Source organism: Tasmannia lanceolata, unplaced genomic scaffold (assembly GCF_043159265.1).
Source record: "Tasmannia lanceolata isolate RefF3 unplaced genomic scaffold, GAP_Taslan_0.1 ptg000005l, whole genome shotgun sequence".
Lineage (NCBI taxonomy): Eukaryota > Viridiplantae > Streptophyta > Magnoliopsida > Canellales > Winteraceae > Tasmannia > Tasmannia lanceolata.
Window position 1 is genome coordinate 1,823,853 of NW_027518682.1, and position 113,588 is coordinate 1,937,440.

General features: G+C 38.2%; 8 protein-coding genes and 1 non-coding gene across 12 annotated transcripts in view; 4 read left to right on the plus strand and 5 right to left on the minus strand.

The window, feature by feature from the left end:
* Nucleotides 1–1,104: 1,104 nt before the first annotated feature.
* Nucleotides 1,105–40,492, minus strand: LOC143877037 (uncharacterized). Of its 3 annotated transcripts, none has more exons than XM_077378756.1 (18): nucleotides 39,948–40,492; nucleotides 36,935–36,993; nucleotides 36,721–36,852; nucleotides 36,459–36,599; nucleotides 33,201–33,257; nucleotides 32,130–32,224; nucleotides 28,800–28,932; nucleotides 11,161–11,352; nucleotides 10,083–10,276; nucleotides 9,856–9,922; nucleotides 7,907–8,040; nucleotides 7,479–7,545; nucleotides 7,264–7,326; nucleotides 6,590–6,831; nucleotides 6,374–6,500; nucleotides 4,891–4,983; nucleotides 2,341–2,532; nucleotides 1,105–1,898 (listed from the first exon to the last, which is right to left on the minus strand). In XM_077378756.1, the coding sequence occupies exons 1-18, from the start codon at nucleotides 40,351–40,353 to the stop codon at nucleotides 1,605–1,607; spliced, it is 2,688 nt and encodes an 895-aa protein (XP_077234871.1). In that variant the 5' UTR covers nucleotides 40,354–40,492; the 3' UTR covers nucleotides 1,105–1,604. The 3 variants fall into 3 exon arrangements, with proteins under 3 accessions (XP_077234871.1, XP_077234872.1, XP_077234873.1); XM_077378757.1 differs by having other exon boundaries at nucleotides 11,173–11,352; nucleotides 39,948–40,484; XM_077378758.1 differs by having other exon boundaries at nucleotides 36,721–36,856; nucleotides 39,948–40,037.
* A 3,311-nt stretch (nucleotides 40,493–43,803) lies between these two features.
* LOC143877040 (uncharacterized) lies at nucleotides 43,804–44,526 on the minus strand. The gene has a single exon (XM_077378760.1). The coding sequence runs from the start codon at nucleotides 44,449–44,451 to the stop codon at nucleotides 44,032–44,034; it is 420 nt and encodes a 139-aa protein (XP_077234875.1). The 5' UTR covers nucleotides 44,452–44,526; the 3' UTR covers nucleotides 43,804–44,031.
* A 471-nt stretch (nucleotides 44,527–44,997) lies between these two features.
* LOC143877039 (uncharacterized) lies at nucleotides 44,998–53,533 on the minus strand. The gene is made up of 6 exons (XM_077378759.1): nucleotides 53,259–53,533; nucleotides 51,132–51,222; nucleotides 49,313–49,428; nucleotides 46,094–46,153; nucleotides 45,921–45,986; nucleotides 44,998–45,626 (listed from the first exon to the last, which is right to left on the minus strand). Exons 1-6 carry the CDS (start codon nucleotides 53,313–53,315, stop codon nucleotides 45,435–45,437), a joined length of 582 nt encoding a protein of 193 aa, XP_077234874.1. The 5' UTR covers nucleotides 53,316–53,533; the 3' UTR covers nucleotides 44,998–45,434.
* A 782-nt stretch (nucleotides 53,534–54,315) lies between these two features.
* Nucleotides 54,316–61,325, minus strand: LOC143877041 (protein NRT1/ PTR FAMILY 8.3-like). Its single transcript, XM_077378761.1, has 5 exons — nucleotides 61,216–61,325; nucleotides 59,615–59,720; nucleotides 57,326–57,543; nucleotides 56,596–57,152; nucleotides 54,316–55,238 (listed from the first exon to the last, which is right to left on the minus strand). Exons 1-5 carry the CDS (start codon nucleotides 61,276–61,278, stop codon nucleotides 54,431–54,433), a joined length of 1,752 nt encoding a protein of 583 aa, XP_077234876.1. The 5' UTR covers nucleotides 61,279–61,325; the 3' UTR covers nucleotides 54,316–54,430.
* A 4,502-nt stretch (nucleotides 61,326–65,827) lies between these two features.
* LOC143876460 (uncharacterized) lies at nucleotides 65,828–68,113 on the plus strand. The gene is made up of 2 exons (XM_077378160.1): nucleotides 65,828–66,821; nucleotides 67,554–68,113. The coding sequence occupies exons 1-2, from the start codon at nucleotides 65,850–65,852 to the stop codon at nucleotides 67,947–67,949; spliced, it is 1,368 nt and encodes a 455-aa protein (XP_077234275.1). The 5' UTR covers nucleotides 65,828–65,849; the 3' UTR covers nucleotides 67,950–68,113.
* TRNAG-GCC (transfer RNA glycine (anticodon GCC)) lies at nucleotides 67,270–67,340 on the minus strand. The gene has a single exon. It is a non-coding gene; the product is annotated as a tRNA-Gly (tRNA).
* A 2,720-nt stretch (nucleotides 68,114–70,833) lies between the features above and the next one.
* On the plus strand, nucleotides 70,834–79,380 carry LOC143876461 (Ribosomal protein L35). The gene is made up of 4 exons (XM_077378161.1): nucleotides 70,834–71,116; nucleotides 71,240–71,343; nucleotides 71,446–71,530; nucleotides 79,077–79,380. Exons 1-4 carry the CDS (start codon nucleotides 70,898–70,900, stop codon nucleotides 79,164–79,166), a joined length of 498 nt encoding a protein of 165 aa, XP_077234276.1. The 5' UTR covers nucleotides 70,834–70,897; the 3' UTR covers nucleotides 79,167–79,380.
* Nucleotides 79,381–80,782: 1,402 nt separating this feature from the next.
* Nucleotides 80,783–93,407, plus strand: LOC143877043 (ER lumen protein-retaining receptor-like). Of its 2 annotated transcripts, XM_077378765.1 has the most exons (6): nucleotides 80,789–81,005; nucleotides 82,689–82,954; nucleotides 88,272–88,387; nucleotides 92,684–92,757; nucleotides 92,859–92,922; nucleotides 93,117–93,407. In XM_077378765.1, the coding sequence occupies exons 1-6, from the start codon at nucleotides 80,915–80,917 to the stop codon at nucleotides 93,151–93,153; spliced, it is 648 nt and encodes a 215-aa protein (XP_077234880.1). In that variant the 5' UTR covers nucleotides 80,789–80,914; the 3' UTR covers nucleotides 93,154–93,407. The 2 variants fall into 2 exon arrangements, with proteins under 2 accessions (XP_077234879.1, XP_077234880.1); XM_077378764.1 differs by lacking the exon at nucleotides 92,684–92,757 and having other exon boundaries at nucleotides 80,783–81,005.
* Nucleotides 93,408–98,957: 5,550 nt separating this feature from the next.
* LOC143877042 (D-xylose-proton symporter-like 2) overlaps nucleotides 98,958–113,588 on the plus strand; it is a 15,343-nt gene continuing 712 nt past the window's right edge. Inside the window, exons 1-14 of the mRNA XM_077378763.1 lie at nucleotides 98,958–99,196; nucleotides 99,286–99,448; nucleotides 99,601–99,701; nucleotides 100,058–100,136; nucleotides 101,234–101,293; nucleotides 101,432–101,498; nucleotides 101,624–101,748; nucleotides 103,088–103,189; nucleotides 103,279–103,650; nucleotides 103,928–103,975; nucleotides 104,089–104,151; nucleotides 109,582–109,662; nucleotides 109,940–110,038; nucleotides 112,280–112,417. Coding sequence (XP_077234878.1) covers nucleotides 99,389–99,448; nucleotides 99,601–99,701; nucleotides 100,058–100,136; nucleotides 101,234–101,293; nucleotides 101,432–101,498; nucleotides 101,624–101,748; nucleotides 103,088–103,189; nucleotides 103,279–103,650; nucleotides 103,928–103,975; nucleotides 104,089–104,151; nucleotides 109,582–109,662; nucleotides 109,940–110,038; nucleotides 112,280–112,417 — 1,395 coding nt within the window. The 5' untranslated portion in view covers nucleotides 98,958–99,196; nucleotides 99,286–99,388. The remainder of the gene's footprint in view (nucleotides 99,197–99,285; nucleotides 99,449–99,600; nucleotides 99,702–100,057; nucleotides 100,137–101,233; nucleotides 101,294–101,431; nucleotides 101,499–101,623; nucleotides 101,749–103,087; nucleotides 103,190–103,278; nucleotides 103,651–103,927; nucleotides 103,976–104,088; nucleotides 104,152–109,581; nucleotides 109,663–109,939; nucleotides 110,039–112,279; nucleotides 112,418–113,588) is intronic.

The window sequence follows — 113,588 nt, forward strand, 5'->3', positions numbered from 1 at the left end:
TCAATTGCCACCCTCTCTACTTGCCCTCTGATTTCTCTCCCTCTACCACCCTTCTTCCTCTTCTCCCCCCAATGGGATAAAAATAAATAAAAATCATGGCTGAAAAAACATGCCTTAAAATAAATAAGTTTTTTTTTATGCTTGCAGTTTTTCTAAATTTTAGTCTGTTCCCACTAAAAGTAGGGTGTAAAATTTTCAGAGTGTTTGACCAAAAATTGTAGATCTATAGTAGAAAACCCATGTGAGCAAGTGACGAATCGATCTACAAAAACAAGTGATAAATATGTCGCACCTGGTTGAGTCCAAAGACACTACCAAACTTAAAACCATATGCAAAGACACTATGGATCTAAAATATGTTCTGTTTTCTTTTCTTTTGATCTTTCTTGCACGCATATTGAGTCCAACAAATACTGCCAGAAAGTTTAGAAATCATACGTCAATGTAGCCACATTGGCTACTTTTAATTAGGGCTGCAACTCGAGCCGGGTTTTACCCGACCCGAAAATAGCCTGGGTTGGGTTCAGGTTTCATGGGTTTCGGGTGGAGCCGGGTTTGAAGGGGCCCGACCCGAGTTACATAAGTTATAGTATGTACATTTTTTTCTATTGTTAGTTAAAAGTTAAAAGTTAAAAGTGAAAACCCACGCACCCACTGTTATTGTATGTGAGTGTAATTTCTGCTTCTATGAGTTGAGTTGATTCAAGTGTTTGATTCAGCATTGTTTGATTGTAATTACAACATTGTTTGATTACAGCATTGTTTGATTCAAGTGTAATGTGAGTGTAATTACATCATTGTTTGATTCAAGTGTAATGTGAGTGTAATTTCTGCTTCTATGAGTTGAGTTGCCTTGCCAAACAAGAATTTTCCTTAAAAAATTGCGTCAACGTGAAAAAACCCGACCCGACCCAAGATTTATCATGGGTAGGGCTGAGTTTGGGAATCGTGGGTTTTCCGGAAAAAAACCCGACCCGAGATATTTCTTGGGTAGGGTTGGGTTCTCCAAAACCCGACCCGAGTTGCAGCCCTACTTTTAATCTTAAAAGACAGTAGTAAGACAATCGTATATGACAATATAATAAACAAGTGATACGAGGCACATTGAAAATCTTATATGACCATATAATAAACAGGTGATACGAGGCCCATCATATCGCCTTTCGGAAAGAAAGTTTCTCCTGCCAAGAAGATCTAAACAGTAAACTTTTGTAGACCTTGATTGTACGGATGAGATGTTCGTTCGACATGAGATTAGCAATCCTAATTGCACTTACATTTCCCCACACGAGGCCCGAATGTTAATAATTACATGTGTCCTCCAATAACTATACATTCCCCCAAGAATATCAACACATTACCCTTATTTAGGTCTTGAAGTTCATTCCCAAATCAGATTTGAAGCAACAGAGCTTCAAGGAGAACATACATTACTTCTTTACAGTTTGGAAAATGGTATATACACCCAATAACATTGGAATTTTCATCTTTCAGTACACTGTACATTCGGCAACTCCGCCGCCAGCCCATATTCCGACCATCGGAAGCTGAATTTTCTTATCTGCACAAAGAACACTGACGAAGAAATTTGGGAGCTCTAAGACTTACCTTCTAACTTCTACTATATCACCGTCCCTGAGCTCTGTATGGGGTAAAGCCAGTTGACCATTCACTACCACGAGCTTTCCCTCGGATCCTACCCTTCTAGCAGCATCGGCCGCAGTACTTCCAGATCTCATCCTCATTATCTCGCCGTGGGGCCAACAAATAATTACCACCTCACCGAGAACCACAGAATCAGGGCTACGATATGAAAGTATGCTGCGCTTTGTTTCTCCAAATCCCACCTCATGGCGCACCTGCTCCTCCCATTGAAGCATTGTCCTCAGTAGATACACCTAGCATTATTGGAAACAGTTCAATTTGGCAGGTTTTGAGAAATGTGATCTATTTATAAATCCTTCATGATTTATAAAACTCAGCATCCAAAATCAAAGCCTTATATTTTGTACAAGACGTGTAATGTAAGCGGAGCCAATGATTTGGAATAGAGAATGCATACAAGGGACTCGGGACGAAGAAGTTATTGGACAGTCACAAATATCTGAAATTTTCGGAAAATATTGCAATATTTCGATAAAACGATATAATCCCAAAAAAATCCCTGAGATTTTGAAAAATCATTGAGATAACGCAATAAATTTATGATATTATTTGTTGTCCTAACTTTGTTTGTAAAATTTATTTTTAAATATTTTATTTTTTTCCACTTTTTTCATATATAAACTTAAAATTAACAGAAAAAAGTGCCAAACTATCATAAGGTGCATGTATACCAACCTTGTTATTGATGCTAGCTTCACTGGAAGAGTTGAAGCTTGGCTTCTCAGAGAAATTTGAATCGGATGGAACAGATGCAATTTGTTTACCCTCGAAAACAGCAGACATCACCATCCAGTACTGAGCCTCCTCCTGCTCTGTCAGATCTATTACCTGGATGAAGGTGGGTAACAAGCGCTGAAATTGGTCTTCCTGCATTCAAAAAAATAAAATAAAAATAAAAATAACGTCATTTCATTCATTAGGATAATGATCGAGTTCTACACAGTTATTTCCACCAAAATACAAGCTCAAACTGCTCGAATATTATCACAAGCAAATTCATACACATCTATGTTAACTTCAACAAGTATATAGCACGGACAAGTACACTTCCTGTCTTGTTGACTGTGCTAAAGACACAATAGAGCAATGACTGGCTGCAAGGATTTATACGTGGTTGGAGTTACAACAGGTAGTTTTTATTTTTTATTTTTCCCTGAGTAGTAAAACAAAAAAAAAGGAAGAAACATTACTAAGTAGGACAGCTGAACTGCAGGCTCTTGGTGATGGAAAAAGGAGCGACCTCGAGCCCTTCATAAGTTTTTATGTTCTACAGAACAGAAATCAAGAAGTTCACAAGTTGTGCATACAGGAGAAAATATGAGTTGTCGACACTTGATTGTATTTTCTCAATATTCTCTCAAGAAGCATAAGAATGCGGACACCCTTGATCTACTCTTATATATATTTCTTGAGGAAGAACAAGTTCTGACATCTTTGATTTTACTCCTCGAATCACCAGATGAACCAAGTAAACGAGGAAAACAGAAGAAATAGGAGAAGAAAAATACGCTTACTTTATTCCTAGTTCGTCTCTACTCCATAAACAAGTTGCAAAACCCAAAATCGAAGTATAACAAAAACAGCAAGTACAAGGCCTGTTAGGATATGAGTCCCATTGAAACTCTCATTCATGTATTTTTCCAAGAAAGTAAGAAACTTCAAGATGCTGTCATCATTGTAGGGCCCACACGCATGGTTGTGCAACTACCATTATGCACGCTGCCCTGTCACCTCCGACAGTGCTAGCGTCGACGATGAATCTAATACCCCCTCACAGCCATGGGTAAGAAAGAGGGGAGAAAAGAAAGGGGTGGCTCTCAACCGGGGGGCTCCAGTCTCATTTTCCCATATCCAAAATATTAGGTTTAGGAGAGGGACTTGTGACTTACATAGGTGAGGTGTGTAGTGGAGTTTTAAGTAGTGGGCCATGGTGAGAGACAATAAGGTTTTAATATGTAAGGGGTTTTAACAGGGTTTTGGAGCCATTTCAAAAAAAAAAAAACAAACAGGGTTTTGGACTTCGGTTAGAGGCCATGTGGGCCATGGGACTTCAAGGGGACTTAGGGATAGGTTTAGGGTAATAGGTGGTGGGCCATAGGTTGAGGGGTAAGGGTAGTGGGCCACGGGTGGTGATGTGCACACCTCCAACATCAGGTCGGGTAATGAACCTAATTTTTTTTTGTTCAGCCTATCTTTCTCATTTCTTTCAGAATATTTTGCAATAGAAGTCAACAATATACAATTTGTTTTTCCACTACATTCAACCATTGCTCTAGCATGCTACTCTACAAAAAGGAATAAATTGAGTTATGGCAATTTCTTTCAATTTTTTGCTAGGATTGGGTAATGAAACCTATTCACTTCAGGTAATGTAAAAACACTCAAAAACAGGTGTTTCCCATGCTGCATCAGTAAGAGCATGGGCGTCAGAATCTGATGCGGCTATTAAGTGTCAAATTTGACAAACCTCAAAAAGAAAGATTCATGGATTCGCCTAAATGTATCAATCAATTCTCAACTTTTAATTTTTTACATAATAATATAGTAATAACAAGTAATGTATTGTGAACTTAAATAGGTTAAATAAATATAATGTTTTATTTCCATATAAAAACCTACATTAGGAAGGATAAAATTCAAAACATGTGGTAATTTTAAAGTTGTGATAGTAGTATTCAGAAAAAAAAAAAAAAAAAAACAGTTGAGAGATATCTAGAAGTATCACAGAGAATCCTAAATTACTGGAATCCGACAGGGATAGTTCGCCCATTCAGAAGAATCCATGTAACATGGTGAGTTTCCTAACAAGGGGTGGTAATAAACACTAGGGTGAGCAGACCTTTATAAGAACCTCTATATGTATAGCCAAATGCACATTACTTGCACTATCATTGTAATAATAATTTTTTTGCAAATGCACTGTTATATGGAAATTTGGAAACTACCCTCACTACATAATACTTGAACAGTTGAACCCAGAACCAAGGCTTAACCATCATCTGATTCTTGTCATATTTTAGACCTTATACAAGTATATAACTGCACATTCCTTAATGTTTAAATGCTCTAGTCATACATAAATTGGTAATGCGTAAAGAAATCTGAGGCACTAAAAGAAGTTTATGAATGGAAATACTCAAGTTGAACTAAATGCGTAAAGAGTTGACGTTTGAAATGTGTTTTCATATAATTCACCACGCGAAAGATTTTGGACGTAGTTCACACCTTGTGGTACATTCCATCTCGACAAAGTGTGTACTTTTCAAGACAAGTACACCAATCTCCATGGCCTGGAGCAAACCACCACTGATCAGAAACCTGGAAAGACAAAATGAAGTCAAATAGGAGAATTATGTGCTTCCAAATTTTTGTTTACTATATGAAGCCAAAGAATGCAATGGAGAAATTTATAACATGGATTCAGCAATCACATTGAAGTTTCCTTCCAATATGTATGAAACAAACCAAAACTAACACTAAGAGCCCTCTTGAATCAGTTAGAAATCTCAACATCAGCCATACTGGGTCAGAGGAAAAGGAAGACATGACAAAGAGGATAGTAATGAGGGACCTAATCGTGCCTAATCACAAGAAATGACAAACAAATATGTAGGGGATTACGTTGGGGTTTAAGCCTTGAATCCTTCGCTTATCAGGGATCTTGGAGGATTTCAGAAAAAAACACTGTTGTCGAAAGCTAAAGATTAATAAAGAAATATATGAAAATGGGCCACTTGATAACTTATTTGATTAGATATTTGATCTGATTCCATGGAAAAATATAGACCTAGCAGTGGATTAGGATGACTGTGAAACAATAAAACAAAGCAAAGAGAAAAACCAATATTCCTACAAGGATAGGCTTACATGAACTTGGTACAATTTAAAAGGCCAGCAGCTACCAAGAACAATGAAAGTTACATTGTCTTGGCATTCTTTGGATGACAAAATAGCTATGAACTTTGCTTGAGCTACTATATATTGATACCATTACATCACATAATGAAAAACAAGTAGACCACACCCAATAGATGTAATATTAAAGCATAAAACCTAATTCAATTTCACACTCAGACAACACCACCATTGGTTGAGTCTGCATATTATCAAGAGGTGACTGCTACAGGTCATCTACTGATGATATTAAGAATCAATTATGGATCTAAATGTATGCTTGCTTTATGGAAAGTAAAGCATCACACCCCATGCTATACTGCGAAGACAAGAATAGAAAGGGATAAAAAAATATATTAAACATAAAAAAACAATTTCTAAGGAAAGAATATAACTTAATGGAGCAAATCCTTCAATAGAAAATAAAAGGCTGCAGCAGAAGAATAGCAGATGTTAGAGAGATTCAATATAACATTGATGAATCTGAAAATCCTATATCTAGAGGTTAATAGGATATGGATTAATAGGGGTTGAGCCTCTAGCTCAATTGATTAAGGCGTTGCTCTCCAACCTTGAGGTCGGAGGTTCAATCCCAGCTTACCTACCAAAAAAAAAGAATAGGGATTAATATGAAAGGATCTAAATCCATTGACACTAACAACTTGATGCGGAAGAAGTTTTCTCTTACAGCTTATTTTATTCTCGTTGATGCAAGTGTATCACAATTTCATAATGCCACATTGATTGAAAAAAGTTAGGCGGATTATCACAACCAAATAATCATATCATAGAGATCAAAATACAGAAAGTCAACCTTTTTATACAGCCTTGCATAAGCTTCCCAACGTTTTATCTGGAGAGATCTTCTCTCAGCTACGGCTTCAGAAGCTCCAAGTTCAAAGCTCACAGCCACAAGAAGCTCTCTTCCACCGTTGTCTACTCTGCAAAAAAAAATTATTCTCATATTTAAGCTAGTGAGAAAGCACTTCCAAACTGAATAAAATTACTCTGAGGCAAAGAATTAGCACACCTGACAATTACAGCTGCAAGTAAGTGACTTCCTTGCACTCTAAGTACCGGATGTCCTACTTTTAAGGAACTATACCTCTGAAACTCATTATCTTGAACAGAAGCTTCATCCTCAAAACCTTTGGATTGGTAGGAAGATGTGCCTATATTGGAGTCATGTACACTGCCTGTTCTCACCTTATTTTCTGCTTCCTTATAAAGCCAATGTGCCGCTAGTCCAAATTCTGCATACTCATGCATCCTCTACACAGAAAATGCCACTATTATTATTAGCTAAACTGGTGAGTTATAATGGTTCTTAGATGATGGATGCGTATATTTTTCCAAGAGAGGCCAAAAGTACAAGTGGAGGCCACTTTTCTACCCTCCAAGGCTCCAACATATGGCCACTAAATGGATGGTGAGAAAATTATAAGGCAATGGCCTGTATTCAAAGAGAATACAAATTGGAGGGTTAGAATCATCCAATGTGGGTGTATTTTGCTCCATGCCCATCCATAACAAGGTTCAGGAAATAAACAGTTTGGATCATTGAGCAAGTAAAACCTGTTTGTGCTTTTGGCTGCTCATATTTTTCCAAAAATAAGGGCATCCATTATATAAGAAGCCAATTATAAGATAGCATCATCTCAAACTCAACATACTTGTTGCATATCTCGTACTAGAGTGTCATACCTGTGTTCTTATTTGCACCTCCAAAGGTGAGCTATCAGGACCTTGAACAGCAGTATGGAGAGACTACAAAAGAGAGAGAAGAAGAGTATTGCATGGTGGCCAACGAAAGGTGAAAATAAGTCATTAGTGACAATGTAATCTAGGAGAGGAATTGGTGATGTCTTCCATACATAAACATGTGATTTGTTCAAAATTCTCATTGAGAGAATATTCACCTGATAGCCACTAGGCTTGGGATTCACAATATAATCATCAAACTCTCCATCAATAGGAGTCCAAAGCCTGCATGACAAATGGTGAGCATATAGTCACAATTCAATTCCATTTGATCTTGCTGCTTATGGAATGGAAGACACATCTAAGCTTGGCTTGCTGTATATTACCACATCCCTAGAAGTTTGAGTAGAGTATATGGAGTTATTTAACACTTTACTAAAATTCATCACAGATTTCTCAAAATTTGATGAAAATAAATTGGGTACTAGTCCTGTAGGTAAACCTATAGCATGGATATTTTACCTTATTTTACCATGTAGATCATGCAAAAAGCAGGAATTTATAATGTGGCATGATTCAGTTCAACATAATTGTTTCAGGAAATCAATTTACAAATGAAAATAAACATATATTATCTTCCATTCACCTATGTATAATGTCAAGAAGACTATAGCAACACTTAACCGCAGCTCCATGAAGTGCGCCATTCTTATCCCCAACAACCACTCTCAGTGCACGGGCATCATAAACTTGCCTAATGCCAACATCTTTCCGTTTCATCTGTTCAAGACACACAATAGTAAATGAAGATAAGACTAGAATTGTTCTGATAGCTTAAACTTGGGTGCTAGATTAATCAGGTTATTTTTTTACCAAGAATTACGACATCTTATACTATCAGTTAGGTAACTAATAAATAATGAATGGGACAATTTGCAGTCAAATAAAATAACAAGATTACAGGACAATACACCAAAATAGAACTGCGCACTTGATAATTCTAAACATATTAAGCTCAAGTGATCTCATTCAGTCAATGAAAGTTGGAAAATGAATTAGTTTTCCTTGATATGCAATCAGAACTGAACTTCAGGACTTGGAGGGTATCTTCAGATGCAAACTTGTAGCAAACAAAAGTGTTTCTCTTCAGATTGCCTCGCTATTTGCTCCAAGTTTAGAACAAAACATTGTTAGTAATTTGGGTAGTCGGAGCACCCAATGAAAGATGGTGCTGAGGTTACACATCCTAGAGTTCGGGAACTGTGACTGCTCAATGGACCAGTGGTCGATTCTCACACAAATGGTCGTGGCGCCACAAGAACAATAAATGCTCAGACATGGACTTGAGCAGACAGCTAGGTATGGGCATGCCATAAACAGGCAGTAGTCGTTTCCAATGGCTACACGAGTCTACATTCAGATCTGGTAATGGCATACTACACATGAATACAAATTTGGGTAGTTGGACCACCCAATGAAAGATGGGGCTGAGGTAACACATCCTAGAGTTCGGGGACTCTGACTGCTCAATGGACCAGTGGTCGATTCTCACACAAATGGTCGTGGCGCCACAAGAACAATAAATGCTCAGACATGGTCTGGAGTGGACAGCTAGGTATGCCATAAACAGGCAGTAGTCGTTTCCAATGGCTGCACGAGTCTACATTCAGATCTGGTAATGGCATACTATGCATGCATACAATTTTCTGGTAAAACCATTTCTCCAAGGAAAAACTTGAAGCATCACCAACTGACGGGCACAGATTTATACTAGTGAAGGGGCATAGTTCTTTGATGAGTCAAATATTGGAACCTCTGAGTATATGATATTGTGATGCAGTTTTATGTAAGGCCCCATCAGATTCAGAGGAAAGCAGATTGCAAAGGGGAGCCATATTTAATTGCTAAACTACAGTGTGAATCCTTCCGTTATGATGCTCAACAATGGAAATTTGCTAAACTATCATTAAAAATTAAGATGCATGTGAAATATTAATCTATCAATTATTTAACTAATTAACTTCAGGTTAAAATTGAGTAAAATAAATTTCCTAACTGAATCCTTACCTATATTTCACATTAATGCTACAGAATAATCAACACTTTAATTGGGAACCAATTTAGATAATTTTAGAAAAACTTTGATAGGGGCAGTTGTCTTTTGGTCAAAAAGTGAGTTTCATAAGTAATCACAATACCATTCAAAAAAAATAAAATAAAATAAAATAAAATAAAATAATAAGTAATCACAATATTGCAGGCTAAAGCAAGATGCACTACTAACGGTACCTTGTGTTCATTTAGTATGACAGCTAGTTATAAAAACCATGAAATATCAGTTTGTCGAACTTTGAAAAGACTTTCCCTGTAGAGTTCTTGTTAATTGGTGTCTCTACTGGGTAAGATCAATATTAGATTAATGAAATCCATTAAAGTCTCACACAAGGGGATTTAAATATCAGCTCACTTTTTACATGCATACACATCATTCATATTCTTTCATAAAAGGGTAAAATATGGTTACTTTGAGAAGTTGGGAAAGAAACGACTGACTTAGATAACGCCTCCCAAAATAAGACACGCTTTGGATTATACCTTGCAATAGATACTATACAAGCTTTTTAGGCGGCTAAATACCGTTACTTCCATCCCAGGAATATAACTGCAAAGAAAATCAAAAAGAAAAATCAAATGAATTGCATGATATTGGAATGATCTGAACATGTTCATCAGATGAGATAAAAAACACACAAATCAGATTAGGAATCAAAGAATTATTTCCACAGGTTATCAAAAAAAGGTAGTCGAGATGCAGAGCATACGAAGTTGATATAAATAACTCCCGCTCAAGAGCTTCCTCACAAAGTGCTAGAGATGCTAAAGCAATGCCGGCATCACTGACGACCTTAGGTTTTGAGTTGGGAATATTTGAGCATTTCCTGAGATGATTAAGAAAGTTAGTCCGTTTCCTTCGGTCGAGCAATAGATCAAATGGCAGTACAGCTTGCAAAAGATCCTGCAGATAAAAGAATAACCGAAAGAATTTTAGTGTCTGATAAGAAAGGCAGAGTGAACATTAATGTACATATAAACGACACTGACATTACCAGAAAGATAATAACACTCTACTACAGATAGCCTCTCTTTCTTGTGCATCTGCAAATATTCTTCAGTCATAAATCTTTGATGAAAGGTTACTTGGCTAATTTATTTAGGCCTGGTACAGAACTTTAGTTGGAGAATTGGGAGCAGGGATGGATTCAGGTGGAAAATCTTGAAATTCTACTTTCTTTTTAGAAACAGCTATTCTTTAATTAGTCTTTAATTAAAAAAATGGCTGCTGGCTTTTGATATTAAACTTTTTTCACAATTAAATTAGGCTAGTGATATTAGCACTATAATATTTTGATAATTGCACTAACACACCTTGCCTTTTCTTTTTAATTGGCTTCTGAGAGCTTTTTGTGAATTGTAATAACAGTTGACAGCTGGTTAAATACTAAAAGACAAAATGAGTTAGTGCAATTATCAAAGCATGGTTGTGCGTTAGCAGACTTAAATTAAATGACATTTTTTTAAAATAAACTTCAATAGTAAGGAAAAATGACAAAAGAGCCATTCAATATCATTTTCAAAATCAGATAGGTTCTAGGCTGATTCCAATTCATTTTTTAGCAAAAGCTCAACCAGACCGGCCCAAATTGCAGCCCTAATGAAAGTTCATCAAAGACTTGTCTTCCTTTTAATATATATCACTAATTGTCCACCCAATCATATTACTCGATTCCACTGCCTAGAATATATATTAAAATCTGAAGGGGATTCCAATCATTAATAAAACTCACCCTCTGAAATAGTGAGATAAAAAAAAGCACCACAAATCATTAAGATTTGGCTTACCAAAACCCTCACCTTCATGGTTGTAACATCCTTGTCAGTTGCCATAGACTCTTCATAGTTGGAAATTATTTTATTCTCATGCAAGGGCACAACCAAACCAGCTTTTGCAGATATTCTTCTCAGATTTCTTCCCCTGCTGCTAGGACTCCACATGGAAGCGAGCTCAGATTGCATTCGGCTGAATGTATGAGGCTGTATAAGGTGAAAAGCCATTATATTTTAGACAGTTGAATCTAGATGAAGCATATCAAGCACTAATGTAAGCATGTACAGAAACAGGAGGAGGAAATAAAGTAAGTGGATAGCAGGCCAGATTTTCAAGCTTTAATGCTGATGTTAAAACCAACAAGGAAAAGAGGAAGAGAAAAAGACATGCTGCCACTGCATGAAGAAGTGTGACACTCTTCCATTTTATAGTTTTATCAACAAATTATCTCATGTAGTGAGCATGTGGATAAAGTAACATACATGAATTGTGAATTGAATCCATGTCCAACATCAAGTGAAATTGTATAACTATGGTTTTAAACTTCCACCACCATGTGTTGATTTCGGCCGACATGTGTTGAATTCTATGGATACAGAAATTGGTGCAAACCTAGGGTTTGTGGGTTGCTTTCCTGGGAACTTAGGAGTGTATAAATGGATTCTAGACCAATTAACAGTGTCAAGCATTCACAAACTTAACCATTCAAAAAACAAAAAGCATTCCGAAAATTAATGGAATACTAACACAGTGAATAACTTTACGGTGAGATTGGAGTTCATTTCTGTTAGGGAATCAAACCGGGTAGAACTCTGTAGACACCCCATTTTGCTCTACCTTAATCGATAAAGAAATTAGGGTTTGTTTTCCGTCGGTTTTCCAATGTCTTTCTTTCCCGCATCCGTTTGTTACATTTCTAAATATTTTTGGTCGTTTCCGTCGTGTTTCGTATTTTCCCGCTAAATGTTGAGAAGGATTATTCAGAAAAATCTAAACCAGAGAGAATTGGGACCCGTTTGTGTGGGACCCGCTGATGTGGGACCCGCTTGTGTAGGGCCCGCTGATGTGGGACCCGCTTGTGCGGAACCCGCTGATGTGGGACTCACCATTAGCATGACTTAACTTTCTCTACCATTTCCACTAACTTCATTTTTCCCTTTAAAATAACACCATTATCTCCATTACCATTATATATTCCATTATCCCCACCACCATTCCCACCATTACCATTATATATTCCATTATCCCCACTACCATTCCCACCATTACCATTATATATTCCATTATTCCCACCACCATTCCCACCATTACCATTATATATTCCATTATCCCCACCACCATTCCCACCATTACCATTATATATTCCATTATTCCCACCACCATTCCCACCATTACCATTATATATTCCATTATTCCCACCACCATTCCCATAATTACCATTGTTTATTTCCATTATTCTCCACCACACCCACCATTCACATTATATATTCCATTATTCCCCACCACAATTCCCACCATTACCATTATATATTCCATTATTCTCCACCACACCCACCATTCTCATTGTTTATTTCCATTATTCTCCACCACACCCACCATTCTCATTGTTTATTTCCACCTCTCCACTAAGTTTTTCACTATATAAAGAGAGGTGATGAGAGGAGGAGAAAACAAAAACAACACATTGTTTTTGGATAGTTTTCTCTTTCTCTCCCTCAATATCTCTCACTCTCTCACTCTCACACTATCATTATCTACTTTCTCTCCTTATTTGTTTCTCCCCATCTCTCTCCCTTGTTCCATATAAAAAAAAATATAAAAGAAAATAAAACAAAGAAAAAGAGAAAGAAAGCGGAAGCGGATCAAGCGGCGGTGCGATTTTCGAATTTTTCGGCTCTCGGATTCGGCGAGGATTTCGATTACAGGTAGGTACTTAATTTTTAGATTTTTCTAGAATTATTTGGTATATTTGCATGATTTTTAGTATTTAATTGGATTTAGTTGAAAATTAAATATGTATGCTCAAAATCATGATCTCCATGAGTGTTTCGAAAATAAAATATATACTAAATGAATTCCAAAATTAATGAAATTTCGTGGGAAACTAATATGATACCAGTACATTCTACCATGAAATTTTGAGAATTTTGAGAATTTGTTTGGTATATTATTTTATGCTTTCTTTGAAATTTACCAGCTTTTGGAGGAATTGTTACTGACATCAGATCACAACTAAAATTCTTAAAATTTTTACAGTAGTCTTCAATCTCACATTTCTAGTTACTGTAAAAGTTTCAAGTGATTTGGATCTGTTTTCATATGGGATGTAGGGTTAATTCATAATCTGGTCTGAAAATTAAAAAATCTGAAACTGATAGTAAATGGTTTCCAAAATTCATGAAAATTTCTCAGTATGTTATTTTTACTTATATCTTATTAATGTAGAAATTTCATTGAATTTAGATTCATATTTCTAGTGGTTTCTGTGTTATTTGTGCAATCTGGTCAATCAATTGTTAAATCGAAATTAAATATGAGCTTAATGTAAAAATCTGTAAAACTCTTTCCGTAAGCTACATTTCATCATATCTTGCTGCTGTAGAAATTTCAACTCATTTCGAATTCGTTTGCTACAATTTCACTTGTAAAATCACTCATATGTTTAAAATTGATAAAATTCATTGAAAATCCGAAATTAATTGAAAATCATCTGAATATTTCTAAAGAACCTTAAATCTCTGTCACACATTAACTCCTTAATCCATTGAAACAGAAATCTTAGGATCATTAGAATTCCCTGGAAAAATGGTCAGTGCATCCATAATCGTATCCCAATTGCAACCGATCTTTGACAATTTGAATACTTAAGCTATAGCATGTTGTTGGCTCCGAGGTTACTGTCCACGGAAATCCTGAGATATGCCAGGCAATAAGATGTTATAACCTAAGTATTAAATTGCGCAAGGAAAGAACGCACGATTCCCTTCCTTGGATGCTATTCTGGGCCGAAATTGATGAACCCTAGAACCATTGGTAATCCTCAAGTGTCCATAAATCGAAAATCCATGAAATCTGAAATTAATTAACTTCAAGAATTTGAATTGATTTGTCTCGAGTCTTCCGGAACCATTGGATTATGGTTTCCAATCTAAGAACCATTAGAGCCCAATTTAGGAACACTAGTGTTGTGTCGTGTCCTAAGTTTTAGGGAGTCCTAGAGTTAGGAGTCCAGCCTCATCACGGACGTTTGTTATGTATAACAACCGTGCCATAGGTCTAGTCACACTAGTCACCCAATCTTTCCTTAAGACGAGCCTAGTAACCTAGGATGTAGGCAAACCTGCATTAGTCTAAGGAACAATTTGCATTTAGATAAGAATCATATAGCATCTCAGATGAAATCCTAAGATAATAAAATCCTCAACTTGAATTAAATAACTTCTCTCAAAACTGTTGAAACAGTCAATTCTGTCTAGGTCGGTGTCCTAGTTGAGTTAGGCATAAGTAGCTTGGCTTAGGTGCACCGAACTACGTCGACTCTGATCCCAGTGAGGCTTGGGTACGTAGGCAGCTTGGATGTCTGACGGCATACCACCCGCGAGTCGGCACCACAACAAATTGTGGTGTTTTGTATATTAATTTTCTTGTAAATACTTAATCAAATCAGTTAGGGTTTTCCATGAAATTAGAATTCTAGGAGAACTTTCACTTAGAATGAATCCAGACAAATTAATAAATCAAGATACACATCTAGGATTCACATTGAAATTAGATTCTAGGATGCATGTCACTTAGTTCGCACATTAACATAGAGTTGAATGAGCCATTTAAAATAAATTTAAAAGAGTTAGCTTTTGGAATCGAAGACCGATTATCGGACAAGAATGGTGCATGTGGTGGATAACTCCCCATACCTTCCATTCTCGTAACCAGGTAGCGAGTCTAGATTTCTGGTTAATTATGGGTCCTAGATCCCACATCTAGGTGGCGACTCTGTCAGTCTCTTTCGTGTGGAATTCGGATTGCCTTAGTGATCCCAAGTCCACAGGAAAGACGAATTACAATCAACAATTAAAAACACACGCCAATCGCGTGGGAACGAGAGACCAAGAGAGAGCGCGCGGCGGCTCGTGCCCCACGCCCCTCTCGCGGGATCATGTCCCACAGTCTGGCGACTCTGCTGGGGATCACCTAACTTCATTAAAATTTCAAAAGATAATTCATTTGAATTTAATTTAACTGGCTCATAAAAACTCTATACTTGTTAGATTAGTTTGTCTCGTTTTATTTTCTCATCATATTTTACTCGAACTTAATTTAACAAAACCTGAAGGCATCATAGATTGCGCGAACTTATTGCACACACTTACATCACTTGCATCTAAACCCTTGCATTTCACATGCACACACGTCCTATTTTAGGAACCCGGAGTGTTATCTAGCATGGTTGACTGGGATTTCATCACCTGGTGCCTCTATGCTAGAGAAGCATTCCACCCTTAGCCTAGTACCTTTATGGTGCGTAAACGGATCTCTTGTTCACGTACTGATACGCCGGACACTGGTACAGTATATCGAACATGGATTCGTGCTAAGGGGACTCTTGGCCTTACCCCTAGATTAACCCACACATGCATGCAGTATACGAACACATGTGCACCACATGTGTGAGCCTAGTTTAGGATATCTTACCCATTTGTGTCTAGATTAGGCCGTAGTCCATCTTCCAATGGCTACGATCGGTCCTAGGTACACAAACAAAGTCATGAGTCGAGATCCTCTCTCCACTCCGCTAGATTAGGATTAGGGTTGATGCCTTCAGGTAACACTGTTAAAATGTGCGAAGACTAAAAACTTTTCCTTTGGGGTTAGGATATAAATCCCATCATTTCCAAAGATCTCATAGGATTAGTTATTCTTGATCTACCCGTTGAAAGTAATCCTATGCAATCTCACATTTTGATCATGTGTCTATCATTCGTCTCTTGTGGGATTCGATTGTGTCTTCATTGGCGGAAATTGTGTCTCAATCATTTGATCGTGCAATCTTGATGATCCAATCTTGCCTGTACCCTTGATCTCTTCCTCCTCTAGGGGCTACCTTTTTCAAGAATATTTCTGCTAAATCCTTCAGAGTTTACTCTCATAATCCTTGAACTAAGGGCATTCCCCTCATCATTTGGATTCATTCTATTGTCCCAATTACTTGCTTAAATGTGTAATATTTTTCAGTCATTGAGAAGAAACACTCCATGAATGTCAAGCTCATATACCTCGTGTTCATTATTTCCATGACAGGGCACTAAACACCATAGCTAACCCTACTATTCCTTGGGTTCGGATCTCTTCTCGATTGCAGAGGAAATCTGTCTCCCCGCCACCTTCTCTGAGGACCCCAGCATCTCCTTCTTTCCCATCCTCATCCTCCCCAATGGCAGAAAACCAGAACAGTAGTCTTCCACCCGCTGCTATTACCGATACTCTCACCTTGATTCTCCGGCAGCTTCAAGAACTCAAAGAAGAGAACCAAGTTATCAAGGCCCAGCTTTCTGAAAAGTTGGGGCCATCGTTGTCCAAAGATAAAGGGTCTATGCACCAAGCAGCTACTTCAACAGCACTTGCCCATCCAGTGTTCATCAATATCCATGATAAAACCGAAGAAGATTTGGAAAAAGAGCAATATAGCGAGAATCGCAGTAGGCCTTCTCAGTTCATGGTTGATAAGTCTGTTATGGAGAAATTAGAGACTCTTACCAGGAAAGTTCAAGACATTCAGTTACAAGACCAGGATGGTTTCAATCCCAGTGATCTTACTCTATTTCCCGAAATCCGCCTTCCTGCCAATTTTCAAATGCCCGATTTCGACAAATATGATGGTGTGGGTTGTCCAATCACACATTTGCAAATGTTCACCATTATGTGTCAGCCTCAAGGCTTATCTCCTGAGCAAATGGCTCAATTGTTCCCGGTTTCCCTAACCAAGGTTGCCAGGAGGTGGTTCATGGTCTTGGACAAGACTCGTTACAGGACATGGAAGGATATCGGCGAGCAGTTCATCAGGCAATTCAAATATGATGACGGGACAGAAATCACCAGAAAGGATTTGGAAAGGACAAAGCAAGACTTGAGGGAATCCTTTCTGACCTTTGTGAAAAGATGGAGGAGAATAGCAGCTCAGATGATGGAGCGCCCTTCTGAGGAAGAGCAGGTCCAAATAATCATGAAAAATATTTCCCCCCAGCTCCAGTATCACATGTCGTTGCAGTATTATCCGGACTTCAAACACTTTATCGTGGCAGGCACCCAAATAGAGGAGGCTATGGCTCAAGGTGTGTTCAACCGAAGTAACCCGAATACCAAAGAATTCAGGAAGCCTCCATCAGCTGAAATTAATAACCTTTCCCGCTCCAAGCCTCAGCCTTCAAAACCTCAGAACCCCATGGTGATGGATTATACCCAACCTGCTGTCGCACCTCGGTCACAGGCCCAGACAGAATTTACCCCTCTCCCTCTTCCACCATCTGTGATACTCAAGGAGTGTCTAGCCTCAGGTCGCATAATCCTGCCCGACATTAGGGCTCTTCCTAATCCTTTACCAGCAAATTGGCGAACAGATCAACACTGCGAATACCATAGAAATTCTGGCCATCTCACTGATAATTGCATTGCCCTAAAATTCAGAATCCAGAGGTTGCTCGACAATAAAAGCCTTATGTTTGAGCCAAGTCCCGTTGCTACCAATAACCCATTATCAAATCATGCAGTACTGCCGCCAGCCGTTCGCAATGCTTAAATAACTGAAGGTTCAAAGGGGCACAGGTCCGGTTGCAATGAAAAGAATCAGAAGTTGAAAGTACCATTTATGAGCCAGCTTTCGCCGAGCCTCCGAAGCTAGACAGTTGCGGCAGTTAAAGTTTTAGTCGTTTATTATTTTATTTTGAGTCAGCCATCATGGTCAGTACAATTGTTGAGTCCGGTTCTACAGTTCAAGGTTAATGCCTAGTCCAGGCAAGTTATCTTTTGCTTTTCTTTTAGAGTTGTGAATCCTGAACATGTTCAGGATAGGTTGTGAGATGTAGTATTTTTTTCTTTAAATAAAATTTCAGTTCCAATAGTTCACTTGTGTCTATTTCTTAAGTGTGCTTCTGATCTTAAAATAAGACTCCCTCCTCAAATGAGGACAAAATTGACGAAACTCCACTTGAGTCACAACGATTACTTGAACAAGAGGAGGAGCGCCAATCTCAGCCTTTCAAAGATGAAATTAAAGTGGTAAACACTGGCACTGAAACCTTGATCCAGTAAATGCCGATTGAAAATACATTACCCTCTGAAGAGTGTGAAGAATTGGTAAACCCATTTTGAGGATAAAAAGATGGTCCGGTAAGCGTTACCATTAATGCCAAGAGAAAGACCCAGATAGAAGGTTCAAGAAAGAATGAAGTGAATATCATATGCTATGCAAAGGGCATGGAGTGGAAACAACTTTCATATTTCCAATCAATGACCTTGGTTCTCAAATTCATAACATGAAGCTAACAAATTCAAGATAAGAAGTTCAAGAGCAAGTATTGAAAAGTGGTCATCAGATATCAAGAGTTACAAATCCATAAATGGACGATGTCAAAGAACAAGTTTCGCTCTATGAAAGTCGAAAGCACGTATTAGAATCTTCAAAGAAGAAGATCCATTATCTCTTACCTGGAAATGCCGTCAAACTCCGAAAAAAAAAATGAAAAAAATAATAATAATCAGTACCAGAGGGACTCTAGTAACCTAGATCGATTCCCAATCTGAACATCGGAAGGCCTCCTTTGGCTGAATAAATCCCAAAATCAGAACCCAACGTCAAAAGAATACTGGTTTGCAAACCCTTCGAGCCTAAATGAAATTTTCTTGAAAACCCATCAAACTAGGGGCATTCGCCCCGAACTACGCGAGACCTGATCCCTACACTGGGGTACGTAGGCAGCTCGGTTAAACCGAGTTCGGTCGATTCAAAAAAAAAGAAAAAAGGAAAAGAAATGTAATCGTTCCAAAAAAAAAAAAAAAAAAAAAAAAGAGGGACCAGTTCCAAAAGAAGAGAGGTCAATCATTCCAGAAAGAAAGAAAAAAAGGAAAAAATCAATTAACCTTCAAACAATTTATCTTCAAACTAGGGGCATTCGCCCTGAACTACACACGACCTGATTCCTATCTTGGGATATGTATGCAACCTATTCATAGGTTCGGTCGAAATCTTTGTCGAGCCTTAAGCCATTCTTTGAAAAACCCTATCCTACCTATAAAGTCCTTCCAGTGTTCAGAATTATTGATCTAGGTACCGAAAACACAAAAAGTGAAAAAAAAAAGGAACGGAGTTTGAAGATCTGCTAGACTGAAAACCTGAAAGGGCGGTCTAGGCAAAATTTAAGATCGTTCCCCTGCTAAGTTGAAAACCCGAAAGGGCGGCTTAGGCAAAAGCTAAGGGGATAGCCTGCTGAATCGAAAACCTAGAAGGGCGGTTCAGGCAAAAGTTAAGGCCACCACGGTCCGCCAAGTTAAAAACCCTGAAGAGGTGACTTGGTCATGGTAAGAGAATCATTGTAAGAAGGCTACAGCCGGTATCAGGACTGAAGATCAACTGAAGTTCAAGCAAATTCAAGTGACATCCTCAAAACTAGGGGCATTGGAGCTAAGCAATCCTAGGAGTTGTAATTAAATCATTGAGGCATTACTGTTTTAAGGAAAAAGTCCAGTGTTTACCAATTGAAAAAAATATTCCTTGAAAGGATAGACTTACCAAATAAAACGTTAACTAAGTCAGAAGCATTACTGTGTCTGTCAGTATAGTTAATCAATCGTTGTTATTCTATGTTCATTCCTTCAGAGCTCCTCAATCCTTTGAGTAGTGTCTTTTATCTAAGTTTTCTCTTTAAAAAGAGTCAATCGTCGTCCTTGTGTCCAAAATGATGCAACTGTCTCGGTGAAGGAGGCCCGGCTTCGTCAGCTCCCTGCGATTGTACCTGAAAGAGCTTGAGAATCCAGTCAAACAGCTTCATTTCAAAGATGATCAACCCAGAAGAATTCAGAAGTAGAAACATCAGAAAGCCCAGTTTCCGTAAAAAGATCATACTCCAAGAAGGCATCTTAAGCTTGGAAGAGCCTCAGATGCAATGATGGTCGAGCCAATTTCTCAGAAAGATGAACCGTTAAAATTCAGAATTTCCTTCCAGTTAGTTAAATACTATCTTGGTCAAGAAATGTTTATCTAAACACCTATCAAGAGGCAAGTCCCACTTTTCCATGATTATATCCAAGAGAGCCGTTGTTCTAGATTACCAATTTCAAGTGTCTTGTTCAAGGTTTCAGTCATCCAAATCCCCAAAGACAAGACCAGCAGTCTCTTTGAGAAAAATCTTGTTGAAGTTTCATAAAAGTGTTTCTAATCCATTCTTGTTAGTAATGGTTCTTTGGTTTGCCGTTTCATCATTCGTCACGGTTTGCCGTTTCATCATTCGTCAAAGTCCTAGTTTCCGATATCTTTGTCAAGCACGATCTGTAACATCCCCGATTTCATTAAGTTCAAAAAATCAAAAATTCATCAAATCCAATCCTATGTCAAATTCAAGTTCATGAAAAATCTCTAAATTCTTCGTTGTTGAATTCATCAATCAAAGCTATCTTGTTTCTTTGAGCCTGTTTGTGAACGGTGCCTCTTTTCTCGAGTCCATTTCTAAATGGTCTCATCTTCTCCTTGAACCCGTTTGTGAACGGTGTCTCATTTTTCTGAGTCCATTTATGGTCTCATGTCCTCCTTGAGCCCGTTTGTGGACGGTGCCTTATTTCTGAAAAATCAAAAATTCATCAAATCCAATCCTATGTCAAATTCAAGTTCATGAAAAAACTCTAAATTCTTCATTGTTGAATTCATCAATCAAAGCTATCTTGTTTCTTTGAGCCTGTTTGTGAACGGTGCCTCTTTTCTCGAGTCCATTTGTAAATGGTCTCGTCTTCTCCTTGAACCCGTTTGTGAACGGTGTCTCATTTTTCTGAGTCCATTTACGGTCTCATGTCCTCCTTGAGCCCGTTTGTGGACGGTGCCTTATTTCTGAAAAATCAAAAATTCATCAAATCCAATCCTACGTCAAATTCAAGTTTATGAAAAATCTCTAAATTCTTCGTTGTTGAAGCTATCTTGTTTCTTTGAACCCGTTTGTGAACGGTGCCTCATTTCTCGAGTCCATTTATGAATGGTCTCATGTTCTCCTTGAGCCCGTTTGTGAACGGTGCCTCGTTTCTCGAGTCCATTTGTGAATGGTCTTGTCTTCTCCTTAAGCCCGTTTGTGAACGGTACCTCATTTTCTGAGTCTATTTGTGAATGGTCTCATGTTCTCCTTGAGCCCGTTTGTGAACGGTGCCTCGTTTCTCGAGTCCATGTGTGAATGGTCTCATCTTCTCCTTGAGCCCGTTTGTGAACGGTACATCATTTTCTGAGTCCATTTGTGAATGGTCTCTTATTCTCCTTGAGCCCGTTTGTGAACGGTGCCTCATTTCTCGAGTCCATTTGTGAATGGTCTCGTCTTCTCCTTAAGCCCGTTTGTGAACGGTGCCTCGTTTCTCGAGTCCATTTGTGAATGGTCTCGTCTTCTCCTTGAGCCCGTTTGTGAACGGTACCTCATTTTCTGAGTCTATTTGTGAATGGTCTCATGTTTTCCTTGAGCCCGTTTGTGAACGGTGCCTCGTTTCTCGAATCCATTTGTGAATGGTCTCGTCTTCTCCTTGAGCCCGTTGGTGAACGGTACCTCATTTTCTGAGCCCATTTGTGAATGGTCTTTTTATTCTCCTTGAGCCCGTTTGTGAATGGTACCTCATTTTCTGAGTCCATTTGTGAATGGTCTCATGTTCTCCTTGAGCCCGTTTGTGAACGGTGCCTCGTTTCTCGAGTCCATTTGTGAATGGTCATGTGTTCTCTTTAAGCCCGTTTGTAAACGGTACCTCATTTTCGAGTCCATTTGTGAATGGTCTCGTCTTCTCCTTGAGCCCGTTTGTGAACGGTACCTCATTTTCTGAATCCATTTGTGAATGGTCTCTTATCCTCCTTGAGCCCGCTTGTGAAAGATGTCTCATTTTCTTTAAAAAAAAAAAAAAAAAAAAAAAAAAAAAAAAAAAAAAAACCCGCTTGAGAACGATCTTTGTTCTTTCTGTTCGGAATCCATTCGAAAGTGGTATCTCATTCTCTCGTTGCCCATTTGTGAACGGCACCGCATCAGGATTTCTTATTATGTTCTAATTCTAGGATTTCATTTAGGGCCTTGCATTAGGTAGTAAATGTTTGCGTCTAAGTTCCGTTTGTGTAGAGTCTTTTGTCGATTAAAGCTACGCAAAATGGCTCTGTCATTTTGACTTTGGTATTCGATGACTACGTCATCTCTACCAAAGAGGGGCATCTGTAGACACCCCATTTTGCTCTACCTTAATCGATAAAGAAATTAGGGTTTGTTTTCCGTCGGTTTTCCAATGTCTTTCTTTCCCGCATCCGTTTGTTACATTTCTAAATATTTTTGGTCGTTTCCGTCGTGTTTCGTATTTTCCCGCTAAATGTTGAGAAGGATTATTCAGAAAAATCTAAACCAGAGAGAATTGGGACCCGTTTGTGTGGGACCCGCTGATGTGGGACCCGCTTGTGTAGGGCCCGCTGATGTGGGACCCGCTTGTGCGGAACCCGCTGATGTGGGACTCACCATTAGCATGACTTAACTTTCTCTACCATTTCCACTAACTTCATTTTTCCCTTTAAAATAACACCATTATCTCCATTACCATTATATATTCCATTATCCCCACCACCATTCCCACCATTACCATTATATATTCCATTATCCCCACTACCATTCCCACCATTACCATTATATATTCCATTATTCCCACCACCATTCCCACCATTACCATTATATATTCCATTATCCCCACCACCATTCCCACCATTACCATTATATATTCCATTATTCCCACCACCATTCCCACCATTACCATTATATATTCCATTATTCCCACCACCATTCCCATAATTACCATTGTTTATTTCCATTATTCTCCACCACACCCACCATTCACATTATATATTCCATTATTCCCCACCACAATTCCCACCATTACCATTATATATTCCATTATTCTCCACCACACCCACCATTCTCATTGTTTATTTCCATTATTCTCCACCACACCCACCATTCTCATTGTTTATTTCCACCTCTCCACTAAGTTTTTCACTATATAAAGAGAGGTGATGAGAGGAGGAGAAAACAAAAACAACACATTGTTTTTGGATAGTTTTCTCTTTCTCTCCCTCAATATCTCTCACTCTCTCACTCTCACACTATCATTATCTACTTTCTCTCCTTATTTGTTTCTCCCCATCTCTCTCCCTTGTTCCATATAAAAAAAAATATAAAAGAAAATAAAACAAAGAAAAAGAGAAAGAAAGCGGAAGCGGATCAAGCGGCGGTGCGATTTTCGAATTTTTCGGCTCTCGGATTCGGCGAGGATTTCGATTACAGGTAGGTACTTAATTTTTAGATTTTTCTAGAATTATTTGGTATATTTGCATGATTTTTAGTATTTAATTGGATTTAGTTGAAAATTAAATATGTATGCTCAAAATCATGATCTCCATGAGTGTTTCGAAAATAAAATATATACTAAATGAATTCCAAAATTAATGAAATTTCGTGGGAAACTAATATGATACCAGTACATTCTACCATGAAATTTTGAGAATTTTGAGAATTTGTTTGGTATATTATTTTATGCTTTCTTTGAAATTTACCAGCTTTTGGAGGAATTGTTACTGACATCAGATCACAACTAAAATTCTTAAAATTTTTACAGTAGTCTTCAATCTCACATTTCTAGTTACTGTAAAAGTTTCAAGTGATTTGGATCTGTTTTCATATGGGATGTAGGGTTAATTCATAATCTGGTCTGAAAATTAAAAAATCTGAAACTGATAGTAAATGGTTTCCAAAATTCATGAAAATTTCTCAGTATGTTATTTTTACTTATATCTTATTAATGTAGAAATTTCATTGAATTTAGATTCATATTTCTAGTGGTTTCTGTGTTATTTGTGCAATCTGGTCAATCAATTGTTAAATCGAAATTAAATATGAGCTTAATGTAAAAATCTGTAAAACTCTTTCCGTAAGCTACATTTCATCATATCTTGCTGCTGTAGAAATTTCAACTCATTTCGAATTCGTTTGCTACAATTTCACTTGTAAAATCACTCATATGTTTAAAATTGATAAAATTCATTGAAAATCCGAAATTAATTGAAAATCATCTGAATATTTCTAAAGAACCTTAAATCTCTGTCACACATTAACTCCTTAATCCATTGAAACAGAAATCTTAGGATCATTAGAATTCCCTGGAAAAATGGTCAGTGCATCCATAATCGTATCCCAATTGCAACCGATCTTTGACAATTTGAATACTTAAGCTATAGCATGTTGTTGGCTCCGAGGTTACTGTCCACGGAAATCCTGAGATATGCCAGGCAATAAGATGTTATAACCTAAGTATTAAATTGCGCAAGGAAAGAACGCACGATTCCCTTCCTTGGATGCTATTCTGGGCCGAAATTGATGAACCCTAGAACCATTGGTAATCCTCAAGTGTCCATAAATCGAAAATCCATGAAATCTGAAATTAATTAACTTCAAGAATTTGAATTGATTTGTCTCGAGTCTTCCGGAACCATTGGATTATGGTTTCCAATCTAAGAACCATTAGAGCCCAATTTAGGAACACTAGTGTTGTGTCGTGTCCTAAGTTTTAGGGAGTCCTAGAGTTAGGAGTCCAGCCTCATCACGGACGTTTGTTATGTATAACAACCGTGCCATAGGTCTAGTCACACTAGTCACCCAATCTTTCCTTAAGACGAGCCTAGTAACCTAGGATGTAGGCAAACCTGCATTAGTCTAAGGAACAATTTGCATTTAGATAAGAATCATATAGCATCTCAGATGAAATCCTAAGATAATAAAATCCTCAACTTGAATTAAATAACTTCTCTCAAAACTGTTGAAACAGTCAATTCTGTCTAGGTCGGTGTCCTAGTTGAGTTAGGCATAAGTAGCTTGGCTTAGGTGCACCGAACTACGTCGACTCTGATCCCAGTGAGGCTTGGGTACGTAGGCAGCTTGGATGTCTGACGGCATACCACCCGCGAGTCGGCACCACAACAAATTGTGGTGTTTTGTATATTAATTTTCTTGTAAATACTTAATCAAATCAGTTAGGGTTTTCCATGAAATTAGAATTCTAGGAGAACTTTCACTTAGAATGAATCCAGACAAATTAATAAATCAAGATACACATCTAGGATTCACATTGAAATTAGATTCTAGGATGCATGTCACTTAGTTCGCACATTAACATAGAGTTGAATGAGCCATTTAAAATAAATTTAAAAGAGTTAGCTTTTGGAATCGAAGACCGATTATCGGACAAGAATGGTGCATGTGGTGGATAACTCCCCATACCTTCCATTCTCGTAACCAGGTAGCGAGTCTAGATTTCTGGTTAATTATGGGTCCTAGATCCCACATCTAGGTGGCGACTCTGTCAGTCTCTTTCGTGTGGAATTCGGATTGCCTTAGTGATCCCAAGTCCACAGGAAAGACGAATTACAATCAACAATTAAAAACACACGCCAATCGCGTGGGAACGAGAGACCAAGAGAGAAGGCGCGGCGGCTCGCGCCCCACGCCCCTCTCGCGGGATCATGTCCCACAAACTCGCCCCTAAAAGCTAGCTGTTAGAGGGACGGTGCCCATTCCCTTACAACCCATCCACATCCATTTCGCATGTCCGATGTGGGATTGTTGCTTTTGCGTGGAACCCCAACAATCTCCCCCTCCACGCGGAAGCAACATGGACCATCTCGCCCCTCCACGCGGCGGCAATGTGGGAACCACGAGATAACTACACCGGGGTTTCCGAGATCTTCCCCGAGGGACATCCCGCCCTCAGAGGCAAACCGGGGTTTCCACGCCCTAGCTCTGATACCATTTGTCAGGGAATCAAACCGGGTAGAACTCGCCCCTAAAAGCTAGCTGTTAGAGGGAGGGTGCCCCTTCCCTTATAACCCATCCACATCCATTTCACATGTCCGATATGGGACTATTGCTTTTGCGTGGAACCCCAACAATTTCATCAGAAGATTGGGCGAGAACAAACACTTTTGGAAGTGGAATACTGATGGGATGTTCTCAGTCAAATATTTCTTTAGTTAGCTAGTTTCGCCTTCGGCTCCTTTTCCTGCTAGGAGGGTGTGGAAGTCTCCCACGCCTCATCATGTGTACTTTTTGTTTGTCTGCCTATCTAAATAAGATCCTTACTGATCACCTGCACAGCCGGAAGCAAATGACTATCAGCAAATTCAGTGTGTGATGTAGTATGTTTTGTGCAGTGGCGGAGACGGTTGTCAAAGAGATTTGGACATTCATCTTGGCCACTATGGTGTGGAATGGATTCTTCCAAGCCATATTACAGATTCGTTCAAGGCTTGGGCTTATGATCTGTGACCCAATAGGGGGAGATTGTTTTGGAGCCTTTCTCCTTTTGCAATGTTGTAGTTGATCTAGAATGAGAGTAACCGTAGGATTTTCAAGGGGTCCACCCACTATTTTTCTAGGGACCTGATCCGTATGAGCGCGGTCTATGATGATCACCCAGATCCAAGATCGTATCCCCTCCCCGAGTTTGTGAGGCTAAAATGTTGATGGTTCTAGCTTAGAGATCCAGGGCCTCATCGGCATTGGGGTCTCCGTAGTCGTACAAAAAGAACTGTCAGATGGACTTCTCAGATCATATTGGAGTGGCTGATTCAAATGAGAAGAGGTTCGTGCGCCTCTTGAACAAGATCCATCTCGTGCCCCTTCTTGACTCCTTCGTGGTGGAGGGTAGCGTAATCCGACGGGTGAAGGACAAAAAAGGTGGAGATTTGTAGATGGTATTGAGAGGTCGTGGACTCAACGAAGGGGCATGCAACATCATTCCAGCATGTCCTCCTCCACTCCGCAAATGGTGAAGTGGACCACTGGCTCGGCCCAGGGTAGAGAGATCAGAGATGCTTTAGAGGTGTTTGACCACCTACCCCTTGAGGGGTTTATAGTATTTTTTTATGCCTATTTTTAATGTTTCCCTTGACCAGCTCGGTTGAGAGGCCTCCTTTTCACTTTCTTTATCAATAAATCTTCACCATTCAAAACAAAACAAAAATGATAGGATAAAATTATAGGAAGTAGAATACCCAATGCATAAAATTTTTGAACATGTTACAAGACAGCTTTGGCAAGCACTCTACAACCTCCTTCGTCGCCCTATGAACATAAATGCTACAAGAAAATAGAGACGGTTCACAAAGATCAAAAACCTGTTTGAGGACATATCCACTGTTCCCCAAGGAGACTCACACTTGCATCTCACCCATCTAAAAGAGAGCCAATGGGAGAGAACCGATATAATCGGATGCTTCCTAATATGGCTCGAGCTCCATCTAAGCCAGTCATCTCTAACCACATCACAATCTTCTCTAAGAATACCTCAACCTCCAAAAGAACCTTGGAATTGAGAAAATACCCATCAAAGTTCAGTCCATGAGCTTCTACTTGAGGCTTTCCCATCTCACGGAACGGGCTAAAATCAGTCCCCACATGTCTTTAAGGCGGTCATCAAACCTAAAGCCATAAACTATTTTCCATCTTTTTAGCTGTATTGAAGCTATTGACTCCAACACAAGTTTGCACCTCTTTTCGCCTAATTTTATGTTTTTGTTTGGGAAGTGATATATCCGCCCCTTTTGATAACCAGGAACACCCCCTGTTAGTGTATGTGGCAAACAGGGGCATTGAATTCTTCTGACATAAGTACAACAGCCCCTCTTTGGTCATTGATACACTGACAGGGGGTGTTCCTGGTGATCAAAAGGGGCAGATATATCATTTCCCTTTTGTTTTTATATATAAATTTTCCTTGTGTGTGTGTAAAAAATGCACCATGCATCATAAAGTCACACAAAATATCTGAGTCCAACACTGAACATGTTATCTGTCTACAAGTCATTTGGCTTGGAACTTGTTCAGAAATTTGATGATGCAGAGCGAAGATAAGATATTTTTCTTTTGAATAAACAAACATGAAATATTAATGGAGGATCTGTAAGTATTTGAATCTTGAAACTCATAATCTTCAAGGAGGGTATTAGATGTACTATTCTGTAATTATGTTCATCACTGTGTCATGTCTTCAGTTTCTAAGGAAATTAAGGTAATTTATAGTTTGAAATAATAGAGTAAAATGTTTTTAATCTTTGACTGGATTATTCACAGAATGAGCATCACTGAATCCAAAGGAAGAAACTGTACCTATAAAAGGAATTTAAAACCTTGAGGAATAGTACTCTTTACAGATTTCAAGCACAAAGTTTACATTTTAAAAAACTCTGTGCGTCTTTTTACGAAAAGGTAGTCAGCTCTGAAAAATACCAGTTAAAGCAGCCCGAGTATATTATAAAATCTTCATGATCTTTCTTTCTTTATATGTGAAAAATAATCAGTTTTGCCAAGAATAACTCAAGTCGTAAAAGAATTAGAAAGAAGACCTGAAGAACAGCAAAGCATAGATCTTCCAGCTCAGCTTTTAATGCCCATACACCCAATCTCGAAGCAAGTGAGCACCATACAGCTAATGTCTCATCTGCAACAGCTTGAGCTTTGGGCAATGGCAGAGCATAACTGTAAGAAAAGACCATCTAGGAATGTGATCCATTGAATAACATCATGCTAAAACTTACGACAACAAAACCAAAATCATCAAAAAAAAATTAGTATTCGACAGTTAATGTCAACCGTAATATCTATCACTTCAAAGCCTTAGAACAAACATTTGAGAAAGGAAGAATTAGTCAAGGAAGACATAAGAAGGAAATCCAATGTCATCAGAAGGAAGGTGATTGACTCTGATTTCTGAAATAAAAACTTGCAGAAAAATCATAATGCTCTTGCATTACTTTCACTGGACAAAGACAAAACTTTATGAAGATGAAAGTAATGTCAGAATACATTTGAAATGTAGAAGATCACAGTCCTCCGTGGTTTTTCAGAGAGGAGTGAATAGAAGTTCCAAATAATTTTTTTTTCTTTTACACAGAAATTGACACATCAATTTTTATTTTTTTTTATTTTGAAGGAACCTGATCTTGGCCCACACAGATGCAACCTCCAATTCCCAGCAAAATAATTCAGAATATAAAAGTAAATTGACTTGAAAAACACCAACACTTTTTGTTCAAAGCAAAAATAAAGGTATTCAAGGTAAGAAACCTAAACCTTAAATTTCACCACCAATAAATAGAATATTTGGAATGAAACTAAAAGGAATTGGAACAGCTTGTTTGTGCAGCCAGAGAATAGCAGGTAAAAAAGACACTTCAACTTTGATATGCCCATTCCCCCTTCATTTCGTTCTTACAAGCTAGTCTAAGAGAGAGAGAGTTCATTCAAACCCAACTACTTAACTTTAAATATCACTCTCCTACTAAAACTCAACCTTCATCCTAAGAAACTAAATGCAAGGATAAATCTAGAGCCCAACCACATAAATCTGAAAAGAAACTCATGCAACGTAGATCTTTTTTAAAACCCTCTGAAAATTCATGAAAAATGACAAAATTCATGGAAAATCATGTTAAATAAAATGGAAGGTTTTCAACCTTCTTTTTAGCAATTGAGCCCTGGTAGGCCCTCTGCTGACATCAGGATGACGACATTAATATGACTATTTCAGCCTTGTTTCTTCTCCTTCCTCCCCCTGTTGCAAAACTTGGAACTAAGTTAGTTGAGGTGCTAGAGGGAACCTGGGTACACTCTTCTCCTAATATGACTCTGCATTTTAAACCCAGACAAGTGACAAGGTACGCTGTCAACATCACCCCCAACAGTAGAAGCCCTGTTCTCTAATGCTCCGTTTGGTTGCCAGTAAAAATTTTGTCCTAGGAAGTTCTTAGTAAAATTTTCGTCCCATCCCATGTTTGGTTGCCTTTTAGCACTAGAATTTTTTTAATCCCACTCTTGTAATGATTGCTTCTGTGGTGACATGGCCTCCTCGTCCTCTCTTTTTCTTTCCTAGGGAATGATGTCCTCTCTCTTTCTCTCTCTTCCCTCTCTCTCCTCCCTTCCCATATTTGGTAATGGCACCCCTAAATTTTGGCGGGAATTTTAGGAATTGTAGGAGAAAAAAAAAACCTAGCAAATCCCGTTGACTTCACTGTTTGGATTAAAAACTCCCTAGGATAAAAATTTTACTGGCAACCAAACGGAGCAAATAAAATCCTCAAAAACAAATTCAACATCCAAAGCAATTACACAATACAGAAATTTCTGAGATTATCTTGGAAATGAGGTACAGTTGAATTTCTAATATTTTATATTCCTGGTGGCCGCTTTTTGCATAAAATATTGGAGAATATTAATTATTAGAAAATATGACCATCACCACCTCCCCTCACACTTCATTTCTTTTTCTTCACCCTAGTAGCATTTAATGCTAAAGCTTAGATAGGAGAGAGATAGAGAGAGATGAGTGGGGGCATTGTGGTGGACAAAGGTGGCATGGCATAGGGTGAGGAGTGAGGACAATGACAATCAAGAACTGTGGGAGGCATTGCAGCATCATTAGACACGGTCAGTCGGATGGATTCATCACTGCGCAAGCTGCATGTGCAGCACCAACCGAGGATTTTGACCCTTTGCCATTAGAGAAGGAGAAAGTGGCTGGCCTGTGGGGTCAAATCAACAAGCTGCGGGTTCATCTGGCAATGAAAATTTGCTGAACAGAGGAACTCGATGAACACCAAAACTTCATGGATGACGAGCTGTTAGCTACATCTGAGGTACCAGAAGAGGCCAATCAGGGTGAAAAAGAAGATGATGCAAGCAACATTGTACTGACTGAGATTCTCATTGCCTTGCATCTTGTGAGCAGGAAGTTGGATGAGGACCCCGTTGAAAACAAAGCAGGGATTTTAAAGCTTTTCATGTTGCAATGTGATGTTTGGGAGGGAGGAGCACGAGTGCAAAGCTGTACAATTGATGCAAAAGGACAACCGTGATTTTTTGGGTTAGAAACATTCGTAGTAATCGTACTGTATATACACACCATCCAATGCTATCAGAACATTAGTCGTATAAAATATGATTGCGAGCTTGAGATCTGTGAATTTTTACGCCTACTTTATTTTCCATTTCCTTTTTCCTCTCCCTTCTTCTATGTTGTACCTACATATAGTATTGTATGTACTTCGAACAACGTTTTCTAAGAAGGTAATCTCTTATATCTTATATTACTAGATTTTTGTATTAGGTAGTAAAAATAAATTAATAGGAGAGTAGAAGAGAGTATTAAAATGTACTACCAAAAAAAGTATTAAAATAAGAGAGTATAAATTACCAACGTAGGAACAATGATGGTTCTTGGTCTGAACAATATGATATAACAGATTATAAATTTGTGGGACATTTGTCACGAGAGCTCCAATTGTATACAATATCGTTTTTTTTTTTTTTTTTTTGGAAATGGAACTGTATATAATATCTTCTGCAATGAAGAAAAATACAAGGAGAACTATTACCAGGGAAAGAACTTCTAAATATGACTGGTCCTATATCGGATGCTTTAAAAAATATTAGTATGATTTCTGTTGAGAAGTACAAACATGAAACAGCAAAAACTCTGATGCATGTTTATTAAAAAATTAGACCAGTGTAACTGGCATATAGGCAAAACATGCATGATCTTAGCTTTAGTTCTATGAAATATTCCACAAGTAATGGTAAAATGAAGCGGTGAATTTAGAACACAATTCAACAGATCATCAATTTTCAATAATTGCAAGACAAGAGAAAAGTACTAAAATAGGTCTAGGAGTCAGTACATGGTTCTCATGTTATGTAGACGATCCGCAAGCTTGATGAGAACCACGCGAGGATCATCAACCATGCCCAGGAGCATCACTCGTAAATTGTTTGCCTTAAAAACAATAGATAAAATTTATGAGAGGTATTGCAGATAATATTGATATGTGTGTACGTCAGCGAAATCAACTGATCAAAGCATATAAATTTTATGAAGCTAGGCAATACGCAAAATTATATGTTCTCATCCCGGTATTTCTTTTCCTAGATAAATTCCCTTACCAAGTCGCATGAAACAGCCTTCAAAAAATTGTCATATTGTCCTCTTACTTCTTACCATCCTCATGCAAACATATTGAGCAAATAACCAAGTCTAGTTGATAAGCCTTGAGATTAAAAAAGTGTCATATTGTCCCCTCACTTCTTACCATCCTCAGGCATAGATGTTGAGCAAATAACCAAGCCTAGTTGATAAGCCTTCAGATTCTTTAGTTTCCATATGATACTTGTGCTAGAAAACTCACAGAAGCAATACAGAGATTGACCAAATTTGATATCATGTATATACACTTGCAAAAATGTAATTGTCATATTGTCCTTTTACATCTTACCATCCTCAGGCATACATGTTAAGCAAATAACCAAGTTTAATTTATAAGACTTCAGATTCTTAGTTTCTATATGATACTTTTGCTAGAAGACTCGCAGAAGCAATACAAGCTAATTCAAAGCTAATTAACAAATGACAGTGAATGGATTGTGGGGGCTATTATTTCCTCAACCATGTAACTACCATTGAAGCATTTCAATATCCAATCAACTGCAGAACTGTCGACAATATACTCAACGAGTATTTCATGTTAAGAAAAAATCAATATAAACTTACGAGGTAACTAGAAATGATTATCAAAATGGACATAAATTATGTCACGAAGTCAATGTATTTGTCCTACAAAGTAATCAATGGTAATCTCCTAATGAAATCATGACAAGCCAAATGCATCCTTAATTTCAGAACAGCAGATGCAAAAACATAAAATAAAACCTGGTATGCCTGCCCATAATTTCAATGCATAATCAAAGAAATATACCTCTTCAGGACCAAGAGTACCTTGGTTTGCGTTTGTCCTGCGGTGTCTCCGTAACAGCTGCATAACATGAAAGCAATCATACATAGTTACATCAATACTTAATATAGAAACATTAAAAAAATCAATACTTAATATAGACTATACATGCTATTAAAGAACTGGTAATCTCTACAATATCTAGCACCCTTCCACCTTTCCAGTTATATAAAGCACCAAAGCCAATAAAAATGGATATGGGCCCATAAATCAATCACTTAGAAAAAATCACCCGAACAACCACTTATGAACAAAGGGGGGAAATCAGTCTGTCAATAATCCTTTTTTTTTTTTTTAAAGGCATCAGCCTGTCAATAATTGATTTCCACAAATCTCTTATCATGTTTGTGTCAAAAGCAAAGAATAATCTCATCTCAAAGATAATTGTTGAAATTAGAATATATTTTAGCGGTTTTTTTATGTTTTAATAATTAATTGCACGAGTAATGTTAAGGCCCGGATTCATTAATGGCATTATTGTAATTCTTTTTTCCAAACCCTATATGTAGTATGGATTTCCTGGGTGAGAGTAACAAAACCCTACAAGATCTTTCCTTTTTTTTCAATCCTCTTCCTCCTCTTCTGTTCCCTCTATTCTACATCTTGGGCAATCTTCTCCAAGACAATGAAATTTCCTAGTGATGAAAGTTAGATAATTCGTGGTAGCTTTCTCTCTTTTATTATTCCTAGGTGAGTTACATCTGAAATGACAAAAGTGCCCTTCAAAGAAAAAATACAATTAAATCACTCTATTTCAACACTTCCTCTCAAGGAGAGCACTCTAACCCTAACCAAAATAGTGAAACTCTTCTCCCATGGACGTAGGCACACTGCCAAACCACATAAATCTTGTGTTCTTGCTTGTGTGATTGTGTTTATTGCCTCTCATCTTCTCGTTCGTTGCACATCGTGTTTGATCCTATTTTGAGAGATTAGAGATCACTCAGCTTTTTACAGTTACAATTCCTAAAAAGCTATCGACGGCCTTTGACAATTGGTTAAAACATATGCGACAAGGTGAGTTCGAGGCTATTATCAAAAGATGGTTATGCCGATATTATTTGCCCATATAGATATAGATATTGAATGGTGAAATTCATTAAGTAACAAAGTGAAAGCCCATGTCCGAAATGGTCCAGGAATACAAACTAAGAAACAAAAAATATTAATAGACCATTTCTCCCCTTGATGGTCTGTGAGTCTATTAACACCCACCCCAAATTGTTCTTAACTACCAATAAAACCCTACTGATGGAAGCCGACCCTTCTTCTGCCATATGAACCATTACAAGTTACACTGCAAAGAGCCATCGCACACAACACTCAACCTTTATTACCAAGGTGAGTGCATCTCCATCCCGCCAAAGGGTCCCCAACCGAACTTGTGAACACCCAAGATATGAAACGACCAAAATATTTATGTTTCCATACTCACCAAAATGCATACTGAAGTCAAAACTGCAGTGTATTAGTAGTATACTATATCAGTATGTTTTATGTGATTATATTTAGATGAACTGCATGTGAAAGGTGATGTATGTATTATGCATACATATTTATATGAATTAACATGTAAAATGTGTACAAAATTTTAGACATGCGCGACAGTGCATGTCACTAGATATTTGACTTTGTTAAATTATTATGGATGGTTGTCTTACTTTTGCGATGGTTTCTAAGTGTATATGAGTGCTTATTCTAGCATTTCCTGAAGTTTTCTCTTAAAATCCTATCATTTGCATATGTTTTCATACATTTCCGTGATTTTACAGGATTTCTACCGAAATTTCCAACCAAAACAGAAATGTTTCTATTTCCATGGCAACCGAAATCGAAACTGAAACCGAATTTTAAAACCTTGCACCCAATTAATGCCATGCCACTTGAGCACTACATTCCAAATCTTTCTAGCTATTCAGCAATGCTAGAAAATGCGATTAGCTGTCTCCTATGCATTCCTGCATTACATCGATGAGCCAACTCACTTCTTTCTTCCTACGATTGACAAGGGTGTTGATCTTGCTGAGAGCGATTGTCCATCAAAAACCTTGAATCGGAGGGGGCAAATGGAGCCTTCCAAATCCATCACCAATTCCTTTCTGGTTTATCTTTTCTTGGAAAGGAAAGAATCCTTAGAATCTGGCCACTGTATCTTATCATGTTCACCTGCAAGTTTGAGTTGAGTAAAATTGCAACCAAAAACCTATTTCTCTCAATTATGTTTACCTATTTTTTGCTATTTTATCTTAAAGGAAACTTTGCCCATTATTACTATTCTCTACCCAAACCAAGGGTAAGAACACAACTGATGGATAGATGCCAGATCACATTGGTTTGGAATTTTTCATTTTGAGGCAAATAATTCATTTTCTCCTCTGTTTCTGTTAGATATTACCTCTTCTTCATCCAAAGCATGCCGATTAATTGATGATGCAGGTCTTTTATTAAGATATGGTACTGGTTGTTTTTGGTAAATATCTTACATTTTTTATTCTTTGCTGATTTTTTTCAGTTCTTTCATCTTTTCATATATGTTGTGAGTTGTTATTCATTGTGTGTCATTTTTATATGTAATTGGGGCTTCTCTATGGATCATCTTTTTCATTTGAATTGATTACTTCTTTTATTTTTTTCCTTCTTTGTCACTTTTCATGATTATTCTTTGCATATCCATCTTCCAGTAGTAGTGTAAGGTAGAGCTACAGACTTTAATAAGATAATACATTGTGTTCTAGAAGTAGACAACAAATAGCAAGTAGTATCAAAATAACAGTATATCAATATCGTCATATCAGGACTAAGAAGGCAGCATGGAAACATGCCAACACAAGACAACAGGTATAACAGCGGCCCATCCAAATTATAATTTACATCGATAACAAAGCATAGAAATCTGTTAAAAATATGCCAAAATGTTAACTAAATGTATAATGGAATCTGTAGTTGATTCCCAACTTTTCACATGTGCCACCAATCTCACCCAAAACAACAGCTACAATTCAAAGTAAAGTTTCAAACTACTACCAATAACAAAATCTGCTTAAATGCCAAAAATCATTAAAACCAAAAACAGCCATCATTAAAAACAAAAGTACAGAGCAATTCCATATCTGTATCGATGACCTCAGATAGCTATTTTCTCTTTCAAATCTGAAATAGCTATTTTCTATTTCATATCCAAAACAAGTTATAACTCCAACTAATACAAATTTCAAAAAACACCTGATTTATGTAGCTTAGCCTTGAAACACCAGCGACTAACTTTGCAACATCGTCACCAAACTCTTCTTCTATGCTGCGTAGATTTTCGCATGTATCATCAATCACATCATGAAGAATTCCAGCTACAACTGTATCTATGGCCTGTAGCAAACTGTATATTGTCAGTGACAAGAAGGAAAGCAGCGACAGTACACTTTTTTAATCTTGAAGCAGAACATGCTAAGATCTTGAATTTTAGTATTTCAAAGAGGGAAAAATATACCCTTTTTCCTCTTGATGGAACCAAAGCTGCTAAGATCCTTCCTGTATGGATACAGTGAGTCAGATAAGGTTCTCCTGTTTGCCTAAACTGGCTGACATGAGCTTTCCTTGCAAATACAATAGCCTTCTGCACCTGCCTTCACATAGAGCAATGTCTTAGTGGGGACAAACTATGAATACTTGGAAGCTAATGAAGAAAGGGGAAAATATTAAACCTTTGCATCATTAAAGACTGGATACCCTGTTACGTCTACTCCATCCAATATAAGAGAATCTGCAGTACGTGGTAAAATTGGAATATCATCACAAGAGATGAAAAGAACTGATATGAATGTAAAGTAATCATCAGAGCTCATTTCCTTTTTTGTACATTAGAAATACAAATCTAGAAGAATATGAAGGCTCTAAAAATATGATCAAAAAGAATTTTGCCTTTCACATAAGTATCCCAGTCCACTTGTGCTATTGTTATGACATTCTTAAAACTACAAAAAACCAGCCATCAATGATTCATCTCAAAAACATTATCACAAAAGTAGTGGGAATCAGAAAAGTAACTCTTCCCAATAGATGAGCTAAAATTTTTAAACCAACCTTTCAAGACATTGTGCCTTTTTTAGCTTGCAAAGAGAATTAAGTACAAAGAGGATAGAAGTGGTCCCACTCATAATATACATCAAACAGCACATACAACTCCATAATGTTCTAAATCCAAACACAACAAGGGAATTACACTCCCTGATGGAAAGGAATCCATGCAAAGCCAACCTGCATTTTCTCCATTGCATGATTCATACCAAATTGGAAATCATGTGGTTCCTCAACCCAGTGATCTGCTCTGTTTGCTCTCAAATCCAAATGGTTTCATTATTGACAACCAGTCTATGAAAGGAAACATTAATTAAGTCCAACACAGCAACAAACTCAAAATTCTCACCGAGTTCTTCATTATTAACAACCAGTCTGTGAAGGGAGAGATTATTAAAGTCCAGTAACTTGCATGAAGAAAGGAATTCGTAGAAAAAAGAACATCTTCGCTCTCGGATCGACCATTGTCAATAAGCATTCAATACAAAGTCATCACACAATTCACTGAAATCCACCACAATAGCCAGATTTATCTTATCAAGAGAAATACTGAGTAAAGAAGGAAAGCATGAAAGGAAAGGAACTTAACCATACCAAAGACCCAGACAGAATGATGAATTTATATAGAAGTTTGCTTCCAGCCCTCCCATCCAAACAAGTGAACCATATCTGATCCATCACTGGTGCCTCAATCTTTGAACCTTTTTCATATTTATATTTGAAGAGGGGATCAAAGCTGGTAAATTGGATCATTGATTCCCCACTCACATTATCTACCAAAAAGAAAAGTCTTCTTACATTAAGGCTGGCATCTGTTTTTGGGCGACACACAATTTAGGAGATGGAAATTCGTTCTGTTTTCAAGCCCATTGTAGGAAAACTTCCTTTTGGCTTCTTTCCAATATTCTTGTTGCGAAGATGCCTTGTATTCTGACAGTGATTTATCACACTGACAGTATTCATGATGCACACATGGGTCGAGTGGTGTGGTCAGCTCACTGGGGGCGCAGGGGACAACGTGCCCCTGCTGGGGTTTCCGGGCAACGCCTCAGAAGGAAATTTGAATTTTTGGTTTGCGCTATAAGGGTCTTTCAGTAATTTTTTGATGTAGTGGTGCATTAATATATAAACCACTTATTAGACTTATGGATAGTTGTTTTTTTTCTTGTGTAGTTCTTGGCCGAGAAGAAAGGAAAGAGAGAGTTTGCAACCCTAATCAAAATAGTGAAACTCTCTTCTCCAGTAGACGTAGGCATACTATCGAATCAAATAAATCTTGTGTTCTTGCTTTGTGAGTTTGTGTTTCGTGCATCTCATCTTGTTGCTAACTGCACATCGTGTTTGATCCCATTTTGGGAGATTAGAGATCCCTTGGTTTTCTAAAATGTCATATGTAGATGTCGAAATCATTAAAAAGACATTAAGGAAATACAGATATCGGCAAAGGTCGCCAAACCAATATAGTTCTAGCTAGGAAAGAAAGATATCTGCCCTTTCATATTTCAATTATAAAGTCAATTCATTCAATCATGAGCATTAAATGCAGTATGTTTGAGACATAATATAAGAACCATTATCAAGCTTCACCCTTTTGTAGCCACCAAGTGGTCTTCCTATGAGCATTCAAGTAGAATTGAAGGCTTTGTGCACAACCACAAAGATGTAGCGGCACCCCCACATCTAGCAGTAGAAGTTTCCAGAGGTTGTTTTCTATGAATAAATCTTTTTTTCAGCTTCATGCATCCTTGGAAGACCATCTTTCCAAATAATATACACCAAATAGATCCACCACACAGCAATTTTATTTAAGTTCATCTTCCTATTTAATATACATCTTCTGCTCCAAGAAATATTTCCCCAAGGTGTATATTCATAGATAGCGAACCCTGCTCAACATAACTGCGCCTTCTTCCTTCTTTCATTTTATGAATGCATAGCACATTCCCTCCTTTCCATTGGTTCAATCCCATTTATAATGAGAAAATAAAAGACAGAAAGGTTCATAAATATCAGGGAGCTACCACGCTGATGATTAGGAATCCAATTGTAGTGTCATGAAGCTCAAAGAGTTGAAGACCTAAAGAGCTTCAAATTCTCTATCTCAAAGAATGCTGCCTGATACTGACCTACCAGAATTGCTCGAACATACATGATTGATATTTTGTGATTTTTAGCTTAGCAGAGCAGTCACACTTTCAAAGAGAAAAAGAAAAAGAACAAATGAAGCGACCTGTTGAATTCAAGCTCAAGCTAATTCAGTTAATATTAGAAACAAAGAACCATTTTACCAAATGTCCAAATAGAATTGTAAGGACTTAAGCAGAAATTCATAATAGAGGTGGATCTAGGTGATTCCTACATAAACTTGGTCAAAATGGATAAAATTCAATTCTCAGATTCAAGAAAAATCGACAAACCGTACCAAGCTGCTCCTCCACCGCAGAACTTCAGAAGAGAGATGGATCTACTGGATGTGATTCTAACATAAATTTGCTCAAATCAGATAAATTTCAATTCTCAGATTCAAGAAAAATTGGTATACCGTACCAGGATGGATCTACCGGATGCGATTCTTACATAAATTAGGTCAAAATGGATAAAATTCAATTCTCAGATTCAACAAAAATCGATAAACCTTACCAGGCTGCTCCTCCACCCTCGGCCACAAGAAATCCACCTTAGTAGAAAGACAAGCACCCGAAGCAATAGCAACCGCGGTGACTGCGACCTGAGCAAGAGCCGAATTCACCGCGGAATGAGCCGATCCGGTACCGGTAGCGACGGCCGCGGCCGCTGCGATCATGTTCCCGGTAGTAATCACCGAATTTAACGATGAAGAGACGACCAATCTCGGAGCAATTTGATCGAGAACGCATCGAAATCGGACCGATTTTTGAAATATTCGAGTCGGATTGGCGAAGAACAAGACGGAAGTATGCACAAATCCGGTTCGATGATGCCCTAGGGTTATGGTAGATAAGATTCTGGCGCTTTTATGCCCAAGCATTTTGGAGCTCCCCTGCCCTAATCCAGAGCAGGAAGGCATGTTCTGTTATTCTCGTTTCTAATCGCATCTGATAATCGTTGATGAAGGAGAAAAAAAAAAAAAAACAAGCGAGTTTATTGTGTGAAGAACTGATAACTGCCGTGGTCGAATATATGCCGTTAGTGTCCCAAACGGCGGGAAATATGTGGTGGGAAAGAAAGAAAGAAAGCGTCGAAGATCGCGTTTCTCTGCCGTTAGTGTCCCAAACCGTTCATTTGATAGGCTAAGAAATTATACGGTGAATGTGCATGTAGATCAGTGTAAGCAGTACCGCCTTCGATATTTGATCCAACACTGTCTACATGCACATTCACCATATAAAATCTCTAATGGGCCAACTCGTAAATAAGCCGTCCCCATAAATAATCTCCATGGGATGATCCTAACCCTCTGATCTGAAAAGGAAAACCTCAAATTTATTGTTATCTGCACGACAGTGTTTATTTTATCCACGGGTAGACATATTAACCTCTATTCACGTCAACCTTTATTTTTGAATAAAATATCAGTGTAGTGCTGACAAAATAAATTTAAGATAATCAATCATAAGAACAACTTATCCAAGAATTTCAATTCTACTAGCGAACAGCCGTAACGATCAAGGCTGTGATCATAGTTACAAAATTTGGTGAAAAAAAGCAGTTCAGTGTTTCGCTGCATTCTTCAACTCTTCTCGTTCTTCTTAATTTCTTTAGAGCTTCTCATTCTTCTTTCTTCGAAACAGGTGAAAACGGATAGAATGGAATCATTCATAGCAGGTGAAACGGGTAGAATGAAATCATTCATAGCGACTCTATGGGGCCGTTTGGATACGCGGATTTTTGAATCCAGGTTTTTAGTTTGAAAATAGCGTAAAAGATGGTTCATGATCAAGTTGATGCATGCTGTCCTCACATCGTTTCTTGGGTTTTAAGTAAGAAAACCGAGTTTTAGAAACCTCTTCCCATCATGAGATTTCTAAAACCTGGTTTTCTTAATTAAAATCCAAGAAACGCTGCCAGGACAACATACAGCAGCCAGATCATGAACCCTCTTTTACATTGTTTTCAAACTAAAAACCTAGATTCTAAAATCCGCATATCCAAACAGCCCATGTTCCATTTCGAAAGAACGGTGCCGCAAATGGCATTTTAAATGGAATCTAGTGAAGTAGGCATAATGGGGAACACCATTCCCTGCATTTATTTATTTTTTCCATATCTGAGAAAGGGGGCGGAATTTATGTAATCCAACTTGAAAATCTTTTGCTTTGGAATGCCAATGTTGATGTAATGTGACTTGAAACATCCATTTTAGGACTAGATGTCTAAAGGAAGCCAGCTAATTTTATCGTGACCATTAAAGTTATGATCTGGAAGCAACATTCCCTGTAGACAATGGATCTAAATGATGTACAGCGCATTGAGGAAAATGGTATTTACAGCCCCTTGTTTTAATAGCACCAACCAGTTTATAGTTTATTGATCACTTTTTTATTGTATCTAGGAGCTGTAATATACGAAAAATTTGGGTTTTATTTCTGAAATGATAGATGAATAGCACTTTATTTGATTTCAATGCCTGTCTAGCGCCGCCGTATGATAAAAAGACCAAAATCCCCTTTTATTTTTCTCCAAGTTCTTCTGGTTTTCATCTCCACCACCGGCCATCACTGCAGCTAGGAAAAGGAAGTAGAGGAGGAAGAAGAAGAAGATAAACAAGAGGAAGAGAATAGAAGAAGAAAACAGAAGGATAAAAAGAATTGACACCGTACAAAATGAAAAGCGCCGAAAAAAATGAGAAAGAAGAAGAAAAGTCGACGCTGGAAAAATATGTAAGACACAAAAAAAAACTGAAAAGAAGAGGATAAGATAAAAAGGAAAAATTGGTCTCAACTGACCAAAAGTTGGGGTGAGTAACAAAAGCTGGGGTCGGTTGGCTAAAAGTTGGGGTTGACCCCAACTTTTTTTTTGAGTTGATTCGATCTTTTGCCGATTTGACCTCATTTTATGTTAATTTGACAATTTGGCCCTTTTTTTTATAAATTCCTTTTTCCCTTCTTCTTTTCTATTTTTTCTTGTACCTTCCATTTTTTCCGACGGTGATTCTTATTTTTCCTTTTTTCTTCATCTTTTGAGTCTTTTTCCTCTTTCTCTTCCTTTTCTTCTTCATCAACTGTGGTGGAGATAAAAAAAATAGGAAATAACAAAGATAAAAAAAAAAGCATTTTCGTCAAACAATAAAAGAATAAGGTATTTTCATCATTTCTATAGTACAACACTGCACTATTGTGAAATCAAATAAAACGCCATCCACCTGCCATTTCAGTATTAAAATACAATTTTTTTCGTAACTCACCTTAGGAGCTTATATACTAGCCTGCATTATTGGGTGATCTAACTAGTAAGCTTATAGGTATTAGATATCTTCCAGGGGCCCCCCATTATTGGGAGGTCTAACCGTCTAAGTAGGTAGGCCCACACTATAGATAGCTTCCGATGAATTGTTTGACAAGTGAGTTCCGATATCATTTTCCACAGTCCCACATTCCAGCACAACCATGTTTTAATGAGGGAAATGATAAATGTGCCCCTTTTCATCACTTGGGACACCCAGCTACAGTGTATCTATGACTGAAAAGCAAGGTTTTATATTTCGACCGAAATCCGAAATTCCAGGTTTCGGTGGAGAATGAAACCGAATTTGGGCAAGCCCAAAACCTTACCAAAATTTTAAGAAAATCCCAAAAAATCAGAAATTTTAATATTAGTTAACATTCTCCCAAAATTTTGGGCAAAATTACTGAAATTTCGAAAATTTTAGTTATTTTAGGCCGAGATAATATATCACTTATTTGGTTTCGTCTGATTTCGACATTTCGTTTGGGTGAGGACCAAAACGCATTCCTAAACCGAAATTTGAGGATCAGATTTGAGGTAATGAAGTGACGTGATTGCCATGTACAATGCAGTTGGGTGTCCCAAGTGATGAAAAGGGGCACATTTATCATTTGGGGAGTGATAAATCGACCCCCAAATATCTTGAATTGATCATCCCCTTTGTCTATCTCTCTCCCCTCTGGGTTAGAGAGAGGAGGCACAAGACACGGAGTCGATTTATCACTGCCCTTATAATTTCCCATTAATAATTGCACAAACCCTTCTTTTCTTTTTTAATTCGTTTGTGAAAGGCTGACTGCTTCTTTGGGACTGTAATAACCTTTTTTTTTTTTTTCTTTTAGTGGCAGGTAAGCTATGTTCTCGGATTTGTCGGGAACTTTCTATTAAAGAATATAATTCTGATTTTTTATCTATATATCTGGTGGGGTCCGCCTAACCCAGCTTACCTACTAAAGAAAAAAAAAGAGAGGCTAGGATCGAACCTGCCACTTGAGATACAAAGCCAGAACCATTGAGCTTCAGGCCCAACCGCAAAGTGCAATTATCAAAACATGGCTGTGCTGATATCATCTCCCAATTAAAAATGGTCCCAAAGTAAATTTTATGCAATCAGTAGGAATGCGGAAGAAACTACAATCCGTGAAACCCCTACAACCAAATCCACACAGTAAAATCCCTACAACCAAACACTAACAATAAAACCCCTACAACCAAATCCACACACAGTAAAATCCCTACAACCAAACCCTAAAAAAGAACCAAAATGATATGCTGCTTTCGCCTTTAAATCATCCGTGAATCAATCGTCACCGTAAGCTCGAAACCGGTAGCGCTCCTCGTAAGGCCCGTTGAAGAAGAGATCGGCCTCGAACCACTTGGGATATCGAACCAGATCGCCGGCAACGAAGCGCATGAATCGCTCGCTTCCCTCCGGCACCACACGCACCTCCCCTTCCACGACGTAGACCTGCTGGTCCACGTGCCAGTCCCAAGGCAACCGGCACTTTCCGGTCTTCCACATCGACCACCTGGAGACTCCAAGCTCCTCCAGTCGCTCCGGCGAGACGCATCTCTCCACGCGCACGTTGTACAGCTCCTCCAATGGCTTCTCTAATCTCGCCGCAATTCGACACCTTTCCGGCATGCCGGAGGTCCGGATTCTCCCGCCGACGGCTGGCCGGATGGGGGTACAGAAGAAGGTCATAGCTCCGGTCGCCATCTGCTCACTTGGAAGTGTTCGAGTAGGGCTTATCTATTTACTAAAGAAGAGAAGAAGAAGAAGAAATGCCCCTAAACTTCTTTTGAATAAAGGGATTGGAAATACCCACCCAGATGAGAGAATTGAAAAGCTTGGTCTGGGCCCACCCAGATGACATTAACGGCATCTGAACCCTTTATTTTGTAAGCGGATCAATGACCTAGTTATCGGACAATCCCAACCATCAAATGGAGGATAAGGGGTATGTTGAAAGAAATGGAGCCTTAAGAAGCATGGACGGCATACTACTAGGTTGATTCTGGACCTTCGATCAAGCATGATGAAACTGACATCTTTTATGATGACTATGAACCGTTGATTTTTAGCACCCCTCAACCTTTGATGAAACCTCCGATTGGCGATCTCAACATTCATTAACTTGTTGAAAGTAGGAAGAAACCAAAATATTGCAAACTAACAAAGGTCTATTTACTCGCTTTTGTTTTCAATTACCTCTTTTTAATATTTCACTAACTAGTAACTATGAACAAAGCTAAGCACCATAGATTGCCTAATTGCAAAAACATATATATATTTGCAGTCCCTTAACTCCTGATACACAACTGGGCGCAATGTTGGAGGATCCCAAATACACTATAATCCCCACATCTAAAAAACTCTATGAATTGTTTTCAACCCATTACAGGAAATCAAGAGTAATGAAAGGAGTAAGCTCCTAAATTTCATTAGCCCAACATACCAACATTAAAAATCAACTGAACTGTCCATCACTCGGACATACTGCTTTAGATTTCAGCTTACTCTCTAGTCATCACAGGACACATCAATTCGAGCCGGGAGTAAAACCTGTCAACAGAGCCAGCAGGTAACGAGAAAAGAGAGGGGCTAAAATTGAATTACGACAAAGAGATACAGTGCTATTGTCTGGTAGAAGAGGAATGATTAATGCATGGTTGAGAAGGTAAGAGAGTTAAGCAGGGAAGTTAGATGGAGGTCCCCACCGAAGTGGAACGTCCGGCAGCTCGTAACTCCTTGAGAGTTCCCGCCAACCAGTCTAAGCCCTCATACAGACCATCACCTTTGAGAGCAGAAGTCCCTTGGATATGCCACCTTCTGTTCTTCAGATCGTAGAGACCAAGCCCTTCGCACACCTCCATTGGTGTCATTGCTCCTTTCTGAATTTAAGCAAATTGGTCGAGCTTCAGTTTATAAATTAAACAGAAGCGCCAAGAGAATAAGTAACAAAACACAGAAATGCAAGATGGAAATCCTTTAGGCAAAACAAACAAACAAACAGTTATAGAGCATCATGTGCAAGGTAGATGTGCTGCATTTGGATGGACTTAGCGTGCAATATGTGTTTATGATAGTGTTGACACGTGGCATCGTGTGGTTGGATGCATGCACCAATGCAAACTTCTGTGCATGTGCTTGTGAAGTACATTGAAAAATTATTAATTTCAACAGACCATGTCCTGTTTATTTGCGAACACCAATATGACACTGTTCAGCATGAAGGGATCTCTGATAATGGCCTGAAAGAAAATAAATTGGTCAGGTCTGAAACTATTACAAAGTCACGAATCAAAATGAATATCCGTATTCATAGGTGCGTGTCAAACTGGAATATGTTACACATAACCTGAAACTCTGCTTTCGCTCTTCCAATCCTCTCTCTGTCCAAGGAATCAACTACATAGATCTGCAAATACAAGAATATTTCAGCCACTCTCCAACTTGTAAATAAAAAAAGACCAGTTTCATGATCTTTGACCGCCTTCAGGCAAACACCATGCACCTCAACAAGACTGGTCAGGTCTTTTGCTTTTGTTATAATCAATAGAAGTAAGGCAGTATAATTTTCATGCTAAACAAGTGAACAAGAATCTTTTAAATGAAAAAGAGTGAAAAAGAAAAAATTAATTCACTAAGGCAGTGGGGGATTGTGAAGGAATAAAAATATACCTATAGGACCTACTTGCATCGAGGGTTGAAGTGGAGGCATGAAATAGGAATGACCATGTCACATATGGCTAACATACGTAGTCCTCTCTTGGTCGAGGTGCCAAGAGCGGAGAGGAATCCAGAGGATCTGTGATAGACATATGCACAGGTAACTCACAAACAAATGCGGTACTATCATGATCACTCGAAAAATAGGTGCATCCTCAAGAAAGGTACCACCCACCCATTGATGTCAAGAAGCCCAACACCGGAGATCATAACACCTACGGCCTTGGAGGAGCTAGAATAGAAAATGAAGACACCATAAAACTGTATCATCAAGTTTGTGTCAACTAGGATGGAGGTCCTAAACAAAACACATGCAGCCAAAAACATGGGGCTCTATCAGAAAGCAAGGATCCTTAGGTCGTAGAATCTGAAAAGGAGTATGACAATCTAAAATGCGGAGAGAGTGATTAATCGGATGCCACACAATAAGTATCGTCATCGACCAATAAGACTTGAGAACATGCTGCATGTACCATGCAACAAAGACAAAGTAGCTACAATAAGAGCACTTAGTAACCCTATTCCATTGTGGGGTGTAAGTACAAGAAAACTGATGAGCTATTTCATGCTCTTCAAAGAAATGAACATTAAGAATAGGAGGTATACTCATAACCCTATTCTATTGTGGGATGTAAGGACAAGAAAATTGATGAGCTATTTCTTGTACTTACCCAATTTTCCTTGTGCATCAATTTTGCACATGCAAATTGATGAGCATCTTTATTGAATTGTCACTTTCAAAAGTTGACAGCCAAACACTACTTACCACTACTCTATGAGGAGACTACTTAACTGCTATAATAGTTGACTACTTAAGTTCTAATTCACCACTACTCTACGAGATAACTACATGCAACTAAGCTGACCCTAGGAATTTACCTCTTCTTCAACTCCTCCCAAATTAGTCTCCACATGTTCTGACACTCCCAGAGTTTGATGTATCGCTTGATTATGCATGAATTGTAAAAATGGCATTAAATTGTGTGAATTGCTCTCATCTCTCGGTCATGCTACACCACTTGTTGAAGCAATTCCCTAACCTTGTCAAGAATCTTGTTTTTTGCATATATTCCCTAGAACAGTGACATGAAGTGCAATGAAAGTGATGTGAATGGAGATGTCAGGAATATATTTTCCCTTCTTTCACTCATGTCATTAGTCGAATTCTGGAGGGTCACGAACAGCCCTCATCTTGGCTCTCCTTGCATAGGTTTTAACAACCTTTGGATGCTCCATCCTTCGCAAATCACACATACCAATCCACTTGATTGTTGCACTACATCAACTTACAGGAAAGCTATTGGGAAGCTATAGTTGGTTTCAATAGGATTTCGATAAAGTATTTTGGGGCAGTGGAAACTGAAACCCAAATAAATTCAATGATCAGTGTACACTTTCTAGCAAGTATGATTGCTCTGAGTTTGCATCCCGCTGTACATAAGTTGTAAAAGAAGATGGGAGGAGAAAGAGAGGAGCAATATGTTCAATTTTCAGTTCTAAAGAAGCAAAAGTGACGGATTATGTCCATTTTTTCTTCAAGAAGAAAGGGATTATGTCTGTTAACTATGTTCATAGTTTGGGAGGAAGAAGCGGAGGACTGCAACAATTAGGATTTTTTATTAAGTGTAGAACTATTTATTTGCAGAGATTTCATCCTAAACTGCAGCACCTGCAACACAGAAGCCCAGACAGCAGACTAGAAGCTGCGGGTTTTAAGAGATAATAGCAAATTTTTAGTAAGGTGTGGAGGTGCCCGACTTCAGCAGGAGGCTAGTGTAGCTTCTAGTCTTGTGTATCTAAGTGTGCCTTTTCAAAAGGTATACAACTGGCTATATTGATGCTCTGTGTCTCCTTCGGCTCCTCACTCTGAGTACAGTAATCACATGAAATTTTCAATCATATATTATTTGGTACAATCTAGAAATTCGCCTTGGCACTTTCTCTGCCTGCACTGGGACCTCAGAGTTTTCAAAAAGAAATTGTGGAGGACAAGACCACAGCAGCAAAGGGCAAGCTCTTTTTTTTTTCTTCTTTTGACTGGTAAGAGATATTTGAACCTCTGACCCCAATATTACTCGCTTGGGGTTGTCACCATTTGTCCCAAGTCCATACGGTACTGTTCTTGCATTTGATGCCTTGAATAAAAAATCAAGATTCAAAGGCGGGCTAAGATTGCAAGAAGAATGAGTGTTAAATATTACATTATGTGTGATTCAGATGAGTCACTGCAGACCTAAAAGTAAATAGTTCTATATTGCAAAGGTTCCTGGGTAAATTTATTTAGACGAGGTAAAATGGATCACTGAATGTGCAACAGTAAAGACTGAAATAATGAATGAAATGATCGCAATCTCAAGGTTCATCGACAATATGAAGTATACAATTGAGGGAAAATGCCCTGACATGGAAAACCAGTCCGGAATGCAAATAACTGGCAGAAAAATGCAGCAACATAATTTTTGCATCACTTTCTAAATGCAAACAATAAACAAGAAATTGGTTGTTGTAAAAATGAAAATGTTAAGCTCCCAGAAAGAAACATTGAGATGAACTTTCCAGAAATAGTCAGCATTAGTATGATCTATGGACTTGTGTATACATCAGGAAGTTCACTTTCACCATACAGCAATTCCTTTTAAGAAAATAAACCCAAAACTTCCCATTGAAGTTGTTAAGTTGAACCAAAAAAACACTCAAGTAGATGGGATAAAGTATATGATTAGAAAGTAACAGTTGCCATGCTGAAAGGAGAAATTTTTGACACTAAAGAACCCAGAACACAATGGAAGAGTAACTGCAACCAATGAAAATTATAATCCAGTCACATATATGAGAAGTTGAGCACTACCAGTCCATCAGTATTGTTAAAGTAATGCCTCCATAGGGGCCTCAGTTTCTCTTGCCCACCTACGTCCCACACAGTGAATACGACATTTTTATATTGAACTTTCTCTACATTGAAACCTACAATAAATAAATAAATCATTACTCTACAATAAAGAACCCAGAGCACTATGAAAGTTGACCAACCAGAACAAGGCTTTGCGTGTACAATATTTTTATTTGATGAAATTGCATTAATGACAGATTAAAAAAATCAAAACCCACAATCGCCAAACTTTGCATGTACAATATAAGGACAAATCCAAAAACTAATACTAAAAAAGCCGAAAGATTTCCAGTTTCTGGACAAAATTTAATTGAAGGCCCCAAATATAAGACATAAGATGGAAACAATTACAACAAAACTCTACAGATTTTAAATTACAGGTCAAACGAGGTTTTTATATATGAGCGCACAATGAAACCTATGATTTGTGGACACGGACGTGAGACATGGCAAACTCCCAAAATTTAGAAACGGGGACACGGCTAATATAGAAACGGACATGAGACACGGCTAACTCCCAAAATTTAGAAACGGGGACACGGCTAAAATAGAAAGTACATATCATCATGATTTGTTGATACAGATTCATGTGCTGAGTTTTGACACGGATACGCGGTATCTGACATAGAAACCACTAAAAATCTAGAAATAGTGGCACGCTCATACACGTATGTTATAGTATAAAAGATAAATAACACCTTTCTCCAATAGCTTAAGCTTTTGGAGAAGCTGGTAAATTAACATGGTATCAAAGCCAAAGGTCTCGAGTTCAAACCCCTCGGATAGCAAAAATCCACATGCGATGGTCGGCCCAAAGTAGGACCACATCTGCCACGTGTTTGCCAAGTGAGCCACACATGAGGGGAGTGTTAAAGTATAAAAGATAAATAACGCCTTTCTCTAATAGCTTAAGCTTTTGGAGAAGTTGGTAAGTTAACAGCGTACATACATATAAAGTTACTAACACTTCTAGAAGTACTGTCTAAAGGAGTATCGACACGTGTGGACACGGGTGTCGTGTAGGACATCCGACATGTGTGTCTGCAATAAATTCAAAGTGTAAGCCAAATCATAGAATGAAACTAGAATTCATGTACAAGAGTGCAAGTACAATATAATAATAAAATTCAATTAATTTTAAAAGAAAATATGAAGATTTCCAGTTTCTGGACAAAATTCAATTGAAGGCCCAAATACAGGACAATAGGACATGAAACGGAAACATGTACTGCTAAACTCTCAAGATCTGAAATTACAGGTCGCAGAGACTTTTGGCATGGTAAAAAAAATGTGCTTGTGGGTCCACATGTACCGAGAACTACACTTCACCATGATCCAATGAATGAATATGTTTGGCAAGCACACTTGGAGCCGCATATAACGCCCCATATAACCTTTACTTTTCAAAAAAAAAAATAACGATATGTTGTCAGAAAGTACGGATTAAATACGTAATGCTGCTTTTTTCTTTCTTGTATAAATGGGCGATCATGAACACGTCTTTTTACTCTTTCCATCAATTCATGCAATTTACATGGGCAATCACTGCAAGCACCAAAATATGATGATCACAAGTTCCATCAAATGTATTTCATTAGAATATTGGTCTAATTACAGGTCGCGGAGACTCAATCAACATTAGTTAATTAAAAAGATGATGCAAGCTCAATAAAGAGAGCCAGCAACGAAACCAGACTAGTATAATTCTTTAATTAGCCAAACTAAATGTAAATCCATACCATAAGGTCAAGTTTTTTTTGTCATTACGATGACCTACCAATTGTTGGGACAGTTGATAAAACTTCTCCAATGTGCAGTTTGTATAATATAGTTGTTTTGCCAGCTGCATCCAATCCAAGCATCACAACCTAAGACAAGTCAATGCAGGAACACAATTAAGCATGCCGAGTTAATCAAATACACCTCAAGTGTGGTGTGCTCCAAGGTCATAGTAATAATACCAAGAGTAGACAATTTAAAATGATTAGTTGAGCAAATAAGTCTCGAGTCAAGATTGAAGAATAATAAAATATGATAAATGTGGTTCACTATGCAATTAGGCACAAGAGTCCAGACCTAGCTGGATCTAATTGCCCATGCCACAACCATCAAAATCCTACATAGCCAATCTCTTTCGAGGGAAATACAGATATAGCATGTTGAAGTTGAAACATCATCAATATGTGGAGGCTAAATAAGGTATTTTATGCATATGAAAATATGTCTATTAATAAAGTTTTGTAATTAAACTTGTGAAATGTGAGAGACAAGGGTACATAAATTTCAATGACAGCCATGAAGCTAAAATACCACTCATTGGAACTCGCCTTCAATAAAAACCCCAGGTTCATGAACACATATCAGAGAAAAAAGGGTAGGGAGTCTCATGCATAGTCACATGGTCCTACACTAGTTGATACGTGGAATTCACTAAAGGATTATCGACCTTAAATGGCTTAGCATAAATCAATCCTCAACGCATGAGTTGAATCTTGCGCATAACTAGAGCAATCTATCTCGCCATAGTTTCTAATTGTATTCTCAAGTTAATAGCTATGAAGTAATGATTGATATTCTGTTGACCTCCACCAAAAATTTCCATGACCAGGATTTCTCACAGACATGTTACTAAATAGCAATGAAACATCGATTGATATCCCGTCAGCCTTCATCAAAATTTCCATGACCAGGATTTCTCGCATACATGTTATGAAATACAAGTTTTGGATCAAATTTTCTCTTATACCAATTATGACGCAGCAAAGAGGAATAACAATCCAAGTTTCAGAATTAAATTCCATTTTCAAGATCAGCACATACCTTAAAGCATAAGAGACTAAAAGAAAGGCCAGTGCTGTTCTGAGATTTCTCCTCTTTGTGCATTAGGCTAGACTGGACTGCGTCAATCTCTTCCACCATTTGCAAAACATTCCTATTTTAAATCAGCAAAAACTCCTTAGATGAAGAGAACCAACAACATTGATGCTCACCCCAAATTGATTTTATCACCCTCCAATCAGCACTCTCCAACTTTCTTTCTTGAAGCATCACATCTACCTTACGCTTTCCTTGCCCATTCTAATAAAAATTCATGGATGCCAAACATGGTCTAATTGTATTCTTGGATTTTGCATGTAATTTATGATTGTGGGATTCAAATTGCTTAAATTGGTTGGAAACTGGAATTTACTTAATTTAAACTATGCCATTTTTTTAAATTATTTTACGCTTCTTGTCGATTACCTTCACGCTTCCCCGTCGATTCAATTCATGTTTCTTTGACCCTTCACGCTTCCCACCTTCCCGAGAGCGTCCCGCAACTTTTCAGTCGCCAATTAAACATCGATAGCACATTCCCCACCCCCTCACTAAGATTCCACGATACATGGAAAATCTCCATCTGCTTGCACACTCCTTTATTATCTTCCTCAGAGGAGGAATAAATGAGGGCTTCACTAAACAGTAATTTTCATCCACTAAATCAGCTCACACAGCAAAATATTCCACCCTTGCTGTTTCTATGACAGCACCCATATAAAAGCCTCAAGAATAAAACCGCAGCAAGAGAGCGAATTTATGAAGCATATAGATAGCCCCAATTTTCACGATTGATCGTCAAAATACGAAACTAAAACTACTATGAATTTCCCTATTTCGCATAACACAATCGTCCTTCTAAAATTATTACAACAACAAGAGACCACAATAAAGCTACCAAAATAACTTTTTCACATCAAGAATCATATCATATGCACGTATAGAAACCCTCGAGGTACTGAAACCAGCATCACGAGCAAAAATTTCCAGTAAAAAAATAAAAGAAGCAAAACCCATCTGAAACTAACGGTTATAAAACGACCCTCTAGATTTCTAGAAAAAAAGAAAAAAAAAAGAAAAAACGCACCCTCATTTCAGTGTTGCCAAAGAAGGCATCGAAGAGCTTGCGAATGGCCTGACCCATGGCCGATTTCTCTGTAACCCTGAAAGCTTCAACGAACACACGATCGCGTGCATAAGAAAAACCCTCCCAAGGAGATTGCAAAGAGAGTCGGAGAAGGTGAAAAATTTTCTACCGAGAAAAATACCCTCTCTCTCTCTCTCTCTCCTTTGCTTATAGTAAAAATTTAAGAGAGCTTTTAACAACAACTCTTTATTGACCGGGCACTTTAAAAACCAAAGGCCATGCGAGTATGTCTCAGCTTTAATCATACGCACACCGTGCCTTGTTTCCTTTTTTATCTTCTAAAAGCTAGAGAAAATGCTAATATCCTTCGCCCAAATTTTCTTCTCGCCCTTCTTCCGGGCCCATTATACATGCCAACGTTGATAAATCACCTGAACTGGTCATATTGCGGCCACCACGAGATTGTCCTACTCGCATATGTTCATGTTGAATGCACAACCTAGAGGTCGGTTGTTCAATCGTAGGTACCTATTCATAAGAAATTTCAGACTTTGATCAAATGGACAATATCTCCATCTGATATGGAACAATACAGATGGGACTGTCTTGTGGTGGCCCCGACAAATGAACGGTTTTAGATAGCAGGATCCATTGTGTTACATGTAAAGTGGATGGATGAGAATTTTTATAGATTATTGTGGTCCCACACAGAGAATTAATCCTAATGAGTCACATGCAAAATGATGCTGCAAAATTCTTATTCCCGCGATTAGAATTTGCATTTCAATAATCTAAATATGAGGAATGCTAAATTGAAGGTTGCCCTTGAAAAAACCCAACCCCAACTGCAGCCCATTGGATCTACATCACCCAACTGCATTTATCATTTCTTTAATTTTGCATTTTTCAGTGCTGTTATACTGCACTTAGGTTGTGTGAATCCAATGGGGTGCACTTCCAAGCTGGCTTTTTTGTAGGGGCGTTCTTCAGTTTAGCATTTTTCCAAGTGTTACTGTTTTTTGTGGAGGTAGTTTCATTAGAATATGCACTGATGATATAACAAAAGAACAAAAATAACAAAGTTATTGTTAGCAATATTCCCCAACAACAACTACATTGATCTTTATAGTGTTGTGACAACTTCAAAAGCCTTTATTTTATACACTGAATTTCTAATCCTCAACAATAACTTTCTTAAGCCTGTACCTCTTTGTACATGCAAGATATATAACAAAGTTCAAGGTACTAAGACCTGCCATTGCCCAGAAAAAATAATCAAGATGCCCCTCATTCAAATCATCTGGGATCCAACCTGACCTCCCCCCTCTACTACTCAGGTGCATCACGAGCATGACAAGGAACGAACTCAAGTAATTCCCTAACGAAATCGTAAGCAAGGAAGACGCAGTGCACATACTTCTCATAGTATCCGGGCCCTGGCCATAGAAGAACTCTAACTGACTAACATAATTGAAGACCTCTGAAGCACCAAAGATAAAATACTGAGGAAGCTGCCAAGCTATGCTTATTGTGTTACCACTCATAAAACTTCCCAACCTCTTCATCTCCACCAATGCAGCCACTGACATAGCCAAAATCATTAAGAAATGACCAATCCCCATCCTTTGCAGCTGTGAAAGTCCACGCCCTTCGCCTACAAATTTCTTTCCAATTGTGATGAGAACTGTGTCATAGATAAGAATCCAGAACATGACGCTAAGCACTTCGAAGGCAAAGAGAGAGGCGGGAGGGACGGAGAATGTTCGTATCTTGGTGTTCATAGCAGCTCCTTGTTCGATGAATGTTGTGCTCATTTGAGCATATGCAATAGAATAGACAATACTACTCAACCAAATTGGGAGCAGGCGAAGTAATATTTTCAACTCCTCCACCTGGGTTATTGTGCAAAGTATCCAGGGACTTGCAGAATTGCCATTTTGCGCATCAAAATCAGAAATTGTAGCAGCTTTGTCTAAGAATCTGAAATGACATTGCGAAGTTATTAGAATATTTTGCCTTTTTGGTGAACTAGGACAATTAAATACTCCACATACAAAACTCATTTTTAGATTGATCCACTGTTCTCTTGAATGATAGAAGCAGAAAATATGCCTAAAAGTTTCCAACAAATATGTAGATACATTTTCTATTAAAATAAAAGTTCTCGGATAGGCGAGTGCAGCAAAAAAATAATAAAGTGGGTCCTAAATATTTGGGTGATCTAAACCATTCATTTCTCAGGGCCCTGGAATCATCGACCTCTTCATGATACTAAAATGATACCAATAATATCATCACAAAAGGAAAAAAGAAGAAGAAGAAGAAGAAGCAAAACAGAAGGATATTAGTAGGTGTTAAACAGCCAGTTACTCCAAAAGCTTACGCTGTTGGAGAAGGCGTTATTTGTTTTTTTATACTTTAACACTACCCGTCACATGTGGCCCCTCTTTCTTTGGGTTGGCCTGCACGTGGCACATGTGGCCCCATTTTTGGGTTGACCATTGGACGTGGATTTTTTTGACATCAAGAGGTTTGAACTCAGGACCTTTCGCTCTGATACCATGTGAAACGACCAGTTACTCCAAAAACTTAAGCTGTTGGAGAATGCGTTTTTTAATCTTTTATACTTTAACAGTAGGAAGTTTGGAGCTTGGGTTTCTTCTAACAATAAAATAAGAGAATAAAGGTCTATCTGATCAAAATCATCCAGTCAAAGTGGAAGATATGAAGTTTACACTTCACAACAGTACTGGATTCTCTCAAGGATCTACAATATAAAAAAAAAACAATTGTCAAATTCACAACTTGGAACAAAGGTTCCTAATGATTTATCTGGTAGCGCAACCAGTAGAATTCACCAATAGCTACATCTACAATTAAAGAGTACGTATGTAATACTAGATTATAAGGTAAATACGTGTATAATGCATACAAATAATGGAAAATATATCTTCCAATTTTCCAGCAATATTGAACATATATTTTAGTTTTCCCATTAAGGACAACAAATGCACTTGTCAAGGTTAACTTCATCAATCTTCACAACTGACCCAATTTTAGGGCTATACAAGCCTTTTGAGCTTTTTATAGTTTTGTGTTTCACTACTATGGGTCAATGGAGATTAAATCAGTAACCAACATAAGTGTATGCACCAGCCAAGGTTTCCTTAGCAATAGCAAAAGATATTATTTGATTTTTTATTCCAACAGTTTCTTATGGTTCACTTGATCAAGTGCTGATGTTCAATTAAAATTGATTAGGTTAGCTTATTAACATCACTGTAATTGTCACAACGATGAAAAGTCTAGATTGGCAAATAAAATTAGTGAACAGTACCTGAATTCATCAGTATGCTCTAATCTTCTACTCCCTAGAATGGTTGAGTTCTTATCCCGTGCCTCGAACAAGTTACAGCTATCAACAGGGACTTTCAAGCTGGTCTTCCTCAGAGAGGCAACTAAAACTTGAAGAATTCTGTTCAAAGGACTCCCGCTTGGTCTCTGCAACCTATAAATTGATGTTCCAGAGAAAAAAACCACCACAGCTAGAGCAATGAAGAACGTAGCAATGCCAAATCCCAGTGCCCAATCAACATTCTCTTGTATCCATACTATGACAGTGCTAGAAATAAGAGCCCCCAGGTTGATAGAAAAATAAAACCAATTGAAGAAAGACTCCTTTCTTTCTCTCTCAATTGGGTTTCCATCCTCAAACTGATCTGCTCCCAAGGGTAGCAATGATGACTTGACACCGCCACTTCCAAAGGCAATGAGATATAAACCGAAAAAGAATACCACTTTCTGAGCTTCAGTCGCTGAGCGACATGAATTTCCTTCACATGATGGAGGCTTCAAAGATGGAAGAGAGGCTGAGAGTGTGAGAATTACCATCCCCTGGTCAAATGGAAATTAGAGAAGAAGAAAACAAAACATGAGAACATTTTAGAGATCAAATCAAGAAAAATGAAAATAATGTCCTGTTGGTTAATCTAATAGAAAAGCAATCACTGTAAAATATTTAGATAAAAAAGAAATGAAACGCCAGAGTCAGGTGCAGCAATACATACAAGCAAGTAGATCAAAGCAAAGACAGAGATAGTTCGATATCTCCCCCAATATGCATCTGCGATAAGAGCTCCCAAGAAGGGTGTGAGAAAGCCAGTTCCCACCCAAGTACCAATGCTTGCTGCAACCGAGGCATTGCCTTCATGGAAGACCTTGCTAAGATATATAACTAGATTTGCAGCAATGCCAAAAAAAGCCAAGCTCTCCAAGCACTCCACACCTGTAGTTCCATTTTTCATTCAAATGTGTACAAATTAAGGGCCTCTTTGGATGCCAACCAGAATTGGTCCTAAGGTTGCAAATAAGATTACTTTAATTGAATCATATCTGCAAGACATTAAAGCCACCTTGGAAGCCATTCACTATGTCATTTTGTTGTTGTTGAAAGGTAACAGGATAACTTTATTAATATATCAAACTAGGGGAACAAGATGTCCAACAATAAACACCCCAATACAGAATGCCTTTACAGGCAGTATAGCATCAAATTGGTTTAAAAATTACAGCAATGTCTCATCCGTAGAGGGATATACAACCCTAGGCTCCGATAAATGGACACGCTCCTTAGCCAAAGTGTCTGCAGTTAAGTTTGCGGATCGGCGCTTATGATTAAGCTGGGGATTCAAAACTCATCTTAAGTCTCTGATCTTGTCAATAGTCTGATACAGTCGCCATGGTCCGCTGCACCTTCCCGACGCCCACGCAATCACATTGCTCGAATCACCCTCAATCATCAGCGGTCCCTGATTGTTCATTACGTACCATTTTAAACCAAAAAGGAGCCCCTTCGCTTCAGCCTCATTTCCGTCACAAGATCCCGCAGGACTCGCAATTCAGTATATCATTTCTAAAACAATTATAAACATATTTACAAAAATCATATCTAATCTTGAAACCATTTGCATACAATATTCTGCGCAAATAATTTTTCGAGGAAGTCTTTAGTGGAACAGTCCAGTCCTCTACAAGAGACCCTGAAATGCATGCCCTCCACCCCTTCCTATTGGAGCATTAACATGGGACCCATAGAGGTGGCATCTTATCATATTGTCGGGGGAAAGAGTCAAAACATAATGTTTTTTTTCTTCGAATGGTTACAATGAAAGGAGACGGGTTATGCTAGGAGTGGTGTTCTACATAACATAATGTTATTTTTTTCTTTTTCATGTAAAGAAGCCAAGGCCATGTTTGAGAGAGTTTACCAATCAATACTTCTTATTAAAAAATGCTTAACAAATTTGGCCAAATCTTACCCAATTTTACCGGACTACATGACTCTCCAGTTGTTGGGGTAAAATCTGACACGCAATGGAAAGCTGACAAGTGGCATAGGGAGATTCAAAGGCTGGTTACGGGAAAGGGGTAATTTTACAACCCTTCCAAAAAACCCTAGTAACCAAGCTCAGCAGAACTTGGAAACCATAATTCAAGGGAACTTGTCCAATCATGCAAGACTCCGTGAAAGGCAACTTTCCCTCAATGCCTTGGACTCTAATCTATAAAAGGGAGACTAAACTTCAATGTACACATCACACCCAGGGGCGGAGCTACATGTATAGTAAGGGGGGCAGTTGCCCCTTATGTATAAGCTTGTATAAGCTTGCCCCCCACTATGTATAAGCCCGTATAAGCTTGGGCCCCCCTTATGCATAAATCCTGGCTCCACCACTGATCACACCACAATCACATCTGTCTTCCTCGCTCAGTTCAACTTGTATTGTTTCCCTATCTAACTCAAGCGCCGGAGAGTCCCCACACAGTCCGAGTCCAGTCATTTTTCTAACGTGTTTCTGTGAGCGCAGGCCATCCATCCCGAGCTAGCTCCGACAGCCCGTCCAGATTTCAACGGCAACATCGGTCTTATAAGTCGTTTTACCAGTCTTGTAATTACCTTGTAGCAAAATGCAAAAAAGGAACTTATTTTCTGTTCTAAACTCCAATTTTGCTGGTCTCAATAATTAAACGAATATTTGCCGTTCTAAAGAATTTACAGGGGTAAATTGAAAGCTTTGGGGCAATTTTTTTTTTTTTTTTTGCCGACTCTCCTCCGCTTTTAACAGAGTTTCTGTTTTCCTTATTTTTCAGACTTCGCATCATCTCCCCACTCATGCCCTCTCAATTCTCTTCCTCTCCCAGTTTCCTTACCGCTCACAACACTTGATAAACAAACATTACATGGAAAAAACTTTTATGGCTTCCAAACATGGCCTAAATGACAACAGCTGACACTCAAAGGTAAATCCACTGTTCAATGAAAAGCATCACATTACAAGTTACAAATAAAATCTCACCCAAAAGGATGCTGGAAGCTCGCCAATTGCCGGTTTTATGCCTTGACGCTGGTTTTCCGTGAATATCAAGTGATCCATCCTCCGTATATTGCTTCTCCAATCCATCCTGATAGAAGAACAGCAAACCATTGCACAGATATGATGATCCATCTTAAATCTAGAAGCTTCAAGAGACAAGGAAAAAGAACAAACCTTTTTTGAGGAATTCCTACAAACAAATGGAAAGCATTAGAAACAGTGGCTCTACGGGATCCAAGATCAAATTCTCTTTTTAACTGCATGTAATTCCATCTTTTTCCACTCCGTTCAGGCTAGGCGTGATATTTTCCATGGCGACTAGAATTTTAAAAGGTACAAAATTTCGTCTTAAGTCGATACTCAAAAGTAAAAAACGACCAGATGCTTGCCATTTTGCCGTGGTACCATATTTGGTTGATCTAGACCGTCCATCTAGTGGGCCCTTTGTTGGATCTCCAATGGTCCAAGATCATAACTAATTAAGCAATCCTAGTATCTAATAGACTAATAGCATCTAATGCACTCTTAGTATCTAATAGTATCTAATAGTATCTAATGTACCAAGTGTAAAGTTGGCATTAAGCAAAATTAGGCCATGTTTGCTTTGGATTTTGAGAATAAACTTTGAGTCGAAACCAAAACTTGGAAAATTTGGACACTTTTTTTGGATTTTGAGAATCAACTTTGAGCTCAAACTGATTCTACATCCCTTTAAAAAAGCTAATACTATTAAGATGTAGAATCAAATTGAGTCCAAATTCGATTTTACACAACAAATCAAACGCTCAACTTTGCCAATAATCGGTTTTAGACTCAAAATCAATTATCAAAATCCAAAACAATCATAGCCTTAGACCTTGTTTGTTTTGCATTTAATTTTGGGTCAAGTAATCTGTTTTAGACTCAAAATCCTTAAGGCCTTGTTCATTTTGGATTCTGAACATTATTAGACTCAATTAAACTCAATTTTGAGTTCAATAATCATGGAATATGTGAAAAACCCAAGTCCTAGGACCTATATTTGACCTTTAAATTACATAACTAAAAATAATTAAAAATTAACTATAAAGTTGCCTAATCTACCATCCTAATGATCCAAAGGTCACATGATCTTTCTAGAATATGAGACATGATTTCATGGAAAATGTCACCTAGAATTATATAATCTGAACAAAAGAAAAGAAAACAAAAACAAAATTCGATTCCTTAATCTTTCGGAAAATAAGAGTAAACCATACTAAGGGATCGAACCTGAGAATCAAATTTCCTCTTTTGGTCAATACACAAAATTAAGAAACTAATTAAAATTAGAATCTCCAGTTTTCATTTTTCTCTTAGACTCAATGGAATTTTCAGAAGCCAACAAATGAAAAACATGGTCACATATCCAAAAAAGAATTTTGATGTAATGGGTCTATTCTCCAAACAAAGAAAACCCCATAGATTAAGTACATAAACACAATAAAAATTAAATTTGAAAAGAGTGGCTTGGGAAAAATTGAATGAAAAAAAAAAAAAAAACGGCAAAATTTTCATTATAGCTGAAAGGAAAGTGATGAGATGGTGAACTCTGAAAATTTTACCTTATTTAGCAACTGATTTGTTTCTCCCTGCTCTACAGCTTCTTCCATCGAACTCAGCTTCATCCAAATGAGAGTCTCACCTGCAACCGCTATTAGAAGAGGCTTTGTTGAATTTCTTTGTCAGCATGGAGGGGAAATTACTCAAATGCCCATGTTTTTTAAAACATGGAAAATGACCTGGTTGTCTGAGGAAGCGAGAGAAGAGTGTTTAAAGTGTCCCCCACCTCTGCCGCAGCTACTTAGTACTCATTTTCCATGTATTTTTCACTATTGCATGTTAATTCATGTTAAAATTCATGCTTAGTTTGCCTAATTCATGCTAAAATTCATGTTTAATTTGTTAATCCATGTTAGAAATCATGCTTAATTTGCCCAATTCATCGTTGGATTTTTGGAAGACAAAATGACTAATGCAACCTAATGCACATGCAGACACTGTACGTTTTTATTATGCAATAGGATCCATGAACCCTATGGTTTGCCTAAACCCCAATGATGCAAGATCGGATGATGGAACCATGACTGGAGATGAGGAATGACGGATGAGAGTATAACAGGAGATCTTGGTAATTCGAAGAGAATGTGAGATTTGAGTTAAGTTGTAATTCGAAGGGGTCTAAGTGTATTTTTCCCCTGATTAAAAGGGCATCTTTGCCATTTGATGAAAAGCTGTGAAGACCAATAAAAGGAGAATCTCAGGACCTCGGAGTCAAAGTGGTATAAGAGGGATTGTACAAAGTTCTGAACTGCTGCTGGAAACAGAAACATGGATGATGACATGTGTCTCCATGCAAGTAACTACGTGGATGACGTGGAATTTCATGTCTATAAACAAACTCCTATTTTGAGAAAACCATGACCAAATCATTGTCGTTACCTTTTTTTGTAGGGATTTGCTAGGCAATTTCGAGGAAAATTGAAGGAGAGAACATCCACATCAATGAATTAAATGAACAAAACAAAATATGTTAAAAAGTAAGCCTGGGTGGTTGTTCTCTCGTGCAAAAGTTAGCAATGAATGAAATGGATTTCCACGAAATTGCCTGACAAAACCCTTTTTCGTAAGTCATTACCCTGTTTTTAATTTTTTTAAGGGGTGTCAATGTGAAGCTAAGGGCCGGGTGGCTCGGTTGGGCTTGTTGGAGAATTGAGGGTACTGTTGGTTATAGAAAACAGACACTTGTTGCTGCAAGGCGTGATATCACTTTCCTTAAGACAAGATTCGCCTTCACCAGTAGTGTGCAAAGGGGATCCGCGAATTGCTTCCAAGATACAATGAAGCCTAGTAGGGAAGACCTACTAATGTTTGATGACGCCTCGCACTAGCGGAATCAAACCCGAAATGCCCTTCAGAAATTTCAAGCCTTAGAGAAATTTTCAGATATTGTTTCTGCAGAAGAACAGTATCTAGAACAGTAAACAAAAGAAAAACAGTATGAAGAAATCCTTGGGGATTTTGAACGAATGTAGAAGAGTGTTTAAAGTTTGTCAGAATTGCACAATGAAATTGCCAAATCGGTTTTCTATATATTGCAATGACCGAATTCTATACATTTAATAGACCACATGGTGTCTTTTCTGTGTGAAAAAACACCTCTACAGGGCACATTTCCAGAATGTTTGAAATCTGACCATTAGATAACACTCATTTGATATTGAACGGTCCTGATCGATCATAGATGTGACTGTTGGTTTGAGTAAAACCTCTCTCCAACCTCGTCATAGTTAGATCGACTATCTATGGTGCGGATCGCACCCCCTTGACTCTTGACTGTTGGGGGAAGGGACACAACCCATTTGATTACACTCCTTGACCGTTGGAGTACTGGGCCTGCTTGGCCGACCGTTAGGCCCGAGTCGAAGCCCAACCCCCAACCGAACCATTCGGCACTGGGCTTGATGGGCCTACGAACCATTCGGCCCACCCATCCGATCGGTCCACCTTCATTTTGATCCAACGGTCCAGATCAAATCTGAAAAAAACAAAGGCTCAAATCGCTCCTCGCGACGTTGCGTACGTGCAAAGTGCGCCTAAAAAAGCGCCACTATGTGCCTTATAGCTCATTGCCCACGCCGTGTGCGTGTGCGAACGGTGCTTTGCACCGTCCCGCGGATCCAACCATGGGTTCAACCCAAAGTGCAATCAAACAAGTAATAGAGAAGTGTAGTGCTTTATAAGTCCTTCTCTTTCCTTTCTCTCATTCGGTACGGGACTATCTTTTCAACTACACTTCTACATCCTTTTGTAGAAAGCAAATCTTTCCAAGAAAACATTTTCTTTTTCCAAACGCTTCTGATAAAATATTTTTCAAAATACTAAAACATGCAAAATATAAGATTTTGAAAATCCAAAATCACCAACAGGGCTGAGGTTCTAAAAAAGATGGGTGTTCGGTTGATGCAAAGAGGGCAGCTAGAAATAGGTAGTTTGGATTGTTGAACAAAATGGCAGCAAGGGTGGCTTGGATCATATCATCCAAACCATCACCAACAGTAATCATCAACCCTGTTTTGTTTTCAACCCATATAAAACCCATCCTATCATCCCTCTTCTGAGCCTTTCCTAACAGCCCCTTAGTGCCCATCTATAGCTTTGTTCTCCCATGAACTACAGCCCTTAAATCTAATCCAAGCCGCCATTGCTGTCATTTTGTTCAACAATCCAAACTACCTATTTCAAGAAACCATCCACAATTTGCAGGGTAGAGTTTAAACGAACCTGAAGGAAATTCTCACCTCTTGGCCGGTTGAAATTCGACCGGCAATTCGGCAAGTGGGTAATGGTAGGCTTGGTATAGGCAGACGCAATATGACCAAATTAATGACAACGAAAACATCGTACTCCTGATTGACTACCGGATGCTCTTTGCTGATTCGGCTGCGCTATTGTCTGGGACCTTGTGACAGGTCGATGAGGGGGACCTGGAGTTGACAGCGTAGAGGGCCGAGCAGGTGGTGGAGTTATCATGCGAGGCTATGTGCTACTATTCCCGAAGGAATTAGATCGTGGACCACCTCTCCGTTGCGTTTCTTCAACTAGTACAGCTTTTGCTTGAGCGTCGGATACGCTAAAATAGGACTGTGTATTTAAGGTGTCTTGAATAGACTGCCTGAGCCCACTTATGTAACGTGAGACGAGTTGCTGCGGAGGTGGCTGTTGGGTTTATGGGATTTGGGAAGAAGTTTGTTTGGGCAGAAAGATGGGTTGAGAATGAGGTGAGGTTCTACACTACAATTTGCACGGTAGAGTTTAAACGAACTTGATGGAAATTCTCACCTCTTGGCCGGTTGAAAATCGATTGGCAAGTGGGTAATGGTAGGCGACATAAAAGTTCAGACTTTTGTGCGAAATAAAAAGCAGATCTTCAAAGAGAGCACTATTACCACCAAAAACCACTAACTTTTATTCAGAAATTCTGGAATCCGTTTCTCTGTTACAACCATGGAATTTATAGAATTTTGTAAAAGACCTTTCCTAAACTAACTATGTTTCCTAAACAACTTTCCATGGAAAAAAATTAAACTGGATTTATCAATGACCGTTGATCTTGGCAATATGCTCCTGCATCACCATGGAGTCAGACGGTCCCCGATGGATGGTCCAAATCCGGACCTTAATAGACGGGATCTAAGCACATTAGAAGGATTCATGGACGTATTTTGGATCCTCTTCGTAAGATCCGAAAAATTTCGGATCGTGATCAAGACATAGCAAAAAAATCCGATGGATAGTCACTATCCGAAGTCCTTTTACTAAAATACCCTTAAATTAAAATATTTCATATTTTAAGTCTTAAAAGGAGAGGTATTTTCATAAAAATGAACTAAATATTGCTTAGGTGACGACTTTCCACTTCTCCCTTTTCTAGACATCTTTTTCTCTTCCTTTCCTCAATCGATTTTTCTTCCTGTAAACTTGCCACTCACCCTCAATAAGAATTAGTTACTAGAAAGTTTATCGTCATGCACTCTCGAACATTGGAGTTCTTTTCAACAATAAGATCCTACTTTTCATCAAAATCATAGGTTGTTATTAGATATTGTGACTAATTCTTTACTAAATTGAGGAAGGAGCTCATTTTAAATGAAGAAAGCTGAGATTTTTTATTGTTTTATAAGTAGGACATGGCTATTGCATGAGGGACCCCAACTTGAGTTGTTAAATTTTTATGCAGGGGCATTTTGGGATATATTCCATAGATATGGCAATGGGGTCTCTTGTATTCCTAAGCTTGATGAATGAGCAAAGTAACAAAATACCCCTAGGACTGGTCAAAATAATATATGCTCACTAAAAATGATGGGTCCTTTTAAATGAGAACTCTCTAATTTCCTGTTATGGAAGGAAACGAGAAAGAACTCACGATTTTCACTCACACACATGTTTCCAACCCAAACTCATTTCAGTTTTTTGTTGGTGTCTTTTTATCAGAGTAAAGCTAGAAAACACATGTCTCACGATCCAACATTCAAAAGCTCCTTTCTAGAGCCTGCTAAAAAAACGCGTGTGAGAGAGTGAAAGTCGATAAAGAAGATCTACAAAACTAAATTAAGGAAAAGATCCATGATAGTTATATGAAAAACTACATTGCCCTTTGTTTCAACAGCCTCTGCCAACCCAAAACCCAAATCCTATGGACTCTTCATCTGCTTCTACACCACTCCACAGGACCAAAAAACCATCAGCAAAACTCAATAAGAAAACCAAATCCACAACCACCTATCTCTTAACCATCACATCTTTCCTCTTAGTAATCATCATCCAATCACTTGCAATACTAAGAACTAGCTCACCACAAACCCAAAATACCCAGCAATCTTCAAAAGAAAAACCCAAAAGTACAGATCCCACCTTCTACCCATTAAAAGACCCAAAAGTCCCACCTTACACAAACCCAAACAGGACATGGTTCATGAGCACTCTAACAGGACACAGCATAAATGGTATGCCTGAACACTTTATCTTCCCTTCACACCCTCCAAACAACAAAATCCTTTGTATAAACAGCCACAAAAAGTCCTACACTCTTGCCGCCGCCAAAAATACTTTTCCGGCAAACACAACCATTCTCCGGGGACTAACATTTGTCGCCGATAGCTTCTACGACTACGAGAATCCATGGCACAGCCTAAATTCTCTCTCTGTTTTCTTCTCATGGATGATGGATAAAGGGTGCCCCAAACCAACTAGATTTGTAATATTAAAAAATGGGGAGGTGATAAAAAATGTAGGTGGTTGGATTTATGCTGTGCTAAAGGCTTGTTTGGGTGGTGAGGTTGTAATTGATAGCTTAGAGAACTATGAAGTTGTTTGCTTTGAGAAGGCTGTGGTTTTTAGGAGGGGGCTTGGAAAGATGTCTAGTGAGAGAAGGCATGGACTATTTGAAATGATAAGGTGCAAAGCATGGAAATTCTGTAATGTTTCAAAAAGAAGTGAGGGTGAAGAAGGTTCTCAAGGGGTGAGGATAAGTTTGATAGGGAGGGAAGGAAAGAGATCATTCAGAAATGAAAGTGAAGTGAAATTAGTAATGGAAAGAGAGTGTAACAAGGTGGTTGGGTGCAGGTTAGAGCTAATTCATTTGAAGAACATGACCTTCTGTGATCAGGTATTATATCTAATGGTGATTCCTCATTTTTATTTTGGAAAGTTAATTATTACTTGTAGATATTCAGATCTTCCACATGAGGTATTTGTGCAAGATTGCACATGGGTGTGACTTTATCGCAGATCAATGGTTTATTTCTTTATGTTTTCATTTTTTTTACAATTTTTTGGTTTCAGTTTTTGTGTAAGGGGTGGTTCATTTTGAAATTTCTTTGTTATTACTTATTAGTTAATTTCTTCTTCTTTTTTTATTATGAATTATTGGCTAGGTGGATAGAAAACCAAAAAAAAATGGAAAAGATGTTGAAATTTCTTGGCTGTTTATTTAATTTATGCTTTCTTTTTTTATACATTATTGACTATCTGCAGATCAAACAAAAAAGTGGTGAAGAATATTTTTGTGATAGAGGGTTTGAAGGTAGGGAAATGAAACAAACAAAAAAAATTCTTGCACCAGCCGGGAATCGAACCCGGGTCTGTACCGTGGCAGGGGACTATTCTACCACTAGACCACTGGTGCTTGCTGAGATGTTCTGCTGACTTTAAATTTATTGACTTTAATTCCCAAACCTCCTCCACTTAGACTTGTCTGCTTTATATTTTGAGAACCAATTGTGAGTCCGAAAGTGATTATTGGACTCAAAATTTCAAAGCTCAAGTTTCTTTTATGAATTCAACTTGTTGAAATTCCATAGGGTCATCTTTGACTCTGGGAGATTTTTGTTGCTAATAGGTGAAGCTGATGAGGAACACAGACATCCTTGCAACTACCCATGGAGCACAATTAAGTAACATGATGTTCATGCCCAAAGGGAGAAGTGTCATGGAAATGTTCCCCAAAGGGTGGTTAGAAGGTGCCGGCATTGGGCAATACATTTACCAATGGTTCGCCGATTGGTCCCAGATGAACTACGAAGGATCTTGGAGGGACACCGATGGTCTAGATTGCCAAAGATCCAAGCGTTCTCCGTCGTGTTTTCTCATGCAGAAGGATCAACAGGTGGGACTTAATGAGACTTATTTGGCAGAATGGACTAATATAGTTATCCAAAGGATAGCCGAAAGGAGGGGCGCCGGGGATTTGCATGCATCCAAAGACCATTACAAAGCGTGTTCGTGTGATGGTTAATGAGGCAAGGCGACTAATTACATATTTTTGGGGTTCATTTCCAATCACATTCATCCTCAACATCAGTCTTTTTATTCATTTCCATGCTATGATTTAGTGTTCTCTAAGAATGGTTTCAGTGTATGTACTCCTTAATATCTTCATTAATTGAACTTAGGGTCCCTCTTGATACCTCTAAAGATTATTTGCATATATCTTAGGTAACGACCATGCAGACCATACTGTCATGATCAATGGCCACGATCAATTCTAGTTTCCCACATGGGGACTTGTACGTGCAATCAAGAGCATTGATCTTATAGAACATCATGAGGCAACCCACACGGTGTTGGTCCCATGCTAGACCAACATCTTACGTGTTAGATAAAGAAGTTAAAAAACAAAAACGTTTAGCTTTTATTAGTAAAACCCTAAAAGAGGCTTGATGAATCAAGGACCTAGGATCATGGAAACAATTGCCAAGTAGAGCAATTTGATCGGGTGATCTTAGGTCCTTGATTTGCCACATAGATGTGGCTTAGTAGGGAGTGTCTGTTGGGAATGAAACCAACAGGCACGATCTTTTTTCCATTTTTTTATCATTTTCCAAATGATATACAACACCCCCCCCACCCCCCCCCCCAAAAAAAAAGTTTTAAAGGCAAAGAAAAACATTTAAGGGGGGTGAATTTATCCTCAAGTAGTGAACCATTCTCACAGAAACCGGTAGGGTTTTTTTTTTTTTCCTGTGGGGGGGGGGGGAGTGGTAAATATCATATCCCTTTCCTATATTGTATATTGGTTTTCAAGGTTAAACATGATTATTTATAGAGAAAACGGTTCCTACACACATGTGTAGATAAGTTATCTACACACTAGCTTAAAATACAGTGGGGGCCACATTATTTGGGTGATCCAAGCCATCCATTTTAAAGGCCCTCACATAGATAGGGTGTCCACAAAAAATCAGATCCATAGGATCATCCCAACCCTACGATTTGTGGAGGTAAAATGGATGTCTTTAAACCTTCACAAATTAGTTCATTTTTTGCCTCTACAGTTCGAATGGTTAGGATGATCCTATGGATCTGATTTTTTGTTGACACCCTATCTATGTGAGGGCCTTAAAAATGAATGGTTTGGATCGCCCAAATAATATAGCCCCCACTGTATTTTAATCTAGTGTGTAGATAACTTATCTACACATATGTGTAGGAACCGTTTTCTCTTATTTATAATGATTAATTAAAATAATTATAGAATGAAATAGTTAATGACTTCCAAAGATGCCTTAATGTCCCTTATGCAATACGATTAAAACTAACAATATTTTTTCAAATAAAGACCAATTTTGATGCATCCAAGGAGGCTCTTGCTCTCTATGAAAATTCTGTGGAACAAGAGCTTAAAAATATAAGGTGTTTAGTCACTATAAATAAATTTACTTCTAATAGTGAAACACTGATTATTTTTAATTTTCTTGTATTTAAATGTTATATAATATATTATTTATCTAATCCAATTTCTTAAAGCCTATGGCTTCATATATTTCTCTAATTAAAAATTAAATGAAGAGAGTTAGGGTTAATTACCCGTGAGGAGCTCAAGCATCCTGCCTCCTCTTGATTCACACCTTTGCCTCCAAGTTATTCTTCCCCACAAAATTCTTAGAGGCAACAGAGCATGAGATCTCTAGGGTTTTCAAGACTAGTTGTAGGATAGACTAAAAATCTCATTCACACAAATTAGTGCCCCTTATTATTTAATTTATTAAACATTATTAATACACTTCCACAGTTCCACCTTGAGAAATTAATCTCCATCGACATAATGCCATAAACTACTGAGGCCTGTTCGTTTGAGATTGTGGTAATCGATTGTGAGCCCTCAAGCCAGTTATTGGACTAAAAATCAATGTAATTTTGAGTCCAACAATCGGATTGGAGGCTCACAATAGGTTGTCATAATCTCAAACCAATAGGGTCTAACTGTTTGTTTCAGATTGTGACAACCGATGGTGAGGGCCCCAACTGAATATTGGACCAAAATTAAACGTAGTTTTTGTTCAATAATCAGTTTGGAGCCTAACCATCGGTTGTCACGTCTGAAACGAACAGGGCCTAAAATTTAAAAGATTAAGTAAGCCCTTTCCTCTAGAATCGCTAGTTTATCCCTTTAACAGGCAATAATTTCAGGTGGGGCTATTGAGACTTCTCCATTTGCCCACAAATTGAATACATGATTCTATTAGTTAACTCGATACGCAAAATATTCTTTGAAAATCTTATTTTCAAACTAAGATATTTATTATATAAATATTATCTTAACAAAATAATCGATAAAATACTTTTATCAAATCCCACAAACATCAAATTTATTGAGTCCAATATGGGAAAAAGTCATTTGAATTATTCCCTCTTATTGGAGCATCTACAAATCCCATATACTATGCGTAGGACCTAACATTATGCTTTGAGTCCAAATTGTTCAGGATCTATCAATAGTAATTGGATTCAATTCAAATATGGGTTCGAATATGAATTTTGTATTTCTCAAAATTAAACATAGTTTTGAGTCCAATAATTGGTTTTGGACACACAATCGGTTGTCATAATCTTAAACGAACATGGACTTAATCGGGTTGCGACATGGGCTTACTAAATGCACTCAACCTGTTAATCTAAATGACTAGAGAAGGAAGGCAAGTCAGGTTGATGACACTCTAGGCACAATATTTCACTGGATGTCGATGGGCCAAAGTCAAGTACAGCTTCGGCCAAAATTTCAACAGCCCAAATCCATTTCAAGCCCAATTAATGGGTCCGGATACCAAATCCATCCGTGATCCGACAATAAGGTTGGTCCATGTATGACGAAAGTACCCTTATAAAATAGAAAAGTGACTCTCTAACATTATTTCCGCTATCACTGAAAAGAGGGGAAAAACTGCGGAACAGACAGCGAAAACGATGCAGAAATGGAGCGGCAAGCTTCGCCCTTTCGCCAATTTTTCCATGGAAAATCTCTCATATATCTCCCCTTCCAATCGTTTCTTCTATTCCTCTCCCCACCTTCAGAATCCTGTGTTATTCACCGTAAATAAATCGATCTTTAAGCTCACATCCGTTCTCTCTGTAAAAACCGAGTTTCAGCTCCTAGGGTTAGGGTTTCGCCCTTCATTGCTTTTCGTAAGTTTTTTTTTTTTTTTTTTTTTTCTACATTTCTTCTGTTTCTGTGTGAATTTTGAGAGATTATATTATGATAGTTCCCCCTTTTTTTTTTGTTCTTGTGGATTTATGACATTGATTTAGATGAATCAAAGGCGTGGTTTTGCATCGAAAAAGAAGGAGAAAAAGAGATCGCCAGTCACTCCGGTTACTTCCAAGTTGAAGAAAACAAAGATGAAATCATATGCGTAGGTCTTTATTTATTTATTTGTATTCATTTGGTTCATTTTTCTTGTTATAATCTTTGTCAATTTTCTGGTCTTTGATTCTTTTAAGTTCCATTTTCTCAGATCGTATAAGTCCAGATTTAGAACCATGAGAGACGGGCAGATTCGTAGGTGGAGGGAAGGGAAACGGCATAATGCTCATTTGAAGGTCAGTAAATTTAGGTTTTCGGAACAGTATTCTATCTCATTTTTTGTGTGGATGATTTAGAATTTTTTTTATACTATTTGAATTGTAGTCGGAGATACATGAGAATTTAATCAGTTGTTAGGTATTAAGCTGATGTTACAGTAGTAGACAGTCTGGTAGAGAAAGCAGTTTCACCAGCATTTAAAATCTGTACGATAACATCAAAGTAACGAAATTCTCTTGTTCTTGACAAACATTTGATCAGCAATTAGCACAACTTTTCTTTGGTAATTATTCACAAAATGTTATTAAATCTATTTGGCGTTACTGTCTAGCATGAATCTTCAAATTATCATTGATGTAGATTGCAGACTGTAATGTGAATGTAGGGCATTGTCGTTCAGCATGAATGCTCAGATTATTATCACACATTCCCATTCCTTGTGAGTTGTGATAACAGAATGCATTAAGAAGAAAAGATGATTGTAGCCACACCGACAAACTAGCTAAAAGCCATGTCAGGAGATCGAGCAATGGGGAGGCTGACAAACTAGCTAAAAGCGGAGTCCATTTGGATTCATTGGAGCAATACGATTTCCTCCCTCCTTAAGCATTGCCCCTTGTTTGTTGTTTTGGTTGTATTTTTATTCTACTTGTACATCATCTTCTTGACCATCTTGGTCCTATTAATGAAATTCTTTACCGTTCAAAAAAAGAAGAGATGATTACAAAGGGGACAGAAGTTGCCCCTCATACGTCACATCCCTACGAACACTCAACTTGTCTAATATATCGGGTAGCTCATTGGCCAATCTAGGAATGTTAGAGAATGAAACTTTTAGAACCTTGCAACAGTCCACAATCCCGTCAGTGTATGCTGGTGACTTCCAAGCTCACATACTTCTTTTAGTTCTGCCTTCTGCCTTCTGCCTTCTGCCTGTGAAATAGCATTAGAAGAATCACCACTGGCGATAAACACGGGGACAGGGGGGAGACCGAAAACCCGACTTTTGAAAATCCTTACCCCATCGAGGAGAGATCTAAGTCCCGTTAGACATTAGATTCCTTTGAGAAATCAAAAGGTGAAGGGGTAAATCTTTAGAATTGACATCTGTAGAATATTTAGCTTTGGATATTTCAGGATTGCATGCACCTCTAGTCCCTCAAGCTTCATCTTCCCTTGTATTGCTCAAGGTTTTAAATTTCGGTTTCGGTACCGATTTTGGACCCCACCGAAATCCGAAATTTCGGGCCGAAATTCGGTATTAATTAAAAAATAATATTTAATTAATTTCGATTATTTCGGCCGAAATTATCGAAATTCTAAAATTTCAGCCGAAATTTGGTATTTCGCGAAATTCCAAATTTCGGTGGTATTTTGCGAAATTCCAAATTTCGGTTTCGGTCCCGACCGAAATTCCGGATTTCGGCCGAAATTTAAAACCATGGTATTGCTTAATTTCTCACGTGTGGATCACATTATGTATCTGTAGTACATTGGCGGTTGTATGGCTCAAGCTTCATCTTCCCTTGTATTGCTTAATTTCTCACGTGTGGATCACATTCTGTATCTGTAGAATATTGGTGGTTGTATGGTTATCCACCCGATGCACAGTTTGTATCGAAACACATTGTGGTGCTACCTGGCGTCATTGTTTATATTTGCACTTAGCTTGACAATCTTGTCATCCTGCTTCCTTTGACTTCATTAGAAGGAATCACTGGCAAAGAACCATGAATCATCAAATGACAGGAATGGCCTTTAGTTTTTAATGGTGAGATTATAGTAATAAAAAGGGTGGGGTCCAGTGACCGAGGTGGTCAAATACAAAGCTGCTAATCAAGAAAACAAAAGGTTGGATAGTTTCTTATATGTGGGGACACAGTAAATGATGAGATGTCCATAAAGCAGTCCTTGAACATTGTGCAAGGCTGAAACCTACACCATCACAAGGCAAGGAGCCCCATATGAGTGCCTTCAGGCTATTAAATGCATTCAAGGTGCAGTTTGCCAAGATGAATGCCCCGTTAGAAAAACCTTCATTTTGTGAGGTACTGAAGAGAGTGATAAACCACACTGGAGGGCATTCATTGATCTGCAAATGCCTTTTTTTGATACCACTTGCAGTTTTTTTTTCCTGGTAGGTAGGATGAGATCGAATCCATGACCTCAGGAACATGTAATTAAGCCACTACACCTACCAAGAAATCATTCTCCATGCAAAAAATCATTTCTGATATCCTGTTGACTTGGACTCCACTGTTTAGGACTAGCATGTGATTCGTCCTACTTCAGATTTAGTGTCAGAACCTAGGTTTTATAAGTTCTCACACACATTCTTATTATTTCTTCCCAAGATTGGTGTTCTTTTCCTCCTTGGGGCTTCTATTCTATGCGCATATATAGTGGTCTTGATTACCACTTGAGTCTGATGGAACCCAGCCAGATAGTTGAGTTGTTGAAAGGCTTGAATGCCAAAATTTAAGGGTTGCAATTCCACCTGGATTGTGTGGATTCTACTAACCAAGATTTCCACAGAGACTCCACGGGCTGCATAGACTCTGGAGGTACTTGCGACTGTATCTGCACCTACACCTCCTCACGTCAAACTAAAGTCACCTAGGTAGCAAAGTCATCACCTGCCTTTTAGGCACCCACGCCTGGGTTATGCTCCACGATTTCAATATCCCCAACTTTCGAGTTATGCTCTACGACTTGAATATCCCCATCATCGGGGTTATGCTACACGATCTGAGGATACCCATTATTCGGGCTACTCTCTGTGACAGGAGTACCCCCATCTCCAGGGTTATAGCTCTTTTCAGGATCACGGACCTCGACATGATCTCCCTCCTGGAGATTGGGATGAGTTGGAGAGCGAGAGAGGATCATGGTTTTAAATTTCGGCCGAAACGTTTCGTTTCGGCCGAAATATTTCGGTTTCGGTGGAAAACGAAACGAAATTCACAGTGAGTCGGAAAAGTACCAAATTTCGCCGAAACGTTTCGGAAATTTCGGCCGAAACGTTTCGTTTCAGTAAAATTTCGGAAATCTCGGTGAAATTTCGGTGAAATTTTTACAAAATTTCGTCTGAAATTTCGTACCGAAACCCTTCGGTTTCGGTGATGACCGAAACCGAAACCGAGATTTAAAACCTTGGAGAGGATAGAGAAGATCGGGCTTGAGACATTATCAAGAAGTTAAATGTAGAGGCTCCTGCTTTTGACGGTCGACTTGAACCAAGGGTCTTTATGGGTTGGCTCACCATTCACCAACATGGATTTTGACTGCTACGTGGTACAAGATGGCGGACACATGGTGAGTCAGATTTGCAGAGGGGACACTTATGAGACAAACTAAACGCCCTTGGATATGTGTTGAGCGTCAGTTAGAAACCAATGGACAAGGTCCTATCATCCATTGGGAAGAGATGAAACTCAATTTGAAATAAAAGTACCTTCCATGCCTCGCAAGAAACCTAGAAAACCATCAAATGCTTTTCTAGGTCATACTTCAGAAAAAAGGGGCGGGGGGGGGGGGGGGGGGTAGGCGAGCGACGTACTCCTTTAGGCTCTTGCCGCGATTTCATTAGAGGGTGGCTCTATCAATACAACTATGAGGTTTTGGATGATTTTTGTGTCAAGAGAGAGTATCGTTGTGGCTGGTGTCTTGTTGATGCTGAGGATTCACTTGTTGCACACGAGTAGAGAAATGACAGTTTTTGGACCCACCTGATTCCAAAGGGTGTAAAACTTTTAAAAGGGCAGCCCAGTGCACGAGGCTTCCGCCATTGCGGGGTTTGGGGAGGGCTAGATGTATGCAGCCTTACTCCTGCTTTGCAGAGAGGCCGTTTCCGTGACTCGAACCCGTGACCACTAGGTCACAATGGAGCAACCTTACTGTTGCACAAAACTTTTAAAAATGCATATATATATATATATATATATATGAGGAAAAGGACTGAGCTTGAGCGTTGGAACATATTCGTGAGCTTGAGCTCAAAAACCATTGAGGCCCACATTGTTAGGATGACACAAAGCATTCACTAGAAAGGGCCTTACATAGATAGGATGTGTACAAAAAATCAGCTCCATAGGATCATCCTAACCCATCCATTTGTGGAGGTCAAAATGGACAGACCACAAATCTGCCCATTTTTGCCCTCCACTTTTGGAGGGGTTAGGATGATTCAATGGAGCTGATTTTTGGTACACACCCTATCTATGATAGGCCCTTGCAAATGAATGGTTTGGATCCTCACAGAAATTGTGGGACCCATGTGATTGGTGCACTCAAGCGCACCATTCCTTATTAGAGCTTGAGCGCACGAACATATTCCTCTCTCTCTCTCTCTCTCTATATATATATATATATATATATATATATATATATATATATATATGAGAAAAGTGTAGCTACACATACGTGTAGCTAACTTAGCTACACCGACGCCTTAAAATACAGTGGGCCCCACATTGTTTCGGTGATGCAAACCATTCATTTGATGGGCCCCCACATAAATAGGGTGTGCCCAAAAAATCAGCTCCATAGGATCATCCCAACCCTACGATTTGTTGAGGCAAAAATGGACGTGTGAAAACCTTCACAAATCTGTCCATTTTTGCCTCCACAGTTTGAAGGGTTGGGATCATCCAATGAAGCTAGGGGTGTAAACGAGCCGAGCTTCGCCAGGCTCGGCTCGGCTCGGCTCGTTAAGCTCAAAAGCTCGGTTCGGGCTAGGGCTCGGCTCGGCTCGGTCAGGCTCGCGAGCCTTATCGAGCTCGGGTTATATTAAATTCACACCCCTCATCTTCCCTGGACAGCCCTATCTAGTGTAATTTGACTACTCTATTTACACTACGGGGGGTGGTCCAAGTAACAAATGGGGTTCCAAAAAAGAAGTGACATATTTTGCCTCCCCCTTTCACTCCCTGGACAACCCTTTTAGTATATATATTAATATATAATATATATATATATATATTTAAATATATTAAATTCTTAACGAGCCGAGCCGAGCCTGGCCTAACTCGGGCTCGGCTCGTTAAGGATTCGAGCCGAGCTCGAGCGAGCTTCCGAGCCCGAGCCAAAATTGACACCCTTAAATGAAGCTGATTTTTTGGGCACACCCTATCAATGTGAGGGCCTATCAAATGAATGGTTTGGATCACCCAAACAATGTGGGCCCACTATATTTTAAGCCGTCGGTGTAGCTAAGTTAGCTACACGTATGTGTAGCTTCACTTAACTCTCTCTCTCTCTCTCTCTATCTATATATATATATATATATATATATATATATAGAGAGAGAGAGAGAGAGAGAGAGAGAGAGAGAGAGAGGAAACTGTTGGTGCGCTTAAGCTCACCAAGCTTATGGTGCGCTTAAGCGCCCAATCACATGGGTCCCACATTTTCTGTGGTGATCCAAACCATTCATTTGCAAGGCCCTATCGTAAATAGGGGGGTACCAAAAATCAGCTCCATAGGATCATCCTAACCCTCAATTTGTGGAGGACAAAAATGGGCAGATTTGTGGACAAACATGGTCTGTCCATTTTGACCTCCACAAATGGATGGGTTAGGATGATTCTATGGAGCTGATTTTTGGTACACCCCCCATCTATGTAAGGGCCTTTCAAATGAATGCTTTGGATCATCCTAACAAAGTGGGCCCCCATGTGATTGGGCGCTTAAGCGCACCAACAGTTTCCTCATATATATATATATATATATATATATATATATATATATATATATATATATATATATATATATATATATATGAGTTAAGTGAAGCTACACATACGTGTAGCTAACTTAGCTACACTGACGGCTTAAAATACAGTGGGCCCACATTATTTGGGTGATCCAAACCATTCATTTGATAGGACCTCACATTGATAGGGTGTGCCCAAAAAATCAGCTCCATTGGATGATCTCAACCCTTCAAACTGTGGAGGCAAAAATGGACAGATTTGTGAAGGCTTTTACACGTCAATTTTTGCCTCCACAAATCGTAGGGTTGGGATGATCCTATGGAGCTGATTTTTTGGGCACACCCTATCTATGTGAGGGCCCATCAAATGAATGGTTTGCATCACCCAAACAATGTGGGGCCCACTGTATTTTAAGCCGTTGGTGTAGCTACACTTTTCTCTCTCTCTCTCTCTCTCTCTCTCTATATTATATATATATATATATATATATATATATATATATATATATATATATATATTTATTTTTTTTCTTTGAAGTTCTTGGAAATGAATAAAGAGGGTTGGAGTTTGAGGCATCCATTAGAAAAATATGAGTTTGGTAGAGTTCCTGGAAAAGTTGGCAATCAAGGTCTTTTATCATCCTTGTAAAGGGCATTATCGGATGGACTTAATTGAAATGAATGAAAAAATAGTTAATGATGCAAGTGTAAATGTTTACAATAGGGATTGCAAAGTTTATTAGTTTGTCAGGGAGTATCTTTTTTTTGAAATGATAAATTCGCCCCTTTTCTTTACATGGGACAGCCAGCTTCAGTGTACGTGGTGATCAGGCCCGTTGGATCCTTCCCACTTGAAGTACATCAGCCCCTCTTCAGTCATAGATACACGGCTGCTGGCTTTCCCAAGTAAAAAAGGGGCGGATATATCACTTCCCTTTAAAAACCCCTATATTTGAAACTTAAAAACTCATAAGCTTCAAATAAAACTTACATGAATTCTTTTCTAAAACTAAACAAAATAAATAAAACTTAACTTAACAAAATGAATAAAACATCAAGCTAACTATTTTTAAGTTTAAAATAAACTTTGTGCATTTTTTTTAAATTAACAAAATGAATAAAACTTCTAGGTTGTAAAACTATAAATCCCTAAAACTTGTAATTCTAATCAGCCTTGAAGTCATGTAAAACTACTTGTAACTTGTAAGTGTAACCCTAACCTATATTAATCTTTTTTTCGTAACCTACTATACCTATCTTTTTCTATGTGCTTCTTGTTTATTTTTACTGAGGCTTCTGTACACTTCATGTTCCTTCCTTACCTACAATAACCCTTCATTTCTCTTCCTTAGACCCTTTGCTTTCCACTTCTGTGTCACACACCGCTTCTCGTATTCACTACATTACTCTGGCAGCTATGCCGGTGGCTTCCCCCGTGGTTTGCATTCCTATGGTTTGCACCATCCGCAGTGCGCCTACCTGCTGTAGGCACCACACGCGGTACGAGGGCCAATAGGGCTTTTAAAAAATTTCTTGTCTACAAGGAGAAACACCCCTTTTGAAGCATCTGGATCGTATAATCATGAAGAAATCTCACCCATCTAGCTTAGGTTTGTCGGATAATAAACATGGCATGATGAGTATCTTAGTATTTTTGTGTATTACTGTTGTTTGGATATGTTTACTGTAGGAGTTCCAGTCAGTCTAGTAGATGCATGTTTAGTGAATTAGTTTATGCTGACATACGTTTACGCTGATATTTTGATATAATTTAAGAGTAAATATTCTTTTCTTGTTCTGGATATTATGAACATCTTTGTAATTTAATGGTATTCCAATGGTTGTTGCAGTCCAAGAAATCCAAACGAAGACTTAGAAAACCCGCACTCGTCCCTCCAGCTTATGCCAAGGTGATGAAGAAACTAAACTTCTGTGGTTAGGAGGACACTGGGAGCTCTTGCAAATGCTGCCAATAAGTGTCACAAAGAAGAAAACGTTGATCCTAGTCAATCCTCTGTCTATTTTTTTTTCCTTTCTAGATTCCAAATCGACTTTCATAAGAAAACTGCTAAGCATGTTTTGATTGTTGTAAGGCCCATTTTTTGTGGCTAATTTTGGTTATAAAGCCATGAGATAGAAACTCAGGTTAGAATCTCTCAGTATTTTCATAATGATTTTTTCTAACCTAATTATGCTTTCCAAACTAATGGCAAATACTAATTTCTACCCATTTGTAGAAGAGCATCAAAATAGTTGTAAGTTTTACAGACTAAACTGTTGCTTCATTTGTTATGATATGCACTGTGCCCATTGACATTCTATGGAAAAAAGTATTATTTTGAGGTCTGTGTGAGAATGGGCTCTGATTAAGGATCGTGGAGTTTTCATTTCCATCCTGTAGAACAAAACTCCGATGGAAGTGCATAGAAATGCGTCTCTGCTTAAGAGTGTGGCTTTGTTTCCTGGCCATCTTTGATAACTTGTATCTTCACAGTTGTAATTGAGTTTATGGCTACCCTGCAAGAAAATGTCGATTAGTCAAAGGTTCATGGTTTCTTTGTTCGTTTTGGATTTTGAGAATTGATTTTGAGTCCCCCACCTTTGCGAATAGAAGTGTTTAATAAAGTGAGGAGTGCTATTATAAAAGTATGATGGGAATTGCTAGTGTTTTTAGCTCCATTCACGAGGTGGCTGTTCTGACATGCGACAGACCAGCCGCGAAATGCCTTTGGTGATGGACCATAGGGAGCGTAGATAGAGGCTGTATCAGCTCTGTCACGATTAAGTGTGTCGCCCAAAATTAACCCCTTCACTTGCCCATGAGTGGCTGAGATTATTCTGACTGAGAAACGGGTTTTCTTAGTCTACATGTCGATTTTAATCGAAGTTTTCGGTGTTTATTAAGGCTGTATGTATTTTCTTTAGTTCCTTTTGATGGATCAATGAATTCAAACATGAATAAATAGGATTTGTTTCTCGATCCATCTACCTGCTTGGATTCACTTAGAAAAGGAACATTGATTTCTCGTATGTCTTGACACCAATGCATTGGTGACCTCTTAAATCTCAAGCTAATGGACTGTGAGATTTCTCCTCTTCGAACCTGGGATTTCCCATCGAAACATTCTTGCTGTGATCCGAGATGTCCCCCGTATAAGCCCTTAAATGGACGGTGAGGATTCAACGGTCTGTATTCACGCCCAGTAAGTAGATTTTGATCCATGGTCAGGCTAGTTGAACAAGTGGGCCCCAACACTTTTGCTCTCTCTCCGATTTTCTTGGAAAGGTAACATGTCTTCTTTAATCGTAGCCGTTGGTGGAATCCAAGGGCTAAAGCTTCGTTCCCAATGGAGACTCGCCTTATGCATGCGAGCGAAGAAAGTATGACGTTGCAGGACCAATAAGAACACGACACGTCAACGTCTGGCAAATGACTACGTGTCAAATAGAAGATTGCCACGTGGAGAAGACATTTTTGGTCAAGACATTTCTGGTCAAGACATTTCGAAAAAAAAAAACTGGGCCCCACCGTTGTAATAACGTGCCCTGCTTGACCGCATTGTACTTGTACCCCCCATTCCTCCCCGAAGGCGTTGTTTTTAGAAAGAGAGCGAGGGAAACATACACAAAAAGAGAAAAAGAGAGAGAGAGCAGAGAAGTAGGGTTCTTTTTTGTTTTTCTATCAGAGATGAATGTGTTCAGGCTAGCAGGGGACATGACCCATCTCCTCAGCATCATCCTGCTCCTTCTCAAGATCCGTACTATGAAATCTTGCGCTGGTATTTCCTCTCCCCCACCCCTCTTACTTTACTTTTTTATTCTTTGTTTGATTCCGTTTCTCTTTTCTTTTTAATCTTCTCCATGATGTATTCTGTTGAAAATATTTCTGGGTTTTTCTTTTAGTGTGTGTTTCTGAATCAGTTGTTCGATTTACAATGACAGTTAACGCAGAAAGTATTTGGGAAAAATGGTAGTTTTGTTATTCCATAGGACGTGGGACCCTTTTACTTGATGAAAGCTATAGAGTGTACAGAGTCACAGACCCAGACATCAACTTTCTTTCTTTCTATGCCTTCACATATCCCATTTTTTGTACTAGTGTTTAATGGAAAATGGAAAAAGCATTATTTGTAACTCTTTTTAAGACTTGAATGGGACTTCAGAAATTGGTCATTGGATTTTCCGAGTTTGAAAAATCCTTCACAAGTTACAAAGAGCACTTTCACTTTCCACCAATCGTTTGTTTCTGTAAAAATCTGCCTTGGCTAATTTTGTTAGTATATATATATATATATATATATATATATATATATATATATATATATATATATATATATATATATATATAATTTCAGATAATTTTTAGGAATCAAGCAAATTGCCCAAGTTTTGACTCCTTAGTATCTCAGAACAAGATTGTAAGATGAGATGACTGTTGAGGAATGGACTCAGGGAACTTATCCGTAGTTGGAAAGAAGCACTTCATGACATAAGCTTTGTACTGTTAGAAAATTTCTTTTGTCCTATTTCATTTGTTGGGTTGAATTTTACTTTAACCCGGAATTCATCTAGGAACCAGGGGCGGGAGCTTAAATTTAATTGATAAGAAAAAATAGTTACAAGAGGAGGACATAGAAACCTTGCCTCTAACCCATCAAGATACAAGAAGAGGAAAAATAAAACCCCTTTACCAAAAAAAAAAAAAAACAAATACTTATTTTGTGTCAATATGAGGGATACAATTGATCGCATCTAACAACTCTAGAGTTTTTGGGGAGAGTAGCCCCATCCCAGTAAACTGCATTAACGTTGGTATCCCAAGCATGATTCCCAAGCATGATTGGCCAAGCTTCCTGCAACAAGATTACCTTCCCTGAAAATGTGAGTAATAACAAAATCCATAGCAGATAACATGTTGGGGTGAAATTCCATATGCCAGATGACGCAAAAATTATCATGGGAAAATGCACATTGAGAAAAAAATATGCATAGATGTGGAGATAATATGTGTGATCTGCTGTTAGAGTCCCTAGATGAAATGGCAAGGGCATAACAAATACTCATTTACGCCCCTGTTCGTCCGTTTAATTTTGAGTCCAATAATCAGTATGGTGGCAATTGGTTGTCACAATCTAAAACTAACAGACCCTTATTTAAATTTGAGTCCGATAATAGGTTTGGGGCTTACAATCGGTTGTCACAATCTCAAACAAACAGTTCCTAAATTATCACCATTAGATTAACATCTTTATCAAAAGAAGCTTCCCAAGACCCAACATGAATCCAGTGTTCCAGTAGTTCCCAAATTCTTTTACTTTAGATTACATTTAGCATTTTAATGGACGGGCAGAACATAATGATTCGTACTTTCATATCATAATATTTCTGTACAAGATAGCATTTAATTTTTGATATTCTCTCCCTGCTTGACTTCTGACTTTTCTTATCCGTTTTTGAAACAGGCATATCACTTAAAACGCAAGAACTCTATGTTATAGTATTTGCCACTCGGTATCTTGACTTATTCACAAATTACGTCTCCTTCTACAACACAGTAATGAAGCTAGTTTTCCTTGGTACTTCAGTTAGTATCGTATGGTATATGAGGTATCACAAGGTTGTTCGGCAAACATATAACAGGGATGAAGATGCTTTTCGCCATTTTTTTCTTGTTCTACCTTGCGCTTTGCTGGCCCTCATGATAAACCATGCTTTTACTGTAACTGAGGTAAAACCTCTTCTGCCATGACTTTTCCTTCTGTTACAGCATTAGGTAAATGAACCAATTTAAAATATTATCTAGCTATGTAATAAAACCATCCTTTTGTTGGATTTCAAAAATTCAAAAATTCTCGTTCATTTTGTTCTATATTTTTACTTGAAACTTCCATTATCTGATATATACAGATTTTATGTTTGGTGTTGTAGCTTAGTGAACCATTCGTGATACTTGAGCTGCTTTGAAATTATGAACAACTACCATCCTTATCCAATTTCATTGTTTATGGTCTTCTTTTACCCATTGGAAATTTTAAACCAACAAATACACAAGAGAAATATTTTCATAACTATGTAAGTGGTAATATATGTTTCAAGCTGAAAGCTAAATGAAAGTTTTCAAGTTAGCAATTTCATTGATACTGCATCTGGAAGTCGTTACCTAGGTGGCGCTAGACAATTAGTCATTAGTTGCTTGATTGTCCAATGAAAGGGATCAGGGGAAACTCAACATTGAAAAGCTAAATCCGATCACTTAGGTTGGCATCTTCAAGGATATAAAAATGGAAGGAAGTTGCACAGTAGCTGTAAATATAGCAAGAAATGATGCGTGTTCTATTGCAGGCTTCTACTTCCATTCCTTTTCCGTTGGAGAAACTCTTGTTGTTTTGAATGTTGCTCATTTAGCATAGACATTTTCTTTTCATGTCTTTGGCTCTTTGCACACATGCACATGTTGTGAAATTCCAAGGGTGGTCCCGAGTACGGCAACTTATGAGGAGGGAAGAATTTAGGTTGCTAACAAAGTTTTAACTCTTTTGAAAACTCAAACCCAATTTTGAAAATTAAGAGATCAACAGTAAAATTCAAGCACGCAAGTTAAATCTAAAGTGCAAATGCAAATAAAGAGCAAGAGTAAGAGAAATTGCACCCGAGATTTAAAGTGGTTCAGTCCTCCAAACGCGAGGCCTACTCCACTCCACCAACCAAACCCGTTGATGGCTTCACTATGTGATCTTCTTAACTTCGGCGAAGATCGGTGCCGATTACAAATTCCAATTACTTTTAACCTTGGTGGCAATCTTCACCACGGAGAGTGGGCTACGCTTCTCCGAACACTCGCCCGATACAACGTTCTTGATAAGAAAGAAAGAACAAAAAATCCCTCACAAGGGTTTACAAGAATTGTAGAAGATGTACAAATTTAGCCTATGATCCAAATCCTAAGCTTAGTTTGATTCACTCTTTGGATGTTCAAATGGAGTTTAAGAGTGTTAGGATTGATAGTTTGGAAGATGGGAATACCCATATATATAGAAAAACCCAAATATGATCGTTTGGTGGCATAGTGGTAATTCTGGAAAAAACACCAACGGATATAAATCTGACCGTTATTAGTGTTCTCGGAGTTCCGAGAAAAATCTCGGAGTTCCGGGAATACAAACAGAACTTGAAAAATGTCTACTGGACTAAATCTCGGAGTTCCGAGAAGCCTATGTTGAGCAGATTTTCACTTCTGTTTTTAGGCTTCCAATTTCTCACCAACTTGGGATTGTTATGAGGGTTTCAAGGTGTTGGAACACCACAAGGACAATCTCTTATACATTTAGGGTGTGTGTTTATTTACTTAATTATGCCTTTCAAAATCCTAAACTAGGATTGGATCTTAATACAATCTAATATAACTTTGATCTTCAATGGATTCTTCAAGTCTTCATTTGTCTTGGATCTCCGATGTCTTTGGCTTTCATAAGCGGTTTAATGCGAGCTTCTTTGGCCTCAATCCAAGCAATCTTGTCTTAGCACCAATGTGATCTATAACTTAGACAATCAAACACATTAGTGATCATAAATCACTTGTGTATTGGAATCATCAAAATAAGATGGGAATGCCAAGGTGGAAACCATTGGGCTTACAATCTCCCCCTTTTTGATGATGACAAGCACAAGAGATTTTCCAATAAAAAGCACATTTATTTCCTTTCAGTAGAATGCTCTCCCCCTTTGGCATCAATAAAAAAGATTGGGGTAAAAGAGAAACAAAGGGATGAAATATGCAATTTAAAACTCCCCCTTTTTCAAGGAAAAATACAAACCCAGAACTCCCCCTATTTAGAATTTTTATTCAACATAAGAGGGGGATATTTAATTAACTTTGAAAAAGATATTCAATTTTAAAGCAAAAGCCCCTAATTTAAGCACATATGAAGATAATCATATGGGGGCTTTGGGAACCCAAGATTTCTTGGTTCCAACACTATTCCTAATCTTAGATGCACATTGGAATTGGTAATGACCATTTATTCCACAATAATGGCATCTAACATGAGGGTTAGATACGCTAGTCCTATCATATGCATGTTTAGGTCTTTGACTAGTCTTCTGTAAGATTATGTCAATAATTTTGTCACCATTTAAGAATCCATGGAGACATAATCTTAACCTTTCATTTTCATTATGAAGATGGGTTATTTGATTTAGAAAATCATTAAATTCATCTTCATAAGATTTGGAAGAGCTTGCCACATCTTGGAGTTTTGCAATTTGGCAAGTTTTCTCATCCAAACAACCCTTAAAGGTTTCAATCTCAAGTTTAAAATTTTCAAGTTGTGCTTGAGATTTGGAAGAAGATTCATTTTTCAAAAAATTAGGTTCATTTTCTAATTTTGAAATTGATTTCTTTTGAACTTTATTTTTAGAAATTTGAGAGTGCAAGGTTGAGCACAATTCATCATATGATATTTTTTCACTATCACTACTAGATGAATAACAAGAGGGGTTAGAATTTACCTCAACTTCATGGGGGAGTGCCATGAGGCAAAGATCATCCTTCTTTTCTTCCCCTTCACTTGAGCTTTGTCCCGAGGTGCTCAAAGCATCCCAACCGGCGGCAAGAGCCTTGTGCTTCTTCCAATCCTTCTTTCCCTTGTACTTTGAGGAAGACGACTTGAGAAGTGGACAATCCGGTCTTTTGTGTCCAATGTTCTTGCAATTGTAGCATCTTAAAGCTCCATCAACTTCGCTTTCTTCTTTCTTCTTCTTTTTATCCTTTTTATGTTTCTTTCTCCATAAGCTTTTAAATTTTCTTAAAGTTTCTTCTTCATCGCTATCCGCCTCGCTAGAGGATGATGAGTTCGCTTTGGAGGCTTTTAGAGTTAGAGATCGACTCTCTTTTTCTTTCTCTTTCGGCTTCTTCTCCTCTTGTCGGCTAGTGAGGAGCATCTCATGGGTGATGAGAGATCCTACAAGCTCCTCCATGGTTAGCGTCTTGAGATTCTTTGATTCTTGTATGGCGGTTACCTTTGGATCCCAATATGGAGGAAGAGACCTAAGCAACTTACTCACAAGCTCATCAGTAGGATAAGATTTACCAAGATTAGCTAGTTCATTAGAAATTTTAGAAAAACGGGTATACATTTCGGAAATGCTTTCGTTTTGATCCATTCTAAACATTTCATATTTGCTCTTTAACAAGTTTATTTTGGAATCCTTAACTTGAGATGTTCCCTCATGGGTAACGGCAAGTGTATCCCAAATAACCTTGGCGGAATCAAAAAGAGCAACTCGATTAAACTCCTCTGTAGATAGGGCGCAAAACAAAGAATTTATAGCTTTGTAATTTAAATTTGCATGCCTTTTTTCTACGACATTCCATTCTTCAAATGGTTTGGAAGACAACATGTATCCATTTTCAACAATGTGCCAAAGTTCCACATCTATCGAAAGAAGATAGATGCACATCCTTGTCTTCCAATGTCCATAGTTGAACCCATCAAAGAAGGGACGTCTAGTTGTGGAATGACCCTCTGGAAGTTCGGTTCCATTTCTATCCGCCATTTCACAATTAGAAAGTTGCCAAAGATCTTATGATCTTTCCCTTGTTTGAAATTTTTAAAGAAAAATTTACCAAAGATTTATAGAAAAGAAAATCTTTTAAGAGCCTTTGCTCTGATACCAAGTGAAATTCCAAGGGTGGTCCCGAGTACGGCAACTTATGAGGAGGGAAGAATTTAGGTTGCTAACAAGTTTTAACTCTTTTGAAAACTCAAACCCAATTTTGGAAATTAAGAGATCAACAGTAAAATTCAACCACGCAAGTTAAATCTAAAGTGCAAATGCAAATAAAGAGCAAGAGTAAGAGAGATTGCACCCGGGATTTAAAGTGGTTCGATCCTCCAAACGCGAGGCCTACTCCACTCCACCAACCAAACCCGTTGATGGCTTCACTATGTGATCTTCTTAACTTCGGCAAAGATCGGTGCCGATTACAAATTCCAATTACCTTTAACCTTGGTGGCAATCTTCACCACGGAGAGTGGGCTACGCTTCTCCGAACACTCGCCCGATACAACGTTCTTGATAAGAAAGAAAGAACAAAAAATCCCTCATAAGGATTTACAAGAATTGTAGAAGATGTACAAATTTAGCCTATGATCCAAATCCTAAGCTTTAGAGGATGAGAGGCATAATCAAGTTTGATTCACTCTTTGGATGTTCAAATGGAGTTTAAGAGTGTTAGGATTGATAGTTTGGAAGATGGGAATACCCATATATATAGAAAAACCCAAATATGACCGTTTGGTGGCATAGTGGTAATTCTGGAAAAAACACCAACGGATATAAATCTGACCGTTATTAGTGTTCTCGGAGTTCCGAGAAAAAATCTCGGAGTTCCGGGAATACAAACAGAACTTAAAAAATGTCTACTGGACCAAATCTCGGAGCTCCGAGGATTTCTCGGAGTTCCGAGAAGCCTATGTTGAGCAGATTTTCACTTCTGTTTTTGGGCTTCCAATTTCTCACCAACTTGGGATTGCTATGAGGGTTCCAAGGTGTTGGAACACCACAAGGACAATCTCTTATACATTTAGGATGTGTGTTTATTTACTTAATTATGCCTTTCAAAATCCTAAACTAGGATTGGATCTTAATACAATCTAATATAACTTTGATCTTCAATGGATTCTTCAAGTCTTCATTTGTCTTGGATCTCTGATGTCTTTGGCCTTCATAAGCGGTTTAATGCGAGCTTCTTTGGCCTCAATCCAAGCAATCTTGTCTTAGCACCAATGTGATCTACAACTTAGACAATCAAACACATTAGTGATCATAAATCACTTGTGTATTGGAATCATCAAAATAAGATGGGAATGCCAAGGTGGAAACCATTGGGCTTACTTGTTGTTTTCATATGTGCTTGTCCATATGTATACTAAACGACATCAATCGAGTTAATCTCATTTTACTATATCGTATTTCATTCACTATTCTTTTTTGTTTTTGCTTTGCCTTTTTATCTGTTATGGAAACTAAATCTCATGTGACAGGTTTTGTGGACCTTTTCACTCTACCTTGAAGCAGTTTCAATCTTACCTCAACTGGTATTGCTACAAAAGTCAAGAAACATAGACAACTTGACTGGAAATTATGTTTTCCTGCTTGGGTATGTTGGTTGCACTCCTCATTCATAGAGCTAGTTATGTGTGCTTATTTTTCATTGATACCACTTCTCATTGACAGAAGTAAACGGATGTTACTTTCATTTGGCTGTAAACAGATGTTATAAGCCTTGGTAGGTCTTGTTTTGGGATTGGGGGACACCTTGTCCCCTTGGATGTATCTTTTCTTCTTATTTGAAATATAATCTGTTACAACTCAACTCAACTCAACTCAACTAAGCCTTTGTCCCAAACTAGTTGGGGTCGGCTGGAATATGATCTGTTACTTTTCAAAAAGAAAAAGAAAAAGGAAGAGTTATGCGTGCTACTTTCATGAATACCTTCTTTTATGATTGTGTGGTGAGTATTTCTATCTCAATTATAGTTGGACAATATGCTTTAGGAAATTGTAAGTTAAGGCTGATATCTTCCTCGCAGGTTATGTTTTAAGGATTTTATTTCCAATTCTAATTCGTTTGATGAATGTAACTTTCATTCCATTATTTTACTTCACGTGACATAAAGCGTGGGGGAAAAACAAACTCTTTCATGGAATTAATCCCTCTATGGGGTTAAAGAAAATAGAATATGATATAATGTTACTATAACTCTGCAAATGTTATTTCAATCCACATTGGCTTAACTAGAACTATTGTTTGAATCAATCAGAATTCATAAGAGAACATGATTTTCAATTTCTGGTGGTTTGGTTTTCCTAATCCTTTGGGGCTTCCACTAGTATAGAAGGTACTGGGACCTGTAGAGAAAAGGTATCAGAATCCATTAGAGAACATGATTTTCAATTTCTGGTGGTTTGATTTTCCTAATCCTTTGGGGCTTCCACTAGTATAGAAGGTACTGGGACCTGTAAGGAAAAGGTACTGAGATCTCATTGGGAGGCATTTTGAGAGCAACATTGGCAGGATGTTTAGGCTGATATATATCACTCCCCAAGAGGGTAACAGTCACTAAGGCTACCCTCAGGTTCTTTACTTCCTGTCTGTTTGTAGGTTCCTGGCGATGACTGTAAGCTGTGGAGGCAGCATACACATTTTCTATGTGGCAAGGTTGTGATGGACACTGGAATTCACTGGAATGCATATGCTTGTTGTTTCCTATAGGTTTGATTGTCAAAAATATGTCGTTTACTTGCTGCTAGGCTAAATTGGAGAAAGCATTCATCTATTAATGTGACAAGCTTGTTTTTTCACGCGTGCTTGACCTTGTTACTTGACTTGAACTTACATGATAGGGGCTAATAGGGCTTTCTTGTCTCGCTTGCTTGCTGCTGGTCCGCGTGGTAGTGACGTGCCGTTGCTGCTCTGCATAGTGCTCCGGCAGGGCGTTGTTAAGATTTTTCAATCGGATCATGATAAGATCTTGTCGTTTATCATTTGGTGGTAGATTAGGGGTGTTGGTTTAGATTAGGATGTGGTCGATTAGGGAAGTTGGTTTAGATTAGGATGATCTTTTTGTCTTGATCTCCCATGCTTATCTTCAAGTGCTTATTTAAGCACTAGTTATTGTTAATTGTAAATATCGGATTAGTGAAATCCTAAATTTAACATGGTATCAGAGCAGGTAGATCCCACCCTTCATTGAGCACAACACATAAAATGCCGTTCTCCGGTGGATGGCTATTCCGCTAGAACTACCGTCCGCCGGGCCATCATCAAACCCTATCACAATCCCCAGCACTTGCTGCAAATCGACCACAACATAAGCAGTCTTTCTATTTCATCTTTGTCGTCTACTGTATTTGGTGGAATCAAGGCTTGAGAGCTTCCATTCGAGCTTGGGAGTTCAGCCACTCTCTTTTGTCCCGTGGAGAACCTTCTTCATACCTCAGTCAACAATATGGCCCAAGACCTTTTTGTCCGAGCTGTTGATTTCTCAACCTTTGTGGCAGAAAACTCCTCTCCCTTCATAAATCTCAGCCACCTCCTTATCTCTGTAGCGTCAAACCCACCTTCGGTCGGTTGACCTCATCAAGTACAAAAGAAGAAGCATAAACACTAAACCCAAATGCTCAAGAAAAGCAAAAGTTTACCTGTTACTTTTGTCAGTTCCTTTGGTTGGCTCAGCTTATCAAGTACTTGTTGGTTGCTTGGTTAGTGTGTGAAAGATGGAAGAATTAGCTCCCCTTAACGTTGATTCTTGCAACCGGTCTATGTCCTTTGTAATTTCCATAGACCTAGATTTGATATCAACACCCTTCTCCATTTTATCTCCAAAAAAAAATTCCATCCTGCCTTTTGATCCCTTATCCTTATTAAGACACTCCCTTTGCTTTTACCCAAAGTTCTACCCCAACCTTATTAACACACCTCATTCATTTGTCTTTAGTCCGAGTATTCTAATCCCCCACTATTGATATTTGCAGCCCTCTTTGTGTACACACTGTCTAATTTCTTTTGAAAAAGTTCCATTTGACCTTTGATGTTTGCCATTGATTGTTGTCCATGTTCTGCCGCTAGTTATCGTTCTCCTACCTATTTTTCCTTAGTTTTCATTTCTTTCATTTTCCATTTCAGTTGAGGTACCTCTATTTGAGGTGCGTGCCTGACATAGGTACTCTACTCAGTTGAGTTGCTTCAGTCCCTCTAACCCTTGAAGTGCGTGCCTGAAGAGTCATTCCATTTCCATGAGGATCGGTACTAAAAGCCGACCTATGGCCTCTTTGCCCATCGAGGCTCATTTTTACCAATTTTGGCATTGGTCCATATTGACCCATTTCATGTAGGCTTGCCAATCAAGGCCTTTAGTCTCTCTTTGCTGCTCATCTTGTTAGCGATTTCCTTTCGGCAATGGGCATAAGAGGACATTTGGCATTTGGCAAGAACCAACAGTCAACAAATGGACCTTCATCATCAACTCGGGTGTGCATTACACTGCAAGATTTGGCAATACGCTGCTATGTGTGTTGGAGACATTTTATTGCAATCAATTTGGGAATTTTCATTGTAAGCAAACGTATACAGATTTTCAATCAATATAAGACATAGGTACTCTACTCAGTTGAGTTGCTTCAGTCCCTCTAACCCTTGAAGTGCGTGCCCTGAAGAGTCATTCCATTTCCATGAGGATCGGTACTAAAAGCCGACCTATGGCCTCTTTGCCCATCGAGGCTCATTTTTACCAATTTTGGCATTGGTCCATATTGACCCATTTCATGTAGGCTTGCCAATCAAGGCCTTTAGTCTCTCTTCGCTGCTCATCTTGTTAGCGATTTCCTTTCGGCAATGGGCATAAGAGGACATTTGGCATTTGGCAAGAACCAACAGTCAACAAATGGTCCTTCATCATCAACTCGGGTGTGCATTACACTGCAAGATTTGGCAATACGCTGCTATGTGTGTTGGAGACATTTTATTGCAATCAATTTGGGAATTTTCATTGTAAGCAAACGTATACAGATTTTCAATCAATATAAGTTTGAGGGTGCGTGTTAAGATTTGTCAATCAGATCATGATAAGATCTTGTCGTTTATCATTTGGTGGTAGATTAGGGGTGTTGGTTTAGATTAGGATGTGGTGGATTAGGGAAGTTGGTTTAGATTAGGATGATCTTTTTATCTTTATCTCCGGTTTAGATTAGGATGATCTTTTTATCTTTATCTCCCATTTTTATCTTCAAGTGCTTATTTAAGCACTAGTTATTGTTAATTGTAAATATCGGAGATTAGTGAAATCCTAAATTTAACAGGCGTGATGCGACGATAGATGATGAGAGACTGATCAACCATAGATTGGAGGGTAGCTTGCTTCCAAGCGCTAGCGAAGGAAGGGCTCCCATATAAAACTGGTACCTTATGAGATCGGTCAGATACGTCACAAGAGTTGCATTACTTATGGACTCTTCTTTGGAAGGGCGAGTCTTCAGGAACTAAAGTTTCACCTTATATGATGGATTAAACAAAAGATGCAAGAAGGTTATAGATGTTGTCGATCAACCTTATTGTAGATTACTGGCAGGAACAGCTTTTTTGCATCTACTTCATGCCACATAATGTTAACACCTATTGTTGTATTCATGCAAACCAGTGTGGAGGTGGTCCATGCTACTTCGCACCGGAGCTCTGTTCCAATAGAATCAGGGAGTCACTTCAGAGAAATATGTACAACAACAGTTTAAGATTAAAAAAAATACTGTCCACAAAAATCTTCCCCGCATTAGCACTTGGGAAAATTCGCTTAAATTGGTTGAAGTATATACATTTTTGACATGCTGGGTTTGTTTTTCTGGGTTATCTATCAAAGCTATTGGACCGCTGTAACATCTATTGTAATCACTTCTGTAGCTCTTATCGTGCGCTATATTTACTTAACTGGATTTATCGCTTCTTCATTGAGAAACGCCAGATCCTCTGGATAAGTAAGTTACCTCTTCTTACACTTGAGTACGTCTTTATCTTACTCGAAATGTCTTTTTTATATAAATTACAACAAGAGTTCTTAAATTAATTGCACTTGCAGCTTGGGTGTCAGGCTTGATTCAGACAGCACTCTACGTAGACTTCTTCTATTACTATATAAAAAGGTACAGTGGTTTCTCTTATCTCCTGAACTTTCTTTAAGGAAACTTTTAGATTCAGACAGCACTCTATGTAGACTTCGTCTATTACTATATAAAAAGGTACAGTGGTTTCTCTCATCTCCTGAACTTTCTTTAAGGTAACTTTTAGAAGAATGCCTCCATGCTGACAAATTTTTCTCATTTCATGTGTGACTCAGCTGGAAAAATCATCAGAAGTTAAAGCTTCCTGCTTGAAAGGGACTTCATCAAAATTACAAACAGCTTCAAATTTTGATGAAAGCAGCGAGATAATTAGACCCCCCCAACGATTTGTGAATCTGTACAATCAGGATTGTAATCTATGTGATCCCGGTAATGTGTTTAATTTATGAGGGGAGTATGGTATGAAACATTGGTTTTTAACTGTTCCCCATTGTTTTAAGTTTGAGGACAGAACAGTCATACATTGGTTGAAGAAGTGAATGTCAGTCACAGAAGGATCTGTTCTACCCCAATTTTTTGGTTTTGAAGCCTGTCTCCACACTAGATGTAGATGTGCTGTTGGTTCTGATCCTAAATGTTAGGTACCTAACTAATACACCAAAACCCTGGGAATGATGGAATGCATTAGACTAGGCCCTTAAACCACTTAGGATCATAATAGTAATGAAGAAGATTGTCAACTGAATGATTGTGGGGTTCCAGAGGACCCAAATTCTCCCCTTTGACAAATGAGAATAGTTGGTATAAACACCCCAAAATGAGGGTTGATCTCCATTTTTACCTCAATCACGAAAACTTTCTTGTCAATTTTTATCAACTCTCCCATTTATCTTTTCATGGTGAAACCCAATGACACTTAATGGGGGACCAAGTGGAACAAGTTGATCTGAGCACCATTTGGACCCACCCCATCAGAGTTCAAATGGTGGGCCTCACTCTATGCACAGGTTTGAGTGTAGTTGGTGGTACCATCCCATTAGAACATGGCGTAAAATGATAGACCTCATCCTATGCATAGAATTGAGTGTAGATGGTGGGCTCACTCATGGGCGTAAATTAGTGGGGCCCACCATAATGAATGGATTTGGGCAGAGATGGTGGTCCCCAACCCCATCACAACATGGCAAATTGACGGGAATGACTTCCTCTAGTATACATGATCGATATGATAAGAACGCAGACAGAGCCGTCAGGATCAATGTTGAGGATCAATTCCAAGGTCCCGCAAGGGGGCATGAGTGATATTCAAAACTATAAAAACCAGCTGTTTAAATAATTCAAGCAACGAGTAGTCAATTCATGAGATTAATCTAATCTTCGTGAATTTGTCTCATAAATCATAATAACGAGGCTTTGTTAACTTGCCTATATAACAACACGGCCGGAAGAGAATATTAGAAAGAATAGTAGTGGTACCAAATTTGGATACCCCATTGTACAAACCGAGGCAAAACAAAGGCCCTCGAGAACTTCACACCACCTAACCACATCTCCTCCACTCTCACCCTCTTATAACGCCAATGAAATGAAGTCTCCTTCCACGTAAAAAGCCCTACAAATACTTAGTTATCATCCCTATTACTCTCCCTCACTCACAGGACAGACCAAATTTAGTGCTGCTTTTAGGCCCTATTAGCGGCCCCTATCACGTAAGTTCAAGTAGAGATTATGTCCGCAACGCCCGAATCATCCCAAATCATGGTTGTCCACAAAGAAATTGAAACTCCCGACATACATGATGTCCCCAAGAAGATCCAAAGGGCCGAGGAAGTCTACAAGGAATTTGCTGGGATAGAGGATCCGCCTAGTAAAATGGAGATCGTATTTTGGTATGTGTATGACATCTGCTCATACTTCATTAACACGGTTTTGATCGCTATCGTCTTCCCCCTCATCATCAGCCAGATCGTCCCTGCTGCACCGACCCCCGAGCAAGGTTGGAACAACAGCTTGAAGGGGTCACCATGCAGAGCAGATGAAATGAAATTGTGGGTATTTCTGTTAATTAGAGTATTATTTATAGCGAAAAATTTTAAAGCCAGATAGTCAGTGATTGTCGATTTAGTTTAAAGAAATGCGAGGAACTGGTTTTCATTTTTCCCCCAAAAATTTAATCAGAAGTATTTTATTTTATTTTCGTTGTTTTTACTTTCTCGGGTGAAACGAGTCTTTTATAGGAAATTCGAAAAGAGACGTAGGTTCCTAAGCAAGGAAGATGATGTGAGTTCTTATGTATGAACTTTTATTTATTTAACAAAGCCAAAACAACGAAGTGATACTCTGGGGCCCACACCTGTGTGAGGTTGGCATGATATGAACCGTTCAGATAATGGACCCCCACTGTTAACATGACATGCCCTAAAAGGTGCCACTCACTGAATAATCCGAACCGTTAGATTAGAGTTGTTGAAATGTGGATCATAAATTTAAGCCTCTACAATGTCACCCTTTACAAAGTAATCCTTATATTACTGATCAGCCTAATTGCAGGTACCAAGCACTAGTGCACCAGTCAATCAAAGTCAGCAATTTGGCTTTCTCCCCTCTCCATTGGACTGCAATTTCATGGGCTGCCGGAATATTCGTCTCCGGTCCGATCGCTGTCTACCTCGGCCCATACCTTGACCACGGCCGAACCCCGCAGATCATCTTCAACGCCGCCACAGTAATTGGTGCCCTCTTTTGCCTTCCGGTCGCATTCTACAGATCCGTGTGGCCCTTTTTGCTGTACACAGCGGTCATTGTCACGGCCAGCACCATCTCTACCGCTGGCCATACCCGCCACCTCGGCCTCATGGTTCGTGGCTTCACTGGTCCCGCCATTAAGAAACGCCACTTCCCGGTATTGTGAAACAACCAATTACTCCAAAAGCTTAAGTCGTTTGAGTTGGTGTTATTTAATCATTTATACTTCAAACACCCCTTCACGTCTGGCCCCTCATTTTTTGGGGGTTGGCCATACTCGTGGATTTTTAATATCAAGTAGTTTTTGGGTTATGAACTCAAGACGACACGAACTGCCTTTAGGAGTGCAACTCGGGTTGGGTCAAGTTCAGGTTGGGTCTGAGTTGAGGGTTTAGGCAACCCGACCAGAGTGAAACCCGACATTTTTTATCAATTTTTTTGTAAGCTTAAAATCTCGGGTCAGGTTGGCTCTGATAACATGTGAAACAACTAATTACTCCAGAAGCTTAAGCCTTTCGAGTGGTGTTATTTAATCATTTTTACTTCAATAGGTCCGCCGGGCCATCTCTAGCTGGCTCTCCTTGTACGGTGCTGCCGCCGGCTGCTTTGGTGCCGCCATTTTTGCTGCCTTCACTTACCACATGCTCGGACACTCCGACAAGCTCACCAGCTTATGGGTCGTCTCCATCTTTAGCGGTCTTAAATGGCTCGTCGGAATATGCCTCACAGTCGTAATCCGGCCTGGATCTCTTAACATGGCCAATTCGGCCACATGGGCCCACGCATTCAGCATATTCAAGTACCCGCACGCTGCCGGAAGCCTCACCGGAATATTCCTCTCGTCTTTCACGTCGACGTGCATTTTCACCAGCGCCTTGCTCTACATTGTCGGCGAATTATGCCTAAAACCTATCTTTTTGCTATGTTCATGGCTAATTTATTTCGTGTTCCCATTATTTTCTCTCCCCCTATTGCACCCATTGCAGCTACTTATCCGTGCCGACGCCGTGCAAATGCAATTGCTCGGATTCCTCTTATCGGCGGCGGTATCGGGTGTGGGATTCTTTTTCCGGTACGATAAATGGCACAGAGAACACATTCTCATGGCCGCGGTCGTCCAGAGCACGGCTGCGGGTGTCTTGCATGCTTTTGGCCGGGTATTGCTATTAGATTGTTCTCCGCCGGGAAATGAAGGTACCTTCTCGGTTTGGTTCGCGTGGGTGAAGGCATTTGGCGCATGTGCCGGATTTGCGGTTGCATCGGCATTTCCCGGCAACGTTCGAACGACGTTCGGCGTCGCATTTTGCTCTGTTGTTGCCGGGATTGTGATTTTGATTTTTGGAAATATTAGTAATTTTGGTGGGGCCGTCGCCGCCGGTCATGTGTCGGAGGATGTGAGCGAGGTGGCGTCGCCGGTACATGGGATGGAGAATAGTAGTGAATTTATGAGGGGAACTGTTCAAATGGATCTAGGAGAGATTGAAAGGGTGAAGTAATATAGATTTTCATGATATAACACAGGTTCTATTTCTCCATTTCAAAGAAGAAGAAAAAAGGTTCCATTTGTGCTTGATATTTAATTGATTTTTTGTATTTATTTTATTATTGTTTGATAGAAAAAACTAGGTTGTGAAGCAAATAATGCAGAAATAAAGCTCATTTCTGCTTAATATAGATTTTTTTTATATTATTATAAGAAAACTAGATTTCCTAGCATGATATTTTTGGTTTTTTTATTCAATATCAAAGTTATAAGCCTATTTATCAACAGGAAAGTGTTTCTCAGCTTGACCTCAGATAGCCTCAGATAGCTTATCTGAGCTCGAGGGTCAAAAACTCATGTGAGCCTACATTTTCGAGGTGATCCAAAGCAATTATTTGAATGGCCGTTATACATGGATTGGGTTTGTACCAAAAATCAAGTCCATAGGATTATCCTAACCCATTCAAAAGTGGAGGAAAAAATGGGCAGATACTGTTTCTCCACAGATCTACCCATTTCTTCCCTCTACAAATGGAAGGCTTATGATAATCCTATAGACTTGATTTTTTGTAGGCACCCTATCCAAATGAATGCTTTGGATTACCCCAAAAATGTGGACCAGCATGAGTTTTTGAGCTTGAGCTCATATAAGCTTATATGAGCTTGAGCTCAGCAGCACTTTCCTCATTTATCAATGCTAATTAAGGGGCTATTTGGATACCCCTAAAAATCATTTTTTCATATAACTTTGAAGTTAATTAAATACAATTATTTTCAATTATTAGTTATCATAGTTTATGAAATGATATAGTTAATGGGTTCCAAAGAGTCCTTAATGCCCCGTTTGCAAATAAGAAATATAGCGACGCTTCTAGAAAGATGCCCATTTTTTTCCAAGGAGGGTTGAAGTACAACCGTGTACTCTTTCAATGATCTAAATCATTTATCTATTAGGCTCACTGATCACTATGAATGGATCGTCCATCAAAATTCACTCTCATTGGACTTTTCTTATCGTCGGATTTGTGGGAATGAATAGAGACTAGTGATGATTTCTTTTCTCACCATCCATCCAATGACCACCCTATCCATATAAGGGCCTTTCAAATGAATGCTTTGGATCACCCAAAATATGTGGGCCAGAATGAGTTTTTGAGCTCGAGCTCAGATAAGCTTATTTGAGCTTGAGCTCAGGAACACTTTCCTCTTCTCTAAATGCTAATAACAACCAATTAGAAAAGTGATTGATAGAGTGATAAGCGTAATTATCCTAACATGCGAGTGCGAGTATCATTGCCAATACTATTTCTATTTTGTTTTGGGAAATGATATCACCACTACCTTATTTTGATGATGGCATTCCTCACATCATTAAAAAGTACGATATGACCCGCACTATAGGATGATCCAAACCGTCCATTAGATGGGCCACAACCTAAATAGGCTGTGCCCCAAATATCATTTCCATAGGTTGATCCTAATCCTCTAAAATTCAGTCCCTCTATAGATCGGAGGGTTAGGATCAACCTATAGAAATGATTTTTAGGGCACAACTTATTTAGGCTGTGGTCAATCTAATGGACGGTTTGGATCATCCTATGGTGCGACCCATACCGTACTTTTTAATAAAGTGAGGAGTGGGATCATCAAAACACGGTCGTTTTGATATCATTCCCCTTTGTTTTTTGTTTATACTATACCGAACGATGGATCATGCTGATTAGACACACACAAGGTGCGTAGCACGCGCTACCGTCCAGAAGCGTACTACCCACCAGGCGTTCTTTAGATATTTCTATTAACCCACGAAGGTGCGGCTTTCAAACTGCCATGTCAGTCGCTCGCTGTTGTCTTAATTTTCTTACTTTCATGGGCAATGAAGTCTTCTCGACTTACCTACCAAAAAACACAGGCGAAGTGATATATCCGCCCCTTTTGGTCAGCAGGACCACCCCATGTAAGTGTTTGTCGCAATCAGTGGCATTAAATTCTTCTGACATAAGTACAACAGCCACTCTTTAGTCATTGATACACTGACAAGGGGTGTTCTTGGTGATAAAAAGGGGCGGATACATCATTTCCCAAAATAGTCTTCTCGACTCGAAATGAAATTCTCTTGAAATTCGCCTCCTTTCATTTCGTTAAATTTCTTTAAAATCCCATTTACTACAGCTACCTGTACATATGCCAACCTTGAGAGATTTTTCTCTTGTCACCTCCCAACTTTCAGAAAACCTTAAAAATCCAAACCTTACAAAACCCTAGATTTCTACTCGTAAGAGATTCGGATAGCTGTTGTGCTCTGTTTCAGATCGGAAAATGGCGTCAGAGGCAATCGATCCAGAAGAACCTAAGCTTTCTTTTTTCGGAAGGAAGGATGTACGTGATTTTATTCTGAATTCCAGCTTCATTTTGTTTGAATTCTCGTTTTTTTCTTGTTTATTCGTGTTTAAGATTGATTGTTGATCGGTTCCTATGTTTCTTCTTTCTGAATTTCGGTTTTTCCTCTTCAATTTTTCTTAATTGATTAGACGGCGAAGAATTCTTCAGAAGAAATTGACAATACAAGAGAGCCTCTCATTAGTAGGGTTCGTTCTTACGAGGAATATTCTGCCAGTGCAGCGATTTTGCCGTTAGTAAATTCACTCTGTATCTCTGTTTTTTTCTCTTGAAGAAGGAGATTATATTATTTTCTGTTAGTTGAAGTGTTGAACATCATCTTGTAAATCCTATGGATTGCATATCTTCAAGTTTATTGCTCTGGCTCTGACCATCGAGCATCCAAAAATTGACTCCATAACTTACAAATGTTGCTCGTGATTTCTATCTTTTCTCTTTATCACCCTTATGGAACAATATATTATTTGAATATGGGATATGATATATGTGATCCTATATTATAATAATAGTACTCTTCTCTTTATATCATCCTCCTTTGTGTATTTAGGTATAAATTCATAACATAATTTGTAATTGGTTGAACTTTAGGTTTTTGTTCCCAGCTTTAGGAGGATTATTGTATGGCTATGACATTGGTGCTACATCTGGCGCTACCATCTCTTTAGAGGTATGGTTTCTAGCATACAACTCATACTTTTTGTGTGGTAAAGAAAATAACATAGGCATTTCAAGGCGGCACTAATCGTCTATTGGATGATGGATTTCTTTTGCCGATGTTAGAAAATTATAACAAATTATTGCTCAAGTGCTTAGATCAAATGGTTAAAGATTATTCTGTAATCAATCTTCCTTTGTATAAATAAATATAAATAAACACTACACCTCTCTTAGACATTTGAGCAAACACTTGGTGTGCACCTTGAAGAACTACATAGAAGACATAGAAGACAACAGCAGACAATGTAAAGAAAGAGTTGACAACACTAGACGACACTCCTCAAGTTGAAGCCGAAGGCCTTCAACTTGAAACGAAAAGAAGACGCCCAAGGCACCAAATCTCTTTGGTCATTTCACCGAACACTTGGTGGGCACCTTAGAGAGGAAGACAAAAGACATGAAATACAACAAATATAGAGGGAGAAAATCAAAGATGAGAATGAAGGACAAGAAGACAACACACCATACGGCAACCCAAACGAGAGAGAGAGAGAGAGAGAGAGTAAATACGGCCGAGAAAAATGGGTTTGCTGAGTGAGAAACGACGACACGGAAAATACCGAGAGAGATTTTAGGGGTTTGAAACAAAAACAGAGAAATACAAGAGAGACGGTAGGGGAGAGAGATCTTAGGGAAGATCTGAGGAGAAACTATAGGGAGATAAAGAGAGGAAAACGGGATACGAGAGAGCTACGAGAGAAAGAGACGATTGCGTGGAGTGAGATAGACTCTTCGTCTTTCCTTCTTGAGGTATCAGCCCATTGGCTCTGATACCATGTTAGAAATGGGCTAGGGTTAGAGAAGAGAGGAAGAAGAGGAGTGAAGAGATGGAGAGTCTCCAACAGGGAGCTCCTCATTTAAATGATGTATATATATAGGGCCAAATAAGGCATTCAATGTACAATAACAATAATACCCCTAATACTCTAAGTAATGACTAAACTACCCTACAACATTATTCAACAACTTTGAATCTGAAATTCTAGTAATACTTATTTGTACTTCATGTTGTATTTTAAGAATTGTAGTTCCTCTATTTTTTTGCAGTCATCCACATTAAGTGGAACAACTTGGTACAACTTATCTTCTGTGGAAGTTGGGCTTGTGGTGAGTTGATATTTTATTAGAATGCTTTTAATTGCTGAAGATTTATTGTCTCAATGGATCATGGGAATTTGTAATATTTTTGTATCTTCAAGTATCTGTTTCTTTTTGTAAATTTTGATTGTGAAAAATGGTTTGTAGGTCAGTGGTTCACTATATGGTGCCCTGATTGGCTCTGCATTGGCATTTACTGTGGCTGACTTTTTAGGTTTGTTCTTCCTTGACTTTTTTGAATGGTTTTGTTCTTCCTTAACTTTGCTAGCTTTTAATTTATAATTCGTGATATTGTAAGCAGTTTCTTATGGAATCTTAACGATAAAAGTTTGATTGAAGGAAGGCGAAGGGAGTTAATTCTTTCCTCTGTGCTATATTTTACTGGGGCTCTTATAACGGCACTTGCACCCAATTTCCCAGTTATGGTGGTTGGACGCGTTGTATTTGGTATAGGTATTGGATTGGTAATTTGCATTACCCCCCTTCGGTTGTCAGAATCTTCTATATCTTCGTTTTGATATATTCGTATTTTGGTTTCATCAACAAAGTGCCTGTTGCACATCTCCAGTTTCCCTCTCTCTCAATATTTCATAGCCTTCTACTGAATTGTGTAATCTTGTAGAAAGAAAAATTTGATAACAATCTAATGGATTTCAATGGTTAATGAATATTTTATTTACAATGTAAAAGACAGGATATTCTACTAGTAAGAGAGAATCTCTAATAACCGAATCATGCATCTATTTGGCAAGAAAATATTGATGATGGTACTGTTCTTCGTACAATATGCAGTGTTTGAGATTACATAAAACTGGCACTTAAGGTTCATTTAAATTTATTTATAATCAATGGTTTAAGAAATTTTCACGACATCCGTGCGTAAGCATCCCACATAAGTTTGTGTTAGTGACTTATAAAATATAGGGTATGGAGCACATGACTGGTATTGGCTATTTCATGCTTCAGTCATTGAAAATAAGAACTCTCAGACGCACTATGCACATGTAGTTGTGTCAGTGCTAATGTAAAAGATTGCTACATATTGACAACAGATAATATAATATTGGAAGTGTATTCTATAATGTAATAGGTACCTTAGCATGCACAATATGCAGTTCTACATTATTTAGTTTGTGTTTTACATATTATAAAAGCATCTGTGTGTTGATGTACTGTACGGCGTTGTATGAACTTGTGTGCTTGGTATAATATTTGGCTTATATACAGGATGGTTATATTTGAGAAGGAACCTTGATAAACAACTTGTTTACGTTGAATTAGACCTAACTTTGGCATTTATGCGCTCCAATCATTTACTTGATCATGACTGCTGTAGCTAGCAGTCATATTGGAACACATGTAGCCAAACAGTGGAGCTTTGTGAAAACTGAACAATAAAGTGATGAACTCTAAACCCTTGGATATGGAAGTATATGACTGTTACATCTGTCCCCTAATCTTTTGTTTATTGCTAGGATGTAAATATCTTTTTGCTATGGATGCTTTTTCTGTTCTTGACAAGTAAATCAACATTGCTGTGTTATGACAATGAAAGTCTTGAACAATTGTTGTAGTATGAATATAGCATGACATAAATTTGATGTTATACATCAAGGTAGGAATATTATTTTTATCTGATGAAGATGAGGGGAAGAAGATAATTTTTGTCTAAATGATGTGAATGCATATTCCTCCAGCACAGACAGGGTCAATAATGTCTGTTTTCTCAATGTGGACACTGTAAAACGATATCCAGCAGCTATGTTACCCAAACCTTTAATTTTGGCCTCATTACCTTTTCAGGCCATGCATGCTGCTCCAATGTACATTGCTGAGACTGCTCCATGTCAAATACGAGGCAGACTTATCTCCCTTAAAGAGTTCTTTATAGTTCTCGGAATGCTTGTAAGTGTTTCAAGCATTTTAATGATAATTTTGGGCTTCTTGTAAATTATGGAACTTAGAGACAGAGATACCTTGGGCCTGCCATGCAGTTAGGTTATACGGCCAGCAGTGTTTATGTCAGTCTTGTTTCTGGATGGCGGTATATGTATGGAACTAGTGTACCCATCGCAGTGATTATGGGGATTGGAATGTGGTGGTTGCCACCATCACCTCGTTGGCTGCTTCTATGTGCTATTCGGGGAAGTGACAATGTGCAGCAGGATGTAAGACAATATGCAATACGTTGCCTCTGCCGGCTAAGAGGTCGAGCAATGGATGATTCAATTTCAGAACAAGTAGATGAAATATTGGATGAGCTTTCTTACGGTGATCAGGAGAAGGAACCTTCATTTTTCGAGGTTTTTCAAGGAAAATGCTTGAAAGCCCTTACGATTGGTGGGGGATTGGTTGTATTTCAGCAGGTACTGTTGTTACCTTGAACATCTAAATATTGCGGGCAGTTACTAGTTTGGTTTTAAACTTCGTTCGAAATACCGAAATTTCAGATTTCGGTTGGGACCAAAATTTTTAAATTTAACTTTTAATCTGAAATTTCGGATTCAGCCAAGGCCGAAACCGAAACCGAAACCGAAATTTAAATCCATGTCGACAAGTGGTAGTTCCTTTTTTTCCATTTTAGTCAATCATGTTGAATGTCGTAACTTTTTGTCTATGACATATTACTTGCATGCTTGACAGATCACAGGGCAACCAAGTGTACTGTATTATGCTGCAACAATTCTTGAGGTAATCGATGGACATCTGATGGATTCTTTTGTAATGCTGACAATACTTAAATTTAATGATCATGTTAACATAAGACAGTGTGTGGATTCATCTTTACACAATTCGGTTGACAGAGTGCAGGGTTTTCTGCTGCATCTGATGCTACACGAGTCTCGATTCTTCTTGGTTTACTGAAGGTAGCTTTATTTTTGGGACAAAAGAATTTTACCATAGGAGTAGTTCTATTTTTTTTAATTTTTTAAATAAATTTACTGATGCCTTTATGGAATGCAAATGGAACACTTGTATGAAGCTTTCTGTTAATATCTGAAACATGTTATGAATTACTTGTATAGTTGATAGAAATGGCTCTTTCTTTCTCTTGGTAAGTTTGGCCTATTTAGTATCAAAAGTTTGGTGCTTGCTGGAGATATGCTTTGTTACGTGATCTTAGTTTTCCTTACCTTAAAGTCTGACATTATTTTAATACACGATTTTTTAATTAGGTCAAGAGTCTGTTGGATATGGTTATTATTCAAAATGCATTTCCTCATAGTTGTCGAAAACACCTTGGGCAGGTGGGAATCACATTTCCCCAGAAACACGTTTCGGAAATGTTTCTGAAACATGAAAAAAATAGGAGAAAGGTTTCCAAAATGTATGGGAAACGCGTGGGAAATATATGGGAAACTTATACAAAACACATGAGAAACATATGGGAAACACGTGGAAAATGTATGTGAAACACATGCACACATGAAACATATGTGAAATGTGTAGGAAACATGTGTGAAACATACGGGAATCATTTTGCTGAAATCACACCAAAAATTTGTGAAATACATATTAAAAAGGAAAACGATAGTACATATAGTAATAAAAATAGAAATAAGTAAAAAATTCTATTAAAAAATAAGTTATCTAAGGAATGTATATAAATCATCCATGGATGCCTCTAATTTTAATAAAAATTATTAAAGGTTAGGTGCATTCCTCTCATATATTTCTCTCATGTTTTTCTTGTATTTCATAGGTGTTTCTCTTGACGTTTTTTTATTGTTTCTGAATTGTCTGTAATGTGTTTCTCGTATGATTTTCTATTGTTTCCACGTTTCACGTTTCCCCTTTTGTTTTCCTCCGCGTTTCCTTATGCTCTGTTCAATCGTCGGGAAACGAAAGGAAAAGAAAAGAAAGGGAAGAAAACTGACGTGGCAGAAAGGAAAGGAAAAGAAACCTAACAGCAGATGAGCAATTCTTTTGCACAGAAAGCTGACAGAAACTAATAGAAACTACAGAAATATTTGTTTAGTTGCAGGGTAACTCAATAGAAACCTGTTAAACAGAAACTGTGACAAACTAACATGCAGAATGATGCCCGTATAGAACCTAGTCCAAAATAACTGGGTCCAACACATAGTTGCCGGAAACTCCTTGGGCAGGTGGGAAACCCGTTTCCCCTAATACACATTTCTCGTGGTTGGGTCCTTAAAATGAGGGAAACACATTTCGGAAACATTTCCAAAATATGATACAAAATTAGAGAAATGTTTCTGAAACACTTGGGAAACATATGGAAAACTTATGTAAATAATGTGTAAATGCGTGATAAACGTATGCAACACTCGTAGAAAACGCACATGAAACGTGTAGGAAACATGTGTGGAACTTATGAAGATTATTTTGGAAAAACCACATCATTTCCTAAGACGTTTCTCGTACGATTTTCTATTGTTGCTCGTTTCTCGTTTCCCCTGTATTTTTTTTCATGCGTTTCCCGTTCCGTTTCCCACCTTGGTAACTATGGTCCAACATATGGTTTTTAATTTGCATGTCAAAATAGGAAGACTATCACAAAAAAAAGATGAAAAATAACAATGCCAATCAAAATTGTCACAAACATAGACTAGCGAAGATAACTACATAGAGTTTTTTTTTTTTTTTTTGATGACGTAGGGTGTCCCCACCCCCACTTTGTAGAGTGGGACTAATTCCCTCCGGATGTGCTCAATCACCCATAAACCACGTGTATCGGGTAAGCCCAGGGGATTCGAACTCTCGTCTTTGGGGAGCATACCAAAGACTTTAAGCCAAAGAGCCGCACCTATACGGATTTAACTACATAGAGTTGCCAAGATAGACTTGGCAAGAAATAAATTTGGCAACCAACAACATAGAATTGCCATAATAACTACATACGTACTGATCCTAGTGAATAGGTCCACTGCCCAGTTGCATAATCATCCCAAAAAACAATTAGGGATTCCTCAAACAAATCATGTCACCGTGTCAAAATTTCCATCACTTCAGGATTACACTGCATGGAAGAATAAAGAAGTACAGATGTAAGAATCATCATTTTGTATGAGAACAAAACATAAAATACTACATAAACATACGTACCGTAACATATGCTGTGCCCAATTCATTGGAAATAGAAATCCTCTTGGTTGTTGAATCCAAAAAAAAAAACCCACATTGTTCCAAGACATAACAAAACCCATCACTTCAGGATTACCAACTGCAACACATAACAAGTAATACCAATAACAATGTGTTACAAGCCCCAAACAAGACATGGAAATGGGCTTGTAACACATAAAAATGAATAACAATAACAATTAAAACAAGCCCCAAACACGACATGGAAAGGGGCTTGTAACACATAAGAGGAATAATAATAACAATTAAAACAAGCCCCAGACACGACATGAAAAGGGGCTTGTAACACATAAGAGGAATAATAATAACAATTAAAACAAGCCCCAGACACAACATGGAAAGGGGCTTGTAACACATAAGAGGAATAACAATAACAATTAAACTGATAAATGGCTCACATCCAAATAACTGAAACAACCCAAGATCAAAACACATTGTATTTATTAGAGATATACATTATGGTCAGAATCAAAGGCAAACAAACATACAAGAATCAAATAAAAAATCCAAACAAACCATTGTTGGCAAAATCCAAACAAACCCTTTATGGAAATTCCATTTCGGGTTTCAATCACAAAAATCTGAGTCCCTTTCCATTTCAGGTTTCAATCACAAAAACCCTATTTCACATAAATAAATTAGGGTCTCAATCACAAAAATCTATACTACAAAAACACCAATAAAACCCCACCAAGATGTGTTGTACAAAATCAAACATATCCATCACCAACTGTACAGAATCAAACATACCCATCACCAAAATAAAGGAATCAGGCACACCCCTCACCAAAATAAAAAATCCAAACAAACCCTTGTTGGAAAAATCCTAACCAATTTCAATCACAAAAATCTGAGTCCCTTTCCATTTCGAAAAACCCTATTTCAAGGAAACGAAATAGGGTTTCAATCACAAAACTCTGTACCACAAAAACACCAAAATAAACCCCACAAGATGCATTGTACAGAAATCCCAACAAAGAACAAACCATAGAAACCCCTTTCGACCTATTTTTTTAGCACAAAAGTAAAAAAAAACCACTGAAAAAAGGAAAAAAATCGAGAGAGAGAGAGAGAGAGAGAGAGAGAGAGAGAGAGAGAGAGAGAGAGAGAGAGTTACCTGGTTTGAAGGTTGAGAGGGTGGAGACGGCGACGAATGGTGGTGACGGGATCCTGAGGTTGAAGACGACGAATGGTAGAGAACTCGCGTTTTTTTCTCTCTCAACAAAACTGTACTCTTAGTCGGGGAAACTTGACAGAAACGAGGGCTTTCCGATATTAGGGCTCGGAAAATAACCTCGAGCAAAGTCGCGGAAAGTCATTTTACACATTCTTTTTTGTCTTCCACATAATAGTAAAAAGTTTCTACGGAAACTAACAAAACACCCAAAAGCAAGGTTTTTGCGGAAAAAACCGGTATTTCCGCGGAAAACCGAGGGAAATAAAACAAGAGAACAGAGCATTATGTTTCATGTTTCGCTTCCCAACTTCGTTTCCCAACCTGGGAACTAGGCATTTCCCATTGAAGAGTTATATGTAATTATGTATACACACATGCATATACTCGGGAGAGAAACTTTTGTAGCAAATGTTTTGTTTAGATCTGTTCATGCTATAATCCTTATCAAGTAGTCGCCCGAGTCTCATAGTTGTTTACTGCTAGACAAACAGCTAAATTATGCAAAGGTTCACCTTAGATCTGCAAACATTCCTTATAGCAAGTAAGCAGTCCCAATATGCAGCAGACGACACTAAATTCAGGTCCCTTTCGTTTCTATACAACTTTTACCGATTGCATGTTATCTATGATTTTTTTTTTGAATGGTTGCAATTTCATTCAATATGAAAAAAGGGAGTCTGAGGAGGTCAACCAGAAAGTACAAGTGGAAGACTGCAGAGAAGGAAAAAAAATACAAAAAGAACAAAAGGAAAAGAAAGGATCAAGGGGGGAGGAAATCAAACATCTCCAACTCCAGCTTTTCCGCGCTGACTCTAGCGAGTCTATCTGCTACACTGTTAGCGGATCTTCTGCAGTGTTTGAAAATGATTGACGACCCTTCCACCCGGTCTTGAATCTCGTCAAAGTATTGAGCGAATCTCCAAGGAGGAACTACCGATCCACTTAGCCACCGAATGACTTTCTTAGAATCTCCCTCGACTATCACCTTATCCAACCATTCATCATTCAAACTCTTTATTACCTTATGGACTGCTCTAATATCTGCCTCGCTTGCATCTGCAATCCCAATAGGACCTGAGAAGGCCCAAATAACATCGTCACTAGGGTTTCTTAAAACACCTCATATGCCTACCGTGCTGGGGTGCCATACTAGAGCCATCAAAATTAAGTTTAAGCAACCTAGACGTTGGAGCCGCCCACTCTTGAACAATCGATGGTCTTCTTTCTACACTTGAGCACACCTCCTTCCAGCCCTTCCATAGGTCAAATGCTGATACAAACTGAAAAGAAGGTTATCTATGGTTCTAGATCGAATTATTGGCCACTTGGCATCTGAAAAGCAATTCCAAGAGAATGCTTCTTTCCACTCAGACTTGTAACAATTCTCTTTTTTTCCCGTAACAATTCTCTTTTTTTCCTATCTGCCAAACTGTTTCATTATTATTATTTTTCGCTTCTACAATTATTTCTCTATGTTCAGTATCACAAAATAAATAACATATTTCATTTACATAATCATCTAGCATGTTCCATGGAATGCTTCACTTTTGTTGATCCTGCATATCATATGAATAACACATATTTCAAGTTTGAGAACAGAACTCAATGTTAAAAAACTGAAAGTTGGCATGGAAATCAATCTCTCAATATCCAAGTTCAACTTGGATGATTTTTTTTTCAAACAAATCAGAAGCTTTGTGTAGTTGGTGGAAAAACCAGTCAGAACTCTGAAACAATGGAAAGCATAGCTTGGAAAATAGGGAAAAAAAAAAAAGGTTCTTTGTTCCCACTTTTCATAAAACAAACTGTTCTGAAGATACAAAAGATTGGCTCAGTATATACATTTTTGGTGCTTGGTTCTGATTAACTTTTTTTTTTTTGAATGGTTTGGTTCTGATTAACTTTAGCAACTACTAAATCTGAGTATTCGAGTATTTGAACTCTGATTCATATAGAATAGAAACTAATGCTTCATTTTGCATTGCAAGGGTCTGATACATTTTTTTTGTAGCTGGTTATGACTGGAGTAGCCGTTACTGTAGTTGACAGACTTGGCAGGAGACCTCTACTACTCGGAGGTGTTAGCGGTATGGTAAGTCATTTTTTTGCTTTGTAGGAATCTACTAATGCCTTTTGGAATGCATGAAAGATTGAAACCGCCAATCCAACATTTAGCTGGTAAGACATTTCAGTTGTTACTCCAACTTCTTTGGATTCAGACATGGAGGCACCAGGCTTCAGTCCTGCCTGCCTCAACTGTAGCACAAACTTTCTGCAGTATTTTTGTTCTGATATTTAAATCTTGTAAGAAATTTTAGACTAAAGGTTCCTATCCCATTATGTGAAGATGTAAGTTGTGCTTATGGCAGGTAATTTCTCTGTTTCTACTGGCGGGATATTACACTTTTCTAGATGATGTTCCTGCCATGGCTGTAGTTGCTCTGTTGTTGTATGTCGGATGTTATCAGGTATTCAAAAGTTTTCTCTTTGTTCCTTTATTATTTGCTTTGTAGTTATTTTCTTTACATGCAATTCTCCTCAATTGTGATTTAACTTTTAGAAATTTAAACCTCATTTACTTGTAAGATATTGATCCCACCACATTTGATTTTGCTCAGCGTGCTCTTTTCTTGTATTTTTTGGGTCCACCATATTTTCTCCTCAAAGGATAAGTCTTTTTAATGTTATCACTCACACTTTAACTTTCCTACGCAATGGTATTAGCCTTGCCACCCCCTTGCTTCTAGGCGGTCAAAGATACCATTATCGGAAGCGGTGAAGACGATGATAGGAAATGGAGGAAAACAATGAGGGCCACTAAGACTTCAACTGCCACTTGAACCATGATGGGAAAAAAGATACATAAGACAGAATTCTATTCACCACCAGCTTTGGGTTCCATTTCTATGCTATTGTCTGAAATTAGATTAGAAAGCTTCAAAATTTATGATGCAACAGTCAAATTGGGTGATTAGGATTCCTAAATTTTAAGGCTCACTAGATGGATGGACTGGATCACCCCAAGTGCGTGATGGGCCAAGGCTGTTCTCGTTAATTAGGACAGCTTTCTGCCACCACATCATATTTTATTCTGAAAAATGGCTGCCTTTTTCATTATTGAATTACATCTTGTTGGTTCCACTTAGACATTGAAACATTGGCTTACTAAATGTCGAACTGTTATGTGTAATATGTTTCTTGCTTTGTTCAGGTTTAGTCCAATATCTGTCATAACTTCTGTAACACCACTGTAGTCTGCACCTAGTTGATTCCATCAGTTGCCACTAGGGGAATCAATGTAGTCCCATGAAACTGAGCTCCTTATCTTCCGAATTTTGTAGATTTTTTTACATCTTCCTCTCTTCGATGCGTTCTTTGCAAAAGTTGCTGCCTTTCAATTCACTGAAACATAGAGCAAGGTTTTAGGTTTTAGTTTCGGCATGTGTTCAGTCCTTTCATAAACATGTCAGTTTCGGATGGAAATTTTGGTGGAAATCATGTTAGATCAAATTAATGTATGGGAACATATGCAAATGATTGACATTTAGGATGAAACTTCAATAAATTCTAGAATAACCAAGAAAACTGCTCATAATGGTTTAACAAAATCAAACACCTAGTGACATGCACAACCACACTTTTCTGATTATTTAGAACATACCACATTTCACATGTAATTCATTTACATATTTATACACAATAGGTACATCACATTTCACATGCATTTCGTATGATTATAATTATGTAAGACGTACTGGTATAGTATACCACCAGTACACTAAATGGAAAATAAATATATTTTTACTTTTAATTTTTTTTACTAAAAATCATAACAAAAATTGAAATTAATGTGAAAATACGACATAAGTTTTATGTATAACAAGGGATGGCTAAATCTGTGCATGCCTTGATTTTGTTAGTTTTTCTAAAAGTTTATTGATTTTTTAGTTTTTTTAAAAGTACAAAAAATTAGTTGTGATATTATAAAATATAGTATACTACAATAGTATGAAATGTGTTATTTCTGCAATTTTCTTGACTATTCTAATTTTTATAATTTTTAAATATTATATATAATTTTTTAAAATGTTTTTAATACACGAAGTCAATCTGTTATTTTTAAATAAAATAAATAGTTTTTAGTATTCCCTGATGTTTAATCTTAAATTTCTATTCATTTGCAGATGTTTCTGTACATTTTCGTAATTTCATAGGATATTCACTGAAATTTTCAATTGAAACTAGCATGTTTCCAAGTTTTGATTGGAATAATATAATATACACTTACGATGTAAGTTTTGATGTGTGTTTCTGTTTTAGTAGGGATAGAAATAGAAAAAATTCAGTCATTTCGTGTTGGTTTCAGTGGAAATTTAAAAGTCTGACTTAGAGGTAGAAAAGGCATAAAGAATAAATAATTAAAGTTTTGATGAATGCATTTGCCACATAAAGTGGAGCCGAGGTGATTTTCAAACTTAAATTAGACATGGAAAAAGGCGGAGAATTTCTCCTTTTCAGTTTGTCTAAGATGCTGACGAATGAAACCTGAGTATTAGCTCTTGTAGAACTATGCCACTTTTAGTTTTCTCCTTTGTGCCATGATTGTTTCATATTGCTTAGTTTGCAATCTGTCTCCTTCTACATGTAATAAATGCATAATGCCGTATTGGTGTATCGATTACAAGTGGCTTATTGGACTGATTTTGCAGTTATCGTTCGGCCCCATTGGTTGGCTTATGATCTCAGAGATTTTTCCTTTACGCATTAGAGGGAGGGGACTAAGTATTGCGGTGCTTTTGAATTTTGGGGCAAATGCAGTAGTGACCTTTGCTTTCTCACCACTACGGGTATCTCTCTTTAATATTTTCCCTCTTCCAGCAATCTTTTTGCAGTGTACCAACTGTCATATTGTATGTACATGCCATCATTAGTAATTGGGTCATTTTATCACCATCATGATTGCAGAAAATGTGATGAATTATGTATCTAGACTTAACTCCACATGCTTATTTGGATGCACAATGTTTCAAAAACCTCTTACAGAGAGTTTTCCGTTTTTACCCACCAGAGAGGGTGGGGTGGGGTGGGCCAGGGTGGCAGGCGTGGGCCATTTACAGTTTTCAAGGATGCATGGGGTAGGATGTGGTGTTATAGTTTTTAGAGAAGCACAAAAAGAATTAATGTTAGAGAGAGAAAGAGAGGGTCAGTTGGCCACCTTCCACCCCCAACTTAGGAAATCGATTTTAATTAGCCCACCTAAAAAGTGTTATAGATGAAATATTGAAAACTTGAAAGATCCTTGGAAATTTTAGCAGAAATCCTCTCTTTTGGGGCTTGATGGTATTTGGAATGTACTTACAGTGTACTATATTTGCTTCTATACTTTTATTTTATTTAATAAACTTTTTTTGAATGGGAAATTTTATTTAATGAACTTTTTGATATGTTTGGTTAGTTTGGAGAACTCCAGATTTGCTTCTCCCTCTGTATTTAATATAATCGTAAAATTTTCGCATGCCTTTGGTTTACTTTTGCTTCATAGATAGCAGAGATAACCATACATTTTTAACGTCAATTTGCCTTGTTCTCTTGGTAGTAACGGCTTTTCAAAAGGAAGATATATTTTCCGATGGCCTCTTGACTAGTTCTGAAATTCAGGAATCAGGTCTGTTTGGTTGCATAATTTATAGAGTTTACTTATATTAGTGGTGTTTGGTTGCATGTTTTTATTCGAACTACTAGGGGACTACTTGCCCTGTCTTTCCCTTGTCTGCCCATGACTTTTGTTCCCCTCCAAACGACTTGGAAAAAGTTGGTTTTTTGCTAGTGGAGTCTTGGGATTTATCATCCCTCTCTCTCCACACTAGGAAACTACTCTACTTGACAACCAAACACTAACCAGTTACCACTACTCTGAGAGGAGACTACTTCACTGCTATTGCACCAGTTGAGTACTTCAGTTCTAATTCACCACTATACGAGGCAACCAGGTGCACAACCGAACAGATTGTTTCAGTA

Coding starts and splice junctions, on each gene's coding strand:
- LOC143877037 (XM_077378756.1), bottom strand. CDS start 40,353: ATGCCTTCCTGCTCTGGATTAGGGCAGGGGAGCTCCAAAATGCTTGGG. Junction 32,225..33,200: donor GTACTCTTGGTCCTGAAGAG/GTATATTTCTTT, acceptor ATTGTTTTTAAG/GCAAACAATTTACGAGTGAT. Junction 7,327..7,478: donor CCAAGCCTAGTGGCTATCAG/GTGAATATTCTC, acceptor TCTCTTTTGTAG/TCTCTCCATACTGCTGTTCA.
- LOC143877040 (XM_077378760.1), bottom strand. CDS start 44,451: ATGGCGACCGGAGCTATGACCTTCTTCTGTACCCCCATCCGGCCAGCC.
- LOC143877039 (XM_077378759.1), bottom strand. CDS start 53,315: ATGGGTCAGGCCATTCGCAAGCTCTTCGATGCCTTCTTTGGCAACACT. Junction 46,154..49,312: donor TTAACAATACTGATGGACTG/GTAGTGCTCAAC, acceptor TTGTATTTGCAG/ATCTATGTAGTTGATTCCTT. Junction 45,627..45,920: donor TCGCAAATAAACAGGACATG/GTCTGTTGAAAT, acceptor GCTTAAATTCAG/AAAGGAGCAATGACACCAAT.
- LOC143877041 (XM_077378761.1), bottom strand. CDS start 61,278: ATGAAGCTGAGTTCGATGGAAGAAGCTGTAGAGCAGGGAGAAACAAAT. Junction 57,153..57,325: donor TTGCTTTGATCTACTTGCTT/GTATGTATTGCT, acceptor CCATTTGACCAG/GGGATGGTAATTCTCACACT. Junction 55,239..56,595: donor GAGCATACTGATGAATTCAG/GTACTGTTCACT, acceptor ATGTCATTTCAG/ATTCTTAGACAAAGCTGCTA.
- LOC143876460 (XM_077378160.1), top strand. CDS start 65,850: ATGGACTCTTCATCTGCTTCTACACCACTCCACAGGACCAAAAAACCA. Junction 66,822..67,553: donor ACATGACCTTCTGTGATCAG/GTATTATATCTA, acceptor TGTTGCTAATAG/GTGAAGCTGATGAGGAACAC.
- LOC143876461 (XM_077378161.1), top strand. CDS start 70,898: ATGCAGAAATGGAGCGGCAAGCTTCGCCCTTTCGCCAATTTTTCCATG. Junction 71,117..71,239: donor TTCGCCCTTCATTGCTTTTC/GTAAGTTTTTTT, acceptor ACATTGATTTAG/ATGAATCAAAGGCGTGGTTT. Junction 71,344..71,445: donor ACAAAGATGAAATCATATGC/GTAGGTCTTTAT, acceptor CCATTTTCTCAG/ATCGTATAAGTCCAGATTTA.
- LOC143877043 (XM_077378764.1), top strand. CDS start 80,915: ATGAATGTGTTCAGGCTAGCAGGGGACATGACCCATCTCCTCAGCATC. Junction 81,006..82,688: donor TACTATGAAATCTTGCGCTG/GTATTTCCTCTC, acceptor TTTTTGAAACAG/GCATATCACTTAAAACGCAA. Junction 82,955..88,271: donor ATGCTTTTACTGTAACTGAG/GTAAAACCTCTT, acceptor CTCATGTGACAG/GTTTTGTGGACCTTTTCACT.